Here is a 125,148-nt window from a genome sequence, read left to right on the forward strand (position 1 = left end):
CCTTTTCCTAAGTTTGTGGCGTGTCTTTCTTATTGGTAAAGGTTTTATCAAACTTCCTTGCAGCCAGGGAAGAATGACTTTTACTGCAGCACTTAACAGCAAAAGCATGCAAACAATGTACTAAATGCCCACACAGTAACATGTCAAATTGATCATGGGGCATCCCTACAATGTATGATGGGCTACTATGCTGTGTTACAATGAACAAGGCAAAGTACTTCCTACTGATGCAGTGTTTCTGGTGGATACATCTATTTGTTAACTCTGCAATTCCACTTCTAAGAATTTATGGGACAGATATACTCACATATACATGCAAAGATAAGTAGAATGACACTGCAAAACTACAACAGCAAAAATGTGAAAACAAACTATAATTATCCATCACACAGGAACTTGTTAAATCAATTATGCAATACACACAATGGGATACAATGCTGTGTTAAAATGAACAAGGCAATGTACTTCCTACTGATTCCAAACAACCTCCAAGATACATTGTTTTTAAAAAAGGGGAAGGTAGTAGCAGAGGTTCCCAACAGAGTGTATATAAAATAATCAAAGTATATAAACAAAGTATGAGGAGTATTTGTTTTTTTTTGAGTCAGGCATAAATACATAGGAATAGTGTCCCCAGAAAAATACAAAAGAAATTGATTAACAGTAGCTGCGTGTGGAGAAACAGGGGACTGGAGAGAAACAGTAGGAAGGAACTTTACTTTTCATCATTGTATAACTCAAGTGTTTACCAAAAAAAGGTAAATGACTAGGAAACTTAATATTATAGATTAAAAAAATATAAACAGCCCTAGAGTACAGTACAAGAAAAAAAAAAAAAAAAAAGGCCAGGCGCGGTGGCTCACACCTTTAATCCCAGCACTTTGGGAGGTCGAGGCGGGCAGATCACGAGGTCAGGAGTTCAAGACCAGCATGACCAACATGGAGAAACCCCGTCTCTACTAAAAAATACAAAAATTAGCCAGGCGTGGTGGGGCACACCTGTCCCAGCTACTCAGGAGCCTGAGGCAGAAGAATCACTTGAACCTGGGAGGCAGAGGTTGCAGTGAGCGGAAAACATGCCATTGCACTCCAGCCTGGGCAACAGAGCGAGACTCTGTCTCAAAAGCAAACAAACAAACAACAAAAAAACAAAAACCTCTGTCAAAATGGGCAAAGAGTAAGAAGAAACAATTCACAAAAGGTGAAATATTAATGTCCAGTAAAGCATACAAAAATATGCTTGACCAGCCAGGTGTGGTGGCTCACGCCTGTAATCCCAGCACTTTAGGAGGCGGAGGCGGAGGCGGAGGAGGGTGGATCACAAGGTCAGGAGATCGAGACCATCCTGGCTAACACGATGAAACCTGGTCTCTACTAAAAATACAAAAAATTAGCCAGGTGTGGTGGCAGGCACCTGTAGTCCCAGGTACTTGGGAGGCTGAGGCAGGAGAATGACGTGAACCCAGGAGGCGGAGCTTGCAGTGAGCCGAGATTGCACCACTGCACCACAGACTGGGCAACAAAGCGAGACTCATCTCAAAAAAAAAAAAATGCTCGACCTCACCAGTTATCAGTAAAATATAAAATTGTTTCAGGCAGGGCGCGGTGGTTCAGGCCTGTAATCCCGGCACTTTGGGGGGCCAAAGCGGGCGGATCACGAGGTCAAGTGATCCAGGCCATCGTGGCCAACATGGTGAAACCCCATCTCTACTAAAAATACAAAAATTAGCTAGGCGTGGTGACACGCACCTGTAGTCCCAGCTACTCAGGAGGCTGAGGCAGGAGAATTGCTTGAACCCAGGAGGCAGAGGTTGCAGTGAGCCGAGATCGCGCCACTGCACTCCAGCCTGGAGACAGAGTGAGACTCTGTCTCAAAAAAAAAAAGTTTCATTCATTAGCTTGGCAAAAAAATTAACACCAATAATATTCAGCACTGACAAGGACTTGGGAAGTCACTTTGTAGTATTTTTCAGAGAAAGGGTACATACCCTTTCACCATATGATGCTACTTTTCGGATGGTATTCTGCAGAAATAACAGTACCTGTACAAAAGGATTTATGTATAAATATCTTTACTTAAAATTACCTTTGCTGTAACAATATTTCTAATGACAAATACCTGGAAACAACCTGAGTGCCATCAGCTGACAAATGACCTTATTGTCTGACTTGTAGCCATAAGCCTGTATTATTTTTATAACTGAAAAAAATTAAAGAGAAAAAACATGACAGAAATCAAACACTAACCTGAAGTCATCGTCTTCCTTTTTTTCTTGCTCTGCTCCCTCTTCCTTTCAGTTAGGCTCTCTTCTTTTTTCTCTCCATTTTGGGGCTTCTGATGTGTTTGTGATGCTCCACACACACCTGGGACAGACTTCTTGTTTCCAAAAAAGTCCAGTCCCTGAAGCACCTCCGAAGAATCAAAGTCATATTTCCTTTTTCCTATCTAAAACCCAAAAAATGTAAAATGAAACCTACTGACAGAATACCATTGCTTTCATTCAAGCAAGACTGTTCAATGACTCCTCATCTTTTCTACCCTTTCACCAAGTATCTGTCGAGCTAACAGGTGTCTGGACAAATGGAATCTGAAGAGACCTTCTCTGACCTCATAATAGTAACAAATTAATATTAGCAATGAACACATATATGCTTACTAAATGTCAAGCAGATTTCTAAGCATGTTTATACATATTAAATTGCTTCACATTTACAACTCTATAAGGTAAATAGCAGTATTACGAATGAGAAAACCAAGGCATTCGGAAATTAAGTAACTTGAGGTAGGTCTAAAAATGAGTAACTGGCAGACTTAGCATTTAGACCCAGATAATCTGGCTCCAGAGTTCATACTCACCAGTTAGAGAAAGAAGAAACACATGTCACACGCATATACACATCCAAACAACAAAGTAGACATTCAAGATTTTCCAGAATTGGGCCCCAATTGACCTCCCCCGATGTATCACTCACTACTTCTCTAGGTAAGAGCCCCCATTTCTTAATCGCTCTTCTCATTGGTTACTTAAGCCATGGGGTTGAAGCAATAAAAAGAATCACGCCCAGTACAACTATACGCATGCCAAGCCAAACTTGGGGAGACTATAGTAAGAGAATCTGTTTTCTCCATCTTTGGTTGTTTCTGTTTTCGAAATTCCTTTCCTCTAGGTTCGGAGAAAAAGTTCCTTTTGAAAGGAGGATTCCAACTTTGCTTTGAATAAGAGGGAGGAAAGAGGGTTTCCGTGCCAGGCCCAACTAGGTCTACAACAGGATAGTTAAAGAGCTTATTCAAAAGGCTTGAACCGAGCAGCCGTGCAGGCAAGCCGAACACAAAAGGAAGCAAAATACCCCAAGGGTGGCGAGAGCCAGGCCACGGGTGTCCAAGTGCGCCGGCCTCCCCCAGCAGCGGGTTCATTCCCGGGCTCCTGCTCCTTCTCAGTTACTCGGCCCTCGGTCCCTTGGGCACAGTACCTGGAATCGAGCTGCGTCTGCCGAGAAGCGTCTCGTGTCGAATTTGGCCCCCGCGCCGAGCCGGCGAAAGAGATCGTGGACGTCCATCTTTACCCAGAAAGCGCCACAGTTCTACGGCGCCTGCGCAGACTACTTCCCAGGCCCCGGGCAGCGTCGGAAGAGGGCGTGAGCATAATTGGCTCCTGTAGGCGGAGCCTGGCTGGGTGAGAAACGAGGCTATTTTATTATCGTGTACTCCGTCATTATTTATCTTTTTTTTTTTTTTTTGAAACAAGGTCTCTCTCTGTCGCCCAGGCTGGAGCGCAGTGGCGCAATCGCAGCCTCGAACTCCTGGGCTCAAGTGATCCTCCCATCTCGGTCTCCCAAACTGCTGGGACTACAGGCGTGTGTAAATTCTTTTAAAAAATATTTATCAGTATCCTCTTATGTTGGGCACTGTTCTAGACTTTGAGGGATACTATAGTAAACAACATCTTAAGATTCCTCTTCTTACGAAGCTTACATTTTAGTAGGGACAACAGATATTGTTAACAAATAAATAAGCAAAATCTCTGTAAAGTAATAAGTGCTATAAAACAAAAAGGTGTAATTGATAGAGAAAATGATGAGGGAGCTGACTTAGTGAAATTCACTCTGTTGAAGTGAAAACTTGAGCTAAGAGGAAGCAACCTGTCCAAGATCTGGGAACAGCATTCCAGATAGGGGAAACACGTGGCTGAAGGGAAAAAAATTGGAACCTTGAGGGAATAGAAAGAATGCCGGTGCGACTAGAGCCAAGTTGCAGTCTGATAGAGTAGTACAGATAAGGTTGGAGGGACAAACAGAAGCCAGATCTCACAGAATCTTGTAACAAGGTCATAGTAAGGAATTTGGACTTCCACCTTGGGAAACTATTTGAAAATTTTTATGGAGAGAAGAACATGATTTAGTTTATCACATTTAATTTTTTATATTTATTACATCTGTACGAAATTATTTACTGCTTATTGCCTCTCCCTCTTCTGGAATGTAAGTCCCTGAGCACAGGGATATACTTTGCTTCGTTATGTATCCCCAGTTTCTGTGCACTTTGGTGAATGAATGCGTGGATGTTTCATAAAGGATTACACTGGCTATTTGGAGAATGGACCATAGAAAAGCTAAGAGTGGAAACAGGTTAGTCAAAGTAGAATGATGATCATGGCTTGTCTAGGTTGGTATCTGTGCTGAGAGAGATAAATGGATTAGATCTGGCATGTATTTTGGAGGTAGAGCTAAACGTACCTGACGGATTTTATGCAGAGGTGAGAGAAAGGGAGGAATCAAAGATCACTCCTAGTTTTTTGGCTGAGTAGATGGCATGCCATTTACTGAGCTAAGAAAGCCTGAGAGAAGAAGGGCTTTCTGGTACAAGTGAGATACGGAGGATGGAATCAATTGTTATGTTTTGGACGTGTTAAGATGCCTACCTAGTTGACTTTAAGTGGAGACATCCAAGTAGGTAGTTGGTTCTGAATCTGAAGCTCAGGAACAAAAATTAGGGCTAGAGAAATTAATTTGGAAGTCATCAACATATAAATGATACAAAGGAGTTGTACCATATAAGCATTTAACTTATAAAAATTCAGTTATATGTATTTGACCAAAGAGAATGAAACATACTTGAAATTGTATGGGTGAGTCCTTTACAATCAAGGAAAGCAGGTGTGAGGTGAGCATGTGATGGGGGAGGTGAATCTGCGGTTTCTCAGATGAATTCAGCCCCTTACTCCCTATTACAGTGGGTCGGGGGGTGGTCTTCCTGTCCCAAGTGTGTCTACTCTTTAAAAATAGGAACTTCCCAAGTACTTCATCTGTTGTTCAATAAAAATAATTTATCTTCAGCCAGGCGCAGTGGCTTATACCTGTAATCCTAGCACTTTGGGAGGCCAAGGTGGGCAGATTACTTCAGCTCAGAAGTTTGAAACCAGCCGGGGCAACATGGCGGAACTCCATCTCTACAAAAAATTAAAACATTAGCTGGGTGTAGTGGCACACACCTATAGTCCCAGCCACTTGGGAGGCTGAGGCAGGAAGATTGCTTGAGCTTGGGAGGTTGAAGCTGCAGTGACTTGTAACGGCACCACTGCACTCCAACCTGGGTGACAGAGTGAGACCTTGTCTCAAAAATAAATAAAATTAATCTATTTCAACATAAGAGGAAAAACTCAATATTAGTGTGTTGATCTTCAGTTTGGCACATAAATATGGCCATAGCCATATATAAAATTAATATGTATGAAATGGCAACTACCATACTTTGTGGATGACTTAGGGAATTTAAAAAAAAATTCAACTTTATGAGATTTTTTTTTTCTTTATGAGCTGATTTAGAACCTAATCCCTATGTAAGTGGTAACAAACCCATCTCCAAAAGCATGAGCATGAATGTGATCACTTAGAGAAAATGTGTGAATGGAGAAGAGAAGGGGACCCAGGACTGACCCTATGGTACTCTAATGCTTGGAGATGAGGTGGAGGAGGAGACACCTGTAAAACAAGAGTCTGAGAAGAAGCAAGTGAAGTAGAAAGCAAGCAGTGAGGTAGGAAGACCAGGAATTTGGTGTCACCAAAGCCAGACAGAAGTTTTAAGAAGGTAGTGATCAGCTATTTCAAAGGCTGTTGAGAGGCTGAAGACAGAAAAGATCACTGCATTTGGCAACGTGGAGGTCACTAGAGCCCCTGATAATGTCAGTTTCAGGGACATTGGTGAATAGAGATGATTGGTGAAGGTGGTGAAATGGAGATGGATGAAACCACTCTTCCAAAGATTTAGCTGAGCAGGATAGCAGAGAAGTGGGGTGGTAGCTATAGCCAGATGTGGATTCAAAGGAGGGTTTTGCTTTTGGTTTTTGATGTTTTTAAATATGAGTGCTAGGAGATGTTTGTAAATTATATGGGATGACCCAGTGGAAAGGTATAAATTGTTGCTGCAACAGAGAAGGGAGAATTATGAGATGGGGGTGGGATGAAATTTTGTCAGGGTGTGTTGGAGGGCTGAGAAGAGAAGTGGTGTGAAATAATATTCTCTAACAGTGGGAAAATGAACTTACTGAAGAAAGGCGGTAATAATTCTGGGCAATAAATGCCCATTTGAGGTTCAGGGCAATTAATGTAAAAGGAGACAAATTAGCATGATTCAGCCACTTAAATAAGGGTGTGAAGTGTATAGTGTTAGATTTGGCCAGGGTTAAACTTTTTCCAGGTTAATATCATGGAAGGTTATGGCAGAGTTCTGTCCTCCCCACTCCAACAAGAAAAGCACCTGAGATTGATAGTTCAATAGAAGTTTAGCCACCTAGGACCGAAGAAGGAAGAGGAAGCCACTAGGAATAATACTCTGTGTTATAGTAATAACTCAACTTGCTGCTTTCCGATCAGAGGAAAGAAGAATTATATTGAGTGTTGAATATGTACTATATTATTTACCTTCATAAGCATGGACTTGGAGTTAAATAGGGCTGAGTTTAAATTCTCCCAGCCTCTTCACCTATTAGCTGTGATTTGTGATTTGGTCACATTAATCTTTCTGGGACTAATTTCTTTGTTTGTAAAATGAGGATCATGATAGCTACTTTGGAATCGTTCTGAAGATTAAGCTAGGCTCATAGGCAGTGGTGTGTAGTGGAAGGAGTGTAGGTTTGGGGCATCAGAAATACTTAATGTTTGAGTCCAATTGTGTCATTTAGTAATTTGATAATCTTAAATGAGTTATTTCACTGGTCTGTGCCTCAGTTTCCTTGTTGGTAAAATAGTGATTATAGGATTATAATATCTACCTTGAGGTTAGGAGTAGCATAACTTTTCACCACACAGGGCTCAAAATGGTTGAGATGGGTCAGAATACTAGATATGTATAAAATCCTTATATATATATATATAGATAGATAGATATATAGATATATAGATATATATATTCTGTAGTTATTGTATAAAGCATTTGGAACAAAATCTCACACATAGTAGGTTCTTAAGCAATAGTAGTTCTTTCCCATCTTTCAGTTCTTCCTTCTAGAGCAATAGTTCTTGACCCTAACCACACAATAGAATCTTCTGAAGAACTTATGAAACAAGTGACCAAGTGCAGTGGCTCACACCTATAATCCCAGCACTTTGGGAGGCCAAGGCAGGAGGATTGCTTCAGGCCAGGAATTCAAGACCAGCCTGGGCAACATAGGGAGACCCCATTTCTACCAAACAATTTTTAAAAAATTAGCCAAGTGTGGTGGTGTACCCGTAGTCCCAGCTACTAGGGAGGCTGAGCTGGGAAGATCAATTGAGCCTGGGAGGTCGAGGTTGCAATGAGCCATGGTCACACCACTAGACTCCAGCCTGGGCAACAGAGCAAGACCCTGCCTCAAAACAAACAAACAAAAGAAAACTGATTCCCACCCCCAGAAATTCTGGTTTAATTGTTCTATACTGGTTCCCTAGCCTGTAATTTTTGAAAGCTTCTCAAGTGATTCTAATTGTAGTCAACATTAAGAATCCACCTGCTGGAATTATATTTCTGAAGCCCAAATGTGGACCATGTTGCTTCTCTGCTTAAAAACCTCTCTTGATTCCCCATTGTCTGCTGAATGTAGTCTGAACTATAACTTGTATGTCAGTCCCTAAGCAGTGGGTCTCAACATTTTATCTGCTTCAGCATTCTCAAGAAATATGACTCCCTGCCATAAACAGCTTCAGCTTGGGTTCAACTCTCAGTCCTATCACTTAACCAGCTGTGTGGTTACGTATCCTCTCTAAGCTTTAGTTTTCTCACCTCATTTCAGCTTTGCTTCCAACTCAGAAACTTTGTACTTATTTTTTTTTTCTTCTTGGAATGTCCTCTGTTCCTTTCCTCCATGGATAACTCCTTATATTCTTCAATACTCAGTTTACATGTCCTCTCCTGAGTGAAACTTACCCTGAATGTCCCCTCCTTGACATAGTCCATCTTTCTTCGAGTTCTCATGCCACTTCATAAGTACCTCTATTTTAGCTCTTTTCCTATAGCATTGAAATGATATTTCCATGTATGTCCACAGACTTTGAGCTTTTTGAGGGCTGTTCCTACATCTCATTTATCTTCATATTGTTTGCTTCTCATGGAGTCTGTTTCACAGTAAGTGGTCAGTAATCTTGTCCAATTAATGAAGTGAAATGAAATAGACAAAGATCCCTGAAACTGCCAACCTCAATGAATTTTGGAATGGACCTTATGTTTTTTGCTTGGTGCTTTGTGATAAATTTTAGATGAATGAATGAAAGAAGACAAATAGAAACTGTTAGACTTAGACCATTTCATACCCTCACAATGTCCAGCTGACTCATTAAAGGACCATTTCCTCCTGGGGAAAAAACGAAACAAAACAACTTAAAAGCATTGTCAACAAAAGTGGTGAGGAAACTGAATCATGGTTTTGTATAACTGGAATTTCTCTAAAAACCAGTACGGTCTGACTGGTAGACACACATGGTTTCTCAGCTGTAGCAAGTGAGAACACAAAGTCTGTATAACACTGCAGTGGAAAAGCTATTTGGGATAACTTGTTGTGAATAGAGTGATCACTCTATGTCCTAAGAGTATGTTTTTGAAAACTTTTTCTCCACTCCTTGTTTATCATTCAACAAACTTGGTGGTGGTTGTTTTTACAGTGTTTCTGGCATGGACTAGGGCTTAGGGATCCAAAAATGAACTAGACACAGTCCTTGGTCTCAAGTAGCTTTGAGTTTGCAAGGGACAGAGAACTGTTTGCAAACAGAGCAAGGAAATTCTCTAGGCACTGCAGTATAAGTGTAGGAAGTGAGGGAGTAAGGGTGGCAGGATGGAGTGGGCTTTGTGGAAAGTTAGAAAAGACTTTATAGAGAAGACAAAGCTGGCATAGCCTTAACAAATAAAGTGTTGACCAATTAGAAAACACAGGTAAAAGTATTTAAGTAGAGAGGAGAGCAGCGCAACAAATGTAAAGAGGGATGAAACACGCTGTTGTGTTTGGGGAACTACTAGTGGCTCAACAAAGCTGGAAGTGGATGCTGCAGCAAGAATTGGAGCTGGACAGGTAGGTAGGGACCAGCTTGTGACGGGCCTTTTGTATATACTGAGGACTTTGAACCTGATATTGTAGGCACTGAGAGCCATTAGAGGATGTTAAGCCACTGATATAAAGTTTTTAATTTAATATTTATTTATTTAGAGACAGGGTCTCACCCTGTCATCCAGGCTGCAGTGCAGTGGTGCAATCGTAGCTCACTGCAGCCTTGCCCTCCCCAGGCTCAGGTGATCCTCCCACCTCAGCCTCCCTAGTAGCTGGGACTACAGGCATGCACCACCATGCCCAGCTAATTTTTACATTTTTTGTAGGGATGGGGTTTCGCCATGTTGCCTAGGCTGGTCTTGAACTCCTGGGCTCAAGCAATCCACCTGCCTCGGCCTCCCAACGTGCTGGGATGACAGGCATGAGCCACTGTGCCTGGCAGTTTTTAATTTTAAAACATCACTTTAGCAGCAACACAGAAGAGAGGCAAGTTGGAGTCAGGGAGACCAGGACAATATTGAAATAGCAGTCTAGTGAGGAAAGAAGGCAGTGGCTGTAGGAAGGAAGAGGAGAAAGGAGCGGATCTAAAGGACATTAAGGAGGTAAAGTGACTGGATGTGGGAGGATAGCAGGAGAGGGAGAAACTTAAAATAACTCCCGGGTCTCAAACTTAGGTGACTGAGTAGGGGTGAGCCTTTTCACGGAAAGGGAGAATACTGAAGGGCTAGGTTTGTGTGAGGACTATATATTCATAGTAAGTTTAATTCTGAATACGTTGAGTTTGAGATTTTTGTGGGACATTTGAATGAAGTTTCTAATGGTTATTTGAAAGTAGGAATTATTATTTCTTTGCAACGGGAGCTAGGAACTTTTGAACTGTAACTTCAGGATCTTAATTTAAAAGTGAGTTGAGGAGAGGGTGATTGGCTATGGATAACATCCGGAAGCCATTCCCACAGTGAGACAAAAACCTTGCTTTCCCCGAGGCTGAGTTTCCAGCTTCAAATTCTCAAGATTTACCAATAGTCTAGTACTTTAGAAATCCAAATCAAGTACTCAAGAAATCCAAATTCTTACAGTTTTTTTTTTTTTTTTTTTTTTTTTTGCCACCAATAGTCAACAGAGTGTACTTTTAGGCTACAATGCAATGTAAGTGTAACTACTCAAATATTCTTTTAATTAGGACAGAATTGAAGTAAATAGCGCAAGGACCAATGCTGACCTCACGGTGGCACTCCAGTCTTCGAATAAAGGGCTCTCTGGACTCATCTTATTGACCTCCAAATGGACAGTCCACATTGAAGTGAAGAGTTGACATGAACTCTGGGCCCATAGACCCCACAGTTTAATTTCCTGAAGAGAATCTACCAAGGACTTTGCTTTTCTGTTTTTAAATCAGCTCTGACGTAAGGCTGGATCAATAGAATAGGTGTCAAGTATGCCCGAATGTCTCCATCCGTAAAAAATTTCATCAGGGTTCAAAAGTAACCAAAATAATTTCACCATTATTATTTATTAATGGATACCATTTATTGAATGCCTGCTATGTGCCACATTGGGTTCAGGGTACTTTTCATATTATATGAGCTCATTGAACTCACAATAGCTCTATGAGGTTGATACTACAGTGTTCTCATTTTTCTGAGAAGAAACTAGGGCTCAGAGACATTAAGTAGCTTGCCTCTCACATCATATAGGTAGTAAGTGGCCATACTTGGTTTTGAACCCAATCTGTGTGATCCCCAAACTTGCGCTCTTTAAACAAGGCTGCATTGCCTCTTATTATTGATGCCAAGATAAAAGCAGCAATTAATGAAACTTGGTTTTCTTCAGGTATAGACTGTTTGGCATGAGGTGGTTTAAATAATATCATATTTAAGGAGATCTATTGCGGGCCCCTATTGTGAATTTGTGTCCTCTTCATGAAACTCTTTGCCACATATGAGAAACAGGATATTTACATAGTCACAAAGTGTGTCCCACAAGGTATTGATTAGTTACGAAGAGAAAAATTGAAAATTTACAGTGGAGCAACCTGGAAGATACCATGTGAATGAAATGGTCACAGTATAAATGGTAACATAAAAGTGGTAAAATATCAATATGTACACCATGGTCATATTCTTTTGCTTTTATTGTGGAAGAGACAAAGGGACAAGGGAGGATTTGCTGACACTGGTCAGGAGTGGAGTAGAGGACTAATTCCTATCTTTGATCTCCATCTGTGAAAGCCCAGATCGCACAAAGATTTCCAAATGAAATATTTACATTTCTAAGGGGTAGAGAATTATTCGTGAATCCTAGACAATATACAAGGGAAGGCTCCCAAAAGAAAGATACAAATAATAAAATTCTAGAATAATGTTATAGTACTGATTGTAGGCTATGGGGAGTGGGAGTTGGTTGTCCTACTAATAAAATGCTTAATCAAGAGTGTATGATTTGTAAATCATATTTGTTAAGCATTTTTTAATGCCTTACAGACTTCAAAGCCCTAAAACTTTTCTGCATCTCTAGGGGTTAATATCAGCATTTTGTATATTCTCAGCTTGAGATAATTACCAATCTGCCTATTTTTTAAAAGAACTGTCTTTTAGTGAGAAGGATAAGATGTCTGGAGAAGCTTTTTGTTCAACATGTCAGTATTTGCATGATTTACAGTGTAATTAACCAGGCCCTGTAGCACAGGCAGACCGGCTCCCTTCACTATTTATCATGTTTCCAGCAACTTCAGATCATCACCTCTGCTGGGAGGAAATACGTCCTTCTTAGAGATGTGAAAATATATCCCCAACCATTCCCACAGGCAGAATGTGATCTATCCTTATGTATCTATTATTTCTCATATCTAAGGGCTCTTCCCCCTACCCCATTATTTTTATACAGCATTACTCTCAGAACTAAACTAGTTAAATAAATATAAGGCCAGGCATGGTACCTCACACCTGTTATCCCAGCACTTGACGAGAGTCTGAGGCGGGTGGATCACTTTGAGCTCAGGAGTTTGAGACCAGCCTGGGCAAGATGACAAAACCCTGTCTCTACTAAAAATCCAAAAATTAGCCAGGTGTTTTGACGCGTGCCTGTAATCCCAGCTACTCGGGAGGCTGAGGCAGGAGAATCGCTTGACCCCGGGAGGTGGGGATTGCAGTGAGCTGAGATTGTGCCACTGCACTCCAGCCTGGGTGACACAGCAACACTCCATCTCAAAAATAAAAAATAATAAATAAATAAATACAAAATCTAATACTACTTAGGAATAATTTTGTTATTCAATTGCTTATAGTCACCAGCACATATTCGTTAAGGTATAATTGTGCTGTGTAAAAGACAAAGTCTGGTGACTCAAAATCTAAAACAAAACACCTATATAGACAAATAATATTATTACAAAACTACTTTAAATCTCTATATTAAAACATTATAGGTTTCAAAAAAACTTCAAATGTGTTTACTTTTGGCCCAGTAATCATTTTAAGAATTTATCCTGAATATACACCTACGGCAATATGAAAATACATACGCACAAGTTTATGTATTGCAGCATTGTTTGTATTTGGGAAATAATTGAGAAAATCTAAATTCCCATATGGTTCTCTAGCAAGCAGACTCAGAAAAAAATAGTCTCCTGTGGAGGAGAGTGGTTGAATAAACTACAGTACAAGTACATAATAGAGTACTATAAATCTATAAAAAAGAATGAGGGGCCAGGTGCAGTGGCTCACGCCTGTAATCCCAGCACTGTGGAAGGCTGAGGCAGGTGGATCACCTGAGGTCAGGAGTTCGAGACCAGCCTGGTTAACATGGTGAAACCTCATCTCTACTAAAAATACAAAAATTAGCTGGGCATGGTGGTGCATGCCTGTAATCCCAGCTACTTGGGAGGCTGAGGCAGGAGAATTGCTTGAACCCAGGAGGCAGAGGTTGCATAGCTGAGATTGCACCACTGCACTCCAACCTGGGCGACAGAGCAAGACTCTGTCTCAAAAAAAAAAAAAAATGAAGATGTCTGTGAACCAATATAGAATGATTTCTAGGATATATTATTTAGTGAAAAAGGTAGAGTACAAAACAGTATCTATAGTATGCTACTTTTTGTGTAAAAAAAAAAAAAAAGGAGTGAGAAAACATACATGTGTCTGCTTTTTTGACCAAAAAAGAAAACCGGGAAGGATAAATTAGAAAGTAATGAGATTGGTTACCTACAGGAAGTGGGTGGAAATGAGGAGGAAAGGGTGAGGAGGCTGGGGACTGAGTGGAGGGGATGGGGACTGACAGTTTTCTTGAATATTTCTTTTTGTATGGGTCTACTTTTGGAACCATGTTAATGTTCATATACTAAAACACACATACACACACACACACAAATGGGGAGGGAAATCCTAAAATGGAATACAAACAAATCAACCTAACAGTTTCAAGTGAATAATATAATCACCCTGAAGAGCGGGTATGTTGGTGGGGGGACTAACCCAATCCAAGCAACTGCAGAATATAATTTTTTTTTTTTAACTGTGTACTCTCAGACTAAAGACTAAATGAACTGCAAATGAATATTAAATTTTAGTTACTTTTTTTTTTGCACTAGAGGGTGTCTTTTGGTAGCAGTTCTAAAACTACTTCTGTGTATTCTGGAATTGGGCAAATAAGTACATTTATTATAGATAATGGAATTCATTTTCCTCACAGAGAGAAGAGAGTTACAAATTAGAACAGGACAAAAGTAGAATGAATCGTATAGTGTTGGATTAGACTTGGAATGACAGTATAAAACTCATGTTTTTTAAGAAAGGTATGAGAATGTTTTTATTGTGTACATATAATCATATATATATGCATGTATATATTCCCTGGCTCTATTCACTGAGAAATCCCAGACACAATGACACCCCAAGAGCAATGAGCACACCTGTCACTTAAATCATGATTTCTAATTTTGTTCACTATTTAAAGGAACCAGAGCTCCTTGAGGATTTGGCCAATTCCAGGGAGGCTAGGGCTGGGGACGTACAGGATGAGCCTTGCACATTTTATTAAGCTAGTAAGTTAGAAAGTACTTTAAAAATATAGGATCAGGCATCTCAAAATGTCCAAGAGTTATCCTGAAGGGATTGCTGCTGGCCAAATCTGGAAGAATTAAGCATAAAAATAAATAATGATAGTAATGTATTATAACTCATTGAATAACATGTGGGCATATAAATAAGAGTAAATAAATGTGGGAGAAGGAAAAGTGAGTCCTTATTGTACAATATCAACTAATAAATGTAGAAGGAATAATGGAATTAGGAAATCACTATCTAGCAACCATCGTGGTAATAATTGAATCATCGATGGATAGGAAAACTAGCAGGTCAAGTTTGGTTGAGAAATGGGATATTTACATAGTCACAAAGTATGTCCCCCCCACAAGATATGTATTAATTATAAGGAGAAAAATTATAAATTTAGAGTGGAGAAATATGTCAGATACTATGTTAGCGAAATGACCAAAATGATAAAGCAAACGTGGTAAAATAGCAATATTTAGGAAATTGGGTGAAGAATATACAGGAATTTTTTTGTACAATTTCTATACCTTTTCTGTAAGTCTGAAATTAAGAAATAAAAAGAAAGAGATAAGTAAAACACTTTTAAGGATTACTAAGCTATAGGAAGATAAAGGCTGTAATCAATGTGTAGCAAGTAAATTCTGCTCACCTTCCTAGCAGAACAGCTTATAGAAGGTCTTAGTTGGGGTGTGGGGAGTGAGAAGAGGGCAAATACCTTATTAGATGCTTCTTTAAACGCAATTTTTATTTTATTTTTTGAGCTAGGGTCTTGCTCTGTTGCCAGGCTGGAGTACAATGTTACAATCATAGCTCACTGCAGCCTCGACCTCTTCGGTGCAGGCAATCCTGCTACCTCAGCCTACCAAGTAGCTTGGACTGTCATCACCCACCACTACACCTGGCTAATTACTTTTATTTTTATTTTGTAGAGATGGTGTCTCTTTATGTTGCCCAGGCTGGTCTTGAACTCCTGGCCTCAAGCAGTCTTCCCACCTCGACCTCCCAAAATGCTGGGATTACAAGTGTGAGCCACCACCCTTGGCATGAACACAATTTTTTAAAATTGTTTTTTCAAATGAAAGACTTTTGAAGTTTTTTTTTTTTAAACTCTGTAATAGAAATTCTGGGTTTCTAGTTTTTAAAAAAAATAGAATGAAAATTTTAATCCCAGAAGACCTAAAAATTTAAGAGAGCAAAAAATAAAGAAATAGAGTAATTTCTGTTCTCTTCCCAGATAGTAAATTTAAATAAAAACTTCTGATTATGGCTGGGCACCGTGGCTCACGCCTGTAATCCCAGCATTTCGGGAGGCCGAGGTGGTTGGATCACGAGGTCAGGAGATCGAGACCATCCTGGCTAACACGGTGAAACCCCATCTCTACTAAAAATACAAAAAATTAGCCAGGCATGGTGGTGGGCGCCTGTAGTCCCAGCTACTCTGGAGGCTGAGGCAGGAGAATGGCGTGAACCCAAGGAGGCGGAGCTTGCAGTGAGCCGAGATAGCACCGCTGCACTCCAGCCTGGGCGACAGAGGGAGATTCTGTCTCAAAAAAACAAAACAAAACAAAAACAACTTCTGATTATGTTGGCAGTTATAAAGTTTTAATGTTACTGATACAGATGTACTTCAAAACTCTTTTATCGATCACATAGAAGTGAGTGTTAAGATCATTGACGAGAACTGTCCTAGGTAATGAGGTGGTAATATTACTACTAATACAAGGTGCCTATACTATTCCGAATACTTTTTGTAAATTAACTCATTCAATCTCACTGCAACCCTATGTTGTAAATACTATTATTAGACTCATTTTATACTTGAAAAAACCAAGGTTCCCAAACTTTCTTGGTAACTGTGCTCCTAGAGTCTCAGTAATTTTTTCACAACTCAGGCTCAAAGAAATACTTAATAATTCCATTGATTAAGTTAAGCCCAAATATCTTAATATATATTTATGATTTTACAACTTAGTAGCCATTTGAAAAAATAATACATATAAAACATTTTTTATTTTTTTGAGAGAGTCTCACTCTGTTGCCCAGGTTGAAATGTGGTGACATGATTGCGGCTCAGTGCAACCTCTGCCTCCCAGGTTCAATCAGTTCTCATGCATCAGCCTCCCAAGTAGCTAGGATTACAGGCGTGCGCCAACATACCCAGGTAATTTTTGAATTTTTAGTAGAGACGGGGTTTTGCTGTGTTGGCCAGGCTGATCTCAAACTCCTGGTCTCTAGTGATGCTCCTGCCTCGGCCTCCCAAAAAGCTGAGATTAAAGGCGCGATCCACCGCCCCAGGCCATACATATAAATTTAAAGAAAAAAATTGTATTTCATTTAAAAATAATTACACTTACTTGCTAATGAGAGTTGCAAAAAAAACAAAAATTACCCAGACACTAAAAGCACAGTAATCAATAAAGTTTGGGAACCTTGGTTTTTTCAACTATAAAATGAGTCTAATAATCGTATCTATAATGTAGGCCAGGTATGGTGGCTCACGCCTGTTAGCACTTTGGGAGGTTGAGGCGGGCAGATCACCTGAGGTCAGGAGTTTGAGACAAGCCTGCCCAACATGGTGAAACCCCATCTCTACTAAAAGTACAAAAATTAGCTGGGCGTGGTGACGGGTGCCTGTAATCTCAGCTACTCGGGAGGCTGAGGCAGGAGCATTGCTTGAACCCAGGAAGCAGAGGTAGCAGTGAGCCAAGATCGTGCCACTGCACTCCAGCCTGGGTGACAGAGTGAGTGAGACTCCCTCTCTCAAAATAAATAAATAAATAAATATAAATAAATAAAAGGCTCTATAACATAAGGTTGCAGTACAAGCTTATTGGATGCTGCACATCTTCTCAAACCTTGGGCTCAGATTGGACACTGCCACACTCATTTCCTGATTCACGTTGATATTCACATAGTACTTGTTTTTCATCCCAGCAACCACAGAAAACTCAGCTTTGCAATGATCTGACATTACCAAAAGGGTACTATTTGAATGTTGAAACCATGGCTATCTCATACTAGTAGTTCATGTGATTTTCAACAGACATTGAGTATCACTGTGTTGTCCTTGAACATTTGAAATATTCTGTGTTGCTCTATGGACTTGCTGCTGTTCCAAGCTGGAGTTCCTTGGGACACAGTTTGGGAACTGTGGTTCTACCACAGCATTGTTTTTTCAGTTTTGGGGACAAAATTCTTGGGAAGGTCATATGTGGTGGTTCACGCCTGTAATCCTAGCACTTTGGGAGGCCGAGGCAGGAGGATTGCTTGAGCCCAGGAGTTCAAGACCAGCCTGGGCAACATATCAAGACCTTGTCTCTACAGAAAATTAAAAAATTAGCTGGGGATAGTGGTATGTGCCCATATTCCTAGCTACTTAGGAGGTTGAGGTAGGAGGATCGCTTGAGCCCAGGAGTTTGAGGCTACCGTGAGCTATGATTGTGCCACTGCACTCCAGCCTGCATGACAGAGCAAGACTTTGCCTCAAAAAAAAAAAAATTCTTTGGGAAAAATATAAATCAGATTGTGATTTTTAATATTACTTAATAATTAGTGTGAATATTAATAAATTGTATAAAAAATTAATATCTTAAAAATCTTGCTCTTCATTTAAATTCATGTCTTTTTTGTTTTATCTAATTGCTTTGGGATAGACTTTTATAGACAATTAAACAGAAACAGGCTCATTTGGAATGAATAATAAATTGTTAACATCATATAGGTCAAAGGTAACTGCTTGCATTCAAGGAGTGGGAAGCAAGGACAGTACATAATAAATGTTTCAGCTGATAATATATGTAATAAAAATATTTTATACCACCAAGTACATAGGGTGAACTCAAGGAACTTCGTAAGTTTAGTTGAACCTCTCTCTTTTTTTTTTTTTTTTTTTGAGACAGAGTCTTGCTGAGTCTCCCAGGCTGCAGTGCAGTGGCGCAGTCTTGGTTCACTGCATCCTCCGCCTCCTGGGTTCGAGCAATTCTCCTGCCTCAGCCTCCCAAGTAGCTGAGACTACAGGCGCACACCACCATGCCCAGCTAATTTTTTGTATTTTCGTAGAGATGGGGTTTCACAATGTTGCCCAGGCTGGTCACGAACTCCTGAGCTCAGGCAATCCGCCTGCCTCGGCCTCCAAAGTGCTGGGATTACAGGCATGAGCCACCATGCCTGGCCTAGTTGAACCTCTCTTTTAAGCAAATTTATTACTTGAAATTTTGAATGTTCTAAACTAGTATACAAGGGGCTTGATTATTTTTACAAAAGAATATTATGTGAGTTTCTTTGATACTTAAATTTTTTTTTTTTAATTTTAAAATAGAGACGGGGTCTGACTGTGTTGCCCAGGCTGGTCTCGAATTCCTGACCTCAAGCAGTCCTCCTGCTTCAGCCTCCCAGAATGCTGAGATTACAGGCATGAGCCACCACGCCCAGCAGCTTTGATGCATTTAAATTATGATGTGGTTCACTGAAATTGAGATGTGTGCCCTACTTTAAAAAAATTACTGAAACTGAGATAGATGCCCAACTTTTTAGAAAATAGGTTTTATTTCTTTATTAACAAAAATGTTTTTAGACCCGTGGTTTTGCTGTTTCCCAGGCTGGACCAAAACTCCTGGTGTCAAGTAATCCTCCTGCCTCAACCTCTCTAGTAGCTGGGATTATAGGTCTGTGCCACCATGACCAGCTGCCCAGCTTTTAAAAATACACATTATTTTATAAAATGCCTCACTGTGTTCTGTTGCATTTTGAGTTTTCTGTCTTTTAGAAGTATGGGAAGCAAAACATTCTTCTACTATATATAAAGGGAAAATGAGGCACAGAGAAAAGCAGTGAGTTTATTTGGCATCACAGAGTAGGAAATTAAAAGGCACCAGCTACTCATCTTTATTAGAAAATATCATGTAATCAGTATCTAACAGCCATTATTTTCATAATAAAGTGATGCTATATAAAATCAATAAATAAAAGTACCCATTTCTGCACGATATTGTATTAGAATTAACATATGTGATTTTTTTAGCCCAAGAATTTGTCTCAGTTCTATTGACTGTACTGACACAGTCAAGATAATGGCAGCATGTATCATATCCCATGAGTGATATGATTGAAATAAGCTTAATGACAGATGGAGGAAATGCTTGCTTCTGTTTCACTCCTGTAGTCATGATAAGGGGTTTCATTTGATTAGGGTAACACCAGCTTGCATTAATGGCATGAAGAATCAGAAAGTTTCATTTTACTTTGCCATCATCATTTTGATAGCAGATTGACTCAATAAAGCTGGGGTTCCCAGAGCATTAAGTAAAATATCTCTGAGGCATCTTTGCAAAGTTATTCTGTAGCCTAGGCTGAAATACTGTGGTTATATCTTCCTTGGGGCTTCTAGTATTTTAATTATGGAGCAATTACAGAGCATTGCCTTCTTTCTTTTCACTGCTCCAGCTGAGTACCTGGGATTCTCTAAGGTAAAAGCAAAGGCCTTTCCCTGGGTCCTTGGGAAAAGCAGGGAAATCTAAGACAATCCAGATGGATCGCGGGTCTTTTTAAACACTTTTTTAGAGATGGCATCTTGAATAATTGTCTTCAGGGCGGTGAGCCATAGTTCACTAACCAAAGTTTCATTTAAATATCATGATGAATTGGCTGCGAAAAGAGGATGGGGAGGAATGTGAAGGGATTTGTATAACAAAGAACCATAAATCATCTCCGGTACAGTGGATCCCCTATCACTCAGCCTATGGGCTCATCAGAGGAACTGCAGGGAGAAAGATGAGAGGGAAAAGGGTCTTCCAGCTTGGGGGGCTACAGCATCCCCCAAGTTAGCAAGGTCCCAAACCAAGTCTTTCCTGAAGTATCATTCACTTATTCATCTTGGAAATATCTGTCAAGTGCCTACTATGTGCAAGGCACTATTCTAGTTGCCATTAGACTGGGAAAGTGTAAGGGTGCGGGGTAGTACTACTAAGATGAGTAGGATACAGTCCCTGCTTTACTATTTATGAGGCATTTTTATGGCAAGGCCTAGCTTCTTTGGCATTAACATTAGTACACAATTAGGGTGTGCCTAACTTTTTTAAACAGATGTATTTCTGAGCCTTTCTGGCATTAAAGTGAATGTCTATCAAGTGAATCTCTACATTCTTCATAAATCTGTCCCTGTTACCCTCAGTTGGAATTAATTTTTCTCCATCCCTGTGTTCCCATAGCCTTCTCTGTATATATCCTCCATCTTCCTCAGTAGGCCTATTGGAGGCAATTGTCACGGAGTGGAAAGTGGAAAGAGCATGGGCTCTGCAGCCACACGGGCTCAAATTAGAATTCCAGCTCTACCTCTACCACTTAGTAGTTGTGTGTGATCTGGGTTAGTTTCTTTTTTTAAAAACAAAATTATTTCCATAGGTTTTTGGAGAATGTGGTCTTTGGTTACACAAGTAAGTTGTTTAGTGGTGATTTGTGAGATTTTGGTGCACCCATCACCAAAGCAGTGTACACTGAACCTGATTTGTAGTCTTTATCCCTCACCGCTTCCCACCCCTTCCCCCTAAGTCCTCAAAGTCATTCTTATGCCTTTGCATCCTCATAGTTTAGCTCTCACTTATAAGTGAGAATATGTGATGTCTGGTTTTCCATTCCTGAGTTACTTCACTTAGAATTATAGTCTCCAGTCCCATCCAGGTTGCTGCGAATGCTGTTAATTCATTCCTTTTTATGACTGAGTAGTATTTCATCATCTATGTATACCGCAGTTTCTTTATCCACTCGTTGATTGATGAGCATTTGGGTTGGTTCCACATTTTTGCAATTGCAAATTGTGCTGCTAAAAACATGCATGTGGAAGTATCTTTTTCATATAATGACTCCTTTTCCTCTGATCTGGGTTAGTTTCTTAACCTCTCTAAGCCCCCAGTTTCCTCCTCTGTGGCATGGGGATACTAGTTCCCATTTTGGGGGACTTCATAAGTATTAAATGAAGTAAAGAATTCAGCATTTAGAAAAATGCCTGGACTATAATAAGCATTCAGTTGTTAATCATTGCTAGTAGGTATTTTATAGATGATCATCTTACAGGCAAGGCAACCAAAGCTCATAAAGGTTAAATAACTTAAGTGCTGTACTTTGTAATTTGAAGGAAGTATAACATTGGATTTAAGAACTTTGGAGCCATGTTACCTTGTTCACCCTCCTTTTCTGCCATTTACTGTTTATACAGCCCTGAGCCAATAATTTAATTACTCTTGGCTTTCATTTCTTTATTCATAAAATAAGGATGATGACTGATCATCTGTCACTCACTGCTTATTATGAGGATGAAAGGAGATGATATGTGTAAAGTGCTTGGTATCTAGCATGCAGTCAGACAATAGAAGCTGCTATTATTAGCAGAAGTCACCTAGTGGCCAAGTGGCAGGACTTAGATTTAAATCTAGTGGGTCTGACTCTCAAGCACTTGCCTTTTTCTAACAAACTCACCACCAGCTCCTTTTCTGTCCGAGCTGAGATTCTGAAGACTTAGCAGATGCTGTCAACACTTGAAATTGTTTTTTTCAAGTGTAATAAAGTCAATTGGTTGATTTTCTCTTTTGATGATTGCTTTATATTTCACAACTATATACTCACATACCCATAATCTTGAACAGCTTTTCCTTCCTCAATCAACAGAATATGTATAATTTATAATATATATGTTTATATACTGTATATATATTTTCCAACCTCATAAAGGAATAGCCAACATCTCAAAGGAACATACTGCTGCCTTCGCCCACATGGACTTTTCAAAACACTTGCTTGTGAAAGAAATCATCATCCCCGAGGAAGCATTACGGGGAATTTCTTGCAATAAGGAGTAGTATCAAAATTCATTTGTGGAATGAAACCCAAGTGAAAAGGAAAAGCAAGGGCTTGCCTTCTTCCTCCCTGCAAACCCTGTCTTGGAATACTTTCCCTCCCCAGCCCCAGGAGGGGCGAGAACAGTAGGGTCAAGGGGTGGTGACCAGGTTAGCGACAAGGGCAACAGAGGGAGGAGACAAAAGAGCAGAAAGTGGAGGCTGCTACCCGAATGCCTGAGCATGTTTCTTTGCTGAAAGAGAATGGCAGGACAACGACTCAAACTGAGAGAAGAGGGTGGAGGGGGAAGAGGACAGCTAATGGATGGGGTGGCCCAGCAGGGGTCAGAGGTCATGAGGGCACACAGTGAACTAATTGGCCACTCTGCATATTCACTTTCTGCTTCTAGCCTACAGCTGGGCCTTGAGAGAAAGGCCTGGGGGTGAAGCTGGCTTTATTTACACCATAGATTTGAGGCCAACTGGTGAAAAGCAACCAAAACCGAAAAGGGAGACAAGAACTCTCTTTCCTCCTGTAGGAACATCTGACCAGGGGTAGCCTTTTGCAAAAGAAAATGTGAAAGATTTCACTTCATTCATTCATACATTCATTCATTTATTCTTCATCATCATCGTCATCATCTCCACATGTTAATTGGATGCTCCAAGAAATGTTACCAGATGGAGAAGGATTATAGACACCTTTAACTTGGAACATAGATGATTAGAGTTAAATTTGGGCTTTTGAGATCATCTAGTTCAGCTCTCTTGTTTTATACTTAAGGAAAAGAGAAAACAATTTACTCAAGCTCACAGGAAAGTAGCAGAGGAGGGAGCAGAGCTCAGATCTTCTCCAAATTCAGAGATTTTTCTAGTACACATTTCTCAGAAACATAGTAGATGAAAACTTGTGTTGACTGGTGTGATTAACAGCTCAGCCTCTGGGTCAAACAGACTGGGCCAGAACGCCAGTTACTAGCTCTGTAAACTTAGAACACTTAATCTTTCAAAGAATCAGTTTGTAGAAAAATACAATTGTTATGTGAATCAAGAGAGGTAAATGCATGTAGAGTGAGTACATGCTTTACAATAACTATGACTATTGCTATTACTTTAGAGCCCGGTATAGACTGTGCTTTTGATGATAAACATGTAACACAATGAACATTTCTCTTGCCATATATAATCTCTATGGGCCTGCCGTCCCAAGATGAAAATCCTCCTTCCTCCTCAGTTTAGAGACCCATGAAGGTAGGAGGGAAACTTTAGAGGCCTGTCTGAACCTTTTACAGACAGAGCTGCCCAAATTTGGAATGAGCCAACTTTCAAAGAGTCAATATATGGGAAGGGCTTAAAGGGCCAGGCACATAGTTAGCACTCAGTAAGGGTTAGTTATTGTTATTATTACTGGTAAGGAGGGAGTTCTTTGTCACTGCACGGGTTCAAGCATAAGGCTGGCTTACCCTTTGTCAGGAATGTTTAAGGGAGATTCATGGATTGGACAGAGTAACCTGGGCTCAGCTTTTCTGTTATTCTGCTTTCCAGAGACTTTGTTTCACCCTCTTCAAAGGTCTGGCTGCATGAAGCAAGGAAGGGAATCTGGGAACCTAACTGTTTTTCAAAGATTTCCATCAGGCCAGGCGTGGTGGCTCACAGCTGTAATCCCAGCACTTTGGGAGGTCAAGGCAGGCAGATCACTTGAGGCCAGGAGTTCAAGACCAGCCTGGGCAACGTGGCAAAACCCCGTCTCTACTAAAAATACAAAAATTAGCCAGGTGTGGTGGCACGTGCCTGTAGTGCCAGCTACTCAGGAGGCTGAGGTGGGAGGATCACTTGAACCCGAGAGGCTGAGGTTGCAGTGAGCTGACATCGTACCACTGCCCTTCAGCCTGGGCAACAGAGTGAGACTCTGTCTCAAAAGAAAAAGAAAAAAAGAAAAGATTTCCATCAGTCTTTATATTTTTCACTCCACCTTCATCCTTATCGTCTGAGGTACCTGGTAGACTGTTGTGGAGGGAATGTTTGTGTTTCCCCAAAATTAATATGCTGAATCCCTAGCCCCCAGTGTGATGGTATTTGAAGGTGAGGCCTTTGGGGAGTAATGAGTAATTAGGTTTAGATTAAGTCATGAGGGTAGGACTCTCTTGGTGGGATTAGTGCCCTTTTAAGAAGAGGAAGAGAGAGAGTTCTGTCTCCACGAGCAAGGAAAGGCCACGTGAGGACATAGCAAAATGGCAATTGTCTGCAAACCAAGAAACACACCACTGCATTCCAGCCTGGGTGACAGAGATAGAACCTGTTTCAAAATAAAAACAAAAACAACCCACCCCCCCCAAGTGTCTTAGCCATTCTTGACTCTTTTCTAGTTCATATTTGAAGATTAGTTTGTAAGTTTTTTATATACTATATATAAATATAAATGTAGCCAAGTTGGGATTTTTTTTTTTTTTTTGGTATTGCGTTGAATTTATAGATAAATTTGGGGGACGATTGACTGTGTTTATAATAGTGGGTATTTCTGTTCACAAACATGGTATATTGTTCTATTTATTTAGGGCTTCTTTTATGTCCGCCAATAAAGTTTTATCATTTTCTTCATTTGGGTTAATACTTCTTTTATTAGATCTATTGCTAATACCTTTTAGTTTTTGCAGATATGTAACAGGGTCTCTTTAAGATTACATTTTCTAATTAGTTTTGCAGGTGTATAGGAATGCATCTGACTTTTTGTATATTGATTCTGAATCCAGCAACCTTGAGCAATCCTTTCAGTCGTTCTGATAGCTTGTCTATACATTATCTTGGATTCTCTATGTAAACAATCATATTGTCAACAAATAGCAACAATTTTATTTTTTCCTTTCCAATCCTTATGCCTGTTTATTTCCTTGCCTTATTGCATTGGCTGGGATAGCCAGTAAAATGCAATGAAATGAATGCAGGTGGTGAAAGCGGATAGCTGTTAAAGGGACATGCCACCTTAACAGGCATATATCACCAGAGCTATTGGCTTTAGAGCTATGCTGTGCCTGCCAGACCTGTACCAGCAAAATGTATGTATCTTTGGTGTTCAAAATGTATACACCTTTGGTGTTTGAGAATAGGTATTTCTATTCTCATTTAATAGATAAAGAAACAGAAACTCAAAGAAGTAACCAGGTCTGTAAACCCCGCACTTTGAGAGGCTGAGGCAGAAGGGATTGTTTGAAGCCAGGAGATTGAGACCAGCCTGCACAATATAAGGAGACCTTGTCTCTGCAAAAAATTTAAAAAACAAAAGAAACTCAAAGAGGTAAGTAACTTGCTAAAGACCACACAGTTTATAAGTGGGAGATTCACACCCAGATCTTCCGATTTCCAGTTGAATGCCATTTCCATGATTCCACACTTCCTTCCAGCTAGTTACCTGATAAATCTATCTGTGCTAATATGTTGCCCATCCCAGATAACATATTGCATTTTATCTTATTATTTATTTACTTATTTATTTTTTTGAGGCGGAGTCTTGCTCTGTCGCCCAGGCTGGAGTGCAGATCATGGCTCACTGCAGCTGTGAACTCCTGGGCTCAAGCAGTCCTCCCACCATGGCCTCCCGAAGTGTTGGGATTATAGGTATGAGCTACCACGCCTGGCCGTAGAATGCATTTTAAAAGAGATACTTCAGAACAAACAATGCTTTTACCCATTTAAATGAGTTTTTAACAGTGGGAGTTTTAGGCAAGTTTTAGGCAAGTATTTTGCCTTAACAGAAGACTCTGCCTATTTATAATTTTTTAAAAACAGATTCATTGACTCTTAGAGTTGAATGGCTTCTTGTCTCATCCAACCCACTATGTAATGTAGTTATCCCTGTATTGCATCCATGACAGATCATCCTCCGGCATTTACCAACTGCCAGGGACGGGTTCACCTCACCAGCAAGCTGTTGAATAAATTCTCATGTGAATCCACAATCTGCCCACTGATCTAGAGAGTTGTTTTCTCCTTTACCTGACAGCTCTTCACATGTTTGTTAGTTTCTCAGACTACCTGTCTCTAGGAGGTTTAGTTATTGTCTGAATGAGATAGTTTCCAGACTTCTCACTATCCTGGTCATTCTCCTCTCAGTGCTTTCTAGTTGGCAAATGTCCCTCTTGAAAATGTTGCCTAGGCCGGGTGCAGTGGCTCACGCCTATAATCCCAGCACTTTGGGAGGTCGGGATAGGTGGATCCCTTGAGCTCAGGAGTTCAAGACCAGCCTGGGCAACGTGGCAAAAACCTGTCTCTACAAAAAATACAAAAATTAGATGGGGCTGGGTTTGGTGGCTCATGCCTGCACTCTCAGCACTTTGGGAGGCCAACATGGGAGGACTGCTTGAGGCCAAGAGTTCGAGACCAGCCTGGGCAACATGGTGAAACCCCATCTCTATAAAAAAAAGTACAAAAAGTAGCCGGGTATGGTGGCATGCACCTTAGTCCCAGCTACTTGGGAGGCTGAGGTGGGAGGATTGCTTGAGCAGGGGAGGGGAAGGTTGCAGTGAGCTAAGATCGCACTGCTGCCTCCAGCCTGGGTGACAGAGTGAGTCTCTGTCTCAAGAAAAAAAAAAAAAAGAAAGAAAACAAAAGTAAAGAAAATGATGGCTAGGTTTTTAAGATGTATTTGGATTGCAAACAAAGTGGGCCTCATATCATCTGGACACAGTTACTTCTATTGATGCTGTCTAGATTTGTGTCTTTAGTAGCTATGACACACTGCTTATTTGTGGTGAGTTTAGGGTTAATTAAGCCCTCCATATATTTTTTATTTGAACTGCATTTCTGAAAATATACTATTTGTATGTTAAAAAAGAGAAGAAAAATGCTTCTGAAGACAGGAATTTATATATATCCTCACTAAATTTAATAATTTGTGTGGTTACTTCATAATTGGCCATCTATAAATGTGATCAAGCATGCCTTCTGTATATAGAGCGAGGCCTGCACTTGCAGAATGCAAAGACAAATTGTCCTGCATTGCCTAATCATTCAGACCAGAAGCCATGGAGGTATATTTGTTTGTTTTTAATCTTTCATCCCCTATGCCCTTTCCTGCAGCACTCTGGAGCTCTCCAAGACAGAGCAAAGTCTGTGGGGAAGGAACCAGGACAGAAATCTACTCTGTTTTGGAGACAAATGGGGCAGCACCTGCAGCTTGGAGGCTGCAGCAGGTTACCAGGAAACACCTGCTTGGTCAGGGGTAGGGAAAGTCATTAGGACTGCTGTCCCAGGACAGAATAAAATACCATCCTCAAATTTCAGAACACTGGTACATTGGGATTTTTACTATAGAATTAAAATTCAATTTCTTTTTTTTTTGAGATGGAACCTTGCTCTGTCACCCAGGCCGGAGTGCAGTGGCGCAATCTTGGCTCACTGCACCTCTGCCTCCCGGGTTCAAGCGATTCTCATGCCTCAGCCTCCCAGGTGGCTGGGATTACAGGCGTGCACCACCACACCCAGTTAATTTTTGTATTTTTAGTAGAGACGGTGTTTTGCCATGTTGGCCAAACTAGTCTTGAACTCCTGGCCTCAAGTGATCCACCTGCCTCGGCCTCCCAAAGTGCTGGGATTGCAGGCGTGAGCCACCACTTCCAGCCTCAATTTCTTACATGAAACCACTTCATGAATTTTTAAAAAACTTACTTGATGTTGGAAGATCCACAGGAAGGGAAGGGGCGGCAGGAGTGCTCTCCTCAGCTCAGTCTCACACCTCCTGGTTTAGTGGGATTGGCATCCACCCTTCCATCTGACTAGCACAAATCAACTTCGAGATATGTTTTTGAGACCGAAATCCTAGCTACCCATATCTCCCTTCTGCCTATCCTGCTCAAAAACTCATACTTACAAATCAATAGACATCCTCCACCCCAACACATGCTCCTCATCTTCAATAAATACTTGTAACTTTGCCTGTGTAATATTCACAAGGACAGTGTTGTACGTGTCTAGCATTGACAGTGCAATAATAAAAACTGCAAGCATGTGGCACTTGTGATGTGCCACCCACTGTTCTAAGCACTTTATAGATGTGAACTCATTTCATGACGTTAATTCATTTCATCCAAAGGACAACAGTCCTGTGTGGTACATAATGTTATTATCTTTGTTTTACAGTTGAGGAAACTGAGGCACAGAGATTAAGTGTTTGTCCAAGGTCACATGGCTAAAAGTGGCAGAGTGGGATTGGAGTTCATGCAGTCCAGCTCCAGTGCTCTTAACCACTATCTTACACTGTCTCACTAAATTGTGGAGGGAGCTGCAATGGATATCTGTGTGGGGTGTGCAGCCCCAGTCCTGGGTTTTCGTCCATAAGCTGTTCTTTGCCAAATGATTTCTAATTATAATAACCAAGAACATGATTACTTTCTTAGGATAGGAACTGCCAGCAGGCTTTAGCTCCTTTCCAGATGAGGAAACGTAGGCTCGGAGTGTTAGTGTAGTCAGGGTCACATAGGGAATAAGTGACAGAAACAAGAATGTGAACCCAGCTCAGGGTGACTTTAGTGTCCAGACACCTCCGCTTAACCTACAATGTCACAATGGTGAGGTCAAATATTCAGAAAGAGCTTAGACACTCTCCATACCCTCTTTTTCATGGGCTAGAGAATACATGGAGGCCTTTCTTCAGGGAAAAAATCATCATAATCATTACCAAAGCATCTTGTCGAAGATCCACTGGGTGCTGGATGCTATAATGTGGGGTTTTTTTAAACTTCAATATGAGGATCCCCGAAAGTATGAGTGTTTCATCATCAACTTGGCAGAAGTTAGCTGAAGGGTATGTAAGCCTCCTGTCCTAAGATAGGTTTCTTCATTTCTTGAGCTGACAGGTTGAATTAAGTTACTGCTTCTCATATATAGCTCTCTGGCTTTTGCTTTAATTTTATTTTTTAAACTGGTGATAGCAGCAATAGGAGGCCCTTGCTTTTAGATCAAGCATAGCTTTATTTTTTTTCAGGATGCAAGTCAAGAGCATAGTTCCTAAAGAACCGTGTGGTGATGTCTGGGATCACTGGGGTGTGCACATTTATTTTATTTTATTTTATTTTATTTTATTTTATTTTATTTTATTTTATTTTATTTTATTTTATTTTATTTTATTTTATTTTTTTGAGACAGAGTTTCGCTTTGTCACCCAGGCTGGAGTGCAATGGCATGATCTCGGCTCACTGCAACCTCTGCCTCCCAGATTCAAGCGATTCTCCTGCCTCAGCCTCCCAAGTAGCTGGGATTACAGGCATGCATCACCACACCCAGCTAATTTTCTATTTTTAGTAGAGACAGGGTTTTGCCATGTTGGTCAGGCTGGTCTTGAACTCCTGACCTCAGGTGATCCACCCGCCTCAGCCTCCCAAAGTGCTGGGATTACAGGCATGAGCCACTGCGCCCAGCCGGGATGTGCACACTTCTATGCATACACATACACCTGGCACAGACAAGCACACGTACTGCCACGTTCATGGTGTGAATCCCTGGAAATAAGGGTGCCGTCAGGGGACCAGCAAGTGCATGGTATGGTCTCCATTCCTGGGTGCATTGATGTGGCCTGCCATGCCCTGCTGGGTTGAGGTGGGCCTGTTCTGTCTGCTCTGAGTCCTGGCTGGGTCAGTCTTTCCAGGAGTGTGGGGATACGGTTTCTATCAGGCATGCCCAACATATCCCCCTGGTCTTGGATCAGCAGGGCAGGCTGGCAGGAATGCCTACCTCAGAGCCCCTAAGCAGGGTTTAGGTCAGTGACCTCTCCACTCCCCACCTTGGCCAGCAGTCCTCCAGCAACGATGCCAAGGATGCTTATTTGTTTGTTTGTTTATTTATTTATTATTTTTTTTTGAGATGGAGTCTTACTCTGTCGCCCAGGCTGGAGTGCAGTGGTGCGATCTCAGCTCACTGCAACCTCCGCCTCCCAGGTTCAAGTGATTGTCCTGCCTCAGCCTCCCAGGTGGCTGGGATTGCAGGTGTGTGCCACCATGCCCAGCTAATTTTTGTATTTTTAGTGGAGGCGGGGTTTCACCATGTTGCCCAGGCTGGTCTCAAACTCCTGATCTCAGGGGATCCGCCCACCTTAGCTTCCCAAAGTGCTGGGATTACAGGCGTGAGCCACCGCGCCCAGCCCCAAGGATGCTTTCTTAGGTCAAAAGGGAAAGCATTGTTGCTGCCCTGTGGCCAGGCAAACAAGCTGCTGGCTTTGAAGTCACAGGGGATTTGCTCAGGCTGGAGTTGGGAGTCTGAAGGAGAGGCCTCCATGCCTTCCTGAAGCCTCACTGCGTTTATTAACTCCACCTGCCTACCCGGGCCTGGTGTGTTTGATGTCTCGGGAGAAGCAGGAGGAGGGAGGCATGCTCTGGGGGTCCTCCGAGGGACATCTTTCAGCCCCTGCTGAGCCTGCCATCCCACCTGGTCTGAACAGAAGGAAAACCAGGCCCAAGTCCAGAAGGGCTAGTGACAGGCCTGTAGTGAAGGGGACACCTAGTCCCCCTCCCTTCAAGGTAGTTTACAGGAGTGTGTTCCAGGGCCAGTTGGAGAGCAGGCTGCTTCCCTTGGTCATTGTCTTTATTCAGGTGGCATCCGGTGAGAATGAAAGTCAAGGGAAGACTTGAAGAGAGAAAGAGGCATCCAGAGGCAGCACTGGTGCCTTAAGGGGCCACAGCAGGTCTCTCCACTTTGCCCTGAGGTCCCCAATCACGCCTCTGCCAGGTGCCTCCCCAACTCCTGCCCCATGCTTCACCCCTTCTCCCCACCAAAGCAGCATGAGTGGGCAATTTGCCATTTCCCAGCGACAGCTCAGAAGCCTTAGGTAATGACCAGAGACATTCCCCACCCACCCCCTACTCACACTCAATAAAATGCACTGATGAGGAATCCATGGAGTGGGGAAGAAAGTTCTAGAGAGCAGGAGCCTGCGTAAAACAATGCTCGCCTCTCTGGGCTTGCCTTGCCCCAGGATTTCACTATGTTCCAAATCATGTTTTATTACCTTTCAGGGTTGGGCCATGGGAATGGGATAAGAAGCAAAGCATTATTATTAACCAGTTCCATGTCCCATACAATATTAGCCATGAATAGCTCCATCTCTCCCCCACAATTTCCCTATCAGCCACATTCTAATGCCCCCCACCCCCAACACCGCTCTCTAGTCTGTCTGTCTGCCTGCTCCCCCTGCCCCTGACATGTTGCAATTCAGAAAGAGCTTGTTTATGATAAGACCTTGAAATCTGGAGTTATAAATCCTGCCCAGGGCGGCCGCCCTATCTCTGTGCTAATGCTTGTGGTGCCAAAAGGAGGCTCACCTGGTTGTGACCCAGTCCCTCTTACTCCCTGAGGAGTTCCCTGCTCCTCCTCTGCAAACACAGGACAATGGGCAAATGGGAGTTACCTGTTCCAACAGGTGTTAGCTGGGCCTCACTTTCCTACAGGGTGATGAGAAGGTCACCCTCTGGCCCGCCCACGCTGGGCATTCCTGTGACTGTGAAAGCCCACCTTCGAACATGACCCTCCCTCTCCCCCACCCTCCCATGACTTCAGCTACAGGAGACTGAGCCCACCTCAATGGCTTTAAAAGTCCCCACTTGAAGCTTCTGAGTCCACCAACTAGAGAGCAGGCAGCACCTGCACTGGCTGGAGGGCCCTTGTGCTGCCTCTTTATTCTGTACAGGCCTCTGTCATTGTGTTTACACCATATTGCAGTTGGCAGTTGTTAGCCTTCCCTACTAAGCTATGGGCCCCTTAAGGGAAGACACTGTTTCTGATTCATCATTGAATTCCTAGGCCCAAAAGACTGCACAGAACATAAATATTTGTTAAATGACTAGGTGAATGGTGTCATCATTACCAGCACATATTTCTTCAGGGTATCTTATGTGCAGCGAACCTGCTAAGCAGTAGGGATACAAAGATTAATTGGACACCATTCCCACTCTCAGGGGCTTATGCTGGAGTCGGGGAGACCCACTGAAGCTTCACTTCCCTAGAGGTCAGAGGAAGAGCTGGATCTGGGGACCCCAGGAAGCTGCTTTGACAACCAGAGGCCTAGGGTCTTGGGAAAGTTTGCCCAGAGTGAACTTACCACAGATGCCAGAGACTCAGATACCTACTCACCATTGGTCTTGGTACATTCCAGAGTGGAGGTGATAACTTGCCAACTAACAGCATGTGGAGCCTTTTCCTTTGTGACTTGTATCCTCCTCTCAACAATGGGAATAAAAGTAATTTCTAGTATCTTCACTTGGAATGGATTTTTCAGCCCTTTAGCTCTGGGAAGAAAAGAAGTGAAACTGGCCCCCACTGGGCCCTAGCTGGAGCTGTACTTGTTAGCTCTGCCCCATACCATTTGGTTTAGGCTGCCTGTGGATTTGAGGCCACAGCTGCCTCCACCCTCAGGAGGAAGGAACGAGGAGGTCCAGGCATCTGTCTGGAGTTCAGTTCATCCCAACACACATTAATTGAATGCCTCATCTGTGCCAAGCATGCTGGACAGTGGGAATAGAGAAATTAACATCGTGGGTGTAGCTCCTCCTTTCAGACAGGGACTGATATCTCTGAGAACCTGTGGGAAGAAGGACAACCAGTTGATCTCTTGAGGACTGAGAGTCAGCCCACATGATATGAGAGGCTGTTGCATCCCAATGCCATTGTCTCATGGAGGGGACCTTTACTGTGTGGAGTGGGGGCCTAGCAGTGTATGTGTGGGCAGTGTGGTGCAGTGTCCATGGGTGGTGTTTTCTGTGTGGCTGTTTGCAGTCAGCGCTTTTGAAGCTTTTCATGTGAAGTACCATTAGTGGCAGAGAGTGAATTCACACTTCACAAGGGGCATGGGGTTTTAGATCACTGCACACAGAAACTTTCTTCGAAGCCCCATGTTTTGTCTTAAAAGTATGTTTAGGCTGCGCATGGTGGCTCACGCCTGTAATCCCAGCACTTTGGGAGGCCAAGGCAGGTGGATCACGAGGTCAGGAGATTGAGACCATCCTGGCTAACACGGTGAAACCCCGTCTCTACTAAAAATACAAAAAATTAGCTGGGTGTGGTGGCGGGCGCCTGTAGTCCCAGCTAGTCGGGAGGCTGAGGCAGGAGAATGGCGTGAACCCGGGAGGCGGAGCTTGCAGTGAGCCGACATTGCGCCATTGCACTCTAACCTGGGCAACACAGCAAGACTCCGTCTCAAAAAAAAAAAAAAGTACATTTAAATTTTCTATTTTCTACCATAATCCATCTGTTTGCTTTTATTGAAAAATGCAGTTAACATTTCTTATATCTGAATAAAATGGACATTCCAGGAAGATAAGCCATCTTTCCTGTGACTTCTTGCAACCTCTGGCTCACAGCCCTATTACCCTAGCTTGAGAAGCTTGCCTTTTGGGACATCAGGCCCAGATGTACCACATTCAGGGTGCCACCCCAAAGTGGATTTCTAACACACTTGCATGGTCCATGCCCGTGACCTGGAAACACTGTTCTGGATTTGGCCTATGCTGCCCTGGTCACACACTCCTTCAGTCAGACCCCACAGGACCATCCCTCCACCTCTCGGCTTATCCTGGTCCCTACAGCAGGGTTTGGAGATCAGGTGGCCAGTGACCATATTCCCCAGATGTCTGGGGCAATGGCCATCAATCTTTTTGTAGTCTCCTTCACAGAGAATGAGTAGGGCAGAAGCAGCAGTGAGCATGGGATCCTGAGGGGAGTTCACAACAACTAACACGGCCAGGTGCGGTGGCTCACGCTTGTAATCCGAGCACTTTGGGAGGTCAAGGCGGGCGGATCACCTGAGGTCAGGAGTTCGAGACCAGCCTGGCCAACATGGTGAAACCCTGTCTCTCCTAAAAATACAAAAATGAGGCATGGCGGCACATGCCTGTAATCCCAGCTACTTGGGAGGCTGAGGCAGGAGAATCGCTTGAACCCAGGAGGCAGAGGTTGCAGTGAGCCGAGATTGCACCACTGCACTCCAGCCTGGGAGACAGAATGAGACTCTGTCTCAAAAACAAAAACAAAAACAACTAACAGCTAATGCAGATACTTGAACTAATTATCTATCTAAAGGGTCCTGGTCTAGGGATTGTTCTCACAACTGCCTTGGTAGCTTTAGTACAATGCCCCGTTTAGTGTTCCCTGACACAATTGCTTTATCTGTATGAGGAAACGGAGTAAAGACTACATTTTATCTGGTAATGGAGAAGTTCTATGATCCCAAGTCCATATAGGTTTATTATGGATTCACCGTATTAGTGTTTTTTAAGTTTTTAAAGAAGTGTGATGCCCTCATTTTTTTCACTCACACATTAATGCATTTTCTTATTTATTCAACAAGTCTTTATACAGAACCTACTATGCTTCAGGCACTGTATGAAGTCCTGGAGATATAGTGGTAAGCAAGAATGGCATGGTCTGGGCCCCCTTAGAATTTGCAAGTGAGAGACAAAATTAAACAAATGGTCTCCATGGAAGCAAACAAAGCAAGTTCAAATGGGGCAAGCCCAGGGCTTTCTTCTGCTGACTGCTCCTGGATGTTCTGCCCAATAGCCTAAGAACACAGTTAGTAGGTCCTGGACTAAGTCAGGGATAACAATAGATTGTCTATGATTCCTCATATGGAAAGTAAAAACAAACGTAAAATGAAATTCACCTCCAAGTCCCTCCTCCTGCTCGACTGCCCCAGAGAAAATGCACCAAACCTTAAGTGTGCAAACACACTTAAGAATAAGGAAATTCATTATTTCATTTAGTCCTCAAATTAGGGCTGTGAAGTTAAGTGCCATGATTCTCTCCATTTCAAAGATACAGAACCTGAGACCTTAGGGAGGTGAAGCTCACCTGGCCAGGATGGGAGTAAGATGGAGTTTACAAATAGGGTGGGGAGGAGGAAGCTTTGGGGCATGACTCTTTTGAGACAGGGTCTCACTTTGTCACCTAGGGTGGAGTGCCGTGGCATGATCTTGGCTCTTGGCTTACTGCAACCTCCGCCTCCTGGGTTCAAGGGATCGTTCCACCTCAGCCTCCCAAGTAGCTGCGACTACAGGTGCATGCCACCACACTTGGCTAATTTGTGCTAGGATTACAGGCATGAGCCACCGTGCCTGGCATCTCTTGATTTTACTGAACAGTGCTGGGCTGGAGGCTTCCAGTGACTCTCCAGACAGACCCCTGTGGTTCTGGAGACTCTGCCACTGCCCCTTATCTTTCCTCCCCATGGCGCACACGGATTTGATGGCTCTAGGTGCTAAAAACTCTGGACTCTAGAACTCAGCTAAGGAATTGCAGAGCTGATGGGACAGTGGAAATGTGGGCAACGTGTCCGAACAACCCACAGCCCTGCCTCCTCCTCCCCAGACTGACCAATGACCCTAAGCCCTGAATGGATTTTTCCTTTTTTTTTTTTTTGAGATAGAGTCTCACTGTGTCGCCCAGGCTGGAATGCAGTGGCGCAATCTCGGCTCACTGCAACCTCTGCCTCCTGAGTTCAAGTGGATTCTCCTGTCTCAGCCTCCTGAGTAGCTGGGATTACAGGAGCACACCACTGCGCCCAGCTATTTTTTTTTTTTTTTTTTTTTGTATTTTTAGGAGAGACAGGGTTTCGCCGTGTTGTCCAGGCCGGTCTTGAACTCCTGACCTCAAATGATCCGCCCGCCTCAGCCTCCCAAAGTGCTGGGATTACAGGCATGAGCCACCGTGCCCGGCCCTATTGGATTGTTCCTAAGAAACTTGGCATGGCTTTGGCAACTGACAATCCTGACAAAGGATTATCACTTCCGCCCTTCGCCTTTGGAGTATCTTCATCTAAGCCTTCACTGCCCTTAAAGGAAAATTCAGCTGAATTTGGAATGAATGAGGTTGTACAGCTAATCATGTTTAGAGTCACCTTCCTATGACATTAAGGCCTCCAGGAGAGTCATTGAAAAGTCTGTGAGGTCTGCTAATTCTATTGAGAGTGAGGAATGTGTTTATTCTTCCAAGGGGCAAAGATCCCCCACTCAAAATGACGCTGCCACATTGTGTAACCAGGAACGTGGGTTGTTGCTGATGTAAACAGATGGCCAGGGGTGGACCTGCCAGGATCCCGGGTCTCCTTTTCCCAGAGGTGTTTCTTATGAATGGTTGTGCCCAGTGAAGCAATTTCCTGCCTTGTAAACTGCTGCCCACCAAACCACATCTCCTATCTATCGCTGCCTGGCTCTGGGTCATAAAACAATTCCCCACAAACCAATCAGAGCCTGATTAGGAGACCTTGAGTAACAGGAAAATTACCCTCCACCTGCAGATGTAATGACACTTTGCAAGCTAGTGGCTTTGCAGTTTCTGAACGTAAACATCACATGCTTTACCCCATGCCCCACCTCTGCTCATCTGAGATGTGGGGGCTACATATTTGATTCTCAGGCCCTGGTTCACTCTGCTGGGGCACCGGCTGACCAGTGACCCATTACCTTGACCTGACACCCTGCAGCCTGGAGAACACATTTCACTCTGTCAGATCATGATTTACAGAGCCAGGGCAAGAGAAGTTCAGGCAGGGGTCTCAGGCATGCAGAGCTGGGTTGGAGGAATCAATGAGGACAGAGGATTTGGACTGAAACACTATGAACTCATTGATTTGGACATTCGCTTTGCATTGTGGGTCTGGAATGCCTCCTCCACTATCCTCTGCTCCCCATTCACCTGGTGAACTGTCATTCATTCTTCATGACACAGTTTACATATCTACCAAGGAAACTTTGATTGCCATCCAAGCAGAACTTCCTCTATTGTCCTATCAATATTCTTTCTAACACCTACACTCTGTAATTGAAATCACTTGCTAAGTTGTCTGTCTCCCCAGCCAGGCTGGGAACTCCTTCAGGGCATTTTAGAATCCCCACCACCCACTACCATGCCTGACTCAAAGTCAGTGTGCAAAAGAGGTTTGTTGAATGAGCACTCACACTCAAGTGCAGTGTCTCCCCACTGCACTTACGTGTTTTGCATATTGAAAATGTACAAAGAACATAGTCAAAGGAATGAAGAACCTGGGTTAGGCTGATAGGCATAACATAAGGTCTTTGTCCTTAAGAAGTTTGCAATCTGATCTTCTTTCTGTGAATAGTAGGAGTATTTGCAGGTGGTATACAGAAATTGGACCCATGGCTAGGCATAAGTGTTGGGTTTTTCCCCCCTTTTTAGTGCCAGCTCAAAGCTGAAATGAGTTTGAGAGGTGGCCTGTTTTTCTTTAGCTCTCTCAGTTGTTTTAACTTTGACTTTTAGTTTAGTACTAAACAAGTCACACTTCCAACGATCCATAGTAATACACTAGCCATAAAACACCACCCAGGACTGCCATTTTCATCTCTTCTTTCTCCTTATCCCCAGCAATAGAAGTAATACCAATGACTTGCTTCTTTCTTTGAATCTTGGGAGGCCCCAGAGAGTGATGGTGATAGTGGTGGTGGGAGGTGTGTATTGGGGTCATTTTCCAAACATAAAACTAGTAAACTCCACGATACACATACACACATTCCCTTATTTGAAGAATATTTACCGAGTGCCAATGTGTGTCAGGTACCAGATGCTGGGGACAAACCAGTGAACAAAACACCACATCCCTGCTCTCACAAAACCTATATTCTGGTGGGAGGAAGACAGTGACAGTAGGGAAGGGGCCCATTGTGCTATCTCATGTTGTATTCCTGAATTGGATGCTAATGATGAACATTTATTGAGCCCTTTCTTATGTACCAGGCAAAGGGCTTTATGCATCTTCTATCTCATTTAATCCCCAGACAACCCCATTTTCAGGTAAGGAAACATTCAGAGAGGTTAAGTTGCCTTCCAAAGATCTCACAGCTAGTAAGTGGTAGAGTCAGGATTTGAAATCAGATTTGAATTACTCCTTACTCTGAGCTCTTAACCACAACTCTATAAGGCAGCAGTAAATATTTACTCGATGAACAAATGAGTAGATAAATGGTTAACCCTAACTACAGTGGCAACCTATTGTTTTGTCTCCATGATACAAACATGAGCAACATGCTTGTTTTTCATTGACTTATTGATTCAATTGCCCCAAAGTGTGGTTCCTGAAAGTAGGTTTTGTATTGATTAAGAAACAAGTGTCTTTCTTGTTACCATCCATGTTTCCTGGACAAGACAACCTATTTTATGAAAATAATGATGAATTATAATGGAAAAAGTTGTACAAAAGAAAGTGTCACCTTAAGTTCTCTTTTCTGGCTTTGAATGTGTGGGTTTGTGATAAAGTCTCTGTATTAGGCTGAATAATGACCCCCAAAGATGTCAGGTCCTAATGCCTCCATCCTGTAAATGTTACATTAAAAGGAAAAAGGGTCTTTGCCGATGTAATTAAGGAAGATTATCCTAAGCAACACAGTGGGCTGTGAATACAATCACATGTATCCTTATAAGAGGGAGGAAGAGGGAGACTTGACACAGAAGAGAAGGCGATGTGACCACGGAGGCGGAGATAGGAGTGATGTGGCCACAAGCCAAGAACTGCTGACAGCCAATAGTGGCTGGAAGAATCAAGGTAAGAGTCTCCTAAATTTCGAGCTTCTGGAGTGAGTGACAGCCTGTTGACAGCCTGATTTTGGTCCAGTGATACTGATTTTGGACTTCTGGCCTCCAGAACTGTGAGGGAATAAATTTCTGTTATTTAAAGCCACCACATTTTTGGTAATTTGTTACAGCAGCAAGGGGGAACTGATAGAATCTCCTAGAGGAGGAAGCAGTAGGGAAACAAAGTCTTCAGCAGACAGTGCAGGTGATTCAGAAATATTCACTCAGTTATCTTTTTGGTCAGGGTGCCCAAAAGAAATCCTATCTTGGAAAGCAAAGTTACCCATGCAAATATGAATCCACCTCCTTCCCCACCCTCCTCTTTCACGTTTCTCTGCTTTGTTCTTCTTTCTAGTATATATCAACACTCGTATTTTTGTTTATTTAGTGTATATTTAGTATATTGTTTAGTTCTTGTTGGCTCCCTCCCAGTTGAATGTAAACCCCATAGGGAAGTGACCTTTTATAAACTGCTTTTCTTCCCATGCCTAGAGAAGTATGTAGCGTATAGTAAGCACTCAATAAACACTTGTCGACTAATGTGGTTTGGCTCTGTGTCCCCGCCCAAATCTCCTGTCAAATTGTAAATCCCAGTGTTGGAGGTGGGGCCCGGTGGGAGGTGATTGGATCATGGGGGTGGTTTCTAATGGTTTTAGCACCGTCCCCCAGTGCTGTCTCGTGCTAGAGTTCTCATGAGATCTGGTCACTCAAAAGTGTGTAGCACCCAGTAACCAAAACAGCGTGGTACTGGTACCAAAATGGAGATATAGACCAATGGAACAGAACAGAGGCCTCAGAAATAATACCACAGATCTACAACTATCTGATCTTTGACAAACCTGACAAAAACAAGAAATGGGGAAAGGATTCCCTATTCAACAAACGGTGCTGGGAAAACTGGCTAGCCATACGTAGAAAGCTGAAACTGGATCCCTTCCTTACACCTTATGCAAAAATTAATTCAAGATGGATTAAAGACTTACATGTTAGACCTAAAACCATAAAAACCCTAGAAGAAAACCTAGGCAATACCATTCAGGACATAGGCATGGGCAAGGACTTCATGTCTAAAACACCAAAAGCAATGGCAACAAAAGCCAAAATTGACAATTGGGATCTAATTAAACTAAAGAGCTTCTGCACAGCAAAAGAAACTACCATCAGAGTGAACGGGCAACCTACAGAAAGGGGGAAAATTTTTGCAATCTACTCATCTGACAAAGGGCTAATATCCAGAATCTACAATGAACTCAAACAAATTTACAAGAAAAAAACGAACAACCCTATCAACAAGTGGATGAAGGATATGAACAGACACTTCTCAAAAGAAAACATTTATGCAGCCAACAGACACATGAAAAAATGCTCATCATCACTGGCCATCAGAGAAATGCAAATCAAAACCACAATGAGATACCATCTCACACCAGTTAGAATGGCAATCATTAAAAAGTCAGGAAGCAACAGGTGCTGGAGAGGGTGTGGAGAAATAGGAACACTTTTACACTGTTGGTGGGACTGTAAACTAGTTCAACCATTGTGGAAGTCAGTGTGGCGATTCCTCAGGGATCTAGAACTAGAAATACCATTTGACCCCGCCATCCCATTACTGGGTATATACCCAAAGGATTATAAATCATGCTGCTATAAAGACACATGCACATGTATGTTTATTGTGGCACTATTCACAATAGCAAAGACTTGGAACCAACCCAAATGTCCAACAATGATAGACTGGATTAAGAAAATGTGGCACATATACACCAAGGAATACTATGCAGTCATAAAAAATGATGAGTTCATGTCCTTTGTAGGGACATGGATGAAGCTGGAAACCATCATTCTCAGCAAACTATCACAAGGACAAAAAACCAAACACTGCATGTTCTCACTCATAGGTGGGAATTGAATAATGAGAACACTTGGACACAGGAAGGGGAACACCACACACCAGGGCCTGTTGTGGGGTGGGGGAGGGGGGAGGGATAGCATTAGGAGATATACCTCATGTAAATGATGAGTTAATGGGTGCAGCACACCAGCATGGCACATGTATACATATGTAACAAAACTGCACGTTGTGCACATGTACCCTAGAACTTAAAGTATGATAAAAAAATATATATATATATAAAATAAAATAAAACGAAACTACCATCCAAAAAAAAAAAAGGAAGTGTGTAGCATGTCCCCCTTCTCTCTCCTCCTCCTGCCTGCCACGTAAGACGTGCTTGCTTCCACTTCGACTTCCACCATCATAGTAAGTTTCCTGAGGCCTCCCCAGAAGCAGAAGCCTGTATAGCCCACATAACCGTGAGCTGATTAAACCTCTTTTCTTTATAAATTATACAGTCTCAGGTATGTCTTTATAGCAGTGTGAGAATGGACTAATACATCAACCAAATGAATGTCATGTTACTGAAGAGCCTGACATCATATTAGGGATATGATAATATCACATTACAGCATAACATACTACTAAGATGCTTCCTAAGGTACCACTTTAAAGAAAAACCAAGATACAGCCTATGTTTGTGTAACATTGTTTTTCACTTTCTACAACAGCAGGGTTTATTTTTATTTTTATTTTTTATTTTATTTTATTTTTTTTTGAGACAGGGTCTCGCTCTGTTGCCCAGGCTGGAGTGCAGTGGTGCAATCTTGGCTCACTGCAGCCTTGACCTCCTCAAGCAATCCTCTTGCCTTAGCTTTCTGAGTAGCTGGGACCACAGGTGCACGCCACCATACCTGGATTTTCTTAATTTTTAGTGGAGACAAAGTCTTGCTATGTTGCCCAGGCTGGTCACAAACTCCAGGGTTCAAGAGATCCTCTTGCCTTGGCCTCCCAAAGTGCTGGGATTATGGGTGTGAGCTACCACACCTGGCCAACAACACTAATTTCTATTTCCTACTTTGTTTAGGGCCCAAATCTTGGAATTATTTTTTATCACTCTTTCTCACATTCTACATCTAAACCAACAGGAAATCCTGGTATCTTCAAATCCTGTACCTTCAAAATACAGAATCAGATCAGCTCTCATCACCTATGCTTAGATTATGGCAACAACTTCCTGATAATCTCTTTGCTGTCACTGTTGGCACTCCCTTCCCCAAAATCTCAGCAATCAGAGGGATCCTTTTAAAACAGAAGTCGTATCTTGTCCTTGCTGTATTCAAAATTCTCTGCTGGCTCCCAGCTCACACAAAGTAAAAGCCAAAGTTCTTACACCAGTTGGCCGAAGTGCTTACAAATGGTCACAAGGCCCTTTGTCATTGTGCCCCTGCACCTGTTTATCTCTGTGAACCAGAACTATCCCTCTCTCTCTGCTCTAGTGGCTCTGCTATATGTTTCTCTTCCTGCCCCAGGGCCTTTGCACTTGCTATTACCTCTGCCTGGAATGCTCTCCTCCTAGATGTCCATATGGCTGACTCAGCAGCCTTAGGGCTCTCAGACGTCACGTTCTCAGTGGCCACTCTCTTCTTCCTTGTCCATACTGTTTAAAATGGCTACCAGGCTGGGCACAGTGGCTCATGCCTGTAATCCCAGCACTTAGGGAGGCCAAGGTAGGCAGATCACCTGAGGTCAGGAGTTCCAGACCAGCCTGGCCAACATGGCAAAACCCATGTTTAGTCTCTACTAAAAAATACAAAAATTAGCCGGGCATGGTAGCGTGTGCTTGTAGTTCCAGCTACTCAGGAGGCTGAGGCAGGAGAATTGCTTGAACCCGGGAGGTGGAGGTTGCAGTGTGCCGATATCGTGTCACCGTACTCCAGCCTGGGCCACAGAGTGAGACTCTGTCTCAAAAAAAAATTAAAAATAAATAAATAAAAATAAATGGCTACCCCTAGTATCTCCTTTACCTGCTATAATTTGCATAGATTTTTTTTTTTTTTTTTTTTGAGACGGAGTTCACTCTTGTTGCCCAGGCTGGAGTGCAACGGCACGATCTCTGCTCACCACAACCTCCGCCTCCCGGGTTCAAGCGCTTCTCCTGCCTCAGCCTCCCGAATAGCTGGGATTACAGGCATGTGCCACCATGCCTGGCTAATTTTGTATTTTTAGTAGAGACAGGGTTTCCCCATATTGGTCAGGCTGGTCTCAAACTCCTGACCTCAGGTGATCCGCCTGCCTCGGCCTCCCAAAGTGCTGGGATTACAGGCATGAGCCACTGCGCCCGGCCAATTTGCATAGATTTTTAAAATCATCTGACACACACACATACACATACATATATTCACACATTTATTTGTTATCTCCCTGACTAGAATGTAGGGTTCATGAAGGTAAGGATTTTTATCTATTTGGTCTACTGATAGATCTCCAGTGTCTAGAACGATAGTACCTGACATGCAGTAAGTGCCAGTAAGTATTTCTTGAATAAATGAAGGGGAAATATTATTTTGAATTATGTATTTACAAAAGCAAAGATATACACAGAAGATCTTGTAATGGCTCAGGAAATCAGACATGTTTTCCTTATACTGGTATTTTTTGGTCTTTTTAAAAAATTAGCTTTATCCATTTATTACCTTCAACCTTCATAATTAATTGGGGATAATCTAATATATCAGTTCATTAATGATGTCAAGACAATATGGCACAGGAAAGAAATCTTTCTTTGGGGAATATAACAGTGTGTATCTGGTGAAAAAATAAAAGACGGGGGAAAGAAACATCTTGTTTTTGTGTTGCGTGATCTGTTGGCGTAAACGTACATATGCAGATCGTGTGAAGCCTGCTTTGGTGTTTCCTGCTTTTGATGTGGTCCCCCTCATATTTGCTTTGCAGGTTCTCCCTTAGAAAGTGTTTTCTCTATAGGCATGCACCCAGGAAAAAGGAACGTTCATCCAGGCACGTGCAAAGTCCTGCAAACTCTAAAGATTCATTTGTAAAATAGTCATGTTATAAATCTCGGCAGACAATCCAGTATTTGTCCAGCTAGAATGACCTCTGCACCCAGGAGAAGAGGAGGAGGGAGGGGGGTGGGGAGGAAGGGCCTAACAGGCACTTGGTTCAGCTGATTGCAATTTCTCATAAATATTCAGCCTGTGTGATGCTGTTGGGATGTGTTTGAAGCATTAAGGCATGGATATGTCATATCTCATTTTCCAGAGCAGCTTTGGATGGCGTGTTTGAATTAATTCCTAAGTCAAAGGGGACACCTTGACCCTGATTTTCCTTGGACAGAAGTTAGCTCCCACCTCTTCCTGACCCTCACTCTTCCTTGCTCACTGGATTCCTCCATGATCCCCAACCCACTTTTTAGAACACAAAGCCAGTTTTAGTTCCATCTTCCCAGTGCTCTCTGTGGCCCTCCCACTCATATAAGATCATCACATTTTATCTTCTTCTTTTCCTAAGGAGGACAAAGACTCTCTCCAGTGAAGCCTTTCTCTTCTCCTCAGGCCTCTCCTTCCTGACTCAGCCTTGGTTTACCACTGAGATTTGCCATATACCATACAGAAGAACAAAAACGTTACCAATTATTGGCAGGTTTTTTTTGTTTTTTTGTTTTTTTTTTAACCAAACGTCAAGTTGGTGATGAAGTTATCTGGAAATGTCAACCAAACCCAGAAGACTACACAAGACTACAGGAGAAGGCACTCTGGGGTGAGATGATACTAACACACAATACCCATTGTATATACAGTTCTAAGTGTTTAACATATATTAACCCTCTTACTTCTCAAACAATCTAATAAAGTAGGTACTACCATTATCATTCCTGTTTCACATAGCAGGACACTAAGGGCCAGGGAGGTTAAATGGTGGAGTTGGAGATTCTGATCAAGGAATTTTGGCTCCAAAGGTAATTCAAAGACTTGCCCCCAACTGTGGGCCAAGAGCTCAGATTCCCTGACTGTCTGCATTGTATTCTTTCTTATCTACCTGAATTCAGCAGCTAACACTGCGTTATCTCTGCCTTTGGTGGAATACCCCATAACTGGTTAGCATGGAAAAGTTTAATACAGTTTAAGGCGAGTTTTCAGTACTGGTTTTATTTCCTATCCATGGATGTTAAAATGAAATTTGCCTTCCTCAGGCTCACCCTAGAAAGTGACAGCTGGCTCTGATAAAAATGGAACCATCTGTCTGTGAGCCTGGGGTCAGGGTATGAAAAGACACCCTGGAGATTGTTGGTCCATCAGGTGGTGGGAGGAAGGTGTGGGGGTTGAAGCTTGCCAATGAATCTTCAGAGTGTGTGATTCCCCTTGGCCCTTGTATAGCCAGTGGAGGGAGGTCCCTGTTTGATTTAGAAAGGTGAAGCTAACCATCCTTGGGGCTCTCAGTTGCCAGGGTCAGCTGTCTACATATCTTCGTTCAAATAGGATTTCGTTAGGAAAACTCTCTAGAGACTGTCCCCAACCCAGCCATCCTCCCTCTCTTCCATCTACACCTCTGCCCAGATGACCTGTTAGATAAATATGACCTTCTGGGTTTTCAGGGTCTAAATGCAAGATCTAAAATCTATCAAAAGCAGATGCTTGCTTTTCTAGAAACAACACGAGTCCAGATATAGGGCTTCAATTGGGGCTGGAGCTTGAGGCCTATGTTCCTTTCCTCTTCCCGGAGCTCACAGGAGCCATCCAACAGGACAGCTCAGCTAATGAAAGGGGATCTTGGCCTCTCTCCATATGCAGTGCTCGGCCTTGTCCTCAGCCCTCCTCAACCCAGTCATGAACTTTTCTCTTCACTGTTTCAATCCAAATTACATTGTTAGGGGGAGCTAGGAATCAATTAAAGTCAGTATTTCCTTGTCCATCCATTGCTGCTCTGGCCACAGACTAGGTACTCAGTAAATTTGCCCAGCTCACTGAGAATTGAATCTCCCACTACAATGGGATTTTGAAAAAATCCATCACTCATGGCCTGGTTAGCACAATCTTTGCTTCCACTTTCATTGGGACATGCTCTGCCTAAAAGCGAAGAACCACAGGGCAGTAGGCCTATGCTGTTTGGCAAAAAAGGAAACAGCAAAGAAGACAGGTCCATCCTCCTTTCTTCTGGAGTCAGCACTGAATTATTTGTGGTAAAGTCCCTGCTGGTGGAGTCTCTGGGCCTTTGGCTTTTTACTGTTTGGACTATTTGTATTCCTTAGCATCCCCACCAGAGAGAGAATCTTGGGCAAGAGGTGACGTCCACAAGAGCCCATTCACTTAGTGACTGAGAGCTGTAAGGGAAGGAAAAGGAGGGCAGGAAGAAAGGCTGGAATTAATGCTTTAAATGAGGCTAAACAATTTACCCGCAGAGTTTTCATTCATCCTACTTTTTGTCTGTTTCTATCACATGTCACCCACCAAGAATTGACTCTATGACTTTACCCCTGTGAGTTGCAGGGAAGAAAAGGGTGCTAGCTCCTGCTCTGGCCAGATTCCCTCTGAGCGACTTGTGGAGTCTTACTGGGGGATTCAACTCTTCTTCACCTCAATCAGCAGTAAAGCCTACACAGACACTGGGAGCATGACGGCAAGAGAAGGCCACCCACCTCTCTACACCCCTAGATGACACACTACAGGATCCCAGTGGAGTATACAGAAAATTCCAAGGAGACCAGGGGCCAGGGGTTCTCGGTGGAACCATGGCAGGGAAAGTATCAGAGACAGAAATATGAGACTCTGGGTAGTGATAAAATAAATTGTTTTAATGGAAGGCTTTCTGAGACTGCAACTTTTTCTTCTGCTATCAAACAGCCAGTTTCCCTGCCCTGGGGTTTCTTAGGGAGTGCACGGCTGAGCTCCTGGCCCACAGGAAGCTGGCATGTTACTCTGACACACTACATTCAGCCCCTCCAGGGATCCAGAGGTGTGTCTTAATGTCAGGAGACTGGAGTTAGCTGGTAGTCAGTCCAAGGTATGCTGTCCCCATAAGTGTCCAGGCCCGCGGGAGAGGACAAGGGGCTTCACTTCCCACTTAGGATGTTTCTCCATGAGGGGAGAGGGGACAGATCACTTTTGAAATTTTGACTCTGACCTTTACAAAGAAAACTAATAGACACTTTAGTATTATATACAGGGCAGAGGGGAGAGGACACAGAGGGGAAATTGCACTTAATTACAGTAGTTTATAGTTTACAGCCATTGGACAAATTTACTTCTTTAAAAGAAATCTCAAGATCATTTGGGATGGGGGCAGGGGAGGGAGTCTGTGGATATTTACAGTGTGTTTGGCTCAGTTCAATAGCACATGTCCTTCTCTCCTCATTTCAGTAACAGATTCAAGTTTTCGCATCAGTTTGTTCGATGAAGGATCACAACATAGACAGTACGGCTTTCTTGCTTCCTCTTCGGAGGTTCCTTGTCTCCCACCTCCAGGACAGACAGGAGTCCTTGACATCGTGGGAGAGGCATTGTGGCAATACTGCATAGAAGGGAAACTGGGCTTCGGGCTGCGCCTCCTGAGAGTGGATTGTCTGAGGTGCCAGCAGGACGTCCGTCAGGTAAGCAGGGACCTCTCGCAGGTGCTGGTCAGGTCACTGGGCTTTTCCATGACAGCTGCCCAGAGGGTGATGGTGTGGAAAACAGGGTCCTTGTTGTTGCGCACGAAGTAAGTGGTGTGTGGGCATCACCAGGCTTGTAGAGGACACTGCAGAGAGAGAGGAGAGAGGGTGCTCAGCTGTGTCATTTGGCAGGGTCATGGGCCATTAGTTTGGCTTCTCTAAGGGAGATGATGCCCAACTCAACCAGCAAAGAGCAGCAGGTGGAGGGCTGGGGGCCTCGTGTCTGCTCAGTTCTGCAGTTTTCATGCTGAGGCACACTTCCTGCAGGAAAACCCGGGAGCCGGCTTTCCTGGCCACTTCAGAAGAAAGAAGTGAATTGCTGGGGACCTTGAAGTAGTCTTAACTTGCTGACCTGAATCCTGAAGCTGGGCTCCTCTTTCTGTGACAGTGGCATTTATAGAGTGCTTAGTGTACTTGAAAAGGCAGCTGGATGGTGAGCTCTTGCCTCTCGTGGAAGCAAGGGTCTCTTCCTAAGACCGCTAAGAGCAGAGGCCTCCTATACTAATGCTTCTCGAACTTTAACGGACCCACAAGTACCAGAGAGCCTGTGAAAATGTGGATTCTGGTTTAATTCTGACTTGTAGGCCTGGGGTGCACCTAAGAGTCTGCATTTCTAACAAGTTCCCAGGGTGTGCCAGTGCTGCTCACCTAGGGCAGCAAGGCCAGAAAGCACACGAGAAAATGACCACTCAAACTACTCATCAGGAAGGAGCTTTGCAAATTGCAAAGTGCTTTCTACGGGTTTCTTACTTTAGCATAAGAAACTCAGAGGACCAGGGAAAGGATCCAAAGGCTGAAGGCCTCTGATGCCATCCTTGTGGGTGGGCCAGGGCAGGAGACCCCAGAATGGCTGGAGAAGCCCTCGAGAGAAGCCACCTCACCCAACTCAGGGCAGCCTTGCCCTCCAGTGCCTGGGCCTTATTCATTTGAACTGTCATGGAGTGTCACTGCTTTCCTTTTCACTTCTGGGGAGTCTCTTTTTGTCTCCCTGTGTCTCCTCCTTCCCTTTTGCTTTTGCCGGCATCTAAGGTTCTGCCTTTGACTTAGTGGCTTATTCTCTCAAGATCCCCCCAAACACACACACACACACACACACACACACACACACACACACACTTACACCTACCAATACCACTAAAGGCCACTGTTATCGCATTGATCAGTGCTCCAACCATAACCCTATATGAGGATACCATTATGTCTATTTGACAAATTAGGAAAACAAGGCTAAAAGAGAGTCAGTGAATTGTCCATGGTTTAAGAACTAGGAGAGTGTGGAGCCACAGCTTCAAACTAGCTGTCTAGGTGGCCACTCAGCATGTGCTCTTTCAATCATGCTTGGAGGTGAGGAGCCTTCTACTAAGCTTTGTGCTCTTGGACAAGTTACTCTCTCTGTGCCTCAGTTTCTTCCCCTATAATATGGGAGTTGTTGTGTGATTAGATGAGTCAACACCTGTGGAGTCCTGAGCATGGTCCTTGGCACAATTGTTATTATTAACATGGGGTTCTTCGGCCCAAGCCCCTGCTGCTCCTCAGTACTCTTAAGAGTGGGGCTGAAGGCCTGGCGCAGTGCCTCACGCCTGTAATCCCAGCACTTTGAGAGGCCAAGGCAGGTGGATCACAAGGTCAGGAGATCGAGATCAGCCTGGCCAACATAGTGAAACCACATCCCTACTAAAAATACAAAAATTAGCTGGGCATGGTGGTGCACACCTGTAGTCCCAGCTACTTGAGAGGCTGAGGCAAGAGAATCGTTTGAACCCAGGAGGCGGAGGTTGTGGTGAGCCGATATTATGCTACTGCACTCCAGCCTGGGCGACAGAGCAAGACTTGGTCTCACAAAAAAAAAAAAAAAAAAAAAAAAGAGGGGGGCTGAGCAGTGCGTGCATGTGAGGAGACAGGCTTCTGACCCTTCCACATTCTTGAGACGTTGGTCAGGGTCCTCTGATACCCTTTGCCTCCTCTTCCTCCCCTGGCCCACCCCCACTCTCAAGTCTCTTTACTTCCCACTATCAGCCTTTTTCCAATTTTCAGATTTCAGGTGGAGGAGAGAGAAAACGGCTTGTGACCTTGCAGGTTTCAAAAGAAGAGCAAACAAGAAGGGCAGATAAGGAGACGCCAGTGAGATTCTATGGCCTGTCATTAGGGATGGGCTTCCCAGCTATCAAATGTTTGCTCACATAATAAAATGGTGGCAGAGCCCAAAATGTTGTCAAAAGAACTAGAGTTATTTGCCTCCTTCAGAGTCTAAACACAAACATCTGATAAGGGGTGCACTGTGGTCCCTTAGAACTGGAGGCCCAGCACACGCAGCCCCACGGGGGCCTGGCCCAGAAGATCTCTGAGAGACCGCGGGGCCCTCCGTCTGAAAGGTGTGGTAGCTGTGGCAAATGTGAAGGACATCCTTATTCTAAGAGGATTTGTTACATAATGGTAAGAGCTAACATTTATCGACATCCTACTGTGTGCCAGGCACCATACCAAGGGCTTCACAAGCATCACTGCCTCGAGTTCTTACGTCGACCCTTTGAAGTAGGTGATTATCGTGAATTCATTTAACACGTTTGAGTGCCTACTGTGTACTTGGCACTTTTTTAGACACTGGAGATGCAGCTGTAAACAACACCCTGCCCACTTCTTCACAGGCTTTACCTCCTAGTGAAGGCTTTGAATAATAAACAAGTAAACAAATGCGTGCACACACACACACACACACACACACACACACACACACTACAACTTTAGGTGGAGATGAGCACTCCATAGAAAAATAAGCATAGAGGTTAGGGCAGCTTGAGGAAAAAGAGATTAACTTAGATATGGGAATCAGGCGAGGCCTCTTTGAAATGGTAACATTTGAGCTGAATGAAGTGAAGGGGCAAGCATGTAAAAATGCACAGAAAAAAAGAGCTCCAGGCAGACACCACAAATGCAGGAGTCCTGGAGTGGGATCTCTTCAGCCCTGGCACAGCTAAAGCTGAGCGGGTGATGGAGGGAGGAAGGAGGTGAGAACGGCGACACTGGCAGGGGCATAATCACATAGGGTCCTGTATGTCTCTGTTTTAGTTTGGTTGTGATGGAAAGCTATTGGAGAGTTTTGACAGGGGATTGACATGCTTGATGTCTCTTTGTAAGAGATCACTCTGGCGAACAGCCCCCAGTGGGGCAAGGGTGGAAGTGGGAGACAGGCAAGGGCCACCTAAGGAGATCAGGGAGAGACAAGGGGGCCTGGGCTGGGACTAGGGCAGTCCTGATGGGAGTGTGAGAAGAGGTCAGATTTAGGATGTATTCTGAGGGTCCCCTAGTAGAACTTATTGAGAGACTGATGTGATGTGGAGAGAAGAATCAGGGATACTCTCAGCTCTCTCACTTGAACAACTGGTACCAGTTTTGGAAATGGAGAAGCCCATGGGGGAAGCAATTTTGATAGGATGAAATAGGGCAAAATGAAGAGTTCCTATTTTAGGCACGTTGAATTCAAGAGGCTTATTAGATATTTTAGACATGCGTCTGTCCCTGCCGAAGCAGCACTGGATCTGTGAGTGAGCACTCAGTAGGGAAGACCGGACTGTACACAGAATTACAGGAACCATCGGCGTGTACACTTGACCTAAAGCCATGGGACTGGAGGAGATCACCCAGGAGTGAGCACAGATGAGAAGAGGCCAAAGAATGAGGCCCGGGGCCCTCCAACACATAAATATTGGGAAGATGAGTTGCCAGCTGAGGAGATGAGAAGTGGCCAGTGCCGTAGAAGAACCAGGAATGGTAGTATCCCAAACTCCCATGGAAAAAAGGAGGGAGAGATCAGCTGTGTCAGAGACAGAGGTTGAAAAGTAACCATTGGTTTCAGCAGCATGGAGGGGATCGTGAGCTGGACACAGTGAGGCGTGAGGATAAAGGCCAGTCTGCAGTGATCTCAAGAGAGAATTGAGGGTGAGGAAGTGGAGACAGTGAGGACAGATAAGTCACTTCTATGACCATGAACTTATGTGAGATTCATTGTGGCTCCATTAATTAAAAGTCATGATTATAATTCCGGTTTTACAGATGAGGGAAGTGTGGCCTGGAGAGGTGATAAGTAAGTTGGCCGGGGTCTCACAACAGCAAGGCTTGTGCTCTTCACCCCTATGTAAGAGCACTTCTTTCAACCCCCTCAACACGGGGAAATAAATGCCCTTTGCCACGTAAGACCCTTTTCCCAAACTCAGAGCCGCTCAGGGGTGCTAGCAGGGGAAGCCAAGAGTGACCCAGCTTCCATGGGCTGGGTGTTTCCTTTGGGACATGCGCTGAGTGAAGTATTTTACAGGTCTTCGTGCAGTTAGTCCTTTCAGTGATCCCATGAAAGAGGTATCATTATCTTCATTTTACAGGTGAGCAAACAGAGGCTCAAAGAGGCTAAGACATTTCTCTGAGGTCACACAGGTAGAAAGTGGTAGAATGTTGAGCCCAGATCTGCCTAACTCCCAGGTCGATGCTCCCAACCATCAGAACACTCTGCTTCCTCACCCAGTGAAGAAGCTGGGAGAGGAATAGCCGAAGGGGATAGATGATGAGGCCACCCACCTGCCCCCTTGTCAGTGCCCTGACTAGTTACTGCTCTGGGGGCCCTCTCTTCACCTTCCCATAAACTAGGAAGTCAAGCAGCGGGGAGAGAACACTGTGGAAACAGGAGTTGGCTCACAACCTGCCTGCACTTGTTCTAACTGAGGTCAGTGGTTGCTGTGGTCTTGTTTCCAGACTAGCGGGGCATTGTTGAACTCAGGCACAAACCCACTCAGAGATAACTTGCCAGCACCCAAGAGTTGAGAAGGAGGGAGACGTATGTGCTCTGGAAGGGACAGATGGCAGTAGATGCAGAAGGATTCTTGGCGCGAGAAGTCCCAGCCTGGGGTTCCTGACCTGTAATCCCCAAGGCCCTTGGGGCATGTCTGCCTTGACAACAGGAAGTACTGGGATCAGACAGATACAAGTACAAATCCTGGCTTTAGCCTTATACCTGCATAACCTTGGGTTGTTATTATGGGTGCTTAAAAGTGGATATTGGAAGATGAACGTTGTTTAATGAGTTTGGAGTGAGAAAGCCAGTCTGGAAGTCCAGCTCTGGAATTTATGATCTGTTTGAACTTGACCAGATCCATACCCATCTTTGAACCTCAGTTTTCTGCTTTGTAAATCAGGTATAAAAATAACGACCTTGCAGAATGGGTAAGAGGGTTCTCCAGGAAATGTAAGCTAGAAAAGCATCTGGGGTGCTGCTTGGAAAATGGAGGCATCAAAAAACACGGGTTCTGCATTCATTCGTTCGTTCGTTCATTCATTCTTTGTTATTTACTGAACATCTAATATAGCCCAGGCATTTGGCTAAGCCCAAAGGGTATGGGTGCTTTGACAGGCCCTGAACTATTTGCTTTTTTCCTGGGAAATAGGTGAGCAGGGAGTCTGTGTATCAGCAGGAGAATGGGAAACAGGGATCCGGAGCCCAGGCCCAAGAGGTAGGATGTGCTTGAGAGATGGTAGTAATCCTGAGACATTTTCTTCTCCCAGCCTCCTTTGACTGCATGTAGACCAAGCACTGAATTGGATATTGAAAGAGTCACTAGGCCGGGTCCAGTGGCTCACACCTGTAATTCCAGCACTTTGGGAGGCAGAGGCGGGCAGATCACGAGGTCAGGAATTTGAGAGCAGCCTGGCCAACATAGTGAAACCCCGTCTCTACTAAAAATACAAAAAATTAGCCAGGTGTGGTGGCCTGTGCCTGTAGTTCCAGTTACTTGGGAGGCTGAGGCGGGAGAATTGCTTGTACCCAGTAGGCGGAGGTTGCAGTGAGCTGAGACCACACCATTGCACTCCAGCCTGGGTGACAGAGTGAGATTCCATCTCAAAAAAAAAAAAAAAAAAAAAAAAGAGTCACTGGAAGGGGAGACAACTATCTCCTAAAGGATCACAGACGGGAGAGAAAACAGGGAGGGGGCTACCACTTTGAATACTTGACTATGTACTAGGCATTCTGTTAGGCACATTGAATATTTTGTGAGATGGGGGTGGGATTTTCCCCATTTATAGATGAAGAAACTGAGTCTCCCAACAGGGAATTAACTGCCCAAGGTCACATACCAGGGGGTGATGAAGCTGAAAGTAGCTCAGGTCTGCTGGCGTTTCCTACCACTGTACAATACCTCTAAAATAGCACTGCTCAGGATGTGTCCCTTTGACTCGAGCAGGGTGCACGCTAATTGCCCGGTTCAGTGCACACATCAGCAAGTGAAATGCTCTGAGAAGCCCTGCCCAGTAGCATTTAACTTTGTGTAATCCAGCAGTTCCCCCAACATATTTGACCAAGAAATCCTTCTCTCCCCTCACTCGTATGTCCTTGATACCTAGTGATATGGTTTAGATGTGTGTCCCTTCCAAATCTCATGTTGAAATACGATACCCAGTGTTGGAGGTAAGGCCTGGTGGGAGATATTGGATCACAGGGGCAGATCCCTTATGAATGGCTCAGCGCCATCCCCTTGGTGATAAGTGAGCTCTCGCTCAAGTTAATTCACACAAGATCTGGTTGTTTAAGAGTCTGGGATCTTCCCTTTCTCTCTCTTGCTCTTTATCTCACCATATGACATGCCTATTCCCCCTTTACCTTCTGCCCTGACTGTAAGCTTCCTAAGGCCCTCACCAGATGCAGATGCTGGCACCACAACCTGCAGAGCCATGAGCCAATTAAACATATTTTCTTTTTAAGTTACCCAGCCTCAGGTATTCCTTTATAGTGATGCAAATGGACTAACACAAAAAACTGGTCCTGGGAGTGGGGCATTACTATAAAGATACTTGAAGATGGCCAGGTGCAGTGGCTCACGCCTGTAATCCCAGCACTTTGGGAGGCTGAGGCAGGTGGATCACCTGAGGTCAGGAGTTCGAGACCAGCCTGGCCAACATGGTGAATCCCTGTTTCTACTAAAAATACAAAAAATTAGCCAGGCGTGGTGGCCTGTGCCTGTAATCCTAGCTACTCAGGACTCTGAGGCAGAATCGCTTGAACCTGGGAGGTGGAGGCTGCAGTGAGCTGAGATCACACCATTGTACTCCAGCTTGGGCAACAAGAGCAAAACTCCATCCCCCCGCCCCGCCGCCCCCCCCCCCCCCCGCAAAAAAAAAAGATACTTGAAGATGTGGAAGCAGCTTTGGCAATGGGTAACAGGCAGAGATTGGGAGTTTGGAGGAACAGAAGAAGACAGGAAGATGAAGGAAAGTTTAGAATTTCTTAGAGACCTGTTAAGTGGTTGTGACCAAAATCCTGATAGAACTATGGAGAGTGAAGGCCAGGCTGATGAGATCTCAGATGGAAATGAGGAACTGATTGGGAACTAGAGCAAAGGTCACCCTCCTTACGCCCAGGCAGAGAACTTGGCTGCATTGTGTCCATATTCTAGGGATCTGTGGAAGTTTGAACTTCAGAATGATAGCCTAGGGTATCTAACAGAAGACATTTCTAAGCGGTAAAACATTCATGATGTGGCCTGGCTGCTTCTAACAACCCACAGTAGCTACGGAAGCAAAGGAATGACTTACATTTGGAATGTTGGAATTTACATTTAAAAAGGGAAGCAGAGCGTAAAAGTTTGGAAAATTTGCAGCCTAACCCTGTGGTAGAGAAGGAATTCAAGTGGCCTATGGAGCAACAGCTTGCTAGAGAGATTAGCTTGACTAAAGAGGGCTGCATGCTATAGCCAAGACAATGGAAAAAAGGCACTGAAGTATTTCAGACATCTTCTAGGCAGCCCCTCCCACTAGAGGCCCAGAGGCCTAGGAAGAAAATATGGTTTTGGGGGCCAGACCAAAGGCCCTGCTGCCCTGCACAGCCTTGGGACACTGCTCCCTGCATACATGCTGCTCTAGCTTCAGCCCTGGCTCAAAGAGCCCCAGGTACAGCTCAGACCACCACTCTAGAGGGTGCAGTCTGTAAGCTTTGGTGGGTTTCATGTGATGTTAAGCCTGCAGATGCACAGAATGCAAGAGTGAAGGAGGTTTGGCAGCTTCCACCTAGATTTCAAAGGCTTTATCAGAAAGCCTGGGTGCCCAGGCAGAAGCTTGCTGCAGGGGCAGAGCCCCCACAGAGAACCTCCACTAGGGCAGTGCTGAGGGGAAATGTGGGATTGGAGCCCCACCCGCCCCACACACAGAGTCCCTACCAGGATACTGCCTAATGGAGCTGTGGGAATGGGCCTGCCACCCTCTAGACCTCAGAATGGTAAAGCCACTAGCAGCTTGCAACCTCAGCATGGAAAAGCCACAGGAACAGAGCTGCCCAAGGCCTTGGGAGCCCACCTGGCACACCAATGTGCCCAGGATGTGGGACATGGAATCAAGGATTATTTTGGAGCTTTAAGATTTAATGCCTGCCCTGTTGGGTTTCAGACTTGCATGGGGTGTTACCCCTTTCTTTTGGCCAATTTATTTCTTTTGGGATGGGAACGTCTGCCCAATGCCTGTACCACCATTGTATTTTGGAAGTAAGTATATAGTTTTTTTATTTTACAAGCTCATAGGTGGAAGGACTTGCTCTTGAGTCTCAGATGAGACTCTGGACTTTGAGTTAATGCTGTAATGAGTTAAGACTTTCAGGGACTAGTGGGAAGGGATGACTGTATTTCTCAATGTGAGAAGGACATGAGATTTGGGAGGCCAGGGGTGGAATGATATGGTCTGGATGTGTGTCCCCTCCAAATCTCATGTTGAAATGTGATTCCCAGTGTTGGAGGTGGGGCTCAGTGGGAGGTAATGGATCATGGTGATGGGTGAGGAATTCATGCTTGAGTTAGTTCACGTGAGATCTGGCTGTTTAAAAGAGTCTAGGGCTAGGCATGGTGGCTCACACCTGTAATCCCAGCACTTTGGGAGGCCAAGGCAGGCAGTTCACTTGAGCGCAGGAGTTTGAGACCAGCCTGGGCAACATGGCAAAACAAAAAAAATGCAAAAATTTAGCCTGTCATTGTGGTGTGCGCCTGTAGTCTCAGCTACTCTGGAGGCTGAGGCGGGAGGACTGATTGAGCCCAGGAGGTTAAAGCTGCAGTGAGCTGTGATTGCGCCACTGCACTCCAGCCTGGGTGACAGAACGGGACCCTGTCTCAAAACATAAAAATATAAATAAATAAATAAGAGCCCAGGGCAGGGCCTCTCCCTTCTCCCTCCTGCTCACACTCTCACCACGTGATGCACCTGCCCTGTCTGCACCTTCCGCCATGCTTGTAAACCTTCTGAGGTCTTCAGCAGAGGCAGATGCTGGCATCATGCTTCCTGTGCAGCCTGCAGAACCATGAGCCTTTGAACCTCTTTTACCCAGCCTCAGATATTTCTTTATAGCGAAGCAAACAGACATCGCTATAAGCAATAAATCTGAACACGCCAGAAATGAATTTGAAATTCCTGTTGGAATATAAGACCTTAAAACAAAACCAAAAAAGCAGAATTGCCATCAGGTCTCTTTCAGAACTCACTTCTGACCCTCTGCCTTAGGAACAGAGTTTGTACAAACTGTCTTCACCTTGGGTACCTTCTGCTGTCAGGAGGCAGCACCTTTACCCTCATTTTACTTCACTGTGCCTTTCCCATTCCTCCTTCTCTTTCAACTTGTTGGAAGAACGTTTCCTGAGTGGAATATGGCAAGTGAACTTATTTTTTACTCTTGTTCCTGACCACAAAGACAACAAGAGTGGCAGCAGTTACCGTAGAATTTTAAAGATGGTAGTGGAAGGCAAGTATGTGGAGTCAAAGACCAAAGCCTGAAGGTCCAGCACTAGAATTTATCATCTGTGTGACCTTGGGCAGGTCACTCTTCATCTCTGGGTTTTAGTTTATTTCTTTGTACTTAGGAGGTTGCAGTAAAAAGAAAACAATGAGACAATGTTCATGAGAAGTATAAACTGTAACGTGCCACGTGAGTATTTTTCATCCTTACTGAGTGTAATAATCATCCTCATCATCGCAGAAATGAGTCTATTGCCAGACTCCTGAAATGTCTGGGGACATGGAGACAATGTCACAGCAGTTCTGGGAGGCCACTCATGCAGCTTCAAGGTTGGCTGGCCACTCTGTCCAATGGAGAGGAGAAGCCAGTGGGGGGCTGGTGCAGCGTCTCAGGGAGCATCTTAAAGTATTTTGATTAAGAGACCATTTCCTGAATTCAGACGACTTGTTTCAACAAGCAACCATCAAAGTCAACTTGGGAAAGACAGGAATAATTAATCATGGTCCTGTCTGGGGCTGACCAAGCGGCAGATGGATTGATAAACCTTTCAAAGGGGAAGGTATTCCCAAGGAGGGCCGCTGCGCCTGGCTGCCCCCCTGATTGAGATTTGTGAGCACAGATAAATGTTTTCCCTGCCCACTACAAAGAGTGGGAACTCGCACGGGAGTCGAAGGGCAGGGTAGTGAGGGGTTGTCCTTTCATCTTCTATTGGGTGAGAGAAGAGTGGCAAAGCAGGTCCCACACACCTCTCCCTCTACCCCCAGCTCCAGAGCCCAGCTGCCCTGGTCGTGTGTGTGTTTCAGTGCCCAAGACACCAGTTACTTAATCTACGCAAGCTTGCTGAATCCTCAGAAAAAGCAGATGTTACAACTCTCACTTTAAAGATGAAGAAATGAAGGCTCAGGGAGGTCAAGGTCACCAAGCAAATGGCAGAACCAGGAATAGAACCCACCTGCTCCACTGCACTCTAGGGCTGGAAGGAGATCGGGGCAAAGGAAAGGATAGAGAACCCTGATCCCATGAAGGAACCTCCTGGGAAGCCCATGGCAGTGGATGAAGTGTGATTTGCAGGGCTCAGATGAAAAAAAGACCATCAACAAGACCAAATTCTGAGAGCTTCTGACATGAAGTTCAAGGTTGTCACCTACTTATCTAGTAATCGATAGAGGCCAAACAGTTCCCACACTGCACAGACCCCAGCTACTAAAAGGTCTCATTGTGTTACTCTGGAATCATCACCTGTGTTCAGACATCTTGTCCTGTTTTCTAACTCTCGGTGTCTTCTTGCAGTCCAGCTGTCCAAGCTGCAGCAATGAGCCTCGCCATCAGCTGCCTGTCTACTATTCCATCACCTCTATTCAGAGGTGGGACTTAGTCATCAACTGAAACAGTGACTAAGCCTCTGGATTCCCCACTTTCAGTGCAGCAGGAAGTTGATTCTAAATTTCTTGATAAAACCCCAAGTGGATGCTTACCCCTGGAAAAGCCAGGCTGTCTACTGGGGAGTCCCCATGGGTTGACACAACTGGGTCATTCCCAGAGCTTATGGCATTCTGGGTCCAGGGGAATCAGCCTCAGGACCTCTGACTTCCTACTCACTTTCTCCGCTGACTACTTTGTGGATCCTCAGGGATCCCTCTTGCAAAGCATGAACCTCAGCAGGGGATCTGTCCTCCTGAGCCCTCCTTGGAAATACCTTTTCCATGGACCATTGATCATTCTATTAGGGAACACTCAATCTAAATGCCTAAGCGCTCTATGTCATCCAGTCTCCAGCAACCTATCAAACTTCTGTCCTTGTTTAGTGCTCTTCCTGGGGAATCTGGGGGAGCAATAAGCCCTTTCAGCCTGTGGCCCTTTTTTTTTTGCCCTGGGACCTTAAGGATTCCCTTTGCAAACAACAGGGAGCCTCAGAAGGACCTAATTTCTGGCCGAGTCCATGCTTGCCACAACCTCTGCACATCCATGGCCTTATCACACCCTGCCCACACCCCAACCCCCGCAAATCCTGCTGGCATTACCTGTTTACTTGAAGACATGTTGGTGAGTGTACTGATGCTGCTGGTATCTGTGACCACCATTGCAGATGGAAACCGGGAGGTGTGGGAATACTGGGGGGGTTCCTGCTTGTGTGCGTACACTGGAGAGACAGAGTGAAGACAGAATCAAGGTGCATACACAGGCAAAGACACAGGTACAGAGCCCCCATCCCACACCATAGCTCCCATCTCCTCAGGTAGATAAAAGGGCTGGTGGTTATAGTGGGGATTTCTCATATTAGTTATCCATAAGATTCATGTAAATTCCAAGTCACATAACCAACTCCCGAAAGCATGTGGATGCTTGGCTGTGAGGGAGAGACCACCTGCTCTCAGAACACAGGGCCTACCAGGGAGGCCTCCGGTACGGAACGGGAGCAAAGGTCACTGGCTGTTGCCTCGGCTTGCCCTTCTCATGCAGGGAGGCAGGTTATTTCCTGGTCCAGGGCACCATGGGCTCTCTCTTCATGGGCGGCCAGGCCTGCTGGGCCTCAGCAGTCCACAGGTCGCTGGTGACCACTCTCTGACTATCCCACCCAGGCCTCGCCACTGAGGAAGCCTGGCCAGGTGAAGGGATGGGGTAAGTGGGGAGCACATCACCAGGCTCTGGGAGGAAGGGAAGTGGGGCACATGTGGTCTCAGACTCTGCTACAGGCTGTGGCAGATTTTCAGAAGCCACTAAAATGTGATTGGAATGTGAGATGGTGCTCAGAAACCAGCTCCACAGGCCCGAGTGGGGATTGAGCCCTGAAGATAGAAGGCTGGACTTGGCTGTTCTCCCCCAAACCCACAGCTTATCCGATGCAGCTAGGGAAGAAACACAAACCTCTTTCACCATCATTGCCTTCTAAGAGTCCCTTTATAAATAATCTTTATAATTTTTTATGCTTACCAAACGCAGTTTACCCCTATGTTTATTTCATATTCATAATGACTCTAAATGCATACTATTTCCATTTTATGGATGTAGAGATTGGACTTAGAGTGGCTAAGTAACTTGCATTAGGCTACACAGCTGGTAAGTATCACAGCCAGGATTTAAATCCAGGTCTGTCTGATCTAAGACTAGTGCTTTATACTGAACACTTCCTTGGGGTTTCTGAAGCAGAGAAGCCACGATTCCTCCCCAAACTCCTGTGTCAGGGGCTATAGCCAGACCTGGCCAGAGGATTGGAAGCCTGGGACTCAGGATGAAAGGCAGAGAAACAGAGGATGGGATTGGATGGGAAATAAGTGGTCGAAAGGTAGGCTTGGGGTAGGTATAGAAATTGGATATGAGAAACAGTCTGTGTGCAGAGATGCAGGGGTGGCATGGAGGAAGAAACTCTAATGCCCAGGATGGCATGCCACTGGTATTTTTCACTTGTGTTCATGGTTCTTGATTAGAGATGTTTGGGGTGTATAAATTGGAGGACACGGGACTCTAGAAGATTCTTCTCTTTTAGGGAAGGCAAACAGGATGCAAATTAGATGCCAATTGTGATCATTTGATAATGGCTGCTTGGAAGTTTAGATTGCAAAGGCTAAGTTGAAGTTCACTGGGAAAAGGTGCTGGTGGTTTATGGACGCGATCTTTTCCAGAGGTGTTGGAATGGGAAATTGGCGGTGTGTGTTCCACATGCTGTCTGGCTCCAATTCCCCTTCATCTGTAGGCCTACACTGTCCTCTTCAAACCCTTCCCTGGGAATCTCAGGGGTAGAGAAGAGGACTAGAAAAGGTACAGCAACACTCAAGAGTTATGCTTGAGAAATTGTCTTAGTCGGTTGATCATAGGCAGGGAAAAGTGACCAAGCCAATAAACTTCCGAGAAAGTTCAGACCCAGAGAGGGAAAGTGGTTGGCCACTGAGGGTCCTGAGTGCTCCCTCCCTCCACATGCCCGTGTCCTTACTGTGTGAGTTCTGCAGCTGAGTCACAGCTGCCATGAAGGGCTGCTGGGCCATGTGGCTGCCTGGGCTCTGCTGCATGAGGGGCTGCTGGTGAGGGCTGTGCAGCTGCTGGGAGAACTGGACGGGCTGCAGGGCTGCCAGGCTGCCGGCCACACTGTTGATGACAGGGACACTCTGTGCTTGGGAGGTGTTGAGGCCTGTGGGAGCAAGAGGAAAAGATCACAGACAGCTCCTGGGATAAGGAGAGGTGGATGGATGCCATCATTTGAGCCCCCGCTCAATGTCCCAGTCACCGGGCTGAGCCTGTTACATAGGAGATTCCATGGGAGGCAAGTGTAAAGAAACGGAGACTTGGAGATATTAATTTACTTGCTCAAGTTCCACAATGAGTTGTGGGTTGGAGATGGGCATTAAACAGATCTGATTAAAGCCTGAGAGTCTCCCAGAGTCATCCTGTGACCTCCCAAACTTAGCTCTCTTGAGGTTACCAGGGCTTTGGAAAAGCTGGCTCTACCTGCCCACTCCATCCATGCCAGGCTGTGAGAGAGGCTTGCCCTGGTGCCCGCAGGGCAGAGTTAAAGATGTCCACACTGAGGCACAGGTTATTGCCCAGATCGGTCTGTCCAGTAGAGGGCAGGAGTGTGCAGGGACCCAAATTTTGACTAAAAACAACTTCCATAGTCCCGGGAGTATGAGGTTGGGAGACCCTTATTTAGTAGACTGTACAAAGACCCCCAGAGAAATCAGGTGCCAACTCCCTTGACTGTAACAGAGAGGGGAGAAAACACTGGAACTCAGCCAGTCTGCGAGGCGGGCATATCTTATGTGGCAGCATAGGGCTTGTGGCACTAAAAGGACCAGGTTTTAGAAAGAGGAAGTAGTACATTAAAGGTTGACTCTTGGCATTTATAGTGGGTCTTCCCATCTTTCTGTTCTGGAGATGTCAGGGCCTCTGTAACTTGGAACTGTGTATCCTGAGGCCTCTTTAGAACCCGGGCCAGCACTCTGAGGATTGGATCCCCTGGTACCCATGCTCTATCTCCTCCCTGAGAGCGACACGGAGGAAGACAGCTAAGGTAGGATCGGAGTGGGGACAGGACGATCAGGAGAGAAGACACCTGGACCTGCTTCCTGGGGTCGATTGTGTTCCTGTGTTCTTGCTTTCTGGGAAGTTGGGGGAAGAATGGGATGAAGAAGGAATCCAGAAAAAGGTCTGTTTTAGGTGGATGTGGAAGGGACACCTAGAGAGGCTTTCCTGAAATGGAGACGGTTTCATAGGCAGGTTTGAGGGAAGTCATCAATGGAGATAACACGGAGTCCTCAACAATTGCCTACTCAGAGCTTTAGCTGATACTGTTATCAGAAACCTAAAAGGCGAGACCCCTGAGCAGAAAGGACAGGGGATGAATCCTGCTTCTGGCTCTCCTGGGTGGGGGCTGGGGGTGCCACCCTCTGATCACCCTCAGAACAGCACTGTCTCCAGTTCCCCAGGGGGCTCAGCGTCTCCTCAAGCCAGCATCTCACCAGATACCCTGATGACCGATGACCGTGTTTCCCTTTCCTACCTCCTGCTTATGGTCTCAGTCTCCCAGAAAGCTCCATGAATGTGCCGTTTTTGAGAAATCTTTGAGAGCACTGCTGCTGCTCTTTTTGAGAAACTGCTGCCCAAAAAAGCAAATGATCCTGTCTAGAGTGGATGACATTTGAAGGCATAGTTCTGAAACCTGCATGTGCTTCAGAAATCATCTGGGGGAGCTCTTTAACAAATATACATTCCTGGGCCCCACCCAAGACCTAATGAGTCAGAACCTTCAGAGGTGGGGCCCAGGAATCTTATTTTCAATGCAGTCTGTGATCCTGATGTGCCTCAATTCCAGGATTGAGAGCCTCTGATGTCATTCCAGCTCCCTCAGTGGGTAAGTCTTGACCTTTTCATCTGTTTCTGTTTCTGGGCACTGGTTCTTGCTTGGGAAGTATGCTATCCAGTCCAGGGAAGAGATGAGAAAGAGAATAGGATGAAGAGGTGAGAATGAGTAGAGAATAAGGAATTGGCCCTGCCAAATAATTTGTTACCACCTTCTCCACAGGCTTCCGCAATTCTGAGGCAGGGCCCATGGTACTCAACACATCAGTCAGTTAAATGAAGATGCCTGCAACCAGTTTCTCATCCTAACACTCCATAGTGTAGGACCTCTGTGTCTCAGCAGTCTTCTGGTGATTCTCACCATTTCTCATGCTCTGTCTACCCCAAGTGTACACAGATATGTACACACACAGCCATCCTTCTGAGGTCAGTGTGCACTCTGGTGCAGCCCATCTGAATAGGAGATTAAGGAGCATCGTGAAATGATAGAGAAATATGAGTAGAGGAAATTAGAAAGAACAAAATGGAAAGATGCAGACTAGCCCCAGGGAAAATTTTAATTCAGATAGTATATATATATATATAACTGTATGGCAGTGAAAGCTTAGAATGGAAAGAAAGAAGTTAAGTGGGACAGTTTGTTTATTATTTTGGTTGCAGAAATAAGTGGAATATCTTCCCCACGGGCCTTTTAATCAAATCTTCTAAATGGCAAACAAGCTGGTTTTAGGTATCTTATCTCATTCCAAACTCTGGTATTAGTATAATTACCATATTCCATATACCAGAGGGCCCAGTCAAAAGGCAATACATTTAAAATGATCATTTATATTGTGAGTTCTCTAAATGCTTCCCCATTCCCATTTTCCTTCTGCCAAAATCAATGCACTGTGTGTCAATTTCCAAGCAGCTAAGGATAGAGTGAGAGCCACACATATTCAATAAATTTGTGTGCCTCCAATGGGCTTAGCCCTGTTCTGACCTCAAAGGATGTGTAAGTCATTCTCTTCAGAAGTGAGAATCCAAGTTCCGACCCTAGCTAAAGCTGATTTAGGGAGAGAAGAGGGAAGAAAGAAAAAGGCAGAAACAAAACAAAGAGGTGGCCAACATGAGCCCTAGATACAAGGAAGGTAAGAGGACAATGGAGCAATACAAGGTTGAAAGAAAGATGACCAATGTGTTACCCTTAGATCTCTCCCAAGACATCCAGCAATACATCCAAGGGTCACAAGGATGGTTTTGAGAAACAACGACACCTGAGCTGTCATAGTGAAGCTGGAAATATGCTGAATACTCATCAACATTAAAACTCTCAAAGAGATATCCACAACCACAGTTCCCTTCAGCCTTCTCATGCCTCAAGATGGCCCATGTATGGGAGGGCACAGGCTTGCTGTTGAATATGAGCCTCCTGGAGCTGGAGGGACCTGATCCATCTCCGTGTCTTCAGGCGTGTGATGTGCCAAAGCAAGCTTTTTCTCCTTAAAGTTTTCAAAGCTCTCAGATACAATGGCAGTTTCCCTCTGGATCCTCCCTTGGTGTATTTTCACTGCTGGCCAAGGAGATTTCATATACCACACAAAACTCCCCATTTAGAAGGAAACCTGTCATTCTTACTTCATCATCACCAAACAGAAAGAACCTCCTGAAAAATCTACCACCTACTTAGTGATAGGAATGAACTCAAGACAAAGTGTAAGCTACGATGTTATACATATTCATGCTTTAGAGATTTATAAGCATGTTCATATTCACTGTCAGTTGATCACTTTAACAACCTATTTTATAGATGAGGACATTGAATCTCCTGAAGGTTCAATGATTTGACCCAGGATGCACAGCTGCTAAACTGTGACCAGGATCCAAATCCATTCCACAATTTTCTCTTGTTTTAGGCTAAACAATCCAAATATTGGATTTAAGGAGACAGATGAGAAACTAAAGAAGTTAAACCAAATCTACTAGTCGTGGGTGAGTTTGAAGGAGACCTACAGTTATTTTTCACCACATTAATTTGCTTCCCATTCTTCTTCTCCCTGCCCCCAAGTTTTCCAACCAAGAATAGAACTTACTTTGTGCAATTGCCATGACTCCAGAGAGGGGTGTCATGATGAGGTTTTGAGATTGCTGGGGATTATGGTGGGAGAGGCTGTGGATATTCGTCAAGGTGCTGACTGGGGGCAAACCTCCTCCTGAGACTGAGATCTGATGGAGAGAAAAAAACAAGAGAAACATGGGTGGACTTGGACCACAAAGAGCAGTTTCCAACACGATGTGACTTAGCGATTCCTTGGCATGACTAGTTCTCAAATTCATTCCTTCATTCACTCAATAACAATTATTGGCTGGGCATGGTGCTTCACCCCTGTAATCCCAGCACTTTGGGAAGCCAAGACAGGAGGACTGCCTGAGCTCAGGAGTTCAAGACCAGCCTGGGCAACATGGTGAAATCATCTCTACAAAAAAAGAAAAAAACACAATTATTAAGTGTCTACTGTGGGACAGACACTATTCTAGGTGCTGGGGATAGAGCAGTAAGTAAAACAGACAGTGATCCCTGCCCTCATGGTGCATCTATTGTTGACTGTCTGAGTTACTAGCCAGCTTCAGAAATTACTAAGGGTTGGGGGAGATTAGCCATTACAAGGTTTCTCTACTTTTTCCACATCTCCAGTACACATTACAAAATTTTTTTTCTTTTTTGGTCAAGGATCCTATATTGTAATCACCATTATATTTTAATGACAGATTAGTATGAGAAAGCTACTGATTTTGGTGTATTTACTTTGTACATGACCACTTCACTGAATCCTACTAGTGTCTTTTCCTCATTGATTTTTTTCCAAGTATGTAATTGTAATACAAGCATCTGATGGTAACAGGGTCTTTTCCTTGCTAGTACTGATATGTCTACATGTCCTATTATATTGCTTAGAACTTACAGTATTAAACAATAACAGCTGTAATAGATGTGCTTATTTTGCTTCTGATGTTATCAGAAATGTTTCCAATGTTTTCCCATTAACTCTAATTGTAATTATAAGGGCGCGATCAGTTTTAAACACACCTACACTTTTTCCATGATACATTAGTTTACTACTTATAGTTTCAAAATAATTTTTTTCTTTTTTTGAGGTGGAGTCCAGCTCTGTTGCCCAGGCTGGAGTGCAGTGGCATGATCTCTGCTCACTGCAACCTCCGCCTTGTGGGTTCAAGCAATTCTCCTGCCTCAGCCTCCCGAGTGGATGGAACCACAGGCACCTACCACCACGCCTGGCTGATTTTTGTATTTTTAGTAGAGACGGGATTTCACTATGTTGACCAGGCTGGTCTTGAACTCCTGACCTCAGGTTATGTGCCCACCTCAGCCTCCCAAAGTGCTGGGATTACAGGTGTGAGCCACTGTGCCCAGCCTCAAAATAATTTTTAAAGTTATTATGAAGAAAGGACTGGCCCCTCTTATTCTGAACCCAGGCGTGCTTGAGAGCATCAGGAACCCCGAGAGGTGCTTTAGGGTTAGGATGCACCAGATGTCTGAGTAACTCAACTTTCCTTCTTCCATCTTTCACTTCCCAGAGCTTTTCAGACGATAGCTCTCCCACCAGCACCCAGGTAAGATGCTATCTCCCACCCTGCCCTTCCGGTCAACTCCATAGTGTCCAAGGTTAATTTGAAAAAGAAAGAAAGCAAAAACCAAACAGGTTTGTTTGTGTTTTTAAAATAAGCATCAAGAAATGTTAGGGGGTCACATGACCAAGAAGGAATTCTGACCACATCAAACAAGAGAGAAGCAGCCTGTTTGCTGGACTTGTTTTTCAAAATACCAGTCATTAAAAAAAAAAAAAAAAAAATCCGTAGCCTGCCCTCAGACTGAATCTCTTGGGTAATGTAGTTCCTTTGGAGAAAGTCAACCAAGTGACAGTAATTTCTCTGACATTTCAGCATTTGGTTAATGGTATAAGAGAAGTGTGGAGGCCAATGATAAAAATAATTTAAATGTGTGTGACTTTAGGATTTGTAAAGTGCTTTCACTGATTGTCCTTAATAGATAATGACACAAGTAGGGCAGGCATTATTACTATCAGTCCCTGTATTACAGATTAAGAAACTGATCTTCAGAAGAGTTGAGACTATTTCTATGTCACTTGACTCATAAGTGAAAAAGCCAGAGTTAAAATCCAGTTTTGCTGGAGCTTAAATCTTATTCACTTACTAAGTTTGGGCAACCTTGATCAAGTTACTTCCCATTCTAAAATGCAACTATTATTTTTAATTTTTTTTTTTTTTTTGAGACAGGGTCTTACTCTATCGCCAAGGCTGGAGTGCAGTGGCATGATCACAGCTCACTGCAGCTTCGAACTCCTGGAATTAAGCGATCTTGTCACCTCAACCTCTGGAGTAGCTGGGACAACAGGCATGCACCACCGTGCCCAGCTAATTTTTTTATTTTTTGTAGGGACAGGGCCTTGCTGTGTTACCCAAGCTGGTCTTGAACTCCTGGGCTCAAGCAATTATCTTTCCTCACCTCCCAAAATAGTGGAATTACACGTGTGAGCCACTGTGCCCGGCTACAACCATTACTTTCTATTTGGCTCCTGGACTGATGGAAGCTAGGGCACTGCCAAGGGTATCAGTGGTGATCCTTACATGATAATTTGGAGAGCCTGAATTACATTAATGCTGTCATTTATGGTCTCTTCACTATGCTAGGTTCTTTATATACCTATAATCTATAAGGTTGGTATTATTATCCCTATTTCATAGAGAAGGATACTGAAATTTAGAGAAGTTAAGAAGTGTGCCCAAGTGGTAGAATTGGGGTTGAAAGCAGGCTATCTACCGCCACAGCCTGAGCTTTTCACCATTAGGACATACTGCTTGATACTGTGAAAGTATCCAGTATGTGCTTTGCTTTGTTCTCTCTCTTTTTTTTTTTTTTAAAGGTTCGACATGCACAGACTACAACCCTAAACCTGGCCAGTTTTTTGTCAATGCGTGACATTTGGGCATGGGGGCGGGTAGGGGCAGACAGTACAACAGAGAGTTCAAATGGATTGGCTTTATTTCCAAAACCAGTCCTTGGGGAAAGATTTCAAGGCACGTCCTACTGAAAGTCAGCATGCAGAGATTGTCATTCCTAGAACAGGGCTGACCCAAAGAACAACAGTGCTACAAGCAATCTTCACACCAACCCTATGACGTAGGCATCATTATCCCCCATTTTACAGATGAAGAAACTGAGGTTAAGCAATTTGTCCACACTACTGCTGGTGAATGACCGAGCCAAGACTTGCACATACTGGTTCCCTTCCCTGCATTCCTTTTTAACCATACTCCACTCTTGCCTTGGGGGACCAAGATCCGTGATGGACATGTTATTATATTAACAAGAAAACAGACTCTTGAATTTGGACCTCTGATGATAGTGACACAGCACATGCACTAGGGTGTTGGAGACAAGAGAAAAGCCAGGCCCTGCAAACAAGCTTCCAGGTGTTTGCTAACGTTGAGGTGTGCAGTCTTGGTCAATCATCAATCCAGTAACACACTGCCCAGTTAAAGCACTGCTGAGCAGAACAGGAAGCAAAAAGCGTGTCCACAGGCTGCATTTAGAGCGGCCCTGGCCTGGGTGAGGCAGCTTGCCTCTTAGAAGGAGGAGAGGCAGAGCTCAGTAGGAAACCCCAAGGACCTTCAAGCAGTAAGAGCTGAGACCTGGAAGGTTCTTCCACACTGAGAAGTCAAGACCTCTTCCGTAAGGCACCCTTCTCCATGGAAGCCTGGGTAATCCTTAACCCTAACTTGTTTGGGACACTCTTGAGAAGTCAGAAAGACTTGTCTGTGCCTCTCACAGGTAACTGACACAAGTGGTTCTTCACATGGAGAAGAATCTTTCTTAAGGGATAGGTGGGAGTAGGAGAAGAGGGCTGCAAAATGCCTCCCCCAGGAATGCCCTTTCATTTTTGTTTGCAGAGACCACGACCAGGGCAAGCAGCTCAGGTCCTCTGAAACCAGAATTGGCCGGGTCAGTGCTCCCCTCAGAAACCACACTTGTTTTTCCTCCAGGGAGCCAGGGACTCGATCACCTGTGACTCACCGTTTCTGTGTTGCCTACACAGCACACACGTCAAGATCTAAAATGGCCTCTGCACCCTGTTGCCCTCACCCATCCTGGCCCCCACTCTGGGAATGTGTGCAGCTCCACCTTCAGCATGAAAGTCGGGAATCTGCGGCTCCTCCCTCCCCTGAAAAACAGAGCATGACCCAAAGAATAGAGCTTTCCATTCTCTACCCTTGCCAGTGTCGTAATGCTCCTGTTCTCCCATAAGCCACTCTCTCCTGCACTTGTGTTGCTACAGGATCAGAACCTAATCCTAATTAGAACCTAGTTTTATTTATTTTATTGTTATTATTAATTATTATTTTTTGAGACACCCGAGTCTCACTCTGTTGCCCAGGCTGGAGTGCAGTGGTGTGAGCTCACTGCAACCTCTGCCTCCCAGGCTCAAGTGAGCTCCCCACCTCAGCCTCCCGAGTAGCTGGGATTACAGGTGCATGCCACCATTCCTGGCTAATTTTTGTATTTTTTTTTTAATAGAGATGGTGTTTCGCCCTGTTGTCCAGGCTGGTCTCAAACTTTCTGGCCTCAAGTGATCCACCTGCCTCAGTCTCCCCAAGTGCTGGAATTACAGGTATGAGCCACTGCACCTGGCCTAGAATCTAGTTTGATGTAGAAAATTCAAATTCAAATTGTGCATTCTTCACCAAGTGTGCTAAACTTGCATCTGGGTGTGGGGCTGTGGTTACGGATATAGAAAACTTCATTTAATGAGAATGATATTGACATTTACACGACAACAACAACAATACTGCAATTTATTGACTATTTTCTATGGCAAACACTGCAGAGTATTTCTCAAATGTTATCACGCTCATGCCCCCACCAAGTCTATTGTTACCGCCCCCATTTTATAGATGAGGAAGAGATCATAAGTAGTCGAGTAACCTGCTCAGGCTACACAGCTATTAAGAGCTGGAGCTGGGATTTGAACCTGGGCAATTGTAACTTCAAAGTTGGTGTTTCTCCCTCCCTAAGCATCGCCCCACCCCATCTACCATTTGTGCTGTGATCTTCGCTGTCATGGTGTCCCATGTCTTTCACTGTTCCAGTTCAAGAAGCTTCTCCCCATCGCCTCCTATCCACTACATCCTGACTTGCTAATGACTCTTCTTGTCAGTACCAAGGGGATGGTAAGGAGGAAGAGGGGGCTTGTGTCAAAGTGAGGTGCTCTCTAAGTTAAAAAATTGGCTTTGGAGGCCTTGGGGGGAGGGATGAATGAACATTTTATCAACACAAATGTCATTGGCAAGCCCCAAAACAAACAGTGTCCCACCGGGCTTGCTCCTTTATGAGGCATTCAATCAATAAAAAGAGAGCAGAACTCTGTCAGATTTATTGGCTGGGTTCAAACCGAACACCTCTTCTACCCGCCAAAGGCTGGGTCACCAGCACTACCTCTCCTTTCCGACTCTGGACAGCCCTCATTTTCCCCTATGGGGCTACAATGGTTCATTGTTTGAGGCAGGCCTTGTGAGAAGTTGTGTTTGTTTTGCCTCTTATCTTATCAGCTCCAGAGCGACAATGGCCCAGGTGTACTCACCATTTTACCATCAGGTGAGAGGAGATTGTGGCCTGGGTCCAGGCTGGCTGGGGAGACTTGCTGTAAAACCGACTGGCTGGTCACCATGGCGCTGTTGCCATGGTGACTGATTGTTGAGGAGGAAGTGATCTCATTGTTTCCCTGCTGGCTGTAGCGCACTCCTGCAAAACAACACAAACCCAGTAGGGAACATTAGTGCCACCAGGGTCCTGGAACAATGACTCGGCACCTCTTGTTTTCAAGGGTGGGTAATAAGAAAATAAAGTTGCTTTCTCCTCCCCTGTCCACCCACAAGAAATATCGGCTGCTTTTCTCCAGGGTAAATATGGCATGTTCTCTATTTAATTCTAGAATGTAAGCGCCACGAGGGCAGGAAATTTTTATCTCGTTTGTTTTGTTCACTGATGTATCCCCAGTGCCTTGGCACTGAATAGCCACTCGGTAAACTTCTGATGAATAAATGAATGACTGGATGGATTCTGTTTGTTATTGCTTCCGCACAGTTCTTTGAGGATTTGGGGGTTGAGACTAGCCTTCTGTTACTGGCTGGAGTATTTTTTATTCTTTAAAATGCCTTTTAGAAATGTTTCCCTGGCATCCCTCGTGGTGCTGCAAAGTATAAGTAGACCCATGTGACGAAGAAGAAGCCCTTGTCCAGTGACCCTTGAAAGAGCCGTAGCTTAGGCATCAGTCTCTGTGTACCACCTTTGTGGCCAGGCCCAAGAGGTCAGGGGCACGGACACAGGCAGAGCAGGACAGGGATGAAGCTGCGTCTAGGAGCTAGGCTGTAGAACTCACATTCCTTTGCTGGGGGTCCCATTTGGCTGCCTTCCAGGGCACAGGGAAAGGTGTGTCTGCTGGGAGGTGGGGCAGGCAGCACCACACACAGGCAGATGTGGATGTTTAGTAAACCACTGGAGTTTGCTCTGCAGGGGAAGGGTAGAACCAAACATGTTTACAACCTCGCTGCTCTGACCCTCCCTCTTGCTCGGGAACCAAAATGGAGGTCTGCTCTCAGGAAAGAAAAGTTCTGGACAGAGATCAGGCAACTGAAGGAAGCTAAAAGAACGCCTGGGTCCAGTTTGCAGATGGAAATCCTGCTTGATGTGCCCATGAAACAGTCAAGGACAAGGTTGGGGGTACATGGGGCATCTCACCCCTAAGCTCAGTGCTTAGAAAGACAGTGTTCTTGTTTTTTGCTTTGGATTTGACAAAAAGGTTTGGAGGACCCTGTCCTGCAGAGACCAAATGCTCTAGGCATGGAATTATCTGGATAGGTGGACCAACTCTTTAGCTGCACGTCTTCCTTTGCCCAGTTTCCCAAGATGAACCATCCCTGTACACTGATTCTGTTGTTGCTCTTTCATCCACCCACCCCCTGCCCTAGCTAGAGCCCCACCTTCCAGAGGAGACCACAAAGTTCCCCCAGGGGCCAGGCACTGCCATAATCAGTGTCATAATCTGCCTCTAATTCACCAAGATGAAGCTTACCAAGATGAGACTAGATGAGCCCCAAGCCAGTTTTCCTTGGATCTTCCTAAGGACTTTACCCAAGGCCGATATGACCTAGAGCTTAAGAGGGCTGGGGAAAAGAACAAAACAAATGCTAAAGCTGGGTTCTAACCTTCAAGAGCAACTTGTCTGAGTATGTAGTGGCTTGACGCTTGCTCTATGAGCTTTTCTATTGGCCATTTTCCCCATTCTTTGAATCAAGGAGCTGCTAGTGGGGGTGGTGGTGACAGTGGGATGGCGCTGGCATTGGTGTATTGGTTTAAGGCACTACATTTTTTGGGAAGGACAGAAATCATGAAGTTAAAAGGAGGAACAGCGTTCAGCTCCCCAAGTCAACAGCCGGTGCCCAGGCCCCTGTCCTCCTGTGCACCTATCTGCAGCCCCCACGTCTCCTGTTTGCCATCGATGCCATCCCATTGGATTAAATGAGGCCTTCTTTCTTCACGTCTGCCACCCAGTTCCCAGTAGGATGCTTCCAACAGTTCAAAGTGTTGTTACATGAAAGAAGAAAGAGATTTGAACCTTATGAGCTCTGAAGGCAGAGCTAGGTTCAATGGAAAACAGGGAGGCAGATTTCAAATAAATAACAGGAAGAATTTTCTATCAAGGAGGGGCAGTGGGAAGACTATGGACTCTGCAGCGAAACCAACTCAGGTTCAAATTCTGATGCTGCTCTTAATAGATCTGTGATCATGGGAAAATTACTTTCCCTCTCTGTGCCTTTGTTTCCTCTAGAAAAATGGAGAGAATGCCTCCTCAACAGGACTCTTTTTGGATTAGAGGTAACATCTATACAGTTTCTTGCAAAATGCCATATAAATGGCAACTATGGGTGGGGATGCTGTGGGGAGGAAGCTGGTACAGGAATGGACCCCAAGATATTTGCCCTAAGATCCTAGAATTCTAGATGGCTTAGGACAGATTCTAAACACTGAATGGAATTATCTTTCCGTAGAGAACAGTTTCCAAAGAATCCTACCCTGGCAGAACCACTGATGCTTTGCCCTGGAAGCAACCTGGGAGAGAGGTCTAGCCGCTGCCCTCTTGCTCTGTTCTTTTGGAGGAACTGGACTTCACCCTGTTTTTCTCCTGCTTTCTCTGACTCCCTAACCAGCTATTTACCTCCCCGAGAGGCTCTGCTCCTGAGAGAGTGTTGATAACGCTGGGAGTCAGTTGTGTTTTCACCTCCCAGCCTGTCCCCATCATCGATTCAGTCTCAAGTCAAACAGTCTCTGGATTTAGCCTATTTAATTTGGCTGATGGAAAAGGGCCAGCCCTCTGATGATCAAATATGGGTCACAAGGAGGCTTCTCCCCTACCAAAGGCTACGCAATTATTTATTTAAAAATAATTAACCAAGGATTTCCGCAGGAAACAAAAGGCTTCTTTACAAGGGAGCATGTCAGGAGAGACTCAAGAGCCATTTGTTAGAATCCAGGCAGCATATTCCAAGGCTGCTGTGGTTTTTATACTTTGTTTTCTCCCCAACAAAACTTTATTATATAAGAAATATAACGGTGGAGCTGCTCTGTCAAAAGACAGATGAGCCTAGACCTTTGAACGTTCCTTTAAAAGCCCCTGGTTAAGTGATAGAGGCTCGGCTGGAAACTGGGGGATCCCTGTTTTAATCTCAGCTCTGCTATCAATTTCTTGGGTGAGCACCAGCTTCCTCATCTATAAGCCAGAGGACGGCCCACTGTGGGGAGGGGGCCATTGTCACAGCAGTGTGATGGGAGCCAGGCACAAGGCTGCTCATCAGCCCCAGATCCACCTGCAGGTGTTCCCACGATGCTCCTCTCACCAAGCATGTGGCAATCACTGGCCCCTGAGAGGGTGGCTGTAATCAGCCAGCCATCTTATGAGGGGGCGGGGTGGGGGCGCATCACAAGGTGTACACCAAAAATAGGTGCTCTTGTTAGAGGAAGGAGAGGCCAGTCCTCCTATATTTCAAAAACTCAGAAGAGCACTTGAAGTGAGAACAAAAATAAGTGCAAAGTGTGTAGGCTCTGGAGCCAGGTGACCTGGGTTTAAATCTTGGCTCTACCCTGTAAGACCTGTGTGATCTTGGGAAGTTACTTAACCTCCCTGAGCTTCAGTTCCTTACTGTTAACAATATCCATCTGTCAGGTCATTGGGAAGAGAACGGAATGAGTTAATGGATGTCCAAATACCCAGATCATGCTGGGCACATAACAGTTGCTGAAAACACGTCAATTCCTCCTACTTTGGCACTGTCCTTGTTTAAAAGACATTTTTAGGAAGGCTGAGGTCGTGCCACTTTATTGAGCACCTACCATGTGCCAGGCACTGTGTTAGGAAGCATTAAGAAATGGAATAGCATCTTCCCTTCTTCCTTCACCAATGCAAGTTCTTAAAGTGAACATATGACAAGGGCTCTGGTTTAATATTGATTAACCAAAGATGCCAGGTTAATAGCCACAGAGGACCCATAGGAGAAATGACAGTGGCAGATGGTAGCCATTCACCTTCTACTTACTTCCTAGCTCAAGCCACTCACTGGCCCCATCCCCATTGTTGGCTCTATGAACCACAGCAATTGTGTCCAGCAGCAAAAGCCATCCAAGGTGGAGTTGAGACATCCCTGAGGCCCTGGTGAGTAGATCATCTACTTTCCTCTATTCCTAGGCATCAGCATCATGGGTGTTGGGCTATTCCTGGATACAGACGCAGATCATTCGGTTTCTATCCAATATGACTGGTCAGAAGTGCCAAAGGCATGGCACAGGTGCATGGTTCCAAGAAGCCAGCATCCTTGCTCTGCCTTCCTGTGCCAGCACCGTCTCTAGGGTCCTTTCACACTGCTGCAGCCTGGGATATCTTTCTAAAACAAAGTCACACCATGCCTCTGCTCTGCTTGGAAACATCTGATGGCTCCTCACTGCTTTCCAGAAAAGCCCCAACACCTGAGACTGGCAGAACTGGGCCTTTGTGATTCATCTGTTTTATTTGCATTATCTCTCACCACAATCTTAATGCACTTCTCAAATGGCCTGACCATCTCCTGCCTCTGCACCTTTGCTGTTTCCTCTGCCTGGAAAGCATCTCGTGTCACATGTCGCCCCCCTGTGAAGCTCTTCTTGATTCATCCTGGGAGATGGCTGCTCCTTCCTTTGTATTTTACATGCACTAGACAGAGACTTACGGCAGGAGTCAGTCACCCTGCATGCACGCTGATGATATGTTTACTTTTCTCTGCCTCTTAAAGAAAGAGATGAGTCTTTACTTGTTGCATCCTTATAGCCTAGCAGACTGCCTGGTACTGTGCATATTTATTGACTGAAGGAATGAAACCCCAGCAGCTTTGAGCACCCATGCCCCAGACAAGGAGCATCACGTCTAGCAGAAGTAGAAAATACAGTCAGTTGTGTATTTATTGTAGTGAAAGTGTAAATCTGTTCCAATTATATAGACATATTGGGGATAATTTGAGTGTAATGTCAATTTCACATTTGGAAAACACTTAGTGAATTCAGAAGCCTGCATCCAGCTGAATGGAACCACATAGGAGAATACTAACAATGCTCCTGTGTGTACATATGCGCACCTCAAACATCCACCAGCCGCCTCGGTCCACTGTGTGCACTGGTAAGACACATCCATGCAATATGGAGTCACATCTTTTCCTTCCCATGTCAGATAACCCTTTCTCCACTGCTTCACAGTAACTCACAACCCGCAGCACTTCTGATGCCCACTTCCCTAGGCAAACTTGCCATATTTACTATTGTATAGCATTGATATATTTCTTAACTATTTAACGGGTATAAAACTCTGGTAATCTTTTTATTGGATTCTTATCTTTTAAAAATGTGTTGGCCGGGCACGGTGGCTCATGCCTGTAATCCCAGCACTTTGGGAGGCCGAGGCAGGTGGATCACTTGAGGTCAGGAGTTCGAGACTAGCCTGGCCAACATGGTGAAACCCTGTCTCTACTAAACATACAAAAATTAGCTGGGTATGGTGGTACGCGCATTAGCTAGGCATAGTGGTGTAATCCCCACTACTCAGGAAGCTAAGGCAGGAGAATTGCTTGAACCTGGGAGGCAGAGGTTGCAGTGAGCTGAGATCGTGCCACTGCACTCCAGCCTGGGTGACCAGAACAAGACTCCATCTCAAAACAAACAAAATGTGTCGCTGAGGAAGTTTTCAAGTGTTGTGCTTTTTAAAAAAGTTTATTTCAGAGACAGAGTCTCATTCTGTCACCTAGTCTGGAGTACAGTGGCGTAATCTCGGCTCACGGCAACCTTCGCCTCCCGGGCTCAAGTGATTCTCCTGCCTCAGCCTCCTGAGTAGCTGGAACTACAGGCGCCCACCACCACGCTCAGCTAAATTTTTGTATTTTTGGTAGAGACAGAGTTTCACCGTGTTGGCCAGGCTGGTCTCAAACTCCTGACCTCAAGTGATCCGCCCGCCTCAGCCTCCCAAAGTGCTGGGATTGAAGGCATGAGCCACTGCGCCCGGCCTCAAGTGTTGTGTTTTTAATCCTGTTTTTCCCGTAAGCCCTGTGGTTCTTATCACATGGCTTAGCAAACTCTGGTGATTTTTAGGCTGCATATGTCAGGTTATATAGACCCTACTGCGCCTGTGTGTTCAAAGACAAACATGACTGCCTTGCAGGAGGACCCCAGAGAGGAGCTGCTCAGGGTGCCATTCACCAGAGACTTTGCAGAAACCTGTGCTTCAGGGCCTTAGAGCTACAGCTCATAGAGCCCCTGGCGATTTAATTCAGCTCTAAGAGCTTCAAAAAATCATGGAATTCCATGATTCCAGAGATCAACTGGGCACCAGCCTCTAGACACTTTAACAATCTCTCTCTCTCTCTCTCTCTCTCTCTCTCTCTCTCTCTCTCTCTGCCATAACTCTCTGATGATTCTGGGTCAGTTAACTTTTGAGCCTTGGCATTTTTGTCTGTGAAAGGGGCACACAGATATTCCTTCTTCACAAGCCAGAATAATGAATGAATAAAATAATGTCAGAGATGCACTGGTTCTGCTGGGTAAACAGAAGAGCAATGTCAACAAAGAAAACAGGACCAGAATTGTTCTTTTAGTAAGAAGAAATGAGGAAAGTGGGGATTCCTGGGCAATGTGGGGCTCAGCTTGCCCACGATGTGGCTTTTGGCACTGAAACCTGGGGGTTCCTTTCACTGAAGTCTATGAGCTGCACCCAGAATCTGGTGGGATGCCTTTCACCCTTGACATTTCAGAGCCAACCTCCCATCCCTGATAATGCAGGAATGTTCCTCTGGCTGGTGGACCTCTGCCAGCGTAAGTGAGCGTCCCAGCCACCAACAGAGTAAACATTACTCAACTGGCTGGGGCTCTGTCACACACATTCTTCCCCTGTGTTTCTAACCTCATGCAGAGTGCAGCCCAGCCCTGTTGGGTCTAGAAACTGGGAATTTAAACTCAGGCAGGAGAGAGCATGCGAAGGAGAAAGCTCTTCCAAAAGGTAATAACTATGTTCATTGTTCATAAATTATGAGTAGACACAGCCATCTTTTCTATGAAGCCAAATCATTATGTTGGGGAGATGACAGGGAGAGACTGGGCCAGGCTTGATGGACCCAGTACTGTGTCCTGATAACTCTACCTTCTCCCTAAACACTTTACTTTTCTTAAGGACAGAGGCAGAGAGACAAATGATTCTGTCTGGTGAACTTCTGAGAGGCCCATTTGGAAGAAAAGAATGTGAACAATTCCCTGGCTTGAAATTGAGAACTCCAGAAATGAAAGCTTTCGAATGAGTTAGCATTGCTGCCTCAGTTTCCTTGTTTGTAGCACTGGACTTTTGCTAGTTCTTATTAATATTTCCTCCTCTGAGAGGATACAGATTCATGTTTGCAAAGAGTTTAGAAGATTAAAAATCTGCAAATGTGGAAGAAAAAGCTGATGCAAGATGAAAGCAATTTAAATGCTGGGCTGGTTTCAATTCCGGATCCCTTTCTACCTAACATGGCTTAGTTAGGAGCTCAATTCATAAGAGGAGAAATACAGACAGGCCTGCAGGGACAGTAAACATTCTTGACTCAAGGAGTAAAAGTTGAGTGATACTTAAGGGAAGCCCACAAACTGGTTTTCTTATTTAAAAAAAAAATCAAAGCAAATGTAACCAAGAAAAGAAAAAAAAATCTTTCATCAAAAGCACCTTGGCTGAGAACAGAAGCTAACATGCATGGTGCACTTGAAAAAATTGCACATGTGGGGAGGTAGAAGACCAACAGAAACTCTGTGTGTCCTCCCCCACAAGGTCTACCTGGGCCACCACGCCTCATCCTTACTAGAGTGGCAGTTTCTGCAGGCAAACATCAGGCAGTTTGCAATGAATACTTCAGCCTGAAGATTGCTGCTGTAGGTAAAAGGAACCAGCCTGGCACTTGATAACTTGGGCAGTCCTCACATCTGAGAGTATGTTACACCCATCTGCTTCTCAATGTGTCACAAGCACCCATTTGACAGAGTGGAAAACTGAGGTTCAGAGAGGACAAGGTTGTTTGCACCGCTCCTTGCTAGGGGGTCTCCCAGCAAGTCCGTGGTATTCCAAAGCTGACCCTTCTCCCTCTTCCTCCTAAGCCCCAAATGGGCTCCAGATATGTAGAGCCTCCCCATCACGACCCACTAATAGCTTGAAATGATCTTGCAGGTTTGTTTACTTGTTCCTTGGCTGCATCCCTCACTGTAATGTAAGCCCCATGAGGGCAGGACCTTGTCTGTATTCTCCATTTTCTTCTTGGCAGAGTCATGCTAAGCATTCAGTAAACATTTATTGAAGGAGTAAATGATGAATGAATAACCTATGCTTAAACTCTGACTGATGACTCCACATCACTTTCACCTTTAGACTGTTGAGTTGAGTGGTGGTGAAGTGACTGGAGTATGTCCATTTATCCTCTAAATCTCCCAGTTTTTCTTTTCTTTTTTGAGGCAAGCTCTAGCTCTGTCACCCAGGCTGGACTGTGGTGGTGCAATCACAGCTCACTGCAGCCTTGAACTCCTGGGCTCAAGGAATCCTCCCACCTCAGCCCCCAAAAATAGTTGAGACTACAGGCACATGCCACCATGCCTGGCTAATTTATTAATATTATTATTATTATTATTGTTATTATTATTTTGAAGAGATGGGGGGGTCTATGTTGCCCAGGGTAGTCTCAAACTCCTGGGCTCAAGTAGTCCTTCTGCTTTGGCCTCCCCTCCCTGTTTTTCCATGGGCAAGGAGAGGCAAGCATTCTTTTTAAGGAGGAAGAAAGAGGAGTAAGAGAAGAGGAGAGAGAGATTAAAATACAATCAAAATTGAAGAAACAGTATTGATAGACTTGGGCAGTTTCACATTTGAAGAACCGAGTTTGGGGGCTACTGGGTTGATTTGGGGATAAGGAGAAGAGTCAATTAATGGGAATTTACTGTGGCAACATGAATAACTTTTAAATGCCCCTTTCTCCAAAGAAACTAGAGTAAAACTAAGAAGGGTTAATGGTGGACATCGTTAGGCCTAAAGGCTGTGGGGACACAGAGTGCCCTTCTGCAGTCTGGCTCCCAGGGTCTGGTATTTTCTGAGCAGCTGCCTTTGCAGGCAGAGATAATATGGCTGCAACAAAGGCCTCTAGGCCTAGTGGACAAGGAGAATGGTGATGCTCCCAGTGGGTCTGGGCAAAGGGAGAAAGGCTATAAAGCCATCAGCAGACTGAGCCACTGGGTGTCCACACAAAAGTAAGGTCCTATAAACAGACATCTGTATTGTGACTGAAGGGCTAATAAAATTGCCTTAGAAAAGAGAGGTTTTCCACCACAGCCTATTCATAACAAAGACCGTACTGGGAGATGATACCCAGGGAGAAGATCCTTTGAGGTCTGGCAAGTGTCAGAGCTGCCTTGTGATAGGGATTTGCCTGGCCAGATCCCAGCCTCTTCATCACTGTCACAGAGGGCATCTCCATCAGTATCATTATCACCATCATCATCACCATCATCATGACAGATAGCTGCCGATCACCGGCAGGCCCAAGGAGGCTCGTCCCAAGCAACACCAGGTGTTGGGCACTGAGATAGGAGCACCAGCCAAGTGCTCAGGGAGCACCACCAGAGACCTAATGGCTGCCCAGAGCAGGGCAGTTTTGTTTCTGTCTGTCCAGATAATTGATTTGCAGTAGTCCAGTCCCTTTTCTAGACCTCATTTTGCTCAAAGGAAACAAAAGAGGAGACGTTCTTGCTCTTTTCTTGCCCTAGGGATCCTGGTAAGAGATTTTAAAATGAATGAAAGTAGTAGAACATTAAAGTAACTAGTAGAACTAAATTAAATGAGTAGACTAGTTTACTAGTAGAACATTAGGGAGAAACTCATGATACGTTCTTTGAAAACTTTCTGGTAACATTAAATGTCGACATTAATTTGTGAACTGTATACTTAAGCAGTGTTAATAGGGTTGAAGCTGGGTGACACTGTTTCTAGAGAAGAGAAAATATGCCTTTATATATACATATATATATAATTATATAGCACATATATGCTATATAAAACAAAACTAATCCTAGGCTCAGTTTAATTCTTAAACTGAATACCAAATTTATAAAACAGGGGGTTTCTGCATATGCTTTGACAGGAAGCCTTCTATAATAGATATCTTTATTTCACAAATATATGGAGTGTCTACCATGTGCCAGGCACAGGGCTATGGGCTGGAGACACAATGATGAAGAAAGCTACCTCAGGCTCAGATGTTGGTACAGCCCACAATTCTGCCACTCAGAATACATACATACAGAGCAAGGTGTTCAGAGACTTCAGGGACCTTCTTCTTCACGGTGAGATTGAAGTTTACAGGTAGGGATGCAAACCCTCTAGTTCCCCTGGCTGTAGGGTTGTAGACAATGAAGAAGAACGGCCGCTCATTTCTGTCTCCATCCATAAAACACCTTGAGATAAATTAAGCACTTTTGTGCCCATCGTGCAAACTGATGTTACACAAATAGGAGATGTTGTTTAAGGGTTTTCCACTCTTGCTGAACAAGAACTCACATAGACTTCACTGCCAACCCAGTCCAATGGGTGCCAAGCAGGAAGAGGCACCCTGCAGTGGACAGGGCCAGAAGGCATGGGCATGCCAGCTGCTATTCAGAAGCCCTCAAAGTGTTAACCTCTAGCAGTTATAGGTGTCTCGTTTATACCCATTATAAATCTGTTTATTGTGACTGGCCCCACCCAATCTGCTGGTGTCGTAAAGCTCTAATGATCCCTAATAAAGGTGGAAGGCTTCTAACAGCACACAGTTCCTGAAACGGGGAAGGAGCGAGGGAGTGAGGGAGAGAAGGAGAGAGAGACAATGATGAGTTTCACAATAAAATACCACAATGGCAAGCCTCCCTCTGCACTCCAAGCTGCGGAGTCCTGGGCCCCAAGACTGGATGCCACACACAGTCTTCAAATAATAGCCTGTCAGAGTGGAAAGGCCCTCATCCCACACCCTCATTTGCCAGAATTCCCAGGAAGTTAAATGATTCACCCAAGGTCACCCTTGCTCATTGGTGGCTCTGATCTCCTGAATCCTAGTCCAAGGCCCCTCACCCCGGCTGCTTCTCTTTTCCCATTTCAGCAAGGGGCCATGAGGATTACCTTCAACCCCTTCAGAACTCTCCTGCTCCATCTGGCCTAGTAATGTCAACCCTGACTATGCATCCAAATCTCTCTCTCTTTTTTTTTTTTTTTTAGAGACAGGGTCTCACTCTGTCACCCGGGCTGTACTGCAGTGGCGCCAATGGGCACAAAGTGCTTAATTTATCTCAAGGTGTTTTATAGAAGGAGACAAAAATAAGCAGCCTGTGTTCCTTGTTGTCTACAACCCAACTGCCATAGCTCACTTCAGCCTCAAACTCCTGGGTTCAAGTGACCCTGCTACCTTAGCCTCACAAGTAGCTGGGACTCTACGTGAATCTCTTAGGGCTTTTGTCGAAAGTTCTTATGCCTGTGAACCCCTCATCTCTCAATTCTGACTCCAAAGGTGTGCGTGGGTGGAGGGAGCCATGTCTATTTTTAATGAGCTCCCTGGATGATTTTTATGTGGTCTGGAGAGAGATTTGAGAACCACAGATCTTGCCAATACTTAGTTCATTGTTTCTGATGTTTCAAATGACAAGCAGGGTTCATGGAAAGGGAAATCCTTCCCGATTGAAACTACAAGGTAAGACCCTTGTCAAGAACCCAGGGAGAACCCAAGCTCTTCCGTTCTCTCAACACCCTGAAGTTTCTGAGTCAATTCAATAATACTGTAATGGCAGCTAACCTTCCTTGCCAGGCACTGTGCTTGGCACTGGGTGTGTCTGATCATATTTAAGCCTCATTGCACCCCTAAGGGGATAGGTATTGGGACAGAGAAGCTAATAACTTAAGGTCACACTGCCGGATAGTGACAGAACCACAACCCAAGCCAAGCCTGATTTGGGTGCTATACTGGGCTACCCAGACACACGCATCTGAATCCGGTCCTGAGAAGGGACTGGCCATAACCAGCTCACCTTGGCTCAGGTAGGCTTCCCTTGGGAAAGTCTACATGCTAAAGACCATCTGCAAGGTGTTTCTCCAACTTAGGAAGAACATGCAGAGTACAAGTCCTGAGAAAACTGACTCTTGACTTCCCAAAAGCATTGGAAGCATCGAGTCCCCCCTTGCCAGTTGATTCCTCAGTGGCTGAACTCACGCAAGTGTGCTATTGCGGAGGCTGCTGAAGTTGGAGCATAGGGTAACAGGAAGGTACCTGAAGCAGACGCATGCTCACAGGTTGAGGGAAGTGGTTTCCAGAAAATCAGCCCTTAGGAGCTCTGAGGTTTCCCTTTGCTCACCGTGGGGCTGTGTGCACCTTCTCCTTCTTAAATGCTCCTTCGCCTGACGTTTGGGGGCCATTAAGCTTCCCAGATGCAGCCTCCACCAGGAACATCCCACACCCCTCTACCTGGCAGGTTCCCAGGGCTAATTACTAACAAGCAATACACATGAGAGGAGTACTCACACCTCCTTTAATTAAAAAAGAAAAATGGCCGGGCGCGGTGGCTCACGGCTGTAATCCCAGCACTTTGGGAGGCCGAGGCGGGCAGATCACGAGGTCAGGAGATGGAGACCATCCTGGCTAACACGGTGAAACCCCGTCTCTACTAAAAAAAAAAAAATACAAAAAATTAGCCGGGCGTGGTGGTGGACGCCTGTAGTCCCAGCTACTCGGGAGGCTGAGGCCGGAGAATGGCGTGAACCCGGGAGGCGGAGCTTGCAGTGAGCCGAGATCGCGCCACTGCACTCCAGCCTGGGAGATAGCGAGACTCTGTCTCAAAAAAAAAAATTAAAAGAAAAAGAAAAAAGAAAAATGCCCTGTTAGTTACAGGAAATTCATGGTCATCTCGACTTCATGAACATCATGAACCTGACCTCCTGCTACATGGTCATGACCCTCCCCTCTGCCCCCACCAATCCATGGTCTTCCCAGCTTCCCCTCACTGTTTCCTGAATTTGTACTAAATGCCTTACGGCACTCAATATGCCTTGTGGATGTCACAGAGAAGTCCTAGGAAGAGCAGGAGATTGCCTCATACCCAATGTGCTGCAACAAGCCAGCCTAAGTTTGCTGCAAACACCAAGATGAATATCTAGTTGGAGATACTCAAATTCTTTAAAAATCAAGGTTGAATGAAACCTCCAAGAAGGACAAGGAAAGAGGGAAAAAACTAAAAAAACAAAAAAACAAAGAAACAACCCCCAAGTCTCTGCAAGGAATGGTAACAGCTACTATTTATGAGAATCTGGTATGTCTGGAGTGTTTTACATATATATTATCTTATTTAATTCTTCCAGCATCTGCATGAGTGGATGTCTCCACACCTCAAGAGGCAAGCACAGAGATTCCAGAGACTTGCCCAAGGTCACACAGCAGTAAGTGCCAAAGTGAAGGTTGGAATTTGGGTCTGCCTCCATAGCCTGTAATTTTGTCACTGTGCTGGCTGGATTTAAAAGAGCATTTCCCCATATTAGATGTCAAGGCTGGTGATGGTGAGGCAAATTACACAGGTTGGGAGGCAAAGGGGAGTTAGTTGCTAATCCAACTCCAGTACTCAAAAGTGTGTCCCAGACCATCCTCTTCAACAGCACCTGGGAACTTGTTGAAAATGCAGAAACCCAGGCCTCACCCCAGGCCTATAGAATGAGAATCTGTATCCTAACACCCCCCACCCCAGGGAACTGGCATGCACTTTAACATTTGAGAAGCTAAATTTGAGAACCTTAGAACTGGTTCTCAAATTTAGCTACACATTGGTATCACTTAGAAAGTTTTAACTACTGATATGTAGTCCCACTCCCCAGCTGTTCTGACAGGTCCAGGGTGCAGCTTGGATACTGGGATTTTTAAATACTCCCTCGGGTGATTCTAAAGTGTGGCCACATTTGAGAACTATTGTCCTACAGCGGGGTCAGCAAACTGGTCTGTTGGCCAAAGCAGCCTGTTTTTGTATGACCCACAAGCTAAGAATGGGTTTTACATTTTTAAACAGTTGAGAAAAAATCAATTAAAGACTATAGGATGATATGTGAAAATTATATGAAATTTAAATTTCAGTCCCCATAAAATAAAGTTTGACTGGAAGACAGTGATGTTCATTCACTTCCATGTCTATGGTCTATGGCTGCTTTGGTGCTACAAAGGCACAGTTGAGTAATTACAACTGAATAGTTTAAAGTACTTAATAGTTACTATCTGGCTCTTTACAGAAAAAGTTTGTCAATCCCTGTTCTAGAGAATTTATGAATAGCTAGGATAATAACCATGACTGACTAATTGATCTGACTTTATTTGTGGGCTGCATTCCTTTTATATATATAACTTCTATATGTATGCGTGTGTGTGTGTGTGTGTGTGTGTGTGTGTGTGTATATATATATAATACATATATATGTATGTATATTTCTCTCTCTCCTCTTCATTTGTGTTTATACTTCCCCCTAAAAAATAGGTAGAGGCATAAAGCCAGATCTTGTTCCATTCCATTAAGCAGGTAGCTTCAAAGGCCCTTGCACAGATCTCTGCCTCTCTCTGCACCTGTAATACCTAATTCTCTCCAAGTTCCTGTCGCTTCTCATCAAACCTTCAACAGTTTCCAAGAGCACTTCTCCCATAAGCTGCAGGCCAGGGCTGTGTGCTTGCAGGCAGCTTCCTTCCTCCTCAGAGCTCACTGGAGGCGGCAAGGAGTCCTTGAATCGTCTAAGGATCCTTCAGGCGGATTAGGCATGACCCTTTGGTGATAGGACTCCAGTATCTCCTGGCCCCTTTGTGCAGAGGCTTGGAGCCCCACGAGCACAGCAGCCTGGTTTCTTTGTATGCAGACCAGGGCTGGTCCCCTATCAGAGGGAGGCTGACAGCAGAACACCCTGAAGGCTAGGCCTCTTAATCTCATTAATATCCTGATTGTCTTCCCCAACCCAGTGGCAGCTGATGGGGTGGTACCCACAAGATAAAATGACCTTCAAATTCAAGAGATAAAATGGCACTCAGATAAAGTCCCTAAGAAGGAGAATGCTGGAGCCACCCATGTCCGCCACTAAACCTCAAGTCAGTATGAATGTGTTTCCTAGAATAGCAGACATTTCAAGGCAGGATTTGTCTCTCTTCTGAACTGAAATAATCTGCTACTTAAGGACAATGGGCCTTATTTACCGTGAGGAACTTTGCTGCTGAGATGAATATTTTTACAACTACCCTCATAAACCCCTCCCGCTGTCTGCTGCCCAGGGAGGGGGCGGAGCTCCCAGAGGTGAGCTGAGGTGCTTGCACTGTCTCAGAAGCCCCATTAAGTTGTTAAGGCATTTAGTAGTCCAGACAGTGCCGACTGCAAGGGCAGTTCAAATCCCCACACAAATGGGGATGGGGTCATGAAAGAGGGGGCTTTGATTTCTTGCCTGGGCAGGGCACAGAATCCACCTTGGTCAGGGGCAGTGGTTGGGGAGGAAGTAGTAAACTACCCAGAATGGGAGACTCTCACCCTTACCCCACCTCTTTGGCCATGATCTCCCAAAGCCTCAGTGTCATTTAGAGGGGAACAGTAGGAATGTGGGAAAAGGAACTGCTGGGGGCTGTGTGTGTGTGTGTGTGTGTCTTTCTCTCTCTCTCTCTCTGTGTTGGGTTTAGTGCCTGAAAAGTTCTTAGCATCTGCATAAAGCAAAAAGAGATGGACAGTGTGCAACAGCTCAAAACCTCTCCCCACCACTTACTAAGAATATGAACTTGGGCACATGCCTTCCATTCTAAATAGTTCACTTCTCTTGATTGTAAAATGAAGATGACACTAGAGATGGCTCCTACTCTGCAGGGCTGTTGTGTGGGTCACATAAGATGATGCATGGAGGAACTCGGCCCAGGGCCTGGGACCAAGGAAGTGCTCCATCAACACTGGCCATTAGAATTCCTCTCGTTGAGTCACTACCTTGCCACTGGACACTTTGGAGATTTCCTCGTGTCCTGCAGAATTCAGTGCCAGGGAAAACAACAGCATTCACATAGGTACCCTGGCCCAGAGTTTGGCTGGTCTGAGACCCAGGGTTAGATTCCCTCAGGTAACCTGGGAGGGGCTGTGAAGGGGGATGAGCGAGAGGCAGGAGGCAGGATTCTCTGTTTTTCAAGCTCTAAGCCACATCAGGGAAGTCAAGTCCACTGGGCTTGGAGAGGGAGGAATAGAGTTCAGCGAAAGGGAGGAGCAGCAGCCACAGAAATAAATGTCTCCTCTTTGGTGAAGGGGCTATGGTTCGGGACCCCTGAAAGTCCTCCTGGCAGGGCCTCTTCTCTTTTTCTTTGTGCCTCACTTTCTTTCCAGGAGAATAAGTCCCCCCTTCCCTCTCAAAGGTGACACAAGAGTGAGGACATCATGCGTGGGAGAGCGGAGGCTGATGAAGACCTTTTACCCCTCCTCTCCTCCTCAAGGTAGTGGCCAGGTGAGCTTGCTGCCGACTAGAGCAAAGGGTACAGGGAGCAAGGTCGCCACAGATCACACAGCAGATACCACAGCTTGGGCCAAGGCTAGCCAAGTTTCCATCCCGCGCCAACTTCCTCCTCCTCCTCCTCGAGCCAATCAATACAAGCACCAGGCTCCAACCAGTCCTTCTCCTTGCTGCCGCCCTGCCCTCTGACCTTTTAGGGGCCTTTCTCTTGATTCATCTCCAGAAGGGAGGTAGAGGCCATCACTCCAGACCTGCTCAATGGCTTCAGAATGGGCTGTCATGGAGCCTATAACCAGGGACAGCTCCTGCTGGCCAAGAGCTGGAATAGGGGGTGGGGGCGGATAAAGGCCTTCCAGGCTGAAGATAAATGGCTGCCTGCAGCCTGCTACAGTAACTTCAGGCCCCCAAGAAGAGCAAACAAAGGGTGCCCCTGTGACACTCCCTGGAAAGATGAAGGCCCAGCAGCGGCAGCCAGGCTGGTTCAAAGCCCCAACTTAATTGTCAATTAAGCATGCATAAGGGAGACAAAGCCATGACAACCCTTGGCTGCATGCTGGTGTGTGATTGTAAAGCCAAGGAGGGGCAACGCTGGAAACAGCTGACTCTGCTGACAGTGTGTTTGTAGGGCATCTTGTAACCAATCAGCCGCTGACAGAGGCAGAGTGCTCCTCCTGCCACCCCTATTGTGCCGGACATTCCAGGACTAGGGTCACACCGTGGTCATCGTGGGCAAGTGGGCCACAGCATGGTAAGCATGGCTGGGAGGGAAGGTGCTGTTAGAGAAAGGCTGCTCTTCCTCTCTAGGAAGAGGGTTCTGGGGAAGCTTCGTCTCCAAGGTGCTGCCAGCCCTCCTGGCTCAGGTGCTGATGTTTGGAGAGGGGAGAGCGTGGAGAGTGGGTGTGGAGGGATTCGGGCCTTGTTCCCCCCAGCTCAGTCTTTGGGGTTGCTAGTGCTGACGGTGGATTTTGGGCTCTCCTCAGCAACATGGAGTTTTTTTTGTTGTTTTTTTTTTAAGACAGAGTCTTGCTCTGTTGCTCAGGTTGGAGTGGAGTGGAGTGGCCCATCTCGGCTCACTGCAACCTCCACTTCCCGCCTCCCGGGTTCAAGCGATTCTCCTGCCTCAGCCTCCGGAGTCGCTGGGATTACAGGCACCTGCCACCACGCCCAGCTGATTTTTGTGTTTTTAGTAGAGATGGGGTTTCACCATGTTGGTCAGGCTGGTCTCAAACTCCTGACCTCAAGTGATCTGCCTGCCTTGGCCTTCCAAAGTTCTGGGATTTCAGGTGTGAGCCACCACACCTAGCCCACAGAGCGTTTTTTTTTTTTTTGAGACGGAGTCTCGCTCTGTCACCCAGGCTAGAGTGCAGTGGCGTGATCTCTGCTCCCTGCAAGCTCCGCCTCCTGGGTTCACGCCATTCTCCTGCCTCAGCCTCCCAAGTAGCTGGGACTACAGGCACCCGCCACCACACCCGGCTAATTTTTTGTATTTTTAGTACAGACGGGGTTTCACTGTGTTAGCCAGGATGGCCTCGATCTCCTGACTTCGTGATCCGCCCGCCTCGGCCTCCCAAAGTGCTGGGATTACAGGCGTGAGCCACCGCACCCGGCCTTTTTTTTTTTTTTTTTTTCGGTATTCTGCACACAGTTACGTTTCTGGCTTGGTTAGTGACCCTACCTTGGCTGTGGGCACTGAGGTGGGAAGAGTGCCATGCGGCTCTACAGACAGAAGCCACCCCTGAATGCTGGGCTCCAGCCTGCTGTCTGCCTGAGTGCATGACTCGGGAGCCCTGTCACGGCACACACGCCATCCTGGCAGCCTGAGGTGGGGACACAAGTCTTTGACCCCAGCATCGTGCATCTCAGGCACTAGCACAGCAGCCACCTCTGTTTCTAGTTCCAGGGCCAGGCTACATCTCACTGCCTCTTAGGGGGAATGCCCTGGTGTGTGAGATCAAAAAGAAAATGATTTCTGCTGCCTGCCAGTCTTCTCACTGCCCTTGTTTAGCCCTCTCTAATGTTAAGAGTCATAATGAGGGTAGTATGGGTTATCGGGAAAGGTGTCTTTATACATTCACTCCTTTCATCCTCACATGCACCCTGTGTGGAAGGTCCTATTTCTCCATTTTGTAGGCAGGAAATTCAGACTCAGAGAAGTTATGTGAATTAGCCACAGTTATAACCTTACTGGTTAGAACCCAGATACATAACTACACTCAGAGAAAGAGAAGCCAGTCCCTGGGCTTGGGACAAGGACCATGTTGAGGAGCCCAGAGTGAAAATTAAAGCAGAAGGGCTGGGCACAATCTCACAACTGTAATCCCAGCACTTTGGGAGGCTAAGACAGGAGGACTGCTTGAGACCAGGAGTTCGAGGCTGTAGTGAGCCAAGACTGCACCACTGCACTCTAGCTCGGGTGACAGAGGTAGACCCTGTCTCTCAAAAAAAAAAAAAAAAAAAAAAGACAGAAGAAAGGCAGCCACTGATAATATTCAGTGTCCCATAACTGTTGCTCCAGAAACAGTAATAGGATCTATTACACCGCAGAAAGATCCACAAAGCCCCCAAACAAAACCTCCATCTGCAGCTGGTTCTGGGGACTCGACAGTGACCCGATATCCTTCCTACCAGACAGTAACCTCCCAGAGGGCAGGACGCGCAGCTCGTACATCACTAGCATATTCCCAGGACTTGGTAAGCATTCAACACATCGTAGTGCTGTGGGAAAGTATGGAGTGGGAACCAGCAGGCCTGAGCTCTAGTCCTTGTTTTGCTACCATTGCTCTGTGTCACTTTGGCAAATCACTGCCTCTTTCTGGGCCTCAGTTCCTTTCTTCAAATTCCCTCCAAATTCTAACATTACAAGATTTTTAGAAAGATCCAGACTTCAGGGGCACCCCAGAGTATCCACTTCCCATGGGACACGCCCTTCCTAGACTCCAGTCAGAGGAGTACACAGGCTGTGTTTTCTGCCCTGCTCCCTGTCCCTCCAGCCCTAGCTCTCTGGGTCTCCTGTCAGCACACAGGATGCCTAAACCAACGACCCCGTGGTGACCTCAGCACAGCCCTTGCTTGTCAGAAGGCTGCTGGGCCTTTGTTTGGCTTCCAGGCTCCCTGACTTTGGTGTGGAGATCACAGGTCCCAACACAATGGCCATTGTCTTCCCAGTAATGCCCCTTGCCCCAACCACGCCCCCTGTAGCTCCCAGCTTCAGCTCCGTGGATCGCTGTGGTGGGCAAGCACACTGGTACTGCTCAGTGCCAGCCATGTGCCATTTGCCACAACCCTCAGAACCCTGCTTTGAATTTCCCTAAAGGGGCGAAGTTACTCTGCAATCAGGCCAGTCTTTGCCTAGGGGCTTCTCTGCCTCTTAAGTAACCAAGACTTTCTTCCTGTGTGGCTGAGCCTCTCTCCTCTGTGGGAGTGGGACCTACAGAAACCCCCAGCACTGGCCCCACCTTCATGCTGGGCACTGTCAGGCTCCCAGAGGCCCTGGAAGAGGCAGTGCTATGGGAGGGCACAGCAGGCATGGAACAAATGCTTGTACACCACCCAGCTGATGGCTCCGAGCCTGTCTTGGTGGCTTTGGTCCCCTCAACACTTGGGTCAGCCCCCAGCCCTCAGGCCTTTCTCATCAGAAGGGCAACCGACAGGTGAGGGGAGCCAACAGGTTTCAGAATCACCCCTGAGTTAGAAACAGTGTTTGGCTTTCCTTTCGCAAGCCCTTTTCTTGGAGCAGGCAGGAGGCTGCTACACTTTGTCCTCATGGGCACCACACAGACCCCAGTGAGCACATCCATTCTAGGAAGCCAGCTTTGCCAGAAGAATGAAGGACCAGAAGAAGTGCTCCATCCCAGCCTGTGCCTAACACAGCGCTCAGCATGAGGTGTGCTTTCCCCCAAGGAGGCTGTAGGATTCCATCCTGACAAACCCAAAGCCCACAGCAGAGGCATTCTAATCCAGGCCAGGGCCCAGCACACAGGAGCACTCAATCAAGCATGATGGAGCAGGTACTCGGTCAGTTTTTCCCAACTCATTGCTGCAAAGATTTCAAGTGACTGACCCCCACCAACCCTGATGACACACGGAAGCCAACAAGCAGAGGCCACCAACAGAGTGGCCGTCCCCAAAGGCTACTGAGCTTCTCCTGAGGCAGCCGGACCGAGCGAGGGGCAGGATATGGCCAGAGATGGAGGAGGTGGCCGGAGTGCCATCCTCCAACACAGTGAGGGTTGCCACGCCATCACGACCCGTTTGCCTGCGGTTTGGATCTGGCCCACCCATAAGGCAGCCTCCTCAGTGTAGAATGACCGCTGAGTCAGCAGCCACACAGGGAGAAGAAGAGGGAAGGAGACAAATAGGGTAAAGGGCTCCCTGGAAGCCGAGTGAGCCCTCACAGGGCAATGGCTGAACCAGGAGTTGGAGGAAACTGATCAGAGCCACACATTATTTCCAGGGGAGTATATTCTGGCAATGAGAGAGCGGCCCTAGGATCATCTCAAAAGCGTTTGCTCCTCTGAAAACCCTTAAACCAGATAAGATCCGTGGCAAGAACCAGGATGGTTGGGTTGCCGAGGCAGTGAGGCCCAACCTTTGCTTACCTGACAGCTTGTTTGGAGGAGAGGAGCTGGGCTGGTGGTGGGGGGAGCCGTGGGAGAGCAGAGGGTTCAGGCTGTGAGTCTGGTTGGAGCTATAGGCGTCCATGGCCAGCTTTTGCCGGAATGCCTCCTCCTTCCTGCGGTTTGCAAACCAGTTGTAGACACGGACCTCAGTGACCAAGTTGGAGCCCAGGCCGTGGGCTTTGGAGGGGGACACCCCTCGCTGCAAACATTCTGCCCTGGGAATGGATGGAGGGGAGATGGTGAGTGAGGGGGGGCGGGGGGACTTGTTGGTGCTTGGCCAAAAACACACAATCACAGCAGTCTTGGTTGGGAGTATGAAGGGGCCGTGGGCAGAATGGAAGGCTGGGGAGGAGAGGCCTATGCAGAGAAAAGGCCAATCCATGGAGTGATCTGATGAAGATGGCTGAAGTGGGCCTGAACGCAGGGACAGAGCAGGCTATGCCGCCCTGGGAGTCAGGGGCTTAGGCTCTGGTGTGGCTCTCGAGGAGAAGAGAGCAAGCCGGGGACAGGCAGTCCAGGGGAAGGTCCAGATGGGGCTTCCTTATTTAGCCATTCTTCCCACCACATAAAAGGCAAAGCCCTTCGCTGGCTCTGTCTTGAGTGGCTTCAAAGCACTTCGAGAGGATTTCTGGTCTTTTGGGGCTTGAACTCCCTGAAAGAGTGCCAGGAAGCAAGATGCTTTATCCCCTCCAAAAGGCAGGCTGGGTGGGGTACAAAGCAGGGTGCATTGAGATGGCCAGTCTCTAGCTTTATCAGGGCTGGTGAAACCTCAAAACCAGGTGCGAGAGATTCTTAGACACTACTGGGTGCTGCAAGGCATCTCATTAGTCGGGGTATGGAGCACAGCCTGAGGACTCAGTGGCAATACAGGCCTCCCTGCTTCCCAGCCTGACCTCCCTGGCTGCATTCTTCCCACAGCCAAGGCCAGCCCAGCCCAGAGACAGAGAAAGCGCACACAGGCCTTGGCCAGACCAAAGAGCTGAAGTTTTAGAAAGTCAATACTGGAGTCAGGGAGAACAGGGCAGGAATGAAGTAAAAAGATTTCCCAAGGCTTTCCAATCGTTTAAAAAAAAATAGCTGGGCCCTGTGGCTAGAGCCTGTAATCCCAGCTATTTAGGAGGCCAAGGCAGGAGGATCGCTTAAGCCCAGTTCAAGATCTGCTGGGCAACATAGCAAGACCACATTTTAAAAATAAATACTTAAAATAACACAGAGTTGTTTTTTTGTTTTTTTGTTTTTTTTTTAAATAGAGATAGGGTTTCACCATGTTGCCCAGGCTGGTCTCAAACTCCTGGGCTCAAGCAATCCTCCCGCCTCGGCCTCCCAAAGTGCTGGGATTATAAGTGTGAGCCACCGTGCCTGGCTGGTAGTTAACAAGTAAAAAGAACTCTGTTGAGTCAGCGGGGGCAGAGTGGACTGAACAGATCTGACCAATTCTTACTCTCCTGCCAAGTTTCCTTTTGGACCACTGCATGTCTGACAATTGGTAGAGGCCAGATCTAGAGTCTGTGGCTAAGGGAAAGTTTTACCCTGGCCTGCAGGGAGGTCAAACACACAATTTCGCTTCCCAAGTATCATATTTTAAATTAGCATTCTCCAGAGTATCTTCCCTGGAAGAATAATTCATGGGGTTGTTTGTACTCTACCGAAGATTCCATAGTTAACAACCAATTCAACAAAGCTAAGTGGGTTTCTTGACTGCAGGGCTTCTCGGAACCTTTAATATATGTTGTGACTCTCTAAGGGGAAGTATCCATATGCTGATTCTCAGACTTACTGATTAATGAATTGATATTGGGGTTCTGTGGAACATACTTTGAGAAGCTCTGATTTAGCCACACTTATCTGTATAACTAGTGTCTCAATATCCCAGGACCGAGGGGAGGGTTCCTGGGTCTGTGTACTTGCCCACCTGCCCAGGTGAGCTTCTGGTGGTGTTACCTGTTGCATTCCTCCACTAAGGCCTCTCTCTCTTCCTTGCTGGGGTTCTTTTGCCGATCGTAGGCCTGGTACAAGATTTGCTGGGACGCGGGCCCCCATTTGAACCGGTTGCGGCGCATCTTCTTGTTGGTGGGCTCAGAGCAGGCATCATCGGACTGCCCAGGCCCATGGCTCTGTTGACTGAACTCTGGAAAGAGAAACAGCAGCTGATCCTGACTGCTTTTGTCTGTCATATTTCCAGAACTCTGGACTGTCTGGTTGAATTCTGAAAAGAGAAAGGAGTAGATTTGATAGGGTCTGTAGCCTTCACTCAGCAGACAGACAGACAGACAGACAGACAACGGACGAAGACACCTTTATTCCCCTCGTCTAACTAAGCTTTGCAACCTTCTCTCACTGCATGTGGAGCTGGAGATGGGGAGCCCTCAGCACAGGCCCTTACTGCCCACCTCAGTTGCTCCAGCAAAGCCACCCTTTTCCTTTCTTTGAAGGAGCTCAAACATAGCCAGCTATAGTTTTAAGAAAATTATTATTTTTTCCCCTTTGGCTCACTGGCCTTCAGAGATGAAGCAACACTCTGCATCCTGAACTCCTGTATTTGATGTCAAGTGGGTGAGCTCAATCAAGTCTCACATCCAGGGGAGAACTGCTCAAAGGTACAATTTACACTTGCACAAAATATTCAGAGGCTGTAGATAGCACTCCCCACCTCTCCTCCCTCTTCCTATATCCTAGGTATCTACATTATAAAGTCAGGTTTTTAGAAAAACCCCAAACCTTTTGGAACATGCTTTGAAATAAATATAACTGGAGCTTTGTATTGGAAAAAGAAAATGTGCTTTAGATCTCAAAATAATTTCAAAGACTACAAACACAGGACCTGTCTGGGAGTAGTGTTTAATTAGCTGGAAATGATGCTCCCTGTCTGTCCAATTCCTTGAGTCCAGGCATACTGTGACCATCAGGAGATTTTTGTGGAATGAATGAGAACCAGCAGCTCGGCCCAGAGGTGATGCCTTAGCCCACATGGTTTAATGAGATTTGATATCTACATTACCGAAGAAGAAAGCTTTGCTGTCCTCGTCTTCACATCTGCATGAAGCAGGGCTCATCAGGAGTGATTAATTCCATTTTAAAGATGAATAAACATGGAGGCTAAGCACTCTGCTGAGCAAAGACACGTAATACATTCATCTCCTAGCTCTGGGTCCCTATGTTCTGGATCTTAATATCTTTTTTTTTTTTTTTTGAGACAGAGTTTGCCTCTTGTTGCCCAGGCTGGAGTACAGTGGTGTGATCTCGGCTCACTACAATCTCCGCCTCCCGGGTTCAAACAATTCTCCTGCCTCAGCCTCCTGAGTAGCTGGGATTATAGGTGTGCGGCACCATGCCCAGCTAATTTTTTGTATTTTTAGTAGAGATGGGGTTTCATCATGTTGGGCAGGCTGGTCTCAAACTCCCGACCTCAGGTGATCCACCTGCCTCAGCCTCCCAAAGTGCAGGGATTACAGGTGTGAGCCACCGTGCCCGACCTTGATGACTTTCTTTCTCAGTTCCTGTAATTACTCCCACAGGTCACAGAAAGTGGAAGGCTACCACCTCCCTTTGTGATGTAAATGATGTGCCATCATTTACATGCCATCCTTCCTGTTCCTTTGGACAACTGGATCCAAAATCCTCAAGGTTCAAGTCAGGCTACTACTTAACGTTTGAATCCCCTCTACAACCCCACACCAAGTGGCCCTCCAGGCTATATGCCTCCAGCAGCAGGGAACTTACCACCTGTCTTAGGCTCATTTCCATTTTGCTCCATCGGGAGGAATGGTTAGGGCCCCTAGCCCGCCAAGACTTGCAATCCCAACTGCAGGTGGTGTTGGGCTTTGTTTAACTGTGGACTGATGGTGTCACTGGGGCCTTTGATTTCGGCCCATTCACCTTGGAGGATTCTTAGGCCACCTTAGGGCTCTGTTTTCAGTGGTGCCCAACAATGCCACTATAGACCTGAGAGAGTCCCTGTCAAATGTACTAGCAGGAAGTCACTGCTAGTGGGATCATGTGGGGCCCCAGCTTAATTCCCTCATCATTTAGTCTCCCCAGCTGTGGAATGAGACTGACTGAAAGCTTAGGGACACTAACTAGTCTTTTAGAATATCTACCCCTAGTCAGGATGATAGTGATGTTGGCCCAAATTCCTTTGGGGGTTATACTTTTTCTTTTTTTCAAACAAGGTCTTGCTCTGTGACCCAGGCTGGAATGCAGTAGTACGATCATAGCTCACTGCAGCCTTGACCTCCTGGGCTCAAGCCATCCTCTCGCCTTAGCCTCCCAAGTAGCTGGGACTACGGATGTGCAGGCCACCACATCTGACTAATTAAAAAAAATTATTTTTGTAGAGACGGGGTCTCGCTATGTTGCCCAAGCTGGTCTCAGACTCCTGGCCTCAAGCAGTCTTCCCGCCACCTCAGCCTCCCAAAGCATTGGGGTTACAGGCGTGAGCCACCATGCCCCACCTGATTATACTTTTCAAAGTGCTTTAGCCCCTCTATGGTATTTGACTTCACAGCAGCTCTCTAAATGCAGTTACTTGAGGGGAAATCCAAGGGGGAGAAGGAGATGTCCCCTGCTCAGTGAGGTCTGTCACAGTGTCTTCCCTCCTCCCCGTGGGCCCTGTGTGGCACCAGTAGAGTCACCAATGGCGAAAGCCAGTGTGGATCATCCCAAGGGCCTGGGAGCAATGTGAGATTTTTTCATTTGATGTGAACAGACACAATAACGGTTCACATTTATTGAACCTTTTCTGTGGTGAGGTATTGTGCCAAATCCTCTAAATATATTCCTTCATCTAATTCTTACGACCGCTCCATGTGAGAAGTACAGCCACCTCCATTTTACAGATGAAGAAACTGAGGTTCAGACTGGTGAAGTGACTTGTCCAAAGTCATGTGGACTTGGGGCAGGAGCCTGGACACGAGCCCAGCCTGCAGGCTTGCAGGCTCCTAACTACCAGCCTGTGCATCACCTCTCACTAAAAACAAAACCCAAGCCACGTACCCCGCAAACGCTTCATATCTGACTTGTGTGGAGGTGACAAAACCGATTCCTGAAGCTTTGTGTCTGGTGGGTGTGAGACACTCTCGCAGCTGCTCCCCAGTGTGAGGGCTGCCTCAGTCTCTCACCTGCCCTTTGAGGAGGTAGCAGGCTGAACAGTGTTCAGAACTCAGTGTGTCCTCAAATCAGCCAGGTGGGTTTGCCTGTAGGTGCTCAGAACCATTCGGGTTCCACTGACATCAGGGGCTTGGCTCTAGCCTCTCCCAATTTTTGAAGAACTAGACTCCCACATTTGCTCCCTCTAGCCACCAACAACTCTTCTCTACTTCCCTTCAGATTAATTGGGGTTGGGGAAGAAAATGTTCATTGCCCATGAAAATTATCTTGGAGAAGTTGGCTTCAGTAGCCTCTTTATAGGCTTGGGGGCTGCTTGGACAAGGAGGTTCTGTGTGTGTAGAGGGGCCCATGAATATTACCATTTGTTATTTTTAGTTTTTCCAGGAAATTTGTAATCATGTATCATTTTTTATTCTCTCCCCTCTTCCTCCTTCTCCTCACCCCATTCACTTGTGTCCCTCTTTTATTTCTCTTACTTCCTAATTCTTATATCATGCTTGCATGTCTTACATTCATCCTTCAAGACATGATTTGAATGTCACCTCTTCTAGGAAGCCTCCCATGATGTCTCCAGGCAATTTAGCAATTCCTCTGCTGCCCCTTGTGTATATCTTTATAACAGCTCTTAGAAAGTGAATGTCATTATTTACTCAAACATCTCCACTTCTTCACTGGATGGCAGGTAAGTCCCTGGAGAAAAGAACCTATGTATTCCATAGCTTAGCGTAGTGTTTGGCACATAGTAGGTGCCTGTATAATAGTTACAGAAGGAAGGAATGTTTCTTAAGCTTTTATGTCTCGTGTGACTTTAAAACAAAAATAACAACTGGGTGCGGTGGCTCACCCCTGTAATCCCAGCACTTTGGGAGGCTGAGGCGGCGGATCACGAGGTCAGGAGATCAAGACCAGCCTGGCCAACATAGTGAAACCCCGTCTCTACTAAAAATACCAAAAAAAAAAAAAATTAGCCAGGTGTGGTGGCGGGCACCTGCAGTCCCAGCTACTTGGGAGGCTGAAGCAGGAGAATGGCGTGAACCCGGGAGGCGGAGCTTGCAGTGAGCCAAGATCGCGCCACTGCACTCCAGTCTGGGTGGCAGAGCGAGACCCCGTCTCAAAAAGTTAAATAAATAAATAAATAAATAAAACAAAAATAACAATAACAACAATCTCTTGAAGAGGCTGTTGTATTTGTAAAACGTCCCTTCCTCAGCATCTTGAGAAACTTTCTGGACCTCTGTCTTTTGAGAAGTTTCCAGTCTGCCTTTCCTGCCTCCTTCTCCTTTCTGAAGAAATTCTCATTGAATACAGAGAGGCAGCACAGACTGGAAATGCTGCATAAAGCTTAAATTGGGCAGGGCCCAAGCGTTGTTGGGTCTTTGGAGACAATGGCTCCTGAGAATTTTTTTAGGCTTTCCAGGAACTACAGAGAGTTGCTTCATGTCAGGAACACAAATTCTTAAAGAGCTAGTCACCAAGTATGGGGGGCCAACCCATTCTTGGAAAGGTCTCTCGCTCTAAGCAGCAAACAGCTCTCATGTTGCTTCTTCCAATCTATTCATGTAATGCTCCCAACAAAAGCACAAACACCACAATATGAAATGAACACCTAAAACCATTCCTTTCACCAGCCCAGGGACATTGAGACAATAAATACTGAAACAATCACTTCAGAGCAGTGTGTAACAGAAGACAAGAGTCATTTTAAAAAGCAACAGGGAAAAAACCCAACCCAGAAACCCAGATAGTGGTGGAAATTAACATCTTGATAAAGACAGAGAAGCCTAGATAAAGCCAGAGGATAGTGTGTGGGGAGAGTGAAAACCGATACAAATTTTCCAGGAAAAGGATTGGATCAAAGTAATGAAAGTGTAATGTCAAAGAATACTTTCCTAAAATACAGACAGTATGTCATTCCTACTCTTGTTATTCATAGGCAGTTCAAACTTCTCTAGACGTACTTCAAAACAAAAACCTTTTAGAATTATTGGGTGGGAGAAATCTTGGGACAGAAAAAAAACTTTGGGATGGGAATGGGGATGACAAGAATTGATGGGTCAGAGTTCCAAATGCAGATGCTTTTCCTGTGCCCTGCCTTAGCCAGAAATAGCTTCTTCATGAGCAGGGCCACCAGCTGAGGTCCCCACACTCTACCAGTGTTGGTAAATGTGGGTAAACACCTTAAATTGCCTCAGGATTCAATCCCTCCCACTATCCTCCAAGAACAGGGTGAAGTTCTGAATATATCTCTCTATACAAATGCATTCTATTGTTGATACTTTTTCCAGAGAGGAGGAAATTAACAGTAATAGTAATCAATATTATTGACTGCAACGAAATGTCTTCTTTGGAAATTGACTGATGGTCACGTATCAAGGGGAGATGCTGGGTTTTCTCTCAGGGAAGACATTTCACTCTGTCACCTACTTGGTTTCAAAGAGAAGGAGGTGGAAGGAGGGGCCAAAAAGTTTAAGGTATGCTGCATACACTGACAGGCTCCTCAGAGCAACTGGCTGGGTAGCAAGGGGGCTGTGACTGAAGAACATGACAGAAGCCAATCCATTGTACAGCAACCACCAAGGCCAAATCTACTTGCCACCTTCCTCATATCTGCCAAGTGCTCACAAGGCCTTGTCGATGAAAGGGAAACTGAGGCAGCCAATGGGGTGAGAGGGCAAAGGTCACTTCAGGTTGAGGCAGAGGCAGGATGAAAACACTTACGTCGGAGGATCTCTCGTTGCTTTCTGACGTACCAGGTGTACAGAGCGGCACGCTTCTGGGTCTTCATAGGGGTGCCCTTGTTGAGATGCTGGGAGAGGTGCGACTGGTTCAGGCCGGTGACATCGACCACCTCCCTCTGGGGGATGTTGTGTTGCTGCATGTAACCCTTGATCATTTTAGCAGCCCTCCAAGGGTCCTCACTAGACAGACAAGCAGATGGTTAGGGTACTAGTGGGAGACATCTGGGGAGAAACATTCTTTTTCTAGGGGGTGCTACCTATGGTCTATGCAAAATTCTGAATTTTCCCCCCATCTAAGCTACAACTTTGGGGTAGACATGAGGCCAAAATGGAAGCTAAACAGAGGAGAAGGTGACTGCCCCTGTACGGTACACCTCATCCCTTTCTTCTGAGGTTAGTGGGCAAAAGAGGACTTCCCATCTTCAGGAATAAAAAAGCACCACCACCACTCTCTCTTATTAAGCAAAAAGAAAAGCTCTTGTTTTATTTAATTAATTAATTAATTTATTTATTATTATTTTTTTTGATGTGGAGTTTTGCTCTTGTCACCCAGGCTGGAGTGCAACGGCATCTTGGCTCACTGCAACCTCCACCAGGATCCTGGGTTCAAGCGATTCTCCTGCCTCAGCCTCCAGAGTAACTGGGATTATAGATGCCCAGCACCACACCCAGCTAAATTTTTTATTTTTAGTAGAGATGGGGTTTCACCATGTTGGCCAGGCTGGGCTCACACTCCTGACCTTAGGTGATCCATCTGCCTCGGCCTCCCAAAGTGCTGGGATTACAGACGTGAGCCACCGCGCCTGGCCATTTTATTTTGCTTTCCTCCATTTTCCTGCAATGTGGGAGATTTAAAAGGCAGGAGGCCCACTGGAAAGTGGGGATGCCTTTAGCTTGGGGCTGGACTCCCTGATCCTACAATGAAGTAGGGATAGCATCAGTTTCTGAATTTGCCCAATTTTAGCTTCAACCTCTCCTACATTATTTTCCTTTTGAATGGGTATCTCCATTTCTTATAAAACAGGGGTGAAATGTATGTGTTCACCTTCTAAGAAGCAAGGAGGATGTCTTAGCCAAATAGTAAATAATTTTCAGAGTTTTAGAAAAGTTTTCCAAAATACAATGTTGTATCTCCTTGGGACGGGAGGATCACACCACTGAGGTGAGGCAAGTAGTTAAAAAAAAAAAAAATCCACAGCTCCACCTTCCAGACAAAATCTACTGGGCTAATGGGGACAAATAACTTCAATTTCGGACATTAACAATTTTAGATGCTTGTTTTCCTGTATTATGTTTCTCATAAATTTTAAATACTGGATAAGAACATGGTTATACTTTTCATTTCTCATAAACACAGGTGTGTAAACTGCTAGTTTTAGCACCTTTGAATTTTATTTGTCTAGAATGGTTTCAACTTTGCCAATATCTTTTCTTGCTTATTGAACAGATGCTTTGAAAAGAGAGATATAATTTAAAACTAGAAATTAAAATAGTGTGCAGCACAGAACAAAAGTACTAAAGAAGCAATATATACATGTTTACTATTTATTTAATGCAGGTACATATTTAACTTACAAAAACCAGCACCCCATTACTGTATGTTGATATATATATTAGCTTGATAGAACAAGAAAAAAAACGGAAGGGAAAACTAGTTTCAGGTGAAACAAAAAAGAAAACGGTGTAGAGGCTGAAATAGATACAGCATTGCAACATAATAAGCAATTTTATTTCTAAATGGCGCCTTTAAATATGTCAAATAAAATTAATTCTGTTTAATGAATAAAAATCCAGTAATCGAACATATTTTATAAGCATTTGGGTAGTTGTGATTATTTTATTAAGACTTTGATATTAAACTCGTGAGAACACAGGCTTTGATAGAGATGTTTTTGAGAAATGCAAACTTTTTATATTAATTATATATAAGAACGAATTTCTCAAGTATTTACAAAGGTAATTTCCAAGTACACAATATGAGGAAGTAACAAGAAGAACAAAAAATGAGAAAACGAGTTACAGTTTCAAACGTGGAGAATTCACATTAAGAGGAAAATAATGTAATAAACGTTTTAGACATATCCTTGTAAACATCACAGATCATTTAAAAGTTTATTTCTGGTCAATATTTCCACCGATATTTTTAGGATGGAAAAATACTTTCAACGGCTACGAACAAGACTCCTCGAACCTTAGGGGAAAAATTGCATTTTAAAAGTGAATATTGCTTTAGCAAATTCTTCGGCTATTTTTCTTTTGTTTAAATGCCTTTACCTGTGTTCATTTTGTATGCCTAAGAAACCTAGAAAAATAGGGTACTGTTCTAAGTGGGAATGATTCTGTGGAAACAGTGAATTAGCCCAACAATTGGGGAGGGTTTAAAAAAAGCCCCCAAGAACCTTATAAATAATGGCAAAACCTTTTAAGTCCGACTTAAAAGAGTGAGGAGTAAGATGGCGCAGTTATACCTTCACAACCCTCTGACCCCAAAATTCACGTGTGTTCACCGGGAAGAGCCGGGAGAGCTGGTTATTTTTGTTTGTTTGTTTGAAAACACAGCTCAGGTTCAGAGGTTCCCTAACACCGAGAAAGGCACCGGTCCCGAAGAGGGCCTGCGGCCATTGTGTCCCAAGCGCAGGTGTCAAACGCCGGCCGCGGCGCCCGCAGGGTCCGTCCCGCACGCTCCTTCTCAAACAATGACTTTGCTGCCCACGAGCAGAGAAGCCTGGACTCCAGCGCAGTCCGCAGCGCGTTCGTTAAGGAGCCCAACTTCGGCTTCTTAGAATGCAGCCCACTTTCTAGACGCCCCCGGCGCACCTGCCTCGAGGCCGCGAGAAAGGCCAGCTCCGGCCGGGAGCCGGGGACCGGGAAGCGCGCAGTCCCGACCTTCCTCCCCTGCCTTTCTCTTCCAGGAGGTTTACTAGAACTCCGGGAACTCCAAAACGCGACTTTTCTTTCTCTTTGCTTTTCGTCTTAAGGGAACACGGTGGGCAAAAGAAGGGAGTGCGTGTGCCCGAGGCTTGGGAGCCCCCTGTGCAGTGACCTAGGAACCGCTAGCGATTTCTTGAAAAATTACTTTAATCAAGTCCGGCGCTCCCGGGAGCGGGGGAGGAAAGGCAGCACCCGCTCGGGACGGGAGAAAAAAGCCTCCAGGTCTGTCCCGCGTCTCCAACTCGGCGAGGGTCTCCGGCTCCCCAGTCCCTCTCCCTGCCCTGCTGGGGCCTGGGGCTTTGGGGAGGGAAGAGCGGGGCTGGGGTCTAAGGACCCTGGGCCGGGCCTGGCTCTCCGCCGGCCGGGCCTGCGGGTGTCGGCGACCCGGGGGCTCCGCGGGCGGCTCGGGCGCTCACAGAGCCCGCGTCCCGCGCCAGAGCGGTGAGGCCGCAGGGCCGCACGGGGCGCCTGGCTGGGTGCGCGCTGGGAGCGGCGAGCAGCCCCGCGCCCGCGTTTTGATCTCCTTCCCCCCTCTAAGCCGCGTTTACAACTTCACCAATGAATAACCCGCCTCTCTTTTCAACCTAATCACGGCTCTTTGTGTATCTTTCTGTTGATGATTTATAGAAATAAATTAATAACACCCCAACTCCACGTGCTGCAGTTTATGTTACGTCTCAGCTGCGGCCAGCCCGGCGCGGGGCTGGGTGCGGAGGGGCGCCCCAGGTCCTTCCAGCGCCGCGCTAGAAAGCGGGCGCCTGCGGCCGAGTGGGAGGGCCTAGGCCCTGTGGCCCCCGGTGGCCGGCGGTGGGAGCCTGGTTCATCCGCCAGGTCCTGAGCGACCTCCCCGGCAGCCCTGGCGCCCCAGCCGCTCCTAGGGGCCACTCTCTCGACCCCTCTTAGCCTCCGCGACTCACACCTTCCGCCTCGCGGAACTCTCTTGCAGGAGTTCTCTCCCGGTAGGGGAGAAATCACCTCCGGGCGGGAGAGCGACGAGGGAAGAACCTCAAACCTATGAATTATACCAAAGTGTGTTTGGGGAAAAAAAATCTACAAGTTCCCCTGATTGTTTTGGCTAGAGGGCAAACCGCCAGGCCCTCGGAGCACAAATTCAAATGCAAGGTCATATCCCACCCCAAACCGCCGCTGCGGACGTGCGGCCAAGGCTCAGCCCCGAAATCGCAGCGCTTCAGTGTCCGAAGCCACGCGATGGGCTCTGTCCTAAAGCGGAGTGGCCCGGGAGCGACGTGCTGTCTCAGGGAACCGCTCGGCTCCTTAGATAATTAGTAACCAGCTGTCAAAGTCTAGGGCGGTCGGGGAGGACCCACAAACGATCCCGGCCCTGGGGATACACTGCCAGCCGGCCTGAACTCCCGGGGAGAGGCCGGGGGTGGGCAGCGAGGTCTGGAAACGCCCTCCTTTCTCAGACTGAGACCAGATCCTCTGCGAACTGAGGTCTGAGACGCGTTCGCCCCCACACCACCGCGCTTGGTTTCTTTGGCCCCGCGCGTGTCCACCCGGACCCTGCATGGAACATGCCCTTTGCAAATCTAAACCCGCGTTGGGGATCCCGGATAATTCCGGGCCTTGCATGGGCGCGGCTAACAAGAGTGCCCACCAGGGAACTCGCCTCCCAGATCCCGGCTCCGGATGCCGCCTGTCCTTCGGCAAAGAACTGCAGGTCATCATGCAGGTCAATGTGTCCGAGGCCGACATGCGGCTTTCCAGACCCGAGGCAGGGCGCAGGAAAAATGCGCGGCCTGGGGCTTGCAGCGGCGCGAGGCTCTGCTCCCGGGAAGTCGCAGCGGTTTCACTGCACCCACTCGCACCTTCAGTCGCGTGGGCAAACCTCCCGGCAAAGGGCTCCACAGCTCCAGTTCTCCCCGGCCCAGCCCCAGCCCCGCGGGGAAAAGCCCTTGGGTCTCGGACGCTGGCCTGGGCCTGGGGAGAAGAAGCCCGGTGGGCCGCAGGGTCGTCCCGCTAAGGGATTGGGAAGGGTCCGGGTGTTGGGAGAGAAGCAGAGCGCCCCCCGGGGGACTTCTCTGGTGGGAAACGGGCTTGGCGAGTGTGGTCGGGCGCAGTGTCACTCAGGCCCGGGGCCGGGGCTCCAGGGGTTCGGGTGGGTCCCCTCCACCTCGCTCTGCGCCTACCTGAGCATCCGGTCCACCTCCGCCCGCTGCTCCGCCGCCTCCTCGGTGTTGAGCGCCTGCAGCTCCTTGAGGATGGGAGGTGTGTCATAGTCGTCGCCGTCCTCGGAGCCCTCGTCGCCGGACAAGCGGCCCTTGGCGTGGCCGTTGGTGAGAGTATGGAAGACCGGCTTGGTGTCGGGCTCGGCCCCGCTGCCAGGGGACAGGGGCAGCGTCTCCAGCTTCACCCCGAAGTTCGGGGATGGCAGCAACTCCTCCAAGGCCTGAACCAGCACCTCCTTGGTGACCCCGGAGCTCAGCAGGGCGCTCAGGAGTTCTTGCTGGAGCGACGTGAGCTTGGACACCATTTTCCAAGGACGGAAAAAGAAGGGGGTGAGGGGGTGGGTGGGTGCGAGAGAGGAGGGTGGAGGGGAGTTTCACAAGCAAACCCCAAATCCAGGAACCCCTCCACCCTTCAGCCTCCAGACACCTGTTACTCCCCGGGGTCCCGGAGGCTCCTCCGAAAGGAGTCAGAAAACTTCTAACTTGCCATGATCGCCACCATTAGGCCATATAAGATATGCAAATTAGTGGGAAGGGCCCAGCTTTCGGCTGGATGCAAATGATGGTGGGGAGGGGGAAACCCGGAGAGAGGGAGAGCCGGAGGGGCAGACCTGGAGAGCAGAAGACCTGGGCCGGGAGCGGGGCTTTGCCAGGGTCCATTGTACTCACGCTGGGGGGCTAGAGACCTTCTTTTACTGGTTCTGCTTATCAGCCAAACTTCACCTAACCTTTGGACTTGTTAAGCCAGTGCCTTGCAGCCTAGGCGCGGGGCTTTTCCACCGGTTCTCAGTTCCGCTTTAGTCCAGAGAGAAGACACTACGCTTCGGGGTTCAGGTGAGAGCCAGAGGAAGCTGGGGTGCTCGTGGAAGAAGGGGACGCAGGAGGAAGCGAAGAGTAGAGACCCTGGATGCGTCCCGGCCGACGCAGGTGGTGGGCCAGGAGAGCCCGCAGGGCGGAAGAGAAACTGACCACTTAGGAAGGGGCGCCGAGGCCACGGGGGAGGTGAGGCAGCGTTAGGTGTGGTGAGCATGCCCTGGAGGGACTCCATTTATTTCTACCTCGGTTACTACCTCCAGGCCCCAGAACCTCCCTGGCCTGGTCTGGCGGTTTGGGTTTGCAGAACTGCCCGCCAGAGAGCGTAGGCGAGGGTGAAGGAGTCCGGGAGAACTCTTGGAAAGAGACTACTTTATGGGTAGAGGGAGTAGCCAAAGTGAAGCTCCCCCAGCAGCTGGGCTGCACCGGCGCCCAGCCTGGCCACGCCACTGGGGAGCTGGACCCCTGGGGCTCCTCACTCTCCTGTTTAAACCCGGATGTCAAGGCGCCTCCGCCTTGGGGGAGGATGGTGAGGCAGAATGGTGAGGCACTAGGATGGTGAGGCACTAGGATGGTGAGGCACTAGGATGGTGAGGCAGTGAAAGCAAAGCTTGACCTGCAGCTGGGTGGACACTTGCAGCCGAGGGTCCCCCCGGCCCACTCATTTCTGGTTTATTCGTAGTTCCAGAACATCTGTGGTTCCCTGGGCCGGGGACGAGCTCTGTAGACGAGGTCACTGCAGCAGTGGCAGAAGTCTTGCACTCCTAGTACAGAAGGTGTCGACAGAGCTACTGAGGGAAAGATGTTTTTTTTCCCACTCTGGCCTGGGCCAGGTAGGAAGCCATAGGCCTTGCAGCACTATTGGAGTTTCACCTGCTTCCCCCCTGGTGACGGGCAGGAGGGGAGGGCGGCGGAAGCGCGCCCAAACCGGCAAGCTAGGACCTGACCTGTAGAAGAACAGGGAAAGGGGCTTCTTTGCTTCCACCACACACAGACCTAAAGCTTCTGGGGAGGAGCATAACGCTTCCCTTCTGGGAGCCTCAGTTTCCTCATCTGCAAAAAGAGGATACCACTGATAACCTTTTTTTGGGGGTTGTGTATATTGACTGAGGCCACTTGTGCAACCGCTTGGTCTAATAATAAAGTTCAACACTTTCTGGTCTGAGAAGACGGGAAGCCAGTTCCCAGTAGTAAAACTGAGTTACTCTGGAAACTTAGGGTATTCAGAATTGGTGATACAGTGCTGGGGTTGGAGGGATTGGGGGACTAGGGTTTCAGAATCAGCAGAAAAATTGCAAAGGAGTTTCTAAGCACATTTTCCTTCCTCTCCCACCCTTGAAAGATATCTAGGAGGAAGTAAGGTTAGGTTAGGGATAGAGAGGAATTTCAGCAGGAGGAGGAAGAGTCTAGCAGCTCTCATCTGCCTAGGGGCAGGATCTAATCTCCTAGGTGTGCAAGGGCTGATGGTGTAATTTATCAAGTCAGGCTGTTAAGGAGCTAGGATGCCTCTTAAATACAGGGTCTGCTACAGGTGCCTGGGCCACTTGTGCTGAGAGCCAGAAGGAAGCGGGATGGTTGTGTGCGTGTAGCCTGAGGAAAGTTTACACTGATCTCAGTCCCTCTTTCCCGGAGACAAGCAAATCCCAAATTCAGGAACCTCTCCATCCTTCAGCCTCCAGACACCCATTACTCCTCAGGGTGCCACAGGGAGTCATAACTTCATGAAAATGTTGGCTTTTCATTTCACCTTCTTTCCCTCTAGTTTGTTGTAATAGGTGCAAATCTTTGCTTCTCATAATTCTGCCCAATGGAAGAACATTCTCTGCCTACCCAGCTTGCCTCAAGAAGGATAATGAAGTGTTCAGAGTAAATGTCCCTGAAGAACAATCTCTTCGTCTGTCTCTCACTCGCTATCAGGATAGAAGCATCAAGTGTAATGAAGATCAGTTTCTGTGTTAAGCTGGGAAAACCCATTTAAAAAACAGCAATCACTTCTGTTGTAACAACAAAACTTTGATTGGCAGTTGCAGCTGCTGTGTGCCCCATCTGATTCCCAAGCCTCATTCTCTCTCAAAATTCAGGTGTCAGCAAACCCATTCTTCCCCACACCCCAGCTAACTATGTGAATGTGCAGGCAATTTCACACAGAGGATAGGACAAACTTCCTATGAGTGTCCAGGTATGTTTTCCAGGTAATCTGGCTATTCATATCTAGCAACTTCCTGTAATGCTCCTTCCTAGTCCTACCTTGTAATATGCCACTTTGTGCAATATAAGCGCTTATCAAGTAATTGTTCTGTACTATAGATCTTCAAACAGATTCACCAGTCCCTTCATATGGAAGTTTAAAAAGAGCTGTGTAAAGTAGACCAGCAGATAGTCTTTCAGAATGCAGTTCATAATGTTAAGTGAGCTATCTTGTAAAACTCTTCAGTTAAACTTCCCCCAAATAGAGGAAGACGGAGTAGGATTGAAATAACATCTGTTTATGCTTCACACAGAATAAAGTCGTGATGGACTGATATAATAACTCCATTTTAAAGATGGAAAAATAAGATATGGGAGAGTCTCAGGTTGCTTGTAGCCACCTCAGCAAATTAATGGAAGGGTTGAGGTTGGGGCTCAGAACTTTTGAGCAGGGTTTTAGGATGAAAGAGGAGGGTCTCTAGCTGTCATTGTTTTGAGGGATGAGAAGTTGAAAGAGGGATTCTGTGGGGGAGAGGTGGAGGATACCCAGCAGAGAATAGAGGGCAGGGTTTGGAGTAGTCAAACAGAACTAAACTTGAACCCAAGATCTGCTTCACCTGCTGTGTGACTTTTGGCATGTTACATAATCTTTCTGATCCTCAGTTTCCTCAGTGCAAAATGATAATGACACTCTACTGTGCCGGTGTGAAGATTAGGTGAGTTAGTAACCACAGGTTCCTAGAATATGGTGGGCTCTCACGTATTTAGAAAGAAGAGGCACATCTTGATAACATGCTGAGAACTGAGGCAACTGATGTCTTTAGGCTCTTATAGTCCCAGCATGTTTTTAAGAGCTACTGAATTTGAAGAGACCATATCAGTTTCATCTGCTCAAATTAGATGAATTTGCAGTTCATATCCCAAGGTTTGTTGTTCTTGTTTTTTATAGGACGTGCAATCCCTGGTATAAAATAAGTTGAAATCCAGTTGACTCATCATTCTATGAAGGTGTTCTGAGCACCATGCTGGTCATTCCACAGATTGGCAAATGTGGCTTCTGTGAACTCATCTCCCCTGGAACTTAGCAGCACAAGCGATATTTCTTTTCTGATTTGTGCATGCAATCTTTCCCCTACTTTTCACGGTTGCACTTCTTTGTTTACAGAAGAGATTCTGGTCATTTCCACCCCTGCCACTCCACTCTCCCAGCCTCTCTCATTGGTTCACAGAGTATCTAGAAGGCCTCAAAATAAAATCATCTCTAGAGTAAAACATAAATACCATCCTAACCTGTTCTGCAGGAGGTCAGGGGCCTTCTTGTTAGAGAGCAGTGTTGCAACCTGGAGAACATTCTAGACATCAGGGTCTGGAAAGAGCCTGAGGTTCTTCTTCTGGCTACAAAACCTCTTTCTGGGTGATTCATCTCCCCAAAAGTTTTGGTGAGCACCTTCTCTGGGTCTCTGATTCTACCTTTGAAAAATGGCTATTGGTCTGGATAACCATTTAGGTCCTCCAACTTTTTTTTATAATTTGAAATTCCTAAAAGGTCTTAAATTATTAGGGTGTCTACTTGCAGGCCTTCGGGCAGATGGGCCAAGAGCTCAGGCCAGACCTCTGTGTAGTAGTGGACATGAAGCCTTGACTAGCCACGAAAAAATATACCACAGAGAGCAAACCCTATGAGGGGCAGGCATCTTCTCATGTCTTACTCCTCAGTGCCTGGAGAAGTGCTGGTGCATGGTAGATGCTCAAGAAAATGCTTACTGAGTAAACGAACATGTGATTGCCTCTGGACAATACTGTTAAAACTAAATACTTGCCAGGTGTGGTGGCTCACACCTGTGATAGTTCTTTGGGAGGCCGAGGTGGGAGGATAGCTTGAGCCCAGGAGTTCAAGCAAAATAGTGAGACCCTGTCTCTACAAAAATAAAAAATAAAAAAATTAGCCAGGCATGGTAGTGCATGCTTATAGTCCTGGCTACTCAGGAGGCTGAGGTGGGAGGATCGCTTGAACCCAGGAGTCTGAGGTTCCATTGAACTATGATCGTGTCACTGCACTTCAGCCTGGGTGACAGAATGAGACCCCATTCTCTAAATAAATAAATAACTACTTTCACCAGACACGAAAGAGTATATACTGTGTGATTCCATTTATATAAAGTTAAAAAGTGGAAAAACAAATCCGTGGTGCTGGAGGTTTCTGGGGTGCTAGAAATGGTTCTATATTTTGATTGGGATGGTGGATCCATCACCAGGCTATACATGTGGGATCTGTGCATGTTGCCATATGTAAGTTATAAATTAGTATAAAGTAAATTAAATAAATTACTCCAAGTATAAAATGTAAACAGTGTGGGGCCGGGCGCGGTGGCTCATGCCTGTAATCCCAGCACTTTGGGAGGCCGAGGCAGGTAGATCACAAAGTCAGGAGATCGAGACCATCCTGGCTAACACAGTGAAACCCCGTCTCTACTAAAAATACAAAATTAGCCAGGTGTGGTGGCGGGCGCCTGTAGTCCCAGCAACTCGGGAGGCTGAGACAGGAGACTGGTGTGAACCCCGGAGGCAGAGGTTGCAGTGAGCCGAGATTGTGCCACTGCACTCCAGCCTGGGCGACAGAGCAAGACTCCATCTGAAAAACAAACAAACAAACAAAAAACCAAAGCAGTGTAAATAATATTCTTACCCCCGTCAACAGTTTACAGTTGATGTTCGGTCCTCCAGATTTTTTCCTATTCATCATTGTAGTTAATCATCATTAAGGTCTATAGCTTAGTATATTCCAGGAGTCAGCAAACTTTTTCTATAAAGGGCAAAATAGTAAATATTTTAGGTTTTGTGGGCCAGATGGTCTCTGTTACAACTACTCAACTCTGCTCTTATCGACAATACATAAATGAATATGTGTGGCTGTGTTCCAATGAAACTTATTTACAAAAACAAGTAGCTGGCTGCATTTGGCCCACGTGTCAGTTTGTCAACCCGTGGATAAAGCACTTAGGCCACTAGAAGTCCACAGATCCAAAAGGGACCTTAAAATCATCCCCTTTCACGTCTTCCTCTTTGGGATAAGGAGGCAAATTCAGGGAGGATAAATGACTTTCCCAAGAGCACAGGACCCTGGGAGAATCAGTTCTGGAGTCAGATGGGCCACCTGCTTTCTGGGAGTGTGTAGCCATAACTTTGGGCAAGTTACTAAATTTCTTTCAGACTTATATTATCACCAAAGGTAAACAGTGATAATGGAATTCATACCTTATAAGGTTGTTGGAAGAATTAAAGGAACACAGAAAAACACCTTGTGTGGGGTTGGCACGAGCTGGGAACACATGAAGTACTTGCTTGATCACAGCACACGGCTCAGAGGCTCCCTCATGTCCTCCCTCCCTTCCTTCGAAATGCAGAGTTTCTGGCCTGAGTTCACTAACAAACACTACCGAGTGTCTACTCTGCGTGGAGCACTCTGGGGAGCACTGTGAGGAAATAACAAATGGATACAGGAAGATTCCAGATCCCACCAATCCCCACTATCAGCTTCCTTTCCAGAAATCCCTTTCGGCTCTGAGCTTTTATTTCCCAGACATGCTGCTATTAGGTGATCATTGCCAGGGAAACTCCTAAAGGTAAAGAAGATTTCTCTCTCATTTTGATTCAACAACCCACATCCTTCTGCTAGGTCATTTTTTAGAAATAGGGTATTCCCAGTAGCTTGTAAAAGATTAAATTAAAAACCGGCAACCTAGTATGATATTAAACTAATAAATACTACACCTACCATAGAGAGCCTTCGCTCCAGAGCAACCACCTACTTCTCTTTCTTTACCACAACATCCGTGAAAAATGAGATTGGCGGTTGGCCCAGCACACAGAAGGTGCCCCATGAGTGTTTATGGAGTAAATGGTGGGCCCGGCACACAGCAGGTGTTCCATAAATGTTTACTGAATAAGTGATCATGGCTAGGCTGCGGTGTTTCGGAAAAAAAGCAATAATCTTTACTAGAATTTTCTGGAACCTGTTTTCAGATTAATATTTAAATAAATAAGTGTTATTGAGGTGCCCTAGCTACACTCTCTCCTTTTTCCTCCCTCACAGACCTATGAAGTAGGCAATATCCTCCATCCCTGCTTTAATGATGAGGAAATGGAGGCTCCAAGAGGGTAAGGATTGGCCCAAGGACCCACAAAAGGTTAAGGAGCAGAACCCCGGACTCGCACGGAGGACCCCCAGATCCCATGTTAAGTGCCTCGTTTGTGACACTTTGACACCTTCCGAGCCCCGAAACAGGTGGGGGCACACACAGAAGCACCCTGGAAAGTCTCAGCACAGGGAGAAATCTTGTGATTGCTTTAGAGAGGGAGAGAGAGAGGGAGAAAGGAGACAGGGGACAGGGTGAGAGAGATCAGTCTTCCCTGTCAAAGGAGATACCTGGCACATAAAGAACTACGCTATTTATACAGTATTTTATGGTGTGCAAAGAGATTTCCTCTTTCATTTGATCTTCAAAAGAGTCCTGCAAAGAAGGCAAGGCAGGCACTACTACCCACATTTCACAGATGAGGAAACTGAGGCCCGAGGAAAAACGACCCCCAAAAGGTGCCAGAATCACCACCTGAGACTTCCGCATCTAGAACCCAGTGTTTTCTCCACGACATTGGGTTTGTATAATGACAAGATCAGCACAAAGCACAGCCCAGGAAGAGGGACCAGGCCTAAGAGGAAGATACAATAAGACACCTCAGTTTCTGCTCCTGATGCCATGCTTGAGTGAGGCAAAGGCTTTTTCCTTCCTCTCTGGTAAAGGTTCCAGGAAAGAGTTCGATCTGTGAGTCAACAGCCCCTGCCCACTTGATGTTATCCTGTTTCTCCCCAACGATGAGTCTTCTCTGATTCTAGAGGTCCTGGTTGCAGAGCAGGAGCGAGGTGGACTCTGCCTCCACTCACCCTACTGTGTCTGGTCGGGAGTGCTGTCCATGACCTGTGCCTTGGGCATGAGAGTTACCACTCAGCCTCACACTAAGGGATGACCGAGGTATCCTTTTGTGCTCTGATGACTATGCCCTGTTTCCAGGCCTGGGGGTGAAGAGCCATGCAGGGCTGCTGAGTCAATGCAGCAAACATTTATGGAGCATCCGCTATGTGCTGGGCATGCAGTCAGTGTCTGGCACTGCTGGAGCAACCAGATTCACTTCCTGCTCTAAAGGAGTTGGTTATCCAGAGGGAGGGACAGACACGGACACACACCTCTATTGCTAGACAGAGTGGAGCAGGCTTCATCATAGCACTGTGCTGATTGCTTTACACAAAGCATCTCATTTGCTCCTCGTAACTGCCCATGAGACAGTATTATTATTATTATTTTTAGTGTTCCTAACTGATGCTTAAACTGTTGGAGTTGCACAGAGCTTGTTCTTGCTCAGATTGGGTTGAGATTCAAATACAGCTTTCCCTGGTTTTCTGTACCAGCCGAGAGGCAGGTGCCACAGGGAATCAGCATGGGGCTTGGAGTCAGCCCAATCTGGGTTGAAACCTGTCTCTGCTGCTTTTCAGATGTGACCTTGGGTAAGCTGACACTCTGAACTTCAGTTTCTTTATCTGTAAAAAGGAGGACAGTGTAGAAATTTGCAGGCCAGATAGTATATGTAAACCCCCTGGCACAATTAATAAATAGAAGCAAATGTCAATAATAATAGGGGAACCAACAAAATTCCGTCGGGGCTCAGGGCCCTTGAAGAGTACATAGAATTTTGACATCAAGGAGAAGCCAGAGAACATTTCAGGCAGAAAGAAGAGCCGAGCCAAGCATGAAAGCAGGTAATGAGGCGACGGGGGAGGAGGGCAAGCTGGGCTGCCTGGACCACGGAGGAATCTTGCTAACGATGACACTGGAAAGTAAGGACAGGGCTGGTCATGGGCAAACACTGAATGCCAGGCCTGGGGGTCTCATCCTCTCTCCTTAGCCAATGAGGCATCTCAAAGTTTTCAATGGCATATGAGCCATTATTTAATTTGCTTTTTTTTAAAAAAGAATGCTTGTAACAACAATAACAATAGTAGTGACTACTTACTGTGTACCTCTATCACTGTGCGAAGATTTACAGTGTAATGTCATCTGATCCTTAAGATTATCTGAGGTTACTGGTTTTTTGTTTGTTTTGTTTTGTTTTGTTTTTGAGATGGAACCTCATTCTGTCACCCAGGCTGGAGTGTAGTGGCATGATCTTGGTGCACTGCGAACTCCACCTTCCGGGTTCAAGCGATTCTTGTGCCTCAGCCTCCCGAGTAGCTGGGATTACAGGCATGTGCCACCATACCCGGCTAATTTTTGTATTTTTAGTAGAGACAAGGTTTCACCATGTTGGCCAGGCTGGTCTCGCACTCCTGACCTCAGTGATCTTCCTGCCTCCACCTCTCAAACTGCTGGGATTTCAGACATGAACCACCGTGCCTGGCCTGAGGTTACTCTTATTATCTCCATTTTACAAAACTGAGTGAAATGGTTCAATATGAAGACTGTAGCCAAATTGCCAGGATTCAGATTTTGGACTCACAGCTCACTAACTGTACATGGGCAACTTACTAAACCTCTGTGGGGCTCACCATTCCCACCTTTAAAACGGGGATGGAGATAGCATTTACCTAACAGGGAGGTTGTAAAGAGTAAATGGTCAATGCATATATAAAGTAATTAGAAGAGAGGCTGTCAATAAGCTCCCAATAGCTCTTATTTGATGATGACTGCCCAAGGTGACACACTTAGAGAGAAGCGGTCCCAGTGGGTTCATTGATGGAGACCCTCCAGTGAGCCTTTGTCCACAGGAGGTGAGTGAAGGTGTTGTGGGGCAGCACAGAGGGGAAGAAACCAGGGCGGAGATGAGGGTCTCCGTGGAAGGAGCCTCTCCAAGGTTGCTGATGGGTGCCCCTCGGCTTTCACGCACCAGGGCCTTAGGAAGAGTGAGTCACAGCCCCACACCACATGCAGGTGGAGGCCTAGAAGTTCAGCAACTCACCAGAAGCCACAGTGGGGCAACAGGAAAGTTCAGATATAATCTATGTAAGGTTAAAAGACCCCTATCTTACTCACCCTCTCCCCACACTTCCCATGCCAAACCATTCTCCCTATTAGCCCCTATAGCTCCTTGCTAATTTCCATTCCTATACCTGTTCACCTGCCGCTTCCTCCACCTGGAAGAGCTCCTTCCAGGCAAACCAGACTTTGCAACTTCCCTGAGAATGTGGTTTAAAATTCATGAGCCGCTGGAAGCTTTCCCGACTAGCGCTGTTCCTTCTAATCATCCCCCCTACCCCACCCCTTAACCTTCTGGGATCAGCTGAGAGCTCGAGTCCTTTGAGAAGCCCCACCTGACCCTAGGTTGAGTTATTACTCAGTGGTTCTCACTTGAGCATGGTTTTAACTCCTAGGGGGCTTTGGTAATGTCTGGTAGGGTCAGCTTCATGAGTGTGCTTGGGGTTTAATGCACTGTAGTTGCCATCTTGAAATTCTTAATAGTTTTATCTTTGACTTTGTGTTGTGTAGATGAAGCTGATGGGACAATAGAGCGTATGCCAGGGGCTTAGTCTCAGTTCATGTGGTCCCCCCTTCTGCTGCCTCCTTGCCTTTCTGGCATGGGTTTCAGGTCCCAGCTCTCCATCCACTGATGCCCCTGGCCTGGCCAGGCCTCTCTCTTCCTACTCCCACTCAGCAACCACCGCTGCCCTCTCTGTCCTTAGGGGGTCTTCATGTGGGCATGGAGAGGTTGAGATAGTGTGCTTTTGCGGCACGACATCTCAGGGTGGAGCATGGCAGTGGCCATCCCTGACCCAGGCTGGCAGTGCCATGGAGCATTAGGCAATAGGCTACATGGGGAGCATGCTTTTTACCCACCTCTGGACCAAGGGTGTCCTTGTGCCATGGTTGTAATGCCCTTGGGGGATGTCCATCTGCCATGGGCTGGGGCAGCGAGTTGTGGGAAGGGAGACCTGGTTTGACTTCCATGCCCTCGGAAGGGCAGATGCATGGCCCAGTGGCTGGTCAGAGCGGGGACATGGCAGCTGGTGGGTTGCATGTGTGTATATGCTGAGTCATGGGGTGGGGTCACCAGACACCTACAAGGGTTTGCACTCACCCTGCTAGTGTGCCTATCCCTAGGGAATGAAAACACTTTGTATCTGAGTATCTTCAATGGCACTTTCCCTCTGCTTTATGAACGAAGGGTCCCACACTTTCTTTTTGCACTGGGCCTTGCAAATTATGTAGTTGGTCCTAATGTCTAGAGACGTTTTTAGTTGTCATGGCTGAGGGGGGTGCTACTGGCATCTAGTAGGTAGAGGCCAGGGATGTCGCTAAACATACCACAGTGCACGGGACAGCCTCCCACAACAAAGAATTATCTGGTCTAAAATGTCCATGGGGCTGGGCGAGGTGGCTCATGCCTATAATCCTAGCACTTCGGGAGGCTGAGGCGGGAGGATCTCTTGAGCCCAGGAGTTCGAGACCAGCCTGAGCAACATAGTGAGACCCCATCTCTATTTTTAAAAATTAAAAAAAAAAAATGTCCATGGGGCTGAGGTTGAGAAACATGGGATTTTGTATACTTCCTTTCTGTTCCCACGCCCTCTGTGCTGATTTCTGTCCTGGCTCTTTGCTCAGGTTGTGGAAATGACCTCATTACGTGTCTAGACCAGAAGTTCCTCAAAGACAGGGTTGAATTTTTGTCAATCTCAGATCCTTAGCACCAGGACCTAAGGTGGTGATGGGGCATAGTAATTCACTGACTGTACTGGCAGACAAGCTGATGAACTTACTTTATCATATTTTAACCTATTGTTTTGTGTGTGTGTGTGTTTGTTGGAAGTCTAAAACCATTTACAGCCGTTCTTGAGGCGTTACATGATTGTTGTATCTTTCCTAAGTGGATTGTAAATCCCTAAAGCACAGGAAATACACTTTTTTTTTTTTTTTTGAGAGGGAGTCTTGCTCTTGTTGCCCAGGCAGGAGTGCAGTGGCACGATCTTGGCTCACAGCAACCTCCACCTCCTGGGTTCAAGTAATTCTTCTGCTTCAGCCTCCTGAGTAGCTGAGATTACAGGCATGTGCTACCATACCTGGCTAATTTTTGTGTTTTTAGTAGAGACAGGGTTTCACCATATTGGCCAGGCTGGTCTTGCACTCCTGACCTCAAGTGATCCACCTGCCTCAGCCTCCCAAAGTGCTGGAATTACAGGCGTGAGCCACCATGCTTCACCAGGAAATAAACTGTCTAAGTCTTCTGTGTTGCTCAGTTGTGCTTAGAACAGTGCACTGTATGCAGCAGGTGCTCTGTAAGCAACAACGTCTTTTGCTCTGTTCTGTGTCTACCTTTCTGCATGTCCAAGGCCCAGATTACATTCATTTATTCATTCAACAAACATCCATTCAGAATTTACTATAAATTTCTTTTCTTTTCTTTTCTTTTGAGACGGAGTTTTGCTCTTGTTGCCCTCACTGGAGTGCAATGGCGCAGTCTTGGCTCACCGCAACCTCTGCCTCCCGGGTTCAAGCGATTCTCCTGACTCAGCCTCCTGAGTAGCTGGGATTACAGGCATGTGCCATCACGCCTGGCTAATTTTGTATTTTTAGTAGAGACAGGGTTTCTCCATGTTAGTCAGGCTGGTCTCAAACTCCTGACCTCAGGTGATCCACCCACCTCGGCCTCCCAAAGTGTTGGGATTACAGGCGTGAGCCACTGCTCCCAGCCTAAAGATACAATTTCTATTCTCAAGGAGTTCAGTGTGGCCAGGGAGTTAGAAAGTTTTTTTGTTTTGTTTTGTTTTTTTTGAGATAGAGTCTCCCTCTGTTGCCCAGGCTGGAGTGCAGTGGCATGATCTTGGCTCACTGAAACCTCCGCCTCCCAGGTTCAAGTGATTCTTCTGCCTCAGCCTCCCAAGTAGCTGGGACTACACGTGAATGCCACCACGCCTAGCTAATATTTGCATTTTTAGTAGAGACAGGGTTTCACCATGTTGGCCAGGCTGGTCTCGAACTCCTGACCTCGTGATCCGCCCGCCTTGGCCTCCCAAAGTGTTGGGATTACAGGCGTGAGCCACTGTGCCCGGCCAGAAAGTGTTGTAACTCCATGTAATTAAGCATCATAATTGCTGTGAAATTAGCCTTCAGAAAACTAATGATCAAGAAGAGAGAAAATTCAGTAGAATTTTAATTCCACCAGAATTAGAAAATTATGTTTGTAACAGAGAGTTCTCAAGCTCGTTTGGGTTTGTAACTCAGACCTTTGCAGCAGTTGGTTTGTTTGTTCAACAAGTATGTGTCTGTGTCAGGCCCTATTCTGGGTACTGGTGATGCAGCCGTGAATGAAACAGACAAAGCCCCTGTCCTCCCAGAGCTCACCTGCCAGCAAGAGCCAGGGACAGGCAGCAAGTCAATCCGTGGTGTATCACAAGAGGATGTATGATTGAGAACAATGAAAGGGCAGGGGACAGTGAAAAGGCAGTGTGCGGGACTCTGTTGTAGGTGAGGGATCTTCCTGGGGAAGGAGGTTCAAAAGTGACGTGTGGCTGGAAATCAACTCAGACTTCTTGGGATGTTGGTGTGCTCCACCCACCCTACCATACAGGCCCTATGCATGCCCAGAAATCCCTTCTGAGCTGCAAAGACACTGACTATAAGTAGGAATGAGTTGAATGAAGTGTTGCTAAGTTTTTAAAGGGCTTTTCTTTAAAACATTTGTGTGAAAATATTTTTCCCAAGTTACTCCTCTCAATTAAAAAAAGTTTGAACACCTCATTTCCACTATTTGTATGAATTAATTAATTAACTTACTACATGTGCTACCATACTAATATTTTATGCTCATTATAAGACTAACACAAGAATAAAAAGTATGGAGTTAACATAAATATAAAAATAAGGCTGGGCATGGTGGTTCACGCCTGTAATCCCAGTACTTGGGAGGCTGAGGCGGGCGGATCACCTGAGGTCAGGAGTTTGAGACCAGCCTGGCCAAAATGGTGAAACCACATCTCTGCTAACAATACCAAAAAATAAATAAATAATAGCTGGGTGTAGTGGCAGGCACCTGTAATCCCAGCTACTTGGGTGGCTGAGGCAGGAGAATTGCTTGAACCCAGGAGGCGGAGGTTTCAGTGAGCTGAGACCGCACCATTGCACTCCAGCCTGGGCAACAAGAAAGAAACTCCGACTCAAAAATAAAAAAAAAATAAGACCCAAGATTTTCATCCTGTACCCTCAATATATCAGTTTGTGCTTCCCCCTCTTGGGGACCCCTGTTCTAAGGTAGAAAAGTACTAAATACTATTTTATTTTTGGATAAGAAGAAACTTGCCTAGAGGTCACTAGACAGACACCTCTCAGGACTTTTTTACGATTTGGAAAAGAATAAGGGAGATTGAGGTACAGGAGGAGAGAGAAAGGCAGAAAGGAAGAAAAGAAAAGGGGGATAATGAAGAAAAGAAATAAAAGAAATAAGCTTTCTTTTTTTAAAAAAGAAAGCAAGATAAAAGAGAAGGAGAGAAGGAAAGAAAAAGAAAGAAATGAAGAAAGAAAAGAAAAGAAGGAAGGTAAGAAAGGGAGAGAGAGAGAAAGGGAGAGAGAAAGGAAGAAAGGGAGGGAGAGAGAGAGAGAAGGAGAGAGGGAGAGAGGGAAGGAGAGGGAGAGAGAAAGGCAAAAAGTAAGGAAAAAATACCCCCAAGACGCCACTGGACAGAGGCAGTGCCTGTGCTGTCTGCCCGGCCTTTGCTCAGACCTCTCAGTGTTGTAAGAATGTTCCGTCACAGTCCATAGGCTGGACCTTGGCCTCTTTCCACACATTCAGAACCACCAGCTAATGCAATGGAGATTGCTTTCTGGTCCAGCTCTCTTACCCGATGGCCAGTTCCCCTTCGTGGCCCTCACTTGGCAGTGGTGTCAGGAGTGATGTGGAGGCTGACCTTTTCCCATCACTGTCCTGCACAACTCATTAACTTCTCCTTGCAGCTGGAGATGACCATTATGGAGTAGAAGAGCTGACAGGTTTTTCAGAGAGCAGAGGAATGCACAGTTTCCCAGAAGTTCCTGATCCAGGAGTTCTCGCCTGTAGAGCATGGGAGATAATCTGGTTTATGGGGCCATCAGAAGAAAGTCATGTTCCAAGCTCTTAAAGAACCCTGAGCTCTTTTTCTTTTTAGACTCTTGCATTAAAAACAAAGGAATGAGACAAGGCACTTCAGTGTAGAATGGATCAAGGAATACAAAATAAAATAATGAAAAAATGCTATGCAAATAATACAAACATAAAAACACAAGCAATGTTTCTTGAATGAAATTTTTTACTTTCAAATTTGATCTAGCCCTGCACCAGGAGGCATGCAATTTGTTGAAGGAATAAATGGTGAATTTTCACGATAATTCTGTGACAATGCAAGGTGGACAGGATCTTCATGGAACCAAGGAGACTGAGGCCCCAGAACTTAAGGGCCCAAGGTCATACAGTGAGTGAACAGGTGTCAAGACCGGTCCTCCATTGTCACCAGGGCACTGCCTCCATGCAGGCCTTTGGTTTCCTTTGGGAAGATTTATCACTTGCCTAGCTACTCTGGTGAAGTCATTGCTTTAGGGCAATGGGACTGAGTTTAAACATATTGAGCACCTAAAGAAGACAGGCATGTATCGGGCATGGGGTGGTGGGGTGGGGTATAAAGCCGTGAAGCTGGCCCCTGCCCCCAGGAAGCTCACAGCCCATGACAACTGCAGTGACCCTTATGCCTGTCATTTTCATTACTGTCTTCCCTGTCTTGTTATTGAATATTATTGTAATCTATGTGAGCATTCACCTTTTAAAAAGGCTTTTAGTTTTTGAATTACAAAACTGATAAATATCACCATATAATCTAGCAATTCTATTTCTGGGTATATGCCCCAAAGAATTGAAAGCAGGGTCTTGAAGAGATATTTATACACCCATGTTCATAGCAGAATTATTCACACTAGCCAAAAGGTGGAAGAAACTCAAATGTCTTTTCTTTTTTTTTTTTTTTGAGACGGAGTTTCACTCTTGTCACCCAGGCTGAGGTGCAATGGCGCAATCTTGGCTCACTGCAGCCTCCGCGTCCCAGGTTCAAGCGATTCTCCTGCCTCAGCCTCCTGAGTAGCTGGGATTACAGGCGCCCACCACCACACCCGGCTAATTTTTGTACTTTTAGTAGAGACAAGGTTTCACCATGTTGTGCAGGCGGTCTTGAACTCCTGACCTCAAGTGATCCGCCCACCTCCGCCTCCCAAAGTGCTGGGATTACAGGCATGAGCCACTGCGCCCAGCTTCAACTGTCTATTAAGAGATTTTATATATATATAGGTATTTGTTTATTCATTCATCTCTCAATAGACACAATAATTTTCCATTATATGTATACATATATAGCATGTATACAACATATATACATACATATATACATTTTATATATACATGTATATACGTATACCTACAATGGAAAATTATTAAGCCTTAAGTAGGAAGGAAATTCTGGCCAGGCGTGGTGGCTTACGCCTCCATCTCAGAAAAAAAAAAAAAAAAGAAGGAAGGAAATTCTGACACATATCTCAACAGGGATGAACCTTGAGAACGTTACGCTACTGAAATAAGCCAGACACGCAAAGACAAAAACTGTATGATTCCACTTATATGAGATATCTAGAGTAGCCAAATTAATAGAGACTGAAAGTAGAATGGTGGTTTTCAGGGGCTGGGAGGTGAGGGATGGGGAGTTATTGTTTAACGGGTACAGAGTTTCAGTTTTGCAAGATGAAGGTTATGGAGCCGGATGGTGCTGATAATTGCCCAATAATAACAATGTGCTTAAAATACTATTGAACTGTACACTTAAAATGGTCAAGACAGTAGATGTTATGCTATGTGTATTTATCATAATTTAAAAAGATCAAATAGACATTATGATAAATTCCAATAATCAAAACTTACTAAAGCAAAAAGAGAAAGTCTGCTTTCTCACCTGTTTGTCACCTCTCCTCCTTGAGATTTATTCTCAATCTCCTCTCTTTATCTAGGCAATTGCTATTCAGTTTATTTGTTTCCTTTGTACTGTTTTGCCTGCTTGCACAGATATACACACACACGTGCATGCACACATGCATATATGCTATTAAAAGCCAAAACGGGGCCGGGTGTGGTGGCTCATGCCTGTAATCCCAGCACTTTGGGAGGCCGAGGCGGGCAGATCACAAGGTCAGGAGATTGAGACCATCCTGGCTAACATGGTGAAACCCCGTCTCTACTAAAAAAATACAAAAAAATTAGCTGGGTATGGTGGTGCGCACCTGTAGTCCCAGCTACTCGGGAGGCTGAGGCGGGAGAATAGTGTGAACCCAGGAGGTGGAGCTTGCAGTGAGCCAAGATCGCGCCATTGCACCCCAGCCTGGGCAACAGAGTGAGACTCCGTCTCAAACAAAACAAAACAAAACAAAAAAAAAAAACACCAAAACAGATCATTGATTCCTTCTTCTCCCTTTCCCCCTTGTACACTCCTCAAAGGGAGCCAAAAGGAGAACTTAAGAATGTGGGTGGTGGGAACAGAAGGCTGACTGGAATTTCCATTCCTCCCCTTACTCACTATGACCATTCACTAGTGATTTAATTTCTCTAAAGCTCAGTTTCCTCATCTGAAAGGTGGGATAATATTATTGCTGAGACTTAATGAAGAAAACAATGGAACACGCTGGCACATAGGAAACATACAGTCAGGGCTGACTGGTTATGTGCTTCTGGAAGTTTCTTCCATAACGTGGGCTCTGTGTGCAGTCAGGGCTCAAGGAAGTCTGTAGCAAGAAGAGGAGAGCGAAAGGGAGAACCTCTTAGCAGGCGCTATGTTCATGCCTAGGATGCAGGTATCATCTTCCCCGAAGGGTCTAGTTAAGAAGAGTTATTGGCCAGGTGAGGTGGCTCACGCCTATAATCCTAGCACTTTGGGAGGCCGAGGCAGGTGGATCACTTGAGCCGAGGAGTTCAAGATCAGCCTAGGCAACAAGTGAGAACCCCTTCTCTACAAAAAATAAAAAAAAAATTAGCCTGGTGTGGTGGTGCACACCTATAGTCCCAGCTACTCAGGAGGCTATAAGCAGGAGGATCGCTTGAGCCTGGGAGGTTGAGGCTGCAGTGAGCTGAGATCGTACCACTTCACTCCAGCCTGGGCAACAGAGTGAGACTGAAAAAAGCAGGAGCAGCAGCGGCGGCAGCGGCAGCAGCAGCTGCAGCAACAGCATTATTCTGTTCTTTCCAGTGATGAGAAGCAGCTGTTACACGGTGGATATCCTTTTCAAAATAGTAGATCCTGGAAGTGAAAACTCATAATATAAACTTCTAGGTACAGGTGACAGAACAGAATCCAGAAAGCATTTAGGACCCGGGATACATGGATAAGTGATTATAGGAAGGTCTTGGGGTCATGGAATATGTGCAGCACATGGGGTCCAGAGGTCTGAGTTCAAGTTCTACCTTAAGGATATATATATATAACCTTGAGTCACACACACTATACACTCTTTTTTTTTTTTTTTTTTTTTTTTTTTTGAGACAGAGTCTTACTCTCTCACCCAGGCTGGAGTGCAGTAGTACAATCTTGGCTCACTGCAACCTCCCCCTCCTGGGCTGAAGCAATCCTCTCACCTCAGCCCCCAAGTAGCTGGGACTACAGGCATGAGCCACCATGCCTGGCTAATTTTTGTACTTTTTGTACAGGCAGGGTTTCACCATATTGCCCACACTGGTCTCAAACTCTTGAGGTCAAGCAATCCACTTGCTTCAGCCTCCAAAAGTGTTGGAATTACAGGCATCAGCCACCATGCCCAGCCTCAGTTTCCTTCCCCAGAAAATTGTATATCTTGTAGGGTTATTGTGAAGATTAAAGTGGAATGTGCATGCAAAAGTACTTTGCAAACCACAAAGCTCTAGGTTGGAGTAAATAACTGAACTTTTAAAAAAAATTTACTTTAAGTTCTGGGATACAACGTGCAGAACGTGCAGGTTTGTTACATAGGTATACATGTGCCATGGTGGTTTGCTGCACCTATCAACTCGCCCTCTAGGTTTTAAGCTCTGCATGCATTAGGTATTTGTCCTAATTCTCTCCCTCCCCTTGCCCCCTACCCACCGACAGGCCCTGGTGTGTGATGTTCCCCTCCCTATGAATGACTGAACTTTATATCAATGCGTTTGTGTCAATGTTCTGCTATAAAGCACTGCAATCCTTTTTAACTTTTAAAAATGGAAATAACTTTTTTTTTTAGTTCTTGGTAATATACAATCATTGTAAAAAATTAAAGCAAAATGAGAAAGTGCAAGTTTCTTTAATCTCAACTGTTGCTGACACTTTCTAATTCTTATTTATTTAATGATATCTCAATATATTAACTGAAAAAAGTTTCAAACATTTTTGTAGTATGGTCCTATTTACGGCTTAGGAATTACTGCCAATCAAATATTAGTGACAAGAATAAACATGCAATACGCTACGTTAAGATTATATGATCTCTTAGAGACTTTTATAATTCTCAAATTCTATCAATTATTGCTGAAGATCCTTTATGTATTTAAACTAGAATAGAGTACTAGTTAGAATTTAGGTTCTACATTGGTAAAAATGGAGATAATACAAGTGCAAATTCATAGTTTGAATGAAGATTAAATTAGATAATGCACAGTATTTTCATAAAGCAACAGAAAAGTTAGTTGCTATGATTATCAATAATACATTTAGGTTATTTTGTTACTTGCTTTTGCTAAAGGACTTGCTTATTGATGACCACAGGGTAGTTTATCTGATTAACCTGTGATTACTGGGGATAAATAAAGTAGAAGGCTTTAGGAAATAAGATTGTTAATTTACAAGGTTGGGAGGTAGTGCAGAAGTAATTATGAAGACTGTGGAGGTTGGAAGCAGTGGGTGGGGACAAGTAGGTAGTCCGGCTAGGTGATGGCCTGGGACTTTCTGATCTGTGGTGTCTGGCTGTCGCTTCTTTGGTCATAAACTCTTAACTACTGTTCCTGAGATTTCATGTGCATTTCCCTATACAAATCTTTAGTGCTACTGCCAGACTGTTAATATGTGAGGAGATAGTGCTTGCTTTTTTTCTCTGACAATGACAAGAAACTTATTATATGAACCACGTCAAAATTCCATAGTAATTTTTTTCTCCATTTGATCTAACTCCAAAGTCTTTTCCCTACCTCTTATTAAAATTTAAATGTTATACGTGCAACACTTGGAACAGAACAAGAGGCACAGGATCTTTTAAAGTTTAAAGGTTACTTTTAAAAAATCACATTTGCTAAGGGAATTTCTTCTGTATCTTTGAAAAGCTGTTAAAATACACACACACACACACACACACACACACACACACACACACCTCTCCCAGCTGTCAAT

The 125,148-nt window shown here is 45.6% G+C and overlaps 2 protein-coding genes and 3 long non-coding RNA genes across 18 annotated transcripts in view, besides 14 other annotated features; 3 read left to right on the plus strand and 2 right to left on the minus strand.

Annotated features, from left to right (window-relative positions):
* The window catches only part of DDX52 (DExD-box helicase 52), a 33,708-nt gene extending 30,124 nt beyond the window's left edge, over window positions 1–3,584 (minus strand). For both annotated transcript variants that reach the window (NM_007010.5, NM_001291476.2), the window contains exons 1-2: window positions 3,472–3,584; window positions 2,248–2,446 (exon numbers count right to left, since the gene is read on the minus strand). In NM_007010.5, the coding sequence (NP_008941.3) occupies window positions 2,248–2,446; window positions 3,472–3,558 (286 nt within the window). In that variant the 5' untranslated portion in view covers window positions 3,559–3,584. The remainder of the gene's footprint in view (window positions 1–2,247; window positions 2,447–3,471) is intronic.
* Window positions 1,131–1,631: an enhancer, noted in NCBI's record as "H3K4me1 hESC enhancer chr17:36001021-36001522 (GRCh37/hg19 assembly coordinates)". NCBI's record gives its function as "activates a minimal SCP1, AML or CMV promoter by ChIP-STARR-seq in naive H9 embryonic stem cells {active_cell/tissue: H9 hESC(naive)}" and the evidence as "EXISTENCE:reporter gene assay evidence [ECO:0000049][PMID:30033119]".
* LOC105371756 (uncharacterized) lies at window positions 3,076–11,958 on the plus strand. Of its 2 annotated transcripts, none has more exons than NR_188617.1 (2): window positions 3,076–3,674; window positions 10,693–11,958. It is a non-coding gene; the product is annotated as an uncharacterized LOC105371756 (long non-coding RNA). The 2 variants fall into 2 exon arrangements; NR_188618.1 differs by lacking the exon at window positions 3,076–3,674 and adding an exon at window positions 9,247–9,533.
* Window positions 46,569–105,197, minus strand: HNF1B (HNF1 homeobox B). Of its 10 annotated transcripts, none has more exons than NM_001165923.4 (9): window positions 104,679–105,197; window positions 99,578–99,777; window positions 93,695–93,881; window positions 91,733–91,968; window positions 70,641–70,801; window positions 65,055–65,187; window positions 61,121–61,315; window positions 59,214–59,332; window positions 46,569–47,530 (listed from the first exon to the last, which is right to left on the minus strand). In NM_001165923.4, the coding sequence occupies exons 1-9, from the start codon at window positions 105,020–105,022 to the stop codon at window positions 47,510–47,512; spliced, it is 1,596 nt and encodes a 531-aa protein (NP_001159395.1). In that variant the 5' UTR covers window positions 105,023–105,197; the 3' UTR covers window positions 46,569–47,509. The 10 variants fall into 10 exon arrangements, with proteins under 10 accessions (NP_001159395.1, NP_000449.1, XP_047292586.1 ...); NM_000458.4 differs by having other exon boundaries at window positions 93,695–93,959; XM_047436630.1 differs by lacking the exon at window positions 61,121–61,315.
* Window positions 57,921–59,120: an enhancer, noted in NCBI's record as "P300/CBP strongly-dependent group 1 enhancer chr17:36057789-36058988 (GRCh37/hg19 assembly coordinates)". NCBI's record gives its function as "activates an origin of replication core promoter dependent on BRD2, BRD4, P300/CBP, MED14 and CDK7 cofactors, with strong dependence on P300/CBP, by STARR-seq in HCT116 cells {active_cell/tissue: HCT116}" and the evidence as "EXISTENCE:reporter gene assay evidence [ECO:0000049][PMID:35650434]".
* Window positions 60,683–61,183: an enhancer, noted in NCBI's record as "H3K4me1 hESC enhancer chr17:36060550-36061050 (GRCh37/hg19 assembly coordinates)". NCBI's record gives its function as "activates a minimal SCP1, AML or CMV promoter by ChIP-STARR-seq in naive H9 embryonic stem cells {active_cell/tissue: H9 hESC(naive)}" and the evidence as "EXISTENCE:reporter gene assay evidence [ECO:0000049][PMID:30033119]".
* Window positions 61,184–61,684: an enhancer, noted in NCBI's record as "H3K4me1 hESC enhancer chr17:36061051-36061551 (GRCh37/hg19 assembly coordinates)". NCBI's record gives its function as "activates a minimal SCP1, AML or CMV promoter by ChIP-STARR-seq in naive H9 embryonic stem cells {active_cell/tissue: H9 hESC(naive)}" and the evidence as "EXISTENCE:reporter gene assay evidence [ECO:0000049][PMID:30033119]".
* Window positions 62,333–63,532: an enhancer, noted in NCBI's record as "P300/CBP strongly-dependent group 1 enhancer chr17:36062200-36063399 (GRCh37/hg19 assembly coordinates)". NCBI's record gives its function as "activates an origin of replication core promoter dependent on BRD2, BRD4, P300/CBP, MED14 and CDK7 cofactors, with strong dependence on P300/CBP, by STARR-seq in HCT116 cells {active_cell/tissue: HCT116}" and the evidence as "EXISTENCE:reporter gene assay evidence [ECO:0000049][PMID:35650434]".
* Window positions 62,963–71,113, plus strand: LOC124903989 (uncharacterized). 2 transcript variants are annotated; one of them, XR_007065733.1, is made up of 3 exons: window positions 62,963–63,034; window positions 64,878–70,230; window positions 70,609–71,113. It is a non-coding gene; the product is annotated as an uncharacterized LOC124903989 (long non-coding RNA). The 2 variants fall into 2 exon arrangements; XR_007065732.1 differs by having other exon boundaries at window positions 64,878–71,113.
* Window positions 68,230–68,730: an enhancer, noted in NCBI's record as "H3K27ac hESC enhancer chr17:36068100-36068600 (GRCh37/hg19 assembly coordinates)". NCBI's record gives its function as "activates a minimal SCP1, AML or CMV promoter by ChIP-STARR-seq in naive and primed H9 embryonic stem cells {active_cell/tissue: H9 hESC(naive and primed)}" and the evidence as "EXISTENCE:reporter gene assay evidence [ECO:0000049][PMID:30033119]".
* Window positions 70,909–71,430: an enhancer, noted in NCBI's record as "OCT4-NANOG-H3K27ac hESC enhancer chr17:36070779-36071300 (GRCh37/hg19 assembly coordinates)". NCBI's record gives its function as "activates a minimal SCP1, AML or CMV promoter by ChIP-STARR-seq in primed H9 embryonic stem cells {active_cell/tissue: H9 hESC(primed)}" and the evidence as "EXISTENCE:reporter gene assay evidence [ECO:0000049][PMID:30033119]".
* Window positions 71,431–71,952: an enhancer, noted in NCBI's record as "H3K27ac hESC enhancer chr17:36071301-36071822 (GRCh37/hg19 assembly coordinates)". NCBI's record gives its function as "activates a minimal SCP1, AML or CMV promoter by ChIP-STARR-seq in primed H9 embryonic stem cells {active_cell/tissue: H9 hESC(primed)}" and the evidence as "EXISTENCE:reporter gene assay evidence [ECO:0000049][PMID:30033119]".
* Window positions 72,360–84,247, plus strand: LOC105371754 (uncharacterized). 2 transcript variants are annotated; one of them, XR_001752876.2, is made up of 3 exons: window positions 72,360–72,934; window positions 74,657–74,765; window positions 77,538–77,972. It is a non-coding gene; the product is annotated as an uncharacterized LOC105371754 (long non-coding RNA). The 2 variants fall into 2 exon arrangements; XR_001752875.2 differs by lacking the exon at window positions 72,360–72,934 and adding an exon at window positions 84,003–84,247 and having other exon boundaries at window positions 74,031–74,765; window positions 77,538–77,624.
* Window positions 83,348–83,848: an enhancer, noted in NCBI's record as "H3K4me1 hESC enhancer chr17:36083205-36083705 (GRCh37/hg19 assembly coordinates)". NCBI's record gives its function as "activates a minimal SCP1, AML or CMV promoter by ChIP-STARR-seq in naive H9 embryonic stem cells {active_cell/tissue: H9 hESC(naive)}" and the evidence as "EXISTENCE:reporter gene assay evidence [ECO:0000049][PMID:30033119]".
* Window positions 91,073–91,741: an enhancer, noted in NCBI's record as "H3K4me1 hESC enhancer chr17:36090926-36091594 (GRCh37/hg19 assembly coordinates)". NCBI's record gives its function as "activates a minimal SCP1, AML or CMV promoter by ChIP-STARR-seq in naive H9 embryonic stem cells {active_cell/tissue: H9 hESC(naive)}" and the evidence as "EXISTENCE:reporter gene assay evidence [ECO:0000049][PMID:30033119]".
* Window positions 91,742–92,408: an enhancer, noted in NCBI's record as "H3K4me1 hESC enhancer chr17:36091595-36092261 (GRCh37/hg19 assembly coordinates)". NCBI's record gives its function as "activates a minimal SCP1, AML or CMV promoter by ChIP-STARR-seq in naive H9 embryonic stem cells {active_cell/tissue: H9 hESC(naive)}" and the evidence as "EXISTENCE:reporter gene assay evidence [ECO:0000049][PMID:30033119]".
* Window positions 93,546–94,749: an enhancer, noted in NCBI's record as "BRD4-independent group 4 enhancer chr17:36093401-36094600 (GRCh37/hg19 assembly coordinates)". NCBI's record gives its function as "activates an origin of replication core promoter dependent on BRD2, P300/CBP, MED14 and CDK7 cofactors, and independent of BRD4, by STARR-seq in HCT116 cells {active_cell/tissue: HCT116}" and the evidence as "EXISTENCE:reporter gene assay evidence [ECO:0000049][PMID:35650434]".
* Window positions 101,781–102,283: an enhancer, noted in NCBI's record as "H3K4me1 hESC enhancer chr17:36101632-36102136 (GRCh37/hg19 assembly coordinates)". NCBI's record gives its function as "activates a minimal SCP1, AML or CMV promoter by ChIP-STARR-seq in primed H9 embryonic stem cells {active_cell/tissue: H9 hESC(primed)}" and the evidence as "EXISTENCE:reporter gene assay evidence [ECO:0000049][PMID:30033119]".
* Window positions 102,284–102,788: an enhancer, noted in NCBI's record as "H3K4me1 hESC enhancer chr17:36102137-36102641 (GRCh37/hg19 assembly coordinates)". NCBI's record gives its function as "activates a minimal SCP1, AML or CMV promoter by ChIP-STARR-seq in naive and primed H9 embryonic stem cells {active_cell/tissue: H9 hESC(naive and primed)}" and the evidence as "EXISTENCE:reporter gene assay evidence [ECO:0000049][PMID:30033119]".

The sequence above is a fragment of the Homo sapiens genome, chromosome 17, assembly GCF_000001405.40.
Source record: "Homo sapiens chromosome 17, GRCh38.p14 Primary Assembly".
NCBI lineage: Eukaryota > Metazoa > Chordata > Mammalia > Primates > Hominidae > Homo > Homo sapiens.

Bases quoted from the DNA above. Each gene is read 5' to 3' on its own strand.
- HNF1B (NM_000458.4), bottom strand. From the start codon at position 105,022: ATGGTGTCCAAGCTCACGTCGCTCCAGCAAGAACTCCTGAGCGCCCTG. The intron at 65,188-70,640 runs GTGAGTACACCT...TCTCTCCATCAG, and splicing joins TCTCACCTGATGGTAAAATG to ATCTCAGTCTCAGGAGGAGG. The intron at 47,531-59,213 runs GTAATGCCAGCA...CTCTCTCTGCAG, and splicing joins ACATGTCTTCAAGTAAACAG to TGTCCTCTACAAGCCTGGTG.